The sequence below is a fragment of the Neoarius graeffei genome, chromosome 27 (assembly GCF_027579695.1).
Source record: "Neoarius graeffei isolate fNeoGra1 chromosome 27, fNeoGra1.pri, whole genome shotgun sequence".
Lineage (NCBI taxonomy): Eukaryota > Metazoa > Chordata > Actinopteri > Siluriformes > Ariidae > Neoarius > Neoarius graeffei.
Genome location: NC_083595.1, coordinates 30,820,827 through 30,965,005, shown reverse-complemented (window position 1 = coordinate 30,965,005; position 144,179 = coordinate 30,820,827). Strand labels below are relative to the sequence as shown.

The 144,179-nt window shown below is 40.6% G+C and overlaps 3 protein-coding genes across 3 annotated transcripts in view; 2 read left to right on the top strand and 1 right to left on the bottom strand.

The window, feature by feature from the left end:
• Positions 1-24,447: 24,447 nt before the first annotated feature.
• Positions 24,448-72,449, bottom strand: aldh1a2 (aldehyde dehydrogenase 1 family, member A2). Its single transcript, XM_060911644.1, has 13 exons — positions 72,177-72,449; positions 58,949-59,053; positions 57,210-57,350; positions 54,288-54,417; positions 49,410-49,471; positions 47,656-47,784; positions 43,749-43,862; positions 35,146-35,248; positions 33,173-33,357; positions 29,750-29,914; positions 29,285-29,442; positions 27,699-27,773; positions 24,448-25,210 (listed from the first exon to the last, which is right to left on the bottom strand). Exons 1-13 carry the CDS (start codon positions 72,291-72,293, stop codon positions 25,138-25,140), a joined length of 1,557 nt encoding a protein of 518 aa, XP_060767627.1. The 5' UTR covers positions 72,294-72,449; the 3' UTR covers positions 24,448-25,137.
• A 4,679-nt stretch (positions 72,450-77,128) lies between these two features.
• aqp9b (aquaporin 9b) lies at positions 77,129-116,416 on the top strand. Its single transcript, XM_060911701.1, has 7 exons — positions 77,129-77,230; positions 80,048-80,174; positions 92,320-92,457; positions 93,003-93,121; positions 99,299-99,516; positions 114,965-115,108; positions 116,380-116,416. Exons 1-7 carry the CDS (start codon positions 77,129-77,131, stop codon positions 116,414-116,416), a joined length of 885 nt encoding a protein of 294 aa, XP_060767684.1.
• Positions 116,417-127,870: 11,454 nt separating this feature from the next.
• lipca (lipase, hepatic a) overlaps positions 127,871-144,179 on the top strand; it is a 34,935-nt gene continuing 18,626 nt past the window's right edge. Inside the window, exons 1-4 of the mRNA XM_060911727.1 lie at positions 127,871-127,952; positions 132,088-132,266; positions 137,525-137,704; positions 142,875-142,995. Coding sequence (XP_060767710.1) covers positions 127,871-127,952; positions 132,088-132,266; positions 137,525-137,704; positions 142,875-142,995 — 562 coding nt within the window. The remainder of the gene's footprint in view (positions 127,953-132,087; positions 132,267-137,524; positions 137,705-142,874; positions 142,996-144,179) is intronic.

Genomic DNA, 144,179 nt, shown 5'->3' with positions numbered 1-144,179 from the left:
TGCTGCGAGTTGGCCTAGTTAGCATGTCCACCTCTTGATTGGGAGATCATGAGTTCTACTCATGGCCAGGTCATACCAAAGACTATCATAAAAATGGTACCTACTGCTGTCTGGCAAGGCACACTGCATTACAGATGTGAGTAGGGAAGTCAAACTCTTGCGGTTACCAGAGGACCAGCCCCCCACTGTAACCCTGGCTGTATAGGCAAGAGGCCGAAGGCCATCAAAATGGAGATCAGTGCCACACCCATATGCCTCAAAGAGCTGGTTAGTACTGGGAGACTGTCTGGGAAGACCAGATTCTGGCATTAAAGGGACTTTGACTTTGCCTAACTGCATGTCTTTGGACTGTGGGAGAAACCAGAGCACCCAGAGGAAACCCACAGGGAGAACATGCAAACTCCACACAGAAAGGCCCCTTGTCAGCCATGAGGTTCAAACCCAGAACCTTCTTGCTGTGAGGCAACAGTGCTAACCACTGCACCATGCTCAATATAACTTACTGTAATCTATAAACATGGACAACGCTTCACCATGTTGTTCGACATCCAGAATCATTTTACTTGGCACAATTTAAGTTCCAGCATCCCAAAGTTTGAAGGCTGATTTGTAAGCTGGAGGTTATGTAGCTAGTGATGATGATTATGATGATGATACAGTTCCAATTTAAACTTTAATTTGTAAATACAGAAGATCCCAATCTTTTAAAATAATATTAGAATACTTCTTTTCAAAACTAATGCAAATCTTTGGCACCAAATATGTCTTATTTGATCAACTACATGTCAGGCTAAAAAAAGGGGAAAATTTTCACCACTTTTTTTTTTAACCAAAAACATTAACTTGTACTATGATTTTATCAGGAGAACTAATTAAATTGTTAATCAGGGACAAGATCCAAAGCCACAGCCAAGCATGAGCTCACTTCAGTAGGCTGCTGATGTACTATAAAGGTCAATTTCCTGTGGTTAAGGTATTAAATGTACCATCTGTGACCTTTCCCTGTAGAAAAAAGCGTGTATATTGTAAATAAGTCGGGTGTATGATATATTATAAATGCATTTTTTTTGATTGCATGTTGAATTCGATTAAAGACATCTTGTGGGGGTTGAAAAATGAGTGACTACAATATTATACATTTAATGATCACCATAATAAACCATAATAAAACTGTGTAATACACCCACATGTGCTTACAGTGTGTGCTGTCATGTAATGACGGTTTATGCTTTCAATTTAATGCTAAGCCAAAGGGGAAACCCTTCACGTTCTTCTTTGTGACATCAGGTGGAGATCCAGTCGGCTGCCATTAAAGACACAATTAGCGGGTTTTCAGCCAGCTGAGTCTGTTTCTTCTGCTCCAGTGGGAGGTCAGGTGGCCTGAGCTCCAACACATGCCATGTTCTTGTTCTTGTTCTCATCACTGCCGCTGAGTCACAAGCTGCACTGTCTGATCTCAAATCAGGCAATGAGATGATCTTTTCATGCCTTCTGAAAGTTTATTCTCCATTTAAAGACAGGAAATGTTGCAGCACCCAGCTGGTGACCCAGTGCCGTTTGTCAGCTTTCCAACTGAAGCATTTTTTTCAAGGGATGAACAAACACTTACTTGTGATGTTAATCTTTAATGTGGTTCTTTTTACTGAGCTTAATCATGCAACTGAAATGCTAAAACGTTACAGGTGTAAAGCTGAGCCATGTGCTGAGGGTTTTTTTTTTTTTTGGAGCACAACACAGCACAGCGTGACAGGTGGACGTGACCTGGTAGCCCTCCAGAGCCCAGTGCTTGTGTTCAATTATCACAACTTAATTTAATTGGTGCAATAAAACAATCCAGCTGCATAAACATGTATGAGAGGGCGTGAGATTTGGAGTGGGGAGCTCTTGGTCACCGGGGACACGGATGTCTGCTAACGCCAATGAATCATTTCACACTGCGACGTGGTGATTTAAGGGCGGCCAAATCAGCGCACAGCTCGCCGGCACCTTGCTGGGACAATGTGTCGCTTTCTTATGCATCCATCATGCTGAACACTCTTCCCAAATGGCTGCCACAGAGACCTTGAGGAGCCCCATTTGGGGTATTTTAAGGAGATGGGGGGTGTCTTGTAATTCTGCCTGGGAGAGAAGAGAGGAGTAGGGTTAAGCACCCGTGTGAGATGAAATAGTCCTTGGGTTCAGGAAACTACTCCCTTAGAAACACTTGGATAAATCTCTTTATCAGTTGTGTGTTGTACTGAAGGGGCTGAGTTCATTTAATTACAACAGCGCTAGTCTTCACTGAACAGTGAACTTAATTTGTTTTATTTTCGGATAAAGTATCATTTTTAATACTCTTGAAACCCAAATAGTAAGTTTTGACTTTAGATCAATACTTAAACAATATCACATGAGTGAGAGTGCTGTTGTACTGAATATCAGCACAGCTATGATTTGGTCATAGCTAGGAGCGCAGGTGGCCAAGTGGTTAGAGCGCTTGACCGCTAAGCGAATGGTCCCTGGTTCGAGCCTCGGCTCGACGGGGATCTGGGGCTCGCTCCCTGTCCACCCAGCAGTGAATGGGAACCTGGTGGAAACACTGGGGAAGTTAAAGGCGGCGAGGAAAGGAACTGGCCACCCTACCTCACTATGCCGATGGCCCAGGACAAGTGCGCTCTCTAACAGGCACTCCCCCAATGTACGAATCGTATATGGGACTCCCCTTTGCTTTGGTCATAGCTAATCCCAGCCATGCTGATATTCAGTACAAGAGCATGACTTCAAGTGTAATATTGCTTTTATACAACAGTTCTATAAACAAGAAAGTAATATTGAGTAAGTGGCATTTTAGACACAATATGGTCAATTATTATACATACAGGCCACTTTTTCCATGGAATAAAAACATGTATTCTATTCCCTTCTAGTGGGTTTATTGATGGCATGCAATATTGTTATCATATCACTTATCCTCCATGTATTACGCCACTCTAACCAATGGAGCACGAGCATGCAATATTGTTATAATATTGCACATTGTCAAGACAACACAATGTCACACTTCAGAGCTCATGTGAAGATCCAATGACAAAACTTTTCTGCTGTGTAAGCGCACAATCATTTCTTTGTCAGCCGGGAAAGAGAGAAGACAAGGTTAATTCAGTGCTCGGATTAAGCACTAAATAAATAAACTGAAAACTGATAAACTGAAACTAAAGATGCGCTGAACACCTGAAAGGCTACCAAAATGTCATTATATATTCTTCACGCAGATTTACAAGAGAAAAACATACCAACGGACATCGAAAAACTGGAAAAGAGACACATCGGAGATGTAAAACTTCTGCGCTAGCAAGTGACTGACAGTTTGTACACAAACATGGCCATGAGGCTTGCTTCATTAAAAGCAGAAGATTTAGAAAGAATTTTGAAAGAGAAAGACACACTGAACACCTGAAAAGCTACCAAAACTTCCCTGGATATTCTTCACGCATATTTACAAGAGAAAAACAGACCAACGGACATCGAAAAACTGGAAAAGAGACACGTCGGAGATGTAAAACTTCCGCACTAGTGAGTGACTGTGACAGTTTGTACACAAACATGGCCGCGAGGTTTGCTTCATTAAAAGAAGAAGATTTAAAGAGACAGATGTGCTGAACACCCGAAAAGCTACCAAAACTTCACTGGATATTCTTCATGCATATTTACAAGAGAAAAACATACCAACGGACGTCGAAAAACTTGAAAAGAGAGCAATAGTGGAAATATTGTCAAAGTTCTATTGGGAGGTAAGGAAAAGTGACGGAAACTTTTACAAGAGGACTTCACTCGTGAACTTCATTCAGCAAAGCCCTTTTGTTTTGAACAACTGCACTGTAACAATTAACTACGACCAAAATTAACTTTGAACTTGAACTGTCTACCTGGACATAGCTTGTATATAAGTTGGGTTGTTGTTCAGGCTTTTTGGACTTGTACCATTTTTACTGTTTGAACTTTGACTTTGTACATGTAGACTGGATTGACAGAACATTGAATTACAGTCGAGCAGAATCAGCATTCAATATTGGTAAGTTACCCCCCTGTTCTTAACTTTTTGTAAAATCTATAATTGTTCCATCGAATTTGTATGTATTATAATAATAATAATAATAATATTGACTGTGGGCGGCATGGTGGTGTAGTGGTTAGCGCTGTCGCCTCACAGCAAGAAGATCTGGGTTCGAGCCCCATGGCCGGCAAGGGCCTTTCTGTGCGGAGTTTGCATGTTCTCCCCGTGTCCGCGTGGGTTTCCTCCGGGTGCTCCGGTTTCCCCCACAGTCCAAAGACATGCAGGTTAGGTTAACTGGTGACTCTAAATTGACCATAGGTGTGAGTGTGAATGGTTGTCTGTGTCTATGTGTCAGCCCTGTGATGACCTGGCGACTTGTCCAGGGCATACCCCGCCTTTCGCCCGTAGTCAGCTGGGATAGGCTCCAGGTTGCCTGCGACCCTGTAGAACAGGATAAAGCGGCTAGAGATAATGAGATGAGATATTGGCTGTTTTTTTCATGGTATATCAGATATATTCCATTCAGCTACTTGTCTTCGACTCATTCAATATCATGCTAGTTGAATGGAATATATCTGATATACCACTCAAAGCCAGCCAATATTATTTAAATATTATCTGTATTTTTGCTCAATGAGCAGAAATAGATCTCAAAGAAGCCACACTCACTTTATAGCACATCGGCTAGCTGGCTAGCTAACTCACATTGATTTATATTACATTCCCATTAAAGGTGCTTTTTGTGAAATTGGCTTCACTTTGTCCTTTTAATCTTTATCTGATGAGCTTTCATATTTTAAGTCAAAAGTTAAATCCCTGAAAAGTATAATTTGCCATGTGCAATGATGATCACTAACACTACAGTCAAAGTCCCTCCCATGCCAGGACCTGGTCTTCCCAGGCAGTCTCCTGTACTAGTATTAATCAAGCCTTTAAGGAGCATTAGGTGGAGCTGATCTCCGTTTCTACAGCCCTCGGTCTCTCGCCTATTACATAGCTAGGGTTACACTGGGGGCCAGTCCTCTGGCAACTGCGAGAGTTTAGCTGCTTTTACATGGGCACTTGCCCCAGAATAAGTTGCCCTGGTGCAACTGCCCATCTAAACATGATTTGTTCTGGAACAGTTTGACACCGATGGGTGCGACTTGCTCCAGAACATCTTGTTCCGGGCACAACTTGTTCCTGCTTCAGTTGTACTTTGTCAGTTCATTTGGATGATTGGCTAGTTTTCTTTGGCTGTTTGCTGATTGTTATTACTTCAACAGACTATTATATGAAATATAATATATTCTATCACTTCTTCAGTTGACACTAGAACTTTCTTGTCTAGAAGTTCAGAACTTCTTGTACCTGACTTTTGCACTTGTTGTATATCGTACTGGATAAGAGCGTCTGCTAAATGCCTCTAATGTAATGTAATGTAATGCTTACCATCTGAACACAATCGGTGGCAAGCAGGAAAGCTTACACGTGTGCGGTAGCGTTCATCTGGGTCATTTATCATCCAGACAAGACCGCTTCGCTGCAAATTCAGTGGTCAGTTCTTCTTGAGTGCTTTTCCTTGCCTTTAAACAATAGAGTCGAGTGATTCCCAAACCAATCGCAGTGATAACTGGATTAAAGAAGAAGTTCTTACTCTCATTCAGTTGTGAGGAGAGGAGATGCAGATACCCAGGTGGCTTTAGAGAAATTCGGCTGCAATGAGCCGATTTACCACCGAATCACTGAGTATTTAAACTGAGAAATGAGCAGCGAGAGGACAATAAAGCACAATAAAAACAAGCTAAAAGACTTTTGCTTCTGATCAATGATTTGCGCACACACTTTTAAGTTTACCTGTCTAACTTCTGGTTTGCCACCGATACAGAGTGAGCGTGCAAACACGAAGGAAAGTGGGCACAACTTGTTCCTGCTGCCCATGTAAAACCAGGTTTTGACTCCCTACTCGCATTTGTATTGCAACGTGCCTCGCCAGATGGCACCATTTTTATGATAATCTTTGGTATGACTTGACAGCAAGTAGAACTCACAACCTCCTGGTCAGGAGGCAGACACGCTAACCACTAAGCCAGCTCAAGAAGTGTAGTAACCATTTTAAATTAAGAGTGATACACACAGTGAAGCGGGGCAGCACGGGGGTGTAGTGGTTAGCGCTGTCGCCTCACAGCAAGAAGGTCCGGGTTCGAGCCCCGTGGCCGGTGAGCGCCTTTCTGTGCGGAGTTTGCATGTTCTCCCCGTGTCCGCGTGGGTTTCCTCCAGGTGCTCCGGTTTCCCCCACAGTCCAAAGACATGCAGGTTAGGTTAACTGGTGACTCTAAATTGACCGTAGGTGTGAATGTGAGTGTGAATGGTTGTCTGTGTCTATGTGTCAGCCCTGTGATGACCTGGCGACTTGTCCAGGGTGTACCCCGCCTTTCGCCCGTAGTCAGCTGGGATAGGCTCCAGCTTGCCTGCGACCCTGTAGAACAGGATAAAGCGGCTAGAGATAATGAGATGAGATGAGACACACAGTGAAGCATCCCAGTGCTGTTGTACTAAATAGCAGTGCTCTTGGGATGCCATTTGACCAATCAAATTAGTGGACTGGAACTAACCAAATTAACTAACTATCAAATACTATAATACAGAGGCTCTTAAACGTTCTCTCGTCAGGGAACCCTTCTGGTGTCAAAATGTTCCACAGACCCCCGTGTTGCTTGTACATTCCATTGCTTATTTTCTGATGTTAATCCAAGTATTCTGATATTAGACACTTCAAGCAAAATGTCATCATAGTTGTTTAATGAAGTCATTCGAGTTTTGCATGTACACATAATCTCAACTTGTATTAAAATGCAGGTTTAGGTGTTTTCTATTGTAGTCAAATCCAAACATATAACAGCTGTAACAACTTTAATAGTCGGTGAATGTGATCATCACATAATATAATATCTTCTGAAAATAGTAGCTCAGCAGTGCCGCATCACTTTAATGAAGTTTACTGTCAATGTTCTTGGTGACAAGAGCTAATGTTAGTACTAAATCATCAAAGGCCAATTAGGTATCAATCAGAAAAATACAATATGTATTTTTAAATATTGTGAAAGCAATATAGTGTGTTGACATTCATTTAGATTTTTCTCTCTGTGTTGGCAAGAGCTTAACATTACTGCTAGCTAGCATCCAACTCCAGAGCTCAAAATGGAGTGAAATCTTATTAAACATCCAGTAAAAACACTCATGGTTTTTATGGATGGATGGATGGATCAAGTCAAAGTCCTTCCTGCACCATTCATGGCGCATTTGGCGGCACCATTCTCATTTTCGTAGCCCTTGGCCTCTCGCCTATATTACACAACTAGGGTTAGAGTGGGGGGCTAGTCCTCTGGTAACCGCGAGAGTTTGACTCTCCACTCGCATCTGTATTGCAGCGTGCCTTGCCAGATGGCAGTAGACACCATTTTTATGATGGTCTTTGGTACAGTATGACCCGACCGTGAGTAGAACTCATGATCTCCCGATCGAGAGGCAGATGATGGATAGAAATGAATTTTTGTTTTTTGGTCTCTGTAATAGGGCAGCATGGTGGTGAGGTTTTTAGCACCATAACTGCAGAACAAGCCAGTTCTGGGTTTGAATCTCACAGCTGAATAGGGCCTTTCTGTTACCCCTTTTCGACCAACAGGGCATGGGTTCCATTCTGATTCGTGCACGAAATTTTGAACTGTTCAGAGCATTTCGACCAAAAATAAATTGGTTCAGAACCTGAAAAGTTAGTTCCCAGCTGGAACTGAAATATAGCTAGTTTTTAGTTTAGAGAGGAAGTCGAGCTCAGTAACTGAGAACCAGAGGTGAACAAAGTACCCAACTTCATGACTTAAGTCAAAGTACAGATCCCACTGGTCAAATGTTACTCCGATACAAGTGAAAGTTGTCCAGTCAAATTTTTACTTAAGTTAAAGTACTGAAGTACTTGCTTTTAAAAATACTTAAGTATTAAAAGTACATTTTCTCTTAACACATCGTTGTATTATTGCCACAACGCTTACAAAACCTGACGCCGTTACCAAAGACAGAAATGTGAATTCACAAAATGAACGCATGCTGTGAATCATGGTGGTTTAATGTTAAGCTAGCTAGTCAGTGAAACTCCACCTGACATACTAGCAAACGCTTTTCAAACTCGAAATCATATTGGGTAGCTAACGCTCCTAGAAAAGAAAGATTTCTACATTGTTTATTTGGTAAAATTATGCTAAAAGATATTTCTGAAAGGACTTCAGATAAGTTAACGTTATTCATGTTAGCGTAACTCCGTTTTTACATGCTAACTAACAGTGTCCAAGTTAACTAGCTATGTGTTAACGTTAGCCATGGACAAGGCTACGGCAACTTGGTGAGCAAATCCGCAGAAAGTCATTTGACTAACCAGACTGCATGGCTATTGCAACGTTATCGCTAGCTCAAAAAGCACAGACAACTTCGTTGCAAGCTTTCTCTTGGAATAAAACATTAATACACCTCAATATGCTTCCGCAGGTCAGACAGCGAGTTTTTGTAGGCCGTGATGTGGTTTGTTTTTGGCAAACAAAGCAAACGTTTAAGACGAAACGAATTTTTTTATCTTTTCAGAAAACTGAAGCATGGGTTCTAGGTACGGCCATGGGTGTGTACGTTCCCCAGAACAACCGCCTCCTTCCATTCTGCCATCAACTGATCGTGTTAAATAACGCTGCTGAGAAATCATTGATCTTGATTTTATACAGTCTATGGATGTGACGTGACCCTAGTGATTACTGATCGGCTGTCTCAGTGTCACCTGCGAAAAAAACAATCACGTTTTAGAAAAGAAAAAGCATCCACTTTCAAAGCTGCTTCATAGTAACGAGGACCTTGATGGAAATGTAGTGGAGTGAAAAGTACGATATTTCCCTTTCAAATGTAGTGAAGTTAAAGTCATAAGTTTACCAAAAAAAAAATACTCAAGTAAAGTACAGATACTCAAAAAGTGTACTTAAGTACAGTACTCAAGTAAATGTACTTCGTTACTGTCCACCTCTGTTGAGAACGCAATGGAAAAGATACAGCTTCAGAAAAAAATGAACTGAAAACAAATATCTGCAATAACAGAACAAAAGCTTGCAGGTAATCAATGCGCAGGTAATCTTGCGACAACTCTTTACTCCCGCTGTGCATTGTGCAACACCCTCCATTTATGACACATCCTTGATTACAGCAGTTCTGCTCAAAACTAGTGAAAACATGGGCTGGTTCGCTAGCTGGCACCAAGGTTCAAAGAATCCTGAATGCAATTGGTTCAGGAACCAACCATTTCTTGTTGGTCAAAAAGGGGTATGTATGAAGTTTGCATGTTCTCCTTGTGTCTGTGTGTGTTTCCCCTGGGTGCACTGGTTTCCTCCCATAGTCCAAAGACATGAGGATTAGGTCAGTTAGCTACTTGAAATTGCCCATAGGTGTGAGTGTGAATGGCTGCATGTCTCTGTGTTAGCCACAGGCTTGTAGTACTCGAGTCCAGAACTCAGACTCGAGTCCGACTTGTGCCCTAATTGTAAGGATTTGTGACTGGACTTGAGCACTGATGACTCTGACTTGTGCATTAACTGCATTCAGATTCGTAAACTGGAGACGAGGACTCGAATTTTTTCTTTATTTTTTGTAACATGCCATAATAATTTGGCATAAGATATTTATATCTACATAAATTTTTATACTAATTTCGTGCGTCACACCTTGGCGAGTGCATCAGGTAGACTCTCGGGCGCGCTCCAGACAGTGTGCTCGCCAAGCGGACTTTCGTGTGCGCTGTAAACGATTCACATCTGCACAGGATTAAGGTGCAATCAGCGCGCCTATATAAAAACTGTGAAACCACACTTACTTTGCGAAGTATTGAGTTGCGTTGCTGACACATTACTGAGCCTTATTTCCTTGTTTGGTTTCCTGATCCCTGATTTCCTGTTTCTCGTCTTTGATTCTGCCGAGCCTACGATAGTCTGTCTGTGCCTCGCTCGACCTATTGTCCGTTTCACCATTTTACGATTTTGCCTGCCGTTCTGGATTGTTTACCATCTTCACTTGTATTAATAAGCACACCTTCTGCACTTACATCCGTCTCCCAACCAGCTCTGACAGAATACTTCACACTCCCTGATAAAGAGAATGCACATTCACCTGTTCATACGTCATGTTCAGGAACAAACTAATGTTAATAGTACTGAAACAGCCACCGTCAAATGGTGCAGTTGGAGTCTTGTTTTCAGACTCGACTTGGACTCGTCTCGGATCAATAGTGGACTCAGATTTGACTCGGAATTTTTTTTAATGACTTCGACTTGAACACTGGGGACTCAAGATTTAGTGACTCAACTCCAACACTGGTTAGCCATGTGATAAATTGGAGACTTGCCCAGAGTGTACCCTGCCTCTCGCCCTTAAGTCAGCTGGTATTGGCTCCAGCTTCATCACAACCCTGATGGATAAGCAGTTTGGCTGATGGATGGATAGTACACAGAATTTCTAGCTGTGGTGTGATTGCCTGCTTTAAAATGCAACATAATTATAAGCGTTAGGTGTACTCGAAGATATGGAGACGTTATTAGGATATTTCGCGTTCCTAAGAATGTTCCAGTGTAAAAAAAATTTGTGAAAAAGAAGTAGCAATGCTATTGCTTTTATTTAGCATCTACCAAAGTATTCAATAAATAGAAGATCCATTCCATCAATGTTCATTTAACAATATCTTGTAGAAGTAGATTGTCATTTAAAAGTATATAGTCCAGTCCAGGGTGGTGTAGTGGTTAGTACTGTTGCCTCACAGCAAGAAGGTTCTGGGTTCAAGCCCAGTGGCTCCAAATTGACTGTTGGCGTGAATGGTTGCTTGTCTCTATGTGTCAGCTCTGCGATGATCTGGTGACTTGTCCAGGGTGTACCCCGCCTCTCGCCCATAGTCAACTGGGATAGGCTCCAGCTTGCCTGTGACCCTGCACAGGATAAGTGGTTACGGATAATGGATGGATCATCCAGTCCATCAATTTACATGTGTTTCCTGGTCCTGGATAAAAGTTGTATTTTCCATTTCAAACACATTTTATCAGAAACACAGCCCACTCTAACTATCAGTAAATTCCTGTATTTTATATTTAATTCATTCTGCTGCTTTCACAGTTAACCACATTGCCAATCCGAGTGTCATCACCACATAGAACAGAACATCTCAGACTGTACTTGAACAAAGCTTCTTCATTTTCCATCCTGTGACAGACTCTGGTATTCCCCCCTCAATTCTGTAGCTCTGTTCTGCTTAACGTCCATCCTCACGCTGTCAGTGAGTGCTGAACTCTGACACGTGCAGTGGCTCTTCAGTGCGGCCCCGACAGCCTTGCAATCGCCGCTGATTACTGTTGACGTTACCCAGAAGCCCTCTCACCTGACAGGAAGCAGAGCGCAGAGTCATGGTCCTCTATATATGTCTTTCAGGGCTGAACTCATCTCCCTTGGCGAGGATGTAATTGCTGTAATTAAAAATTTGAGAAATGATATCCTCCTAGGAATATGGCATGCACACATTCGAATGAACTTATGATCTTGCCATGTGGCATGGAACTGAAATGCGTACAGTATGTCAGACACACACAAGGCCACACACAAAGCCGCACACAAGGCCATGATGGCAGGATGATGATCCCAATTTCTTTTCACTTCACAGGCATTTCAGGAATGGAGAGAAGACCTTCCATCCAGCAAGATTACATGATGTGAGGGTTGATTCATTTCAAAATCTTTTTTTATTGTATGTAGGGGAAAGAGAAAGACATTATTGCACCAGCAGTGATGCAAAAATAGGTTCAAGCCCTTTTCCATCTGTGTGCAATCCCAGCCTAATGCTATCGTCACCTGTTTCCCTGGGCCTCTCACACATCTGGACAGCATTAAATAAATCACACAAGGTGCATTTTTTTTGCAGCCTCTTTCATTTGCCTATGTGTAGGACTTGGCTTGTGTTGCTGAAATAGGCTAAAATAACAAATTAAGATCTGAGAGCTCAGTGAAAAGCGCTGAATTTAAAGAGCAATTTGCCTGAATATTTTAAAACCAGACTCCCTTGGGGCTTTCGGTAAACTAGACACCAAGAGTCCAAGAGTGTGGCGAGCTTTACAGCTGTGTGCACTGGATTCTACATGCCCATATCTTTTAGGTTTCAGTTCACATTGTTGCTGGCAGTGTAATTCATCCAGGTTGTAAATGAAAGACTCGGGGCATACAGGAGTTAACTGGAACCACTCTGTGTTAAAGAAGTTCAACTCTTTTTGTAATACAAGCCATTTGTGATACATGATTTGTAGGCTGCATTAAAATGCAATGCAGCTTCGGTGTTTCTTCCCAGTGACTCAAGCCATATCAATAAACTATTACTCATGCCTTAGAGCAAAGAAATTTATTAAAAAACTGTTTGTCAGATGAATATCCAGACATTTATTTCCTCAATATCTTGAGTGACATCAGAAGAATAACAGGTGACCATGTCTGACGAAGGCTGTTAACACAGTCATGCAGAAAGTATGCCAGGAAGAACCTCGGCATTTAGAGGAGTACAGTGAGAGCTTTGAGAAACTCCTGCTATAGGAAACGTTTTCTTTCGTTCTGTAACAAGCAGAGGTGTGTGTGTGGGGATATTTGGCATTTGGTCCCCATGAGGAAAATTGGTTCTTTACAAAAACTGCAAGTTTTATTTCAAAAACTGAAAGAACCTAAATTTTTTTGATGACTAAGATGAAGGATAGGATCATGTTTAGGTGTAGCATGTCATTAGTTAGCTGTATAAATTAGGTCCTCACAAGGAGAGGCACGTGTGTGTGTGTGTGTGTGTGTGTGTGTGTGTGTGTGTGTGTGTGTGTGTGTGTGTGTGTGTGTGTGTGTGTGTTCATGTTTTTACATCTTATTGGGGACCAAATGTCCCCACAAGTATAGGAATATATTACAATTTTGATCTTGTGGGGATATTTGGCATTTGGTCCCCATGAGGAAAATTGCTTTGCAGCAAAAACTGCGAGTTTTATTTAAAAAACTGAAAGAACTTAAATATTTTTTGATGACAAAGGTGAAGGATAGGATTATGTTTAGGTGTAGCATGTCATTAATTAGCTGTATAAATTAGGCCCTCAGAAGGAGAGTAAATTAGGTCCTCACAAGGAGAGACATGCGTGTGTGTGTCCTCATGTTTTTACATCTTATTGGGGACCAAATGTCCCCACAAGCATAGGAACATATTACAATTTTGATCTTGTGGGGATATTTGGCATTTGGTCTCCATGAGGAAAATTGGTTCTTTACAAATACTGCAGCTTTTATTTAAAAAACTGAAAGAACCTAATATTTTTTTTGATGATTAAGGTTATAGGATAGGATTATGTTTAGGTGTAGCATGTCATTAATTAGCTGTATAAATTAGGTCCTCAGAAGGAGAGTAAATTAGGTCCTCACAAGGAGAGACGTGTGTGTGTGTGTGTGTGTGTGTGTGTGTGTGTGTGTGTGTGTGTGTGTGTGTGTGTGTGTGTGTGTCCTCATGTTTTTACATCTTATTGGGGACCAAATGTCCCCACAAGCATAGGAACATATTACAATTTTGATCTTGTGGGGATATTTGGCATTTGGTCTCCATGAGGAAAATTGGTTCTTTACAAATACTGCAGCTTTTATTTAAAAAACTGAAAGAACCTAAATATTTTTTGATGATTAAGGTCATAGGATAGGATTAGGTTTAGGTGTAGCATGTCATTAATTAACTGCATAAATTAGGTCCTCACAAGGAGAATAAATTAGGTCCTCACAAGGAGAGATGTGTGTGTGTGTGTGTGTGTCTCACATGAACGGCAGATGTGCAGCTGCACTGAAATGGGAACACTGAGCTCACGGGCGGCGTGTCTGTGCGCGAGAGGGATTTCGCATCAAACCGTAATGTCATGCGATCGAGCTCATGTTATTGTTCTTCAAGGTTTGGACAGTGATGTCAGAGGAAAGAGGAAACTAGCTAACTCCCAACTAAGGGATCAGAGGTCACGGAGAACTTGGCAGCAGCCCAGCATTTTTTCATGCACGTTGCTTTTCCCCCCTTTCATTTTCCACAAAAATTTGTCACGCCCCGCGGAGAAGGCTGGAGCGTGCTCGGTTATGGCTGATTATTAGTGATGATTTAGGGTTGTGATGGTAGTTTGTGGTTAAGACAGAGATCAGAGGATTAGGAAGCACTTTGCACTTGTGGCCAAGTCTAAAACATGCTGACAGCTTCAGCAGCTTCTTAGTAATACTCTATTTGACAGTAAATTCTGTGACTACTGAGATAAACAGCCACTTCTGTAGGCCAGGACGTGAGATAAAGAGCGAGTAATGAACAGAGGATTTTCAAATCTCTCCTTGAAGACCAATCTCTCATCATGTTTATGACAGAGAATGAATATGATATAAAAGAGAACTTCTACTACACATGCCTCGAAGGACTTTAGGTCTAATGCTGTTTGTTTTGATTTGTTCTGCAATTCACTCTAGGAGATATTTTTCTTCCACTTGGTCTTTGTTTCTTGCTGAATCATGGTTTTTAATATTTTCTAACTGAATTATGGTTTTTAATCAGTATTCAAAAAAAGTCAAAGTCCTTCCCACGCCCAGTACCTGGTATTCCTAGGCAGTCTCCCACTCAAGTCACCACCAGGCCCAACTCTGATGGTGGCGCATCGGGCGGCGCCGATCTCTGTTTCCATAGCCCTCGGCCTCTCGCCTATTACATAGCTAGTTACAGTGGGGGGCTAGTCCTCTGGTAACCACGAGAGTTTAACTCCCCATGCACATCTGTATTGCAGCGTGCCTTGCCAGATGGTAGTGGGTGCCATTTTTATGATGGTCTTTGGTATGACCCGACCGTGAATAGAACTCACGATCTCCCAATCAAGAGGCGGACACGCTACCACTAGGCCACTAGTCAGTACTTTAATCAGTATTGGTGTTCCTAAACATCATTGGATATCATTTTTATGCCTTTCTCTAGCTCAGTATTTTCTGTTTCAGGTCTTGGGATAGCCCTTTGACTTTTAATTCGGCTGTTTTAACTTTCAAACTGCTGTGAATGAAGGAATGTAGTAGGTTTTTAAGAGGAAGTGCGAAGTATGCTAAGTTTATTTTAACACTTCATTTTACATGCATTTTTATGACTAACATGTAAACATACTGTGGGATATATATATATATATATATATATATATATAAGTTTTGGGTGGCACAGTGGTGTAGTGGTTCACACTGTCACCTCACAGCAAGAAGGTCCTGGGTTCGAGTCCAGTGGCTGACGGGGCCTTTCTGTGTGGAGTTTGCATGTTCTCCCTGTGTCTGTGTGGGTTTCCTCCGGGTGCTCCGGTTTCCCCCACAGTCCAAAGAGTTAGGTTAATTGGTGGTTCTACAGTAAATTGACTGTAGATTTGAGTGTGAATGGTTGTGTGTCTCTATGTGTCAGCCCTGCAATGATCTGGCGACTTGTCCAGGGTGTACCCTGCCTCTCGCCCATAGTCAGCTGGGATAGGCTCCAGCTCGCCCGCGACCCTGCACAAAATAAGCGGTTACAGATAATGGATGGATGGATATCTATGAATTTTAGAATTTTTGAATATTTAAAATTAAGAAAATAAATGTACAGTTTTTCATACTTTTATATTTAATATTCAACATTCTGTACTAGTTCTGCGTCCTTACTTAAATGTAATCAGAGGTATGCTATTGACCATATTACCTGCTTTGTATAAAGGTCAGATCTTCCTCATGCCTAATTTCTTCTACTAAAGCATGTGACCAGACGACACTCCAACTGATTTGATCTAAAATGAATCGTAAGGTTTTGCAAAAACTTGTGGAGGCCATGTGGAGGCCATTCGTGTAAATATTTCAAAGATATATATTTTTCACTTGAGCTGTTATCAATATAATTTTACAGTTGTAATTATAATATAATTTGTATAATGTGTATATTTGTATATAATATAATTTGTAATGAAAATTGTTGTATTAAATTAGAAAGGATGTAAAAACAAGCATTTTGTAGATGTGCTCTCAGACTTTTGGACCCTGCTATATATGTCAGTAAACTAAAAAAAAAAAAAGTCAAATACACACCTCAGTAGGTCAGGAGATGAACTGGAGACCTGTGAAAATGTGTGAACGCATCATTTTTATATTGTCCTTTAAAACCAACTCACAATGATTAAGTGCTAAAACCTGTGCATGTTCAGTCGATATGAGGTCACATCAGTCTCATAGATCAAGTCATATGTTCTTGTTTTACATGTGCCCTTGGTTATCTGATGGGGTGATTGGTGGAGGAAGTGTCTCCCCCTGGAGGGGATATATGTTAAAGGCCCCCCACGAACCCAAGCACCGTGTCTCTGGCCCCATCACTCCACACAATACCCTGCCTGAGTTATCTCAACCTTCTCTCTATCTTGATGAAGACAAATGATCCCATTTAAGGCTCTAATGTCACAATCTCATTTAGAACCTTGAACGCTTAAATGAGACTTGCATTAGTTTTGAGAACTATTTGGCAAAGCACAGAAAATCCATACATCATTAGAAGGGATTTATTTCATCTAATATCTTAAGAGTTTATTACCTTCTTCCATCCACTAGATGGGAAGGTTATGCACATTTTTAATTATAACTCTTCTCCAAGTGCAATGGCTAATGTTCGACAAATGTTACTTAACAGGCTCTGTAAGTGCTATGTCCAATAATTGTATTACACCGAGCAGAAATATCGCAGCTCAAATCCTGATGGATTTTATCTCCACTTAACCTTGGATTAATTCCAAGATGACTGAAACGAGTGGATACATCCTGGACATTCTGTGGGAAAGAAGAATCATGATTTTTTTCATGAAAAAGCTTAATTTGGTGACTAAAAGGGCACATTTTAAAGTTTAATTACTTTAACACTATGAGAGGAGATACAGTGCAAAACATTTTTTTTGGTTCATTTTTGAAATAAAATTAATAAAAGTATCTACCAATAGAACAAGCTTGCTTCATGCTTGAAATTAGTAAAAATGTCTAGAAATAGATTTACTAAGCTTATACTGTATTTGGTTTATTTTAACCTTATAATAAGAAATACTAGATTCATTTGATCACATTCATATTGACTATATTCAATATATTTGCTGTCATTTCTGCAGTGTCCATTAATGATATTAGGATATGTATGTTTCTCCATTATTTGTGAATAAATACAGTCCTGTGCAATAGTCTTAGGCACATGTAAAGAAATGCTGTAGACCAAAAATGACTTCAAAATAATGAAATAAAATGTTTTAATACTAAAAAAATAAAATACTATAAACAGGAGTAAGCCATGAGAAATGAAACAAAGTCAATACAATGGTGCTTGAAAGTTTGTGAACCCTTTAGAATTTTCTATATTTCTGCATAAATATGACCTAAAACAACATCAGATTTTCACACAAGTTCTAAAAGTAGATAAAGAGAACCCAGTTAAACAAATGAGACAAAAACATTATACTTGGTCATTTATTTATTGAGGAAAATGATCCAATATTACATATCTGTGAGTGGCAAAAGTATGTGAACCTCTAGGATTAGCAGTTAATTTGAAGGTGAAATAAGAGTCATGTGTTTTCAATCAATGGGATGACAATCAGGTGTGAGTGGGCACCCTGTTTTATTTAAAGAACAGAGATCTATCAAAGCTTGATCTTCACAACGCATGTTTGTGGAAGTGTATCATGGCACAAGCAAAGGAGATTTCTGAGGACCTCAGAAAAAGTGTTGTTGATGCTCATCAGGCTGGAAAAGGTTACAAAACCATCTCTAAAGAGTTTGTACTCCACCAATCCACAGTCAGATTGTGTACAAATGGAGGAAATTCAAGACCATTGTTACCCTCCCCAGGAGTGGTCGACCAACAAAGATCACTCCAAGAGCAAGGCGTGTAATAGTCGGTGAGGTCACAAAGGACCCCAGGGTAACTTCTAAGCAACTGAAGGCCTCTCTCACATTGGCTAATGTTAATGTTCATGAGTCCACCATCAGGAGAACACTGAACAACAATGGTGTGCATGGCAGGGTTGCAAGGAGAAAGCCACTGCTCTCCAAAAAGACAGAAGGCTATTGGTAAAATGTTTTGTGGACAGATGAGACCAAAATAGAACTCTTTGGTTTAAATGAGAAGCGTTATGTTTGGAGAAAGGAAAACATTGCATTCCAGCATAAGAACCTTATCCCATCTGTGAAACATGGTGGTGGTAGTATCATGGTTTGGGCATGTTTTGCTGCATCTGGGCCAGGATGGCTTGCCATCATTGATGGAACAATGAATTCTGAATTATACCAGTGAATTGTAAAGGAAAATGTCAGGACATCTGTCCATGAACTGAGGCTACATCCACACGACAACGGCAATGAGATGTTATTTAAAAATATATCGCGTCCAAATGGGCAACGATCAGTAAAATATCAGGTCCATATGGCAACGCAACGCTTGCTGAAAACGATGCAATACACATGCCACACCTCTATGGGCGCTGTAAGATGGTCCCTTCGGAGACACCAGAACAATAGAAGAAGTAAGGACGCATGCGCATAAACTATTATGCGCGAGACTTCATATTAGCCACAAAGTCAGGAAAATCTGTTCGTAAAATTACATTATAATGACCAAATACAATGAAAAGTATTTTTCCAGTCTCACCTGTGAAAGGTAATCCCATGTGATCTTGTTTAGACGGCAAACCTGTTGGTACAGTTAAACGCAGCTAATCTTTATTCTCCGCTTTGACCTATCCAATATGGCGGCGAGGATGACGTATGATTCTACACGGAAGGCGGCGTCTTTAATGGTCCGGAATAAATTGAATGCTACACGTTGATGGATTAATTTGTTGTTTCTCACCTGTGAAAGGTAATCCCATGTAATCTCGTTTGGACGGTAAACCTGTTGGTACAGTTAAATGCAGCACATGAATCTTTATTCTCCGCTTTGACCTATCCAATATGGCGGCGAGGATGACATATGATTCTACGCGGAAGGCGGCGTCTTTAATGGTCCGGAATAAATTGAATGCTACACGTTGATGGATTAATTTGCTCTTCTACGCCCTTTTTGAGGAATGTATTGTAGGACTAAAACCAACATCTGAAGAGGTGAGATCGCTCCTTTTTTCCCCTATTTTTGCTGGTGGGATTGACTCTGCCCTAAGGGCAGAGTCTCTCTCTCTCTCTCTCTCTCTCTCTCTCTCTCTCTCACTTTGCACCATTACACAATAAATATTCACAGTGAAAATATTTTGTAAGCGCGTTTCATGAACCAAGTTATAGGATTTGTTGACAACTCGCATCGAGTTCGTTACACTTCTACCCGGCGTGAAGCACTCACAGTCATGTAGTTGTGACGTCATCGTAAACAAATCCGTTCTACTCATCCAGACGACTTCACAACAGCAACGTTGCCAGATCTTTCCACTCTGGAACCCGTTCTCAAAAAGATTGCGTTTTGGGCACCCAAAACGCCGGTGCCGTGTGGACGCCAGGTCTAAACGATAAGCAATTGTATCGGAGTCACCTGAATCCATTGCCGTGTGGACAGGGCCTGAATCTCAAGAGAAGGTGGGTCATGCAGCAAGACAATGACCCTAAGCACACAAGTCGTTCTACCAAAGAATGGTTAAAGAAGAATAAAGTTAATGTTTTGGAATGGCCAAGTCAAAGTCCTGACCTTAATCCAATGGAAATGTTGTGGAAGGACCTGAAGCGAGCAGTTCATGTGAGGAAACCCACCAACATCCCAGAGTTGAAGCTGTTCTGTACGGAGGAATGGGCTAAAATTCCTCCAAGCCGGTGTGCAGGACTGATCAACAGTTACCAGAAACGTTTAGTTGCAGTTATTGCTGCACAAGCGGGTCACACCAGATACTGAAAGCAAATGTTCACATACTTTTGCCACTCTCAGATATGTAATATTGGATCATTTTCCTCAATAAATAAATGACCAAGTATAATATTTTTGTCTCATTTGTTTAACTGGGTTCTCTTTATCTACTTTAAGGATGTGTGAAAATCTGATGATGTTTTAGGTCATATTTATGCAGAAATATAGAAAATTCTAAAGAGTTCACAAACTTTCAAGCACCACTGTATTTGGTTTGAGACAACCCTTTGCTTTAAGAAGCAAAACAAAAAAACAAACAATAGTAATGTCAGGTACAATGCAGTTTTATAAGGAAATGAGCTGTAGGTTTTACTGAGCATCTTGCCGAACCAGCCACAGTTCTTCTGGACACTTTGTCACACTTGCTTCTTAATTTTGCACCAAAACCCAGCAGCTTTCATTATGTTTTCTTTTTTTAATCTGAAAAGTGCTCTATTATGTACAATAATATGCTGCTCAGATACAAACATTGTTTTCTGTAACGTGTAATTTTGTGCTGGAAAATGAACGTTTGGAATTCTAAAATGTTTTTGTAGTGACTCGATAATGTAGAATTCATAAAATAGAAATCTATAACAAAGTTTGTATGGAAAAAAAATAGGGTGCCTACGACTTTAGCACAGTACTGTACATTTCACCTTATAAACATACTATAAACATCAAGTAAATTTAGATCTGAATCTTCTGTTATAGACGACTGGACTCCAGGTTGTAGACGCCCATTGAGCTGTAAATAGGAAGTAATTTCATTAAAATGTAAAATTTATCTCACATAGTCCATTGTAATTTATTTGTCTAATTGGCTTCACTTATATAGAAATATATCGTACATTTGCATGTTTTGGTAAATCTGACAGCAGTGTTATGAAGTGTACTGTACATGTGAAGAATATTGGTAGTTACTTTAAATCTTTCAATCGTTCACATCAGTATCAATATCAATAGGATATAATAGTTTATTTTAACAGCACTGTTGTATATAAATCATGCGGCTGCCAAAGAATGAAATGAAAACATGTGCCTTCTGGCTGTAATATCAACAAATCACTCAGAGTTATATTAAAGACAGAGTGTTGAAAAGATCTCTCAAAAATCCCATTGGATTTATCATGTTTTCTTGTCCTGCAAAGCTTTAGCAAAGATCTGCCCTGTTATATGACTCTAATTTTGAAATATCTGTGTGAACGTGATGCATTGTACATTCATGGGGCTCGTTAGGTTAAGAAATACTATTTCAAGGAAGACCCTATTGCAAAACCTGAGTCAAAATGAAACAATAGCATCAAGGTTGTTGAGCGTTCACACTGTGACTGTGACTCAGATGGGAAACTGTTGTAATCTTAAGAGTTAGCTGACAAATGTCTGAAATGCAGTTATAGCCTGTATGTTTTATCTTTACATTGTCCAGTATGTGGGGGTGTATAAAAATACAACTGTATACAACTATTTGTACATGTATTATGATTCAAATAGACTTGTTAAGAACATCAGTCTTAGTCATCAGTAATTTTTTTTAATCCTCTCATTTTCACCTCTTTAAAACCTAGGCTGACCTTTTAAAAACATTTGTCTCAGGTTTAATCCAAACCACCTTTCCCATTTTCCCAGAACTGAATTGCATATAATATAATAGGTGACTTTTGCTTGGTTGCCACACACCTCTGGAACACCTTCTTGACCACCTGAGAGTCTCACAAACACTGAGCACTGGTCTATTATTTAAAGATACTTTTATGAGAAAAACATTTTCTTAAATGCCACAGTATAATTGTACTGCTTATTTGGATTAATTTTGTCTCACTTTGAGATTTATACCGAAATGAGTGGTACACTCTAAATAAAATAATAATAGGTGGTGGTGCTGCTATTAGTAGTGATAGTAGTAGTGCTGGTGGTGGGATTAGTAGTAGTAGTAGAAGGAAATAATAGTAATGGTGGTGGTGGGATTAGTATTGGTAGTAGTAGTAATTGTTGTGTGATTATTATCTCATCTCATTATCTCTAGCCGCTTTATCCTTCTACAGGGTCGCAGGCAAGCTGGAGCCTATCCCAGCTGACTACGGGCGAAAGGCGGGGTACACCCTGGACAAGTCGCCAGGTCATCACAGGGCTGACACATAGACACAGACAACCATTCACACTCACATTCACACCTACGGTCAATTTAGAGTCACCAGTTAACCTAACCTGCATGTCTTTGGACTGTGGGGGAAACCGGAGCACCCGGAGGAAACCCATGCGGACACGGGGAGAACATGCAAACTCCACACAGAAAGGCCCTCGCCGGCCCCGGGGCTCGAACCCAGGACCTTCTTGCTGTGAGGCGACAGCGCTAACCACTACACCACCGTGCCGCCCGTGATTATTATTATTATTAGTAGTAGTAGTAGTAGTAGAAGGAAATAGTGGTGGTGGTGGGGTTAGTAGTGGTGGTAGTGGTGGTGGGAGTAGTAGTAGTCGTAGGAGGTAGTAGTAGAAGAAGAAGAAGGAGGAGGTAATAGTAGAAGGTAGTAGTGGTGGTGGTGGTTGTGGGATTATTATTATTATTATTAGTAGTAGTAGTAGTAGTAGTGGTGTTGGTTGTGGGATTGGTAGTAGTAGGTAATATTAGTGGTGGTGGCTGCGGTGGGATTAGTAGTGGTAGTAGTAGGTAATTGTGGTAGTGGTGGCGGAATTAGTAGTAGTAGGTAATAGTAGCAGTGGTAGTAGTAGTAGTGATGGTGGTAGGACTGGTAGTAGTAGTAGGTAATATTGGTAGTGGTGCTGATGGTGGTGGTAGTGAGATTATTATTAGTAGTAGGTAAGGTAGCACGGTGGTGTAGTGGTTAGCGCTGTTGCCTCACAGCAAGAAGTTCCGGGTTCGAGCCCCGTGGCCGACGAGGGACTTTCTGTGCGGAGTTTGCATGTTCTCCCCGTGTCCACGTGGGTTTCCTCCGGGTGCTCCGGTTTCCCCCACAGTCCAAAGACATGCAGGTTAGGTTAACTGGTGACTCTAAATTGACCGTAGGTGTGAATGTGAGTGTGAATGGTTGTCTGTGTCTATGTGTCAGCCCTGTGATGACCTGGCGACTTGTCCAGGGTGTACCCCGCCTTTCACCCATAGTCAGAGATAGGCTCCAGCTTGCCTGCGACCCTGTAGAAGGATAAAGCGGCTAGAGATAATGAGATGAGATGAGTAGTAGGTAATAGTAGTGGTAGTGGGATTAGTCGTAGTAGCAGGTGATAGTAGTCGTGGTGGTGGTAGTGAGATTAGTAGTGATAGTGGTGGTGGGATTGATACTGTAGTAGTAGGCAATATTGATGGTGGTGGTAGTGAGATTAGTAATAATAGTAGTAGTAGGTAATATTAGTAGTAGTGGTGGTGGTGGTAGTGAGATTAGTAGTGATAGTAGTAGTAGTGATGGTGGTGGGATTGGTAGTAGTAGTAGGTAATATTGGTAATGGTGGTGATGGTGGGGGTGGTGGTAGTGAGATTAGTAGTAGGTAATATTAGTAACAGTGGTGGTGGTAGTGGGATTAATAGTGATAGTGGGATTAGTATAAGTAGTAGTAGATAATAGTAGTAGTGGTGGTGATATTAGTATCGATAGCAGTAGTGGTGGTGGTGGTGGTGGTGATATTAGTAATGATGGTAGTAGTGGTGGTGGTGGTGATATTAGTAATGATAGTAGTAGTGGTGGTGGTGATAATAGTAGTGGTAGTGCTGGTACAAGGAACATGCAGTTTTAACTAGTTAACACAGAAGTTTGCCCCACCATAGAATGCCAACTCAGTTCACCCATTGGTACTAACCTGGCTGCCCCATTGCAAAAGGTCTGGCTAAGCCCCTGCTATGACTGTTTTCTTGACTTTTTCTATTTAAACCATGCCAGCTTCACCTGATAAAAGTCACAAGTGTATGTGCTATGCTGTCTGCCCTCTTGTTCTCACTTGGCTCCCTCATACTAATGAAAACAACACTTTCCACTGTTGACTGTGGGGTGGTTACCATTGCATATTACATTGTGATATCCATTACAAGTGGGACTATGTGGAGTGTCATCTCTGATTTCATTTGGAGTTTCCAGAGAATTCTGATACATTCCCACTAGGTTGCCTCTTAATGTCTTTCTAAACACCATGTGTTATGTTTATCTCTTTCATTTCTCCCACTCATGATCAGTAATTTCAGGGTGTACATGTTGTACTACATATCTTCCTCCACTCATTCACAAAATATGTTTTGATTATGGGAAGTGCTGACGTTACCCTTTCAGCAATGCTACTGCTTTGTAACAGCATTTACTGTAAGTGTCAGTATAAAAAAAATACTTTTATTGAAGATTTTCAACTTAACATATCAGCATTCAAGCAACACCCCTTCCAACTTTCCGAATAAACACTCTGACAGAATTTTGGAAATGGAATTTTTTAATGATGGAAAACAAAACTATAGTCATTTTTATATCTTACTTTCTATTTTCATAGTAAATAATTGTTTAAGAAAGAAAATAAATGGACACCAATAAGTAATCATTTGTGTAAAATGCATTTCTCATATTAACGTTTTTTTTTTTTTGTCTCTGAGGTAAACCATTTCTGTTTACATAGGTCAACATGTTGACATACAGAGCTATATGCCATAAAACAAAAACAGCAAAACACAGAACAATTAAACAATTACATTTTAAAATTAATACTTAATAATAAAAAAGATCACATCTGCCCTTTCAACTGCTATGACAGATAGCTTCAGTGGTCTTAGTACAAAAGAACTGAAAGGCAGTTGCAGATTTTACCCAGTGAATCAGAGCAAAGAGAAGTTGTGAGTGAGGTTCAAGCCTTACAGCCACATGTTTCAGTCTGTTAGTGTCGGGATGTTGGAGATGGAGTGGTTTATAGTGTGTTCCTCCTTCCTCGCCATCTCCGAGTGCTTTAGTACGGTTAATGGAGCTGGCGAAGGGAGGCCACTACTGGGAGTTAGAGTGGCCATGAAGGCAGCTAGTGGATGCTCAAGTTATAGAGGTGCTACCGGATGGAGATAAAGATGGAGATGGTGATGCAGGGTTAGTGGGCGATGAAGAGGCTTGGGGTCAGTGATAAGCCCAGAGGAAGTCCTTCTTCCATTAGGAATGCATGAGTAAGTTTACAAGTTCAACCCTGGCATCTTCACTGTGATGGTCTTCACCTCTGTGTACTCCCTCAAGCCATATTCACCCCTAGAAAACAAACAAAAAAATGCCTGTAAATACCCCATCTCTCTGATCAAATCACATAAAAGATGATTTAATAACCAGATAATACAAAAACTTCACATGCAAACGTATCTAGATTTTTTTTTACAGTTCCCTTAAAAAAAGAAGTTTATTCAAGGGTGCTTCTAGTATACTTCTTTTAAACTAAAAATAAGAGAGTATGCTTTCAGTTTACTTTTTATTTACTTATCAGAGATATACTTAATAAAGTTATACATAAGTATACTTGGCTTATACTGAAAAGTATATAGAAACGTCTAAGTATATTAAGCTTATACTTAAACTTTTGATGAAGAGATACTTATCAAAAGCGTAATAAAGTATTAAAATATTTGTGCCTTATGTTTAAGTGTACTTGCCCTGTAGTAAATTTAGATTTTTAAAGAAAATGAATATGTTCTTAATCCTAATAGTATACCTAGAAGGGTAATTGCAGTATACTTCAAAACTAAAAAGTGGACTGGATGTATACAACCAGTCACTAATAGTATATTTCCAATATGCTATAAAGTATACTTTTATAAACTAAAAAGTGGACTAGAAGTGTGTAACGAGAAAACCAATAGTATATTTCCAGTATACTACAAAGTATACTTTAGTAAACTAAAAAGTGGACTAGAAGTATAAAACAAGTAAACTCATAGTATATTTCCAGTATACTATGAAGTATGCTTTTGTAAACTAAAGAGTGGACTACAAGTATAGAACTAGTAAACTACTAGTATATACACTACCGTTCAAAAGTTTGGGGTCACTTTGAAATTTCCTTATTTTTGAAAGAAAAGCACTGTTCTTTTCAATGAAGATCACTTTAAACTAATCAGAAATCCACTCTATACATTGCTAATGTGGTAAATGACTATTCTAGCTGCAAATGTCTGGTTTTTGGTGCAATATCTCCATAGGTGTATAGAGGCCCATTTCCAGCAACTATCACTCCAGTGTTCTAATGGTACAATGTGTTTGCTCATTGCCTCAGAAGGCTAATGGATGATTAGAAAAACCCTTGTACAATCATGTTAGCACAGCTGAAAACAGTTTAGCTCTTTAGAGAAGCTATAAAACTGACCTTCCTTTGAGCAGATTGAGTTTCTGGAGCATCACATTTGTGGGGTCGATTAAATGCTCAAAATGGCCAGAAAAATGTCTTGACTATATTTTCTATTCATTTTACAACTTATGGTGGTAAATAAAAGTGTGACTTTTCATGGAAAACACAAAATTGTCTGGGTGACCCCAAACTTTTGAACGGTAGTGTAAGTTTACTTGTGGTATACTTGAAGAAGAAGCAGAAGAACAACAACTTTATTCATCACATGCTTGTGAAATTCTTCTCTGCATTTAACCCATCTGAAGCAGTGAACACAAACATGCACACACGTGAACAATGAGCGCACACACATACCCAGAGCAGTGGGCAGCCATGCTAACAGCACCTGGGGAGCAGTTGGGAGTTTGGTGCCTCGCTCAAGGGCACCTCAGCCCAAGGCTGTCCCATATTAACCTAACCTGCATGTCTTTGGACTGTGGGGGAAACCGGAGCACCCGGAGGAAACCCACGCAGACACGGGGAGAACATGCAAACTCCACACAGAAAGGCCCTCGCCGACCGCTGGGCTTGAACTCAGAACCTTCTTGCTGTGAGGCGACAGTGCTAACCACTACACCAGTACAAAATAAAAAATACTAGCTGTATACACAGCGTTTACTTCTCTTAGACTTAAGGTATACTTTTTTTAAACTAAAAGTGGGCCAATTTAATCCCAAGAAGTATTAGATTAGTTTACTAACAAGTATACTGTAAGTACATTGATATCAGTATACTTGGTACACAAAAGTATACTTCAGGAAATATACCATATATCAAGTTTACTTAAGTATACTTAATAAAATGAAGTATACTTCTTTTTGATAAAGGTTAACACAACTTTTGCCCCAATTATAGCCATGATTCACATTTGGGCTGAGGCTCTGCTTGTTGGCACTAGCCTTGAACATTTCTAGGACAGTTAAGAGTCAATTGCTGAGAGAAAATAAATAAATAAAAATAAAAATTGAGAAGTGGGCAAAACACACAGATCCTAATTTCCTCCTTCCTAATCATGTTTTAAGCACAATATCAATATACTCAGACATGTATGAGATTATGTTGGGGTTTTTTTCTTTAGTAGTGTTGAATCAACAACTGAAATCTGCACTGATCCCATTTACATTCAGTGAGTGTTTTTGGTACAGTGTGGTAACTGTTCTTAGTATACTATAATGTATGCATGTTAGTGCCATGGAAGATATGTATAAAACGCTTCTCGTGAATCTAGTGCCGAAGCCTATAGTTTTGCCTAAGGCTGTGGCTTGGCATCCTTGTGATTCCTGCCCCAAATCATCAGTTTCAAATCAAATTCTTTTTATCTCAAGATAAGTTTGATTTGTCAGACTGAGTAAAACAACTTACAGTTCACGTCCATTGCCTGACATTTTAAACCCTCCAAAAGGACACTGGCAGCTTAATGCATTAAAGCAGTTTATCCTGAAAAATAAACAGAGCCAAGGTGACAGTTTAGAGACTTTCATCCAGCAGATGTACATAGGGTGACCACCTGTCCCGCATAGCGCGTGCGCGTACAGCATTTGAAGCCGAATTTATGCGTCCCGCAAATTCAGAACGTGTCCCGCATAATCGATGCTTGCTGAGGGGGCTGTCGCTCTCCCCGGGCCACCCAGGCAGCCAAACGAATATTACGAGTACTTTACATTTCAGCACACCACCGTCGCCACTATAGACTGTAGAACAAAACCACACACACACCCCTCACAACTGACTGGTTGTTGTCAACTTTTTGTTGTTGCCATGACACCGCACTCACGTGCACAGAGGGACGCAGGTGCAACGCATGCATTGCTTTCATATTAAAAAATGGAGAAAGGTACCGGGGAGATGGCAGGTGAGGCACCGCCACCTCCAGTTAAAAATATGTACAGGAAAGAGTGGGAAAATGAATATTTGTGGCTGAAAGGGGTTGAGGGGGATACCGAGAGGGCTTTTTGTGACCTTTGCAAAACATCTTTCTCAATCAGACATGGCGGGGAATACGATGTGAAACAACACAGGCTCGCGGAGACTCACAAGAAACGTGTGCAACAGAAAGAAACGTCTAAATCTATGGATGCTTTCCTCCGACCTAAAAACGACTCTCTAGCTGACAAAGTGACTGCAGCAGAGGTGACGAGTGTGTATCACACTGTCCAACACGCAATATCATATCAGGCAGGAGATTGTGGCACAAAGCTGTGGTTGTGAGTTAAGAGACTTTTTTTCTACTGTTTCTGTGGTGCTGAGCCACTACAATTCCTGTTAATCCACTGAAAACTAAATGGAGACTTGTCACTATTCCTGCTGTTCTGATGCACTGCAAAGCCTCAGACTCAATATTATATTATGATTGATTTAAAGTGAATAAATTGTAATGGAAAATAAATAAAATTGAGTAGCTTCAGTAAATCATAAGTGGAAGTGTGTCTGTCAAGTCATTGAATGGTTAAAATATTATGAATGTTTATTTTAAAAAAAAAACACATTTGGTGGCCTGTTCATGACCATACATCACCAATAACAGCAGAATAGGGTATTATTGATATACCATGTAAGGTAGTATGTGCTAGAAATGGGTAAACCACTATCTGTGAGTCTTCCAGCGGCTGGCGCGGCGCAGTGGGGGCGGCATCCCACATTGTCCCTCAAAAACATACCCCTTGTCCCCCCTTGGGCTTATGAGCAGGTGGTCACCCTAGATGTACAGTACAAATACGCTCATAACTTCAGCACAATTGAGTAAATCATTCAAGCAGGCTTAAGACTGTGTAGCCATTTCTCTTTGTTCTTTATTAGAAAACATTTTGTGGCAAATGTAATAATAAATTAAAAATGGCATTGATTAGATTACCATTGAGCTATGAAACACACTAAAGCTGGTGAAGAGGCCTCAATATTTCTGCTTATGTGTGTTTATATGATACAGAACAAGCTGAAAGGGCACAAACCAAACAGTGCCCGCCTGCACAGCTGTGGAGATGGCCATGGCTTTGTTGATGTCATTGGTGAAGACAGCAGCAGTCAGGCCATACTCTGTGTTGTTGGCTCTTTCGATGACTTCTTCAATCGTCTTAAACTTCATAATCTGCTGAACTGGCCCAAAGATCTGCCACAGAGCAGGGAGAGTCCCATTAGCAAACAGGCTTCTGACGCACAGCTGGAATTACTGATTATGAGGATGGATTGTGTGTTCAGTAATGAAGAACAGTCAGTCAGAAAGATGGAAAACATGTTTAGATTGCTTTCCAAAACCCAGCTCAGTATAGACGCATAATATGACAGTTTTTCATTTCCACAGCATCAACAACCACCACGAGTCACCAGAGGGCTGTTTTTCCAGATGCAGTGTAGAGAAAACCAGCCTAGAGCGTAAATACCAGTAAGAAGGCTCTGTGATGGTGGTGCTGGTTTACCTCTTCTTTGGCAATGCGCATGTGATCCTGCACATTGGAGAAGACAGTAGGCTGGATGTAGTAGCCTTTGGAGAAAGGGGCTTTCCCTCCACACTCCAGTTTAGCTCCCTCACTGATGCCGCTCTCAATGAACTCCAACACACGCCTTTGCTGCTCAATACTGATCTGGAGAGGAATGAAACAAGAAGCAGGTACACTGAGAGATATCTGAGCATGCAGAAACAAGTTTGAACACTAAACATCATGAGGCCAAGCATAGTGACAGAGTTTGGTTCGAAAGAATTAAAAAGAGCATAACGATAAGGAAAAGCAACAAAATGGAGGCTGGAATAAAAAGTTGTGGATGGCTCAGATGACTCAGTGAACAAGCTATGGGGCTTCCCTTATCAAAAAGAAGTATACTTCAAGTTCGTTTTATTAAGGATACTAAAGTAAAGTTAAAGTATATTTCCTTAAGTATACTTTTGTGTACCAAGTATACTGATATCAATGTACTTACAGTATACTTATACGGTAAGTAAACTAATTTAATACTTCTTGGGACTAAATCGGCCCACTTTTAGTTTATAAAAAGTATACTTTATGTCTAAGAGAAGTAAACTTTGAGTATACAACTAGTATTTTTTATTTTGTACTGCAAGTATACCACAAGTAAACTATATACTAATAGTTTACTAGTTCTATACCTGTAGTCCACTCTTTAGTTTACAAAAGCATACTTCATAGTATACTGGAAATATACTATGAGTTTACTTGTTTTATACTTCTAGTCCACTTTTTAGTTTACTAAAGTATACTTTGTAGTATACTGGAAATATACTATTGGTTTTCTCGTTACACACTTCCAGTCCACTTTTTAGTTTATAAAAGTATACTTTATAGCATATTGGAAATATACTATAATGGCCCTTTTCCACTACCCTTTTTCAGCTCACTTCAGCTCGCTTCAGCTCACTTCAGCCCGACACGGCTCGCGTTTCGACTATCTCAGAGCAGCACGACTCAGCTCGCTTCAGCCCTGCTTAGCACCCAAAACTCGCACGGTTTTGGAGTGGGGCTGAAGTGAGCCAAAGCGAGCCGAGTGGGGCTAGGGGCGTGAGGAGACACTCCCCTGTGCACTGATTGGTGAGGAGGAGTGTCCTCACACGCCCACACACGCCCCGCGAGCACGCTGGGATCTGTAAACACCGTAAACCTGGAAGAAGAAGAATTACGAATTACGAGAATTTCTGAAGCCTTATGCGCCTCGCCTCATCTATACGCTCTTGCCAGTATCTGTTGGCGTTGTCGGTGACAACAAGCCACAGCACCAAGACCAGCAAGACTAACGACTCCATGTCCTCCATGTTTATTGTTTACTATCCGGGTCGTGAGACTACCGCTTAAAAGGTCACTGATGTCACTGTTTGCGTCGCCTAATGACATCACGTGACGTCCACCCACTTTCGCTAACTCCACCCAGTGTGTCCACCCACTTCCAGCCAGCACGGTTCAGCGCGGTTGTAGTCGAAATGCAACTCCAACAGCCCCACTCAGCTCGACTCAGCCCAACTCAGCACGGCACGGCTCAGCCCAACTCAGCCGCGTTGGTAGTGGAAAAGCGGCATTAGTTACTGGTTATATACATCTAGTCCACGTTTTAGTTTTGAAGTATACTGCAATTACCCTTCTCGGTATACTATTAGTTTTCTAGCCCTAACCCTTACCTCATGCACACTACCAGTAGACAACTTAAGTGTTTTTGTACCTTAAGTTACAATGAAGTTATAAAGATAAGAATTCACAAAATAACAACAGATACTCAGGATTAAGAACATATTCATTTTCTTTAAAAATCAACATTTAAAGCAACATTGTATTAAATGCCAAAGTATAAAAACATGGCAATGACAACTGAAATTGACATCTGAGCTCTAAAGAAAAAGAAATAAATTAAAAAATGTAATTATCCCACTCAGGAGAATAATAAAAAAAAAACTTTATATGGAATCACAGACATACCTAAGAGTCAACAATGCTGAAGCACAACTACAGGGCAAGTACACTTAAACATAAGGCACAAATATTTTAATACTTTATTACACTTTTGTTAAGTATATCTTGATCAAAAGTTTAAGTATAAGCTTAATATACGTTTCTATATACTTTTCAGTATAAGCCAAGTATACTTATGTATAACTTTATTAAGTATATCTCTGATAAGTAAATAAAAAGTAAACTGAAAGCATACTCTCTTATTTTTAGTTTAAAAGAAGTATACTAGAAGCACACTTGAATAAACTTCTTTTTTGTAAGGGGTGATATGTCTAACACTTCATAAAAATGGTCAAGAAACCAGTCTCTTCACATTTACCCTCACAAAAATGTTAGGATATATGAATATGCATGAATATGCAAGTTGGCAACACATCCCTAAACACACCATGACTAGTTAACAGATCAAGTCACAGAGTGAAATATCAGTATGAGTCTTTTTTCCGCGGTCATATTTTCTTTTTTTTTTTTTTGCACTGCAACTAAATCTATATGCAATATTCTATAACAACAATGATTTTGTTGGTCACTATGTTTGGATGTTAGCTAGCTAGCATAATAGACACATTTTATGGAAGTGGTTTTCTGGTACCATATCTTCCACAAGGTATTCGGTTCTCTCCTGATCATTTTCCTAATTAAAGAACGAAAAACATCCCTGTTTTAAATTTTAGAAATGACCCAAATGTGGAACAATAAAATTGTAATTGACCGTCAAACAGGGTCAGGGTATTTTAGTATTTTAGATTGAAAATTACACACAATTTCCTTGCAGTATTTAATTGCTGGGTTTGTTTGAGCACCACAATTTCTCATCTCATCTCATTATCTCTAGCCACTTTATCCTGTTCTACAGGGTCGCAGGCAAGCTGGAGCCTATCCCAGCTGACTACGGGCGAAAGGCGGGGTACACCCTGGACAAGTCGCCAGGTCATCACAGGGCTGACACATAGACACAGACAACCATTCACACTCACATTCACACCTACGGTCAATTTAGAGTCACCAGTTAACCTAACCTGCATGTCTTTGGACTGTGGGGGAAACCGGAGCACCCGGAGGAAACCCACGCGGACACGGGGAGAACATGCAAACTCCGCACAGAAAGGCCCTCGCCGGCCACGGGGCTCGAACCCAGGACCTTCTTGCTGTGAGGCGACAGCACTAACCACTACACCACCGTACCGCCCTGATAAAATGTTTGCATATAAAATAAACTACATTTATAGCAGCAATGTTTTTGGCTAGTGATAAAAATAATTATTGGCTAATATATTTGAAGAAAAAAAAACCACAAGTGGCTGGTGCGCTCCAAGTATAATTTGAATTAGATATTCCATGGATCAAATACAAGCTAGAGTCAATGATGTCTAAAAACCTTTGTTGTACCTGAGGACCCTGTTCAGTGGTGGGGTCAAACGGGCTTCCCACTATCCTCCTCTTCGCTCTCTCTACACTCTTGCGCACAAACTCGTCGTAGATGGGCTCTTCCACATAGATACGGGAACCTGCCGTACAGCACTGACCACTGTTAAAGAACACACCCTGATGAGCCTGCTCCACTGCCAGATCCACTGAGGAATGGGAGACAAACAGAAACAGATGAAACTCGACAATTTCAATCAAGTGGTCAAGAGGATACGCTTTATCGGGTCAGGTTTTTGCATCAAGGTGCTTGAACACTGTAAAATGTATATAGGACTTCATAAAGAATTTAATTTGGCTAAATTGTATCTGGGGTGGTGTAGTGGTTAGCACTGTCACCTCACAGCAAGAAGGTTCTGGGTTCAAGCCCAGTGGCCAACAGAGGCCTTTCTGTGTGGAGTTTGTATGTTCTCCCTGTGTTTGCATAGGTTTCCCTCACAGTCCAAAGGTAAGGCTAAATTGAGTGTGAGTGGTTGTTTGTCTCTACATGTCAGCCCTGCGATGACCTAGCGACTTGTCCAGGGTGTACCCCGCCTCTCGCCCATAGTTAGCTGGGATAGGCTCTAGCTTGCCCGCGACCCTGCACAGGATAAGCGGTTACGGATAATGGATGGATGGATAAATTGTATAAAACAATTCAGTGAATTAATGACTCTCTTTCACACTGAGAATGTCTACATGCTGCATATGTAATACAAATAATCTGATAATAGCAAACAAAAGAGTTTTTATTTATCATTTAAGTAATCTGAGAACAAGAAAACTCGCCTAATTTAAGTCGACATGAGTTAGTCAGTAATAGCATTTCTATCAAAATATATGACATGAACTGCTAGGGATGTTTCGCAAGCTACTACTTAACGTATAAGAAAAGTGATATGATGTAAAATTCAAATTCCCTAATAAAAGGAATTGTATTACTGGTAAAATATATATATTTGGGAAGTTTTATAGTCGCAAATCTGTCATAAAGCTTTCCTTTGGTTGATGGACTATTTACTAAAGCTTTTCTCTATCTGGTTATGTTTGCAAATCCATGTCTCCTTATAAGATACGGTATCTTTTTTTTTTTTTAGAATTATCTGATAACTGCCAAATGCACAAGATTGTATTATTACTGCGCACATACGTAAACACACTTACTAATGGTGTGCATTGTGAGAGGACTGGTAGGGCTGGTATGTAAAGGGTTAATGGAACAGTAGGATTTATGGCCGTGTTGGGATGCATCCAGCCAGTGCAAAGTCCATTCGGTTGATTTACGGGCCGAAGGCGGCCCCACTCACGCCTGCTGAAAGCATTTAAAAGCCCCTTCCAACACCTTGACATGGAGAGCCACTTAAAGCAACTGGACTGTGTTCACAAATGATATTGGAGTCGAAGCTGATCTAGGACTGGGTTCCTTATGGATCAGAAGTGTAAAACGTAAAAAAAAAAAAAGAGTACACTTATCTCAGTTGACTGACCCAGAAACAGCGCTGAACTAAACTGGTGTGATGAATGGATATTACCCTCTGTGATTTCATTTAAGGTAGCAAGACCGAGCATCTCAGGAAACCTGATGGTGCTAGAATATGAGCCTGCTTTATCCTGAGCGATAGTCACCATTTTGGCCAAGCAACAAATGTTTATCATGTTGTGAGTGTTCTGATCTCCATCAGGGTGTTCTGCTTAAACGTGGATTCACCCAAAAGTGAACTGAGGCCAAAGTTTAACAGTGAAACATCATGGAATTCACCAGCTCGTTTTAATATGCTGCCAGACCCATTGTGATCGCAGACACAGTCTTGTGTGTGTCATAATACATTGCTTTAAAATAACCCAGAAGACCCTGGTCTTTGATGTCAGTGACAAACAAGGCCACTGCAGTGGCACCTGTGCACATACTGTCTTAGGACAACAGGAGGGCGCTCATAAAACAGCCTCCGAATACTTACAATCAGCGTCTGCAAAAATGATGTTGGGATTCTTGCCCCCCAGCTCCAGAGTGACTCTCTTCAGATTGCTCTTTCCAGCTGCTTCTTGGATCAGCTTGCCAACCTGTGGGGGGAGCAGAGGATGCATATCTTCTTTTACTTGCTGAGACCTCCATTGCCGAGCCTTACTAAATCTCCCCATCAGTGGGAAGTTGTCATTAATAAATCCAAAAGCCCAAACAACCCTTCTAGTCCTACACACACACACACACACACACACACACGCACGCACACCTCCGCTAGCCTCCAGGCCAACTGAAACAGGAGAGCAACCTCAGCTCACAGCCGAAATATCTATCAGTGGCCCTGGAGGCTGTGGAGAAGAGGAAGGAACGCTGTATTTATAACACGGAGCCGTATCTGTTGTTTAATCGAGAACAGGAAACACCAACCGCAGGTTTGCGTAGGATGATCTGCACTATTTGGAATTGGAAAAGTGTTAGAAAGGTGGAATAAAGCAAAAAAATGCCTGTGTGGTCTTTGGCTTGGCAAATGCTGTAAATGAAAGCATGTGGCATGTTTAGCATGCGTGGTCACGTATTATATTATTATATACTAACTATCCCTCACTTTCTCCACCAGGATCATTTTAAAGGCCAGGCTTAACACAAAATCTCATTTACACAAGTTTCCTTTGAAAATACACTGACATTTTAAAGTGCATGCTTCAAATTGACATCATCCATCATTTTAAATAAAATAGGATTTACAGTTATGTTTAAAGTCAGGGTGTAATGTAGTGACACTATATGTGTCAGTGTTTGTTTAGTGCTCCAAATACAACCCCGATTCCAAAAAAGTTGGGACAAAGTACAAATTGTAAATAAAAACAGAATGCAATAATTTACAAATCTCAAAAACTGATATTGTATTCACAATAGAACATAGACAACATATCAAATGTCGAAAGTGAGACATTTTGAAATTTCATGCCAAATATTGGCTCATTTGAAATTTCATGACAGCAACACATCTCAAAAAAGTTGGGACGGGGCAATAAGAGGCTGGAAAAGTTAAAGGTACAAAAAAGGAACAGCTGGAGGACCAAATTGCAACTCATTAGGTCAATTGGCAATAGGTCATTAACATGACTGGGTATAAAAAGAGCATCTTTGAGTGGCAGCGGCTCTCAGAAGTAAAGATGGGAAGAGGATCACCAATCCCCCTAATTCTGCACCGACAAATAGTGGAGCAATATCAGAAAGGAGTTTGACAGTGTAAAATTGCAAAGAGTTTGAACATATCATCATCTACAGCGCATAATATCATCAAAAGATTCAGAAAATCTGGAAGAATCTCTGTGCGTAAGGGTCAAGGCTGGAAAACCATACTGGGTGCCCGTGATCTTCGGGCCCTTAGACGGCACTGCATCACATACAGGCATGCTTCTGTATTGGAAATCACAAAATGGGCTCAGGAATATTTCCAGAGAACATTATCTGTGAACACAATTCACCGTGCCATCCGCCGTTGCCAGTTAAAACTCTATAGTTCAAAGAAGAAGACGTATCTAAACACGATCCAGAAGCGCAGACGTCTTCTCTGGGCCAAGGCTCATTTAAAATGGACTGTGGCAAAGTGGAAAACTGTTCTGTGGTCAGACGAATCAAAATTTGAAGTTCTTTATGGAAATCAGGGACGCCGTGTCATTCGGACTAAAGAGATGAAGGACGACCCAAGTTGTTATCAGCGCTCAGTTCAGAAGCCTGCATCTCTGATGGTATGGGGTTGCATTAGTGCATGTGGCATGGGCAGCTTACACATCTGGAAAGACACCATCAATGCTGAAAGGTATATCCAGGTTCTAGAGCAACATTTGCTCCCATCCAGACGACGTCTCTTTCAGGGAAGACCTTGCATTTTCCAACATGACAATGCCAAACCACATACTGCATCAATTACAGCATCATGGCTGCGTAGAAGAAGGGTCCGGGTACTGAACTGGCCAGCCTGCAGTCCAGATCTTTCACCCATAGAAAACATTTGGCGCATCATAAAACGGAAGATACGACAAAAAAGACCTAAGACAGTTGAGCAACTAGAATCCTACATTAGACAAGAATGGGTTAACATTCCTATCCCTAAACTTGAGCAACTTGTCTCCTCAGTCCCCAGACGTTTACAGACTGTTGTAAAGAGAAAAGGGGATGTCTCACAGTGGGAAACATGGCCTTGTCCCAACTTTTTTGAGATGTGTTGTTGTCATGAAATTTAAAATCACCTAATTTCTCTCTTTAAATGATACATTTTCTCAGTTGAAACATTTGATATGTCATCTATGTTCTATTCTGAATAAAATATGGAATTTTGAAACTTCCACATCATTGCATTCCATTTTTATTTACAATTTGTACTTTGTCCCAACTTTTTTGGAATCGGGGTTGTATTTGCATCTGTTTTCATGTTAGGATTTAGTGGGCATGGTACGTATAGACCAGAATTTTCTGACGTGGACTCGACCACTGTGTCCTGGAAAGAGTGAAAAAAAGTCTTTTGTGGGATAAACAAGTCATATTTCATTGACAAATTATAAAGCCAAATAGGAATTTTCACAACATAATTTTATCCAACTCTTGAATGAGATGCCCTGTTGAACTTTCTGCCAAGCTTTGTATCTCCTATCTTATGTTACTGAGTAAGCAATTTAACTCGGTTTTAAAACAACACTGTCTTTCCCCAATCATGGGACTGTTGTTTATCCTTTACAGCAATAATCAGTGTATAATATTGTTCCAGATTTACTCATTTTTACATCTGTTACTTTCCATAAAACTTGCCAGAACGGTCCAGATTACTCTTTCTGGCTGCTTCTTGGAGTAGCTTGCTAATGAATATGCTATGAATGTACAATGTAATCATTTAAAAAAAAAAAAAAAAAAAAAATATATATATATATATATATATATATATATATATATATATATATATATATATATATATATTTTTTTTTTTTTTTTTTTGTTACTCTATTAGAGATATATTGTTCACAGCATATGGTCTGTGTGGTTTATACGGCGTTGTGGCAGCTCTATAAATAAATCAGAAATGAGTGCACACCAATGTTAACTTTTTTTTTCCCAGACTGAAAAAATGAAGAAGAATAATATGCTGAAACCTGGCAACCCTGGTTTCAGCACAATCTACATATTCACCCCTTTCTAAACTCCGTAAAAAAGTAAAAACATAGCATCAGCATGAAGCAGGCATAAAAAACTAACAGTGTACCTGCTACAGTACGTGTATCTGTATTTATATTCATTTACAACATATTATTTGTTCAATCCAAGTAATCATATTCATGTTTGGTTATATCCCTAGCTCAAAGCTATGACATGAAGATTTGAGAAGAGCTAACGATATGGTCTCGGATACCAAATATGTCATAACTGTTCAACTACATCTGAGGATCAGTGTAAAATTATGAGAACAAGGTTTTCAAGACATTCCTTTAATATCAGACTAAAGCCTTGTCGAGGCGGCACGGTGGTGTAGTGGTTAGCGCTGTCGCCTCACAGCAAGAAGGTCCTGGGTTCGAGCCCTGGGGCCGGCGAGGGCCTTTCTGTGCGGAGTTTGCATGTTCTCCCCGTGTCCGCGTGGGTTTCCTCCGGGTGCTCCGGTTTCCCCCACAGTCCAAAGACATGCAGGTTAGGTTAACTGGTGACTCTAAATTGACCGTAGGTGTGAATGTGAGTGTGAATGGTTGTCTGTGTCTATGTGTCAGCCCTGTGATGACCTGGCGACTTGTCCAGGGTGTACCCCGCCTTTCGCCCATAGTCAGCTGGGATAGGCTCCAGCTTGCCTGCGACCCTGTAGAAGGATAAAGCGGCTAGAGATAATGAGATGAGATGAGAGCCTTGTCGATTCATATCAATATTTGGAAACAGTGACAGATTTCAGACTGGACTGCATATTTGGGTTGACATGAAGAGTGTACTCTTATCTTACCCTCTTCATCCTTGATCTTTCCTAACACAGTATGAGAACTACACTCAGAACAACACTGTTCCACAATCTCTGCTCCTAACCCAACCATAAACAAACAGACATTTTTCCACCCGCCCATATAACACTCACTGAGACTGAATAATCCTGCTTTCTGTTTTCCATCAGATAGCACAGAGAGGGACAAGACATAGGCAGACGTTTGAGGTGTTTATATGAGCCTCTAGTAACGAACATGGCACTGCTCCAGAATACACACGATGAAATGTGAAATGTGGAGCTCACTGTTTGACTGTGATGTGATGTGATGTGATGTGATGTGATGTGATGAAGTGTGTGAATGACTGAGCTTTCTGCTGATTTCGAGGCCACGCTACAGCAACCTGTAGTCAAGAGTGTGTGAGTGTGAAGGATCGTATTTGTGGGCATATAGATATTTGTCCAACAAAAACTATTACAGGGTCCCCAGCTGGCCTACAAGCATGCCCATACTCTCTCTCTCTCTCTCTCTCTCTCTCTCTCACACACACACACACACACACACACACACACACACACACACACACACACACACACAGAGATTAGGTGAGTCAGAGTCTGTGCATGTTCTCTCAGCACAAGCTCGTCCTTTCTCTAATCAGCTGCAGGTTAGAGTAGAAACTCCATACACATCAGAACAGGAGGATGAGAGAGAGAGAGAGAGAGAGAGAGAGAGAGAGAGAGTGACAAGGGAAAGAAAGGAGGAACCTTCAGAGAAAGAGCTGGGTGGCCTTTGCCAGCAGCAGGAAGGTGGAGGGCTGAGTGGGTGGCTTCATGCGTACTGAGAGTTTCCCAATGAGGGTGTGGATTACAGTTTCGGACGCCGGCTCAGTGATAGCATATTTATACAGTGATTACCGGACTCTACGCACTTACATCAGTCACTGTGTGTCTGCCGGAAGGATTTTGATTTAAGAATACGAATTGGGTCACTGGGTATACAAGCTGATAAGTGGGAAATATTCTCGCTGTAATTTCCCACAGATGAAAAAAAATGATCTCAGCATTTCATCCGACACTGAGGCACATTTTTAGGATTTTTTGCAATTGCTTTGGTTACAGTGTCTCTGTTTGTACGGTTATCAGTGAAAGCGATATTACATGTCTAAATATAGTATCTGTTATTCCTCCTTCTCTCTTGCCTCTCGGTTTTAAAGAACTTAGGACTGTGAAATGGCACTGTACTCATTCAATAATAAGAATAAACACATTTTCAAGCCAGGTTGACAATCCTTTTCTAAACACCACTAAATCAAATCTGCCACAATTTATGATAAATACATGTGAAATACAGTCAGGACCATATCAAAACATGCACTAAAATATCAAGATTTACAAGATGGTGAGCAACACGTGTTTGGAGCGAGAAATTATGACCGTTTATAGTGAGATGTCATTGTGGACTTTGCATTGGCATTTGGCAGAATGGCGAGATCAAACGGTCCAAGAGAGCATTTCCTTTCCTGGCATTCCATCCCTAACATGGTGAACCTTTCATCATATACCCTGTGTCCGAAATCGCTCACTCGTTCACTACTCCCTACATAGGAATTACTATATAGAGGACTATATATAGTGAGCTCATTGGTAAAATGAAAAAACGTTTTCGGACACTAGTCCATCGCGCTGTTAATTACGTCATTACTGTCGCACGATTAAAACGTGCCAGATCAGTCGGCTGGTGGGTTTTCAAAATAATAAATACGTGCATGTATTTTTGTGATAAATCCATATTATATTGAGCGCATTTCCCCACATTAATCAATATAAAGTACTTTGTGTCTGTTGCATCTTTCAGTTCTTTTAAATCAAGAATGAATCCTTTCTTCTTTGCTGCTGCCTTTTATTAAATCAAAGTTGAGACTTTTGATTTCTTTCAATGCGACCGCAATGCATGATGGGATATATTGCTTTGGTTAGTGTCCATCGGTTGTACGCTACTTTTCATGATGAATTGTGGGATACTTTGAGTGCACTATATAGGATGTAAATAATCCTCACTAAGGTTTCGGACAGCACTACAAAATGGCGTCGTCACTATATAGTGCCCTATATAGTGAGTAGGGAGCGATTTTGGACACAGGGATTGTCGTGTGTGTGACTGACCATGCCGGTTGGCACTTAATTTACATATCTTGTATCTGTCCAATGTGCTTAATAATCTTTCTATCTGTTTACTGGGTCTTGGGCCAGAAAGTGTGTGCTCTTCGTTGCTTGACTCACTGGTATTATATACATAAACTGTATATGACTTCTGAGTAGTAGACAAAACTCACTTCCCATAAAGTTTCCAGTTAAAGTGCAGCATCAGCAGGCAACACCACCAACGCCCAGCTGCGTGATACAACACTCACTTGGTCACTCTCATGGCCCAATCATACTAGCTGTCTCTCAGCATAAATTTGGAACATTGATTTCAATGGAATTTACTGTTGTTAGCATTTCACGGATTTGTCAAGTCAAAGTCCCTTCTGCACTAGGATCTGGTCTTCCCAGGCAGTCTCCTGTTCTAGTACTACAGTGGTGCTTGAAAGTTTGTGAACCCTTTAGAATTTTCTATATTTCTGCATAAATATGACCCAAAACATCATCAGATTTTCACACAAGTCTTAAAAGTAGATAAAGCGAACCCAGTTAAACAAATTAGACAAAAATATGATACTTGGTCATTTATTTATTTATTGAGGAAAATGATCCAATATTACATATCTGTGAGTGGCAAAAGTATGTGAACCTCTAGGATTAGCAGTTAATTTGAAGGTTAAATTAGAGTCCGGTGTTTTCAATCAATTGGATGACAAATCAGGTGTGAGTGGGCACCCTGTTTTATTTCAAGAACAGGGATCTATCAAAGTCTGATCTTCACATCACATGTTTGTGGAAGTGTATCATGGCACGAACAAAGGAGATTTCTGAGGACCTCAGAAAAAGCGTTGTTGATGTTCATCAGGCTGGAAAAGGTTACAAAACCATCTCTAAAGAGTTTGGACTCCACCAATCCACAGTCAGACAGATTGTGTACAAATGGAGGAAATTCAAGACCATTGTTACCCTCCCCAGGAGTGGTTGACCAACAAAGATCACTCCAAGAGCAAGGCGTGTAATAGTTGGCGAGGTCACAAAGGACCCCAGGGTAACTTCTAAGCAACTGAAGGTCTTTCTCACATTGGCTAATGTTAATGTTCATGAGTCCACCATCAGGAGAACATTGAACAACAATGGTATGCATGACAGGGTTGCAAGGAGAAAGCCACTGCTCTCCAAAAAACTTGCTGCTTGTCTGAAGTTTCCTAAGATCACATGGACAAGCCAGAAGGCTATTGGAAAAATGTTTTGTGGATGGCTGAGCCCAAAATAGAACAATTTGGTTTAAATGAGAAGCGTTAAGTTTGGAGAAAGGAAAACACTGCATTCCAGCATAACAACCTTATCCCATCTGTGAAACATGGTGGTGGTAGTATCGTGTTTTGGGCCTGTTTTGCTGCATCTGGGCCAGGACGGCTTGCCATCATTGATGGAGCAATTAATTCTGAATTATACCAGGGAATTCTAAAGGAAAATGTCAGGACATCTGTCCACAAACTGAATTTCAAGAGAAGGTGGGTCATGCAGCAAGACAACGACCCTAAGCACACAAGTCGTTCTACCAAAGAATGGTTAAAGAAGAATAAAGTTCATGTTTTGGAATGGCCAAGTCAAAGTCCTGACCTTAATCCAATCAAAATGTTCTGGAAGGACCTGAAGCGAGCAGTTCATGTGAGGAAACCCACCAACATCCCAGAGTTGAAGCTGTTCTGTACGGAGGAACGGGCTAAAATTCCTCCAAGCCGGTGTGCAGGACTGATCAACAGATACCGGAAACATTTAGTTGCAGTTATTGCTGCACAAGGGGGTCACACCAGATACTGAAAGCAAAGGTTCACATACTTTTGCCACTCACAGACATGTAATATTGGATCATTTTCCTCAATAAATAAATGACCAAGTATAATATTTTTGTCTCATTTGTTTAACTGGGTTCTCTTTATCTACTTTTAGGAGTTGTGTGAAAATCTGATGATGTTTTGGGTCATATTTTTGCAGAAATACAGAAAATTCTAAAGGGTTCACAAACTTTTAAGCACCACTGTAACCAGCTCTTGAGGCACATGGGTGTGGTGCCGATCTCCGCTTCAGTACCCCTCGGTCTCTCGCTAATTATATCGCTAGGATTACAATGGGGGGGGCAGTCCTCTGGTAACCACGAGAGTTTGACTCCCCACTCACATCTCACAGATTTGTAGTGTAAATAAATGAAGATAAAAGTTTGGTGAACTATGACGTGACTTTGCATCATCATCATCATCATCATCATCATCAGATAGCACGGCTACTTTGGCTGTGCATTCTATAGAGGTTTTGCCAAAATGGCGGAAGCGTTAATTTTAGCAGTCAATTTTATAAAAAATTGAGTTTAGTAATCATTCTGGAGGCTGGAATTTACTTTTGCATTTACTTGTATGACATCAGTTAGCGTGCTAGCAACCACTTCATTGTCAACAAAACAGCAACTTAAACTTTGTGCATCTGTAAAGAAAACCTACCTCTGTTGACCCAGTGAAAGCCACTTTGTCTATGCCCATGTGTAAGGCAATGCCGGCTCCTGCTGTTGGCCCAAAGCCCGGCAAAATATTGACCACCCCTGGTGGAAAACCGGCCTGTACAAACAGAAAGAGAGGAAACAATCTTTAGAGGACAGAGGGAGAAAGTAAGAGAAAGAGAGCAGGATGAGCCAAGATCACCACAGGTCTTTGGGGGTGGAGGGATCCACACCCATCCCGCTGTCCCTCCAGCTCAGGGAAAAGAGTGTATGGACAAAACATCAAAAAGACACAGGACACGTTTCACAGTTCCAGAGGAAGACAGACAATGAGGAATAATAACATCTCAGTCGAAGTGTAGGAGGTAGAGGAAGGAGATGTGCTCATATGGGATGACGTATACAGATCAACAAAGCACTTAAACATGATTTCAAAGATCATATATTTGATCCCAGTTGACGCACTTAAAACATGCATTCTTTATTTTGTAATACGCAGAACAATTAGCTGATGTATATACCTGCTTTTCCTCTAATTAACTATTTAACAGTTATCCCACGAAATCGAGTCATACATGAGCTGATAGCCGACGAGACACGTAGCGCCGAGTTGACTATAAGCCATGTACGACGAGATTGAGTGGAATAACTGTTTTATTCTATCCACATTCGCTGGATTTTGAGAAACAGAGTATTTTTATTTTTTGCAAGTTTGATAAATAAAAACTTTATACAAAACGTCCGTCAAAACCACTCTGCTTATAATAATAATAATAATAATAATAATAATAATAATAATAAGTTAAATGTATATAGCGCCTTTCAAAAAACCCAAGGACGCTTTACAATTATAGACAAGAAAAAAAAGATAATAAAAAATAAATAAATAAATAAATAAATAAATAAATAAAAAGTAAAAAGTCCACCAAGTAGGGGTCAGGATGTAATTCCCGTGGTGTAGCAGCCACAGTCCCACCAAAAGGCGCACGAAAACAAGTCCCACATCTCCAGCACTGCCGCCGTGATGCCGTCAGCAACATCGCTCGAACACCACGCCATGGATCCACAAAGCGAGCAGAGAAGCTCCGCCACGCAGAGCGCTGGTGTGTCCCAAACCACCTGCACAGCCGCCGCGACACCACCGAGCAACATCGCTCGGAACATCACGCCAAGCGTTAAAGCACAGAGCACTGGACAACCACGGTGTAAAATGAGCAACGAGCTCACTGCAGTCCATAGCTGGGAGCGCAGGCATCGCCCACAGCGAACCAAGGCCTGGAGGGAACCGACGCCCAAAACTGGGTCCGGAGCTACACCACAACCGGCGGACAAAACACTCAAACAAACATCAAACTACACAAACACACAGAAAAAAAAATAGAAAAAGAAATAAAATAAAAAAGCTCTGGTGAGAAGCGGCAGCCAGAACGCGCATGACGTACTCTCAACCGGAAACGGAAACGAAAAAAAAATGTATGTATGAATGTAAACAAACTGGCAAAACCGGTAGCAATTTGTGAAAAATGTGATAACAATAATAATAATTATTGAAAAATAAAAAAGATACATTCTTACCATCAAATAATTTCATTCCATATTTTGTTGCTTTTTTGTATTTTTGGGGGGTTTGTTTTTGAGTAGAGTTTTTATTTCGTCCTCAGTTGGTTCAGCAACACGCGCCACCATTTTGCTTTTCTCTACTCATGGTATATGAGCTGATAGCCTTGTAGTAGAGTAGTCAATCAGAGCACGTGATTGCTCATATCCAGTGAATGTGGATAGAATAATATTTTTTTTATCTGTTCGTCTCTGTTTTGTTATTGTCTGTACAGTGTCTTGCAAAAGTATTCATCCTCCTTGGTGTTTGTCCTGTTTTGTCGCATTACAAGCTGGAATTAAAATGGATTTTTGGAGGGTTAGCACCATTTGAAATCTGGAGTGTGCATAAGTATTCACCCCCTTTCATATGAAACCCCTAAATAAGAGCTGGTCCAACCAATTCACTTCATAAGTCACATAATTAGTTGATTAAGATCCACCTGTGTGCAATCAAAGTGTCACATGATCTGTCACATGATGTCTGTATAAATCAACCTGTTCTGGAAGGACCCTGACTCTGCAACACTACTAAGCAAGCAACATGAAAACCAAGGAGCCTCCAAACAGGTCAGAGACAAAGTTGTGAAGAAGTATAGATCAGGGTTGGGTTATAAAATGATATCCCAAACTTTGACTATCCCAGGGAGCACCATTAAATCCATTATAGCAAAATGGAAAGAATATGGCACCGCTACAAACCTGACAAGAGAAGGCCGCCCACCAAAACTCACAGACCAGGCAAGGAGGGCATTAATCAGAGATGCAATAAAGACACCAATGATAACACTGGAGGAGCTGCAAAGATCCACAGTGGAGATGGGAGTATCTGTCCATAGGACCACTTTAAGCCATATGCTCCACAGAGTGGGGCTTTATGGAAGAGTGGCCAGAAAAAAGTCATTGCTTAAAAAAATCACATTTGGAGTTTGCCCAACAGCATGTGGCAGACTCCCCAAACACATGGAAGAAGATTCTCTGGTCAAATGAGACAAAAATGGAACTTTTTGGCCATCATGGGAAACGCCATGTGTGGCGCAAACCCAACACCCTGAGAACACCATTCCTACAGTGAAGCATGGTGGTGGCAGCATCATACTGTGGGGATGTTTTTCATCTGCAGGGACAGGAAAGCTGGTCAGGACTGAAGGAAAGATGGATGGCACTAAATACAGGACAATTCTGGAGGAAAACCTGTTTGAGTCAGCCAGAGGTTTGAGACTGGGACAAAGGTTCATGCTCCAGCAGGACAATGACCCTAAACATACTGCTAAAAGTACACTGGAGTGGTTTAAAGGGAAACGTTTAAATGTCTTGGAATGACCTAGTCAAAGCCCAGACCTTAATCCAATTGAGAATCTGTGGCATAACTTGAAGATTGTTGTACACCAACACAACCCATCTAACTTGAAGGAGTTGGAGCAGTTTTCCCTTGAGGAATGGGCAAAAATCCCAGTGGCTAGATGTGCTAAGCTAATAGAGACATACCCCAAGAGACTTGCAGCTGTAATTGTAGCAAAAGGTGGCTCTATAAAGTATTGACTTGGGGGGGGGATACTTATGCACATTCCAGATTTCTGTTTTTTCATCTTAATTATTGTTTGTGTCACAATAAATCAGCAGTTTGCACCTTTAAAGTGCTAGGCATGTTGTGTAAATCAAATGGTGCTAACCCTTCAAAAATCCATTTTAATTCCAGCTTGTAATGCGACAAAACAGGACGAACACCAAGGGGGATGAATACTTTTGCAACACACTGTATGTTACCTTTACTTTGTAATTTATCTTTCATGTTATTTCTAGTTTATGTATTATGTCTGTTTTCTATTTTTTTTCCTCCTTTCCTGCCAGTGTCCTGTGCTACTTGCCAGGCTCCCATTGTAATTAAAAAGCTCACTTAAAAATAATGAAATAAACCATCATTATTTAAAAATGAAACATTCTGAGATAATAAAGGATTATTTAGGAAGTCATCATGGTATGAAAATGTCATAGTGGCACATACCTACAGTAGTTTCACTACTGTATTCTGGGCCTTAATAGAAATGATACTTAATGTGACTGTATTGTTTATGGGTAGTCAGCATGTTTAACCGCTGTGCTATAATTATCCTGTAATGCTCCTCTTGAGTCAGCCCATCACTGCTGGTACGTCATAATGTCACTGTGTTTTTCCTCTTTGATCAGAGCGCTGCGTGTGTGTTCACTGGCCTTGCCGTGTTACTGTAGACATTGTTATTGTGTAGTGTCAGTAGTGATGGACCTCTTTGATCAGTGGGTTATTACAAGTGTGCACTGGAGAACATTTGCTGTACCTCTTTGATCAGCGCACCCATGTAGAGGCAGGTGAGGGGGGTCTGCTCGGCTGGCTTCAGGACCACTGTGTTCCCGCAGCAAAGAGCTGGCCCCAGCTTCCATGCCGTCATCATCAAGGGGAAATTCCACTACGCAAAAAGAGAGTGCAGAAACTCAGCCCAATGTTATCTTTATTTGAGTGACCAATCCCTCCTTCACATGCCTTTACTGTATAGTTGCTTAATCAATCATACTTAAAGCTGCTGACTCACTCATACGTCTTTGACTGTTCATGCACTGTAAAAGGAGAGTTACTCCCTGCTTGTGAAAACTTTGTCATCTTTTCCTTTTTACTGAAGCAGACGATGTATGTCATGAGACCTTCCTTTTACATGTACGTGGGTTTACATTCCAATCCATTATCTCTTTCTCTATCCTACATTCGCTTTGAATGATTTTCCACTGTATCTTAAAAAAAAAACAAGAACTGGATGAGCTGTAGAGATAACTGGGAGAGTAAAAGCAACTGCAATGTTGTTTCATCATGCAATAATGCCACTGGTCAGGGGTGGGTTTTCCAAAAGCCTCTTAACGCTAAGAGCATCTTAACTAGGACAGAGAGCGTACATTGTGCTGCTCGTTCTACCATTTAAGGATGATCTTTGTGCTATGATGCTTTTGGGAAACTCCGGCTAGTTCAGCATAGAATTACTTGGATTTCTGAGTGCTATCTGATTAAACAAATTATACTGACTACAACATGTAGCTGGTGAAGCAGCTTTGGTTAGAGAAGTAGCTTTGGGACCAAAAGGTTGCTGGATCAATTCCCTGGACCAACAAGAATGGATGAAGTGCCCTTGAGCAAGGCACCTAACCCCCAACTGCTCCCCAGGCTGCTCTGGGTATGTTGTATGTCACTAGGGCGGTGTAGTCGCATCACAGCAAGAAGGTTCCAGGTTCGAACCTCATGGCCGACGGGAGCCTTTCTGTGTTGGAGTTTCCATGTTCTCTGCGTGGGTTTCCTCCGGGTGCTCCGGTTTCCCCCGCAGTCCAAAGACATGCAGGTTAGGTTAATTGGTGATTCTAAATTGACCGTAGGTGTGAATGTGAGTGTGAATGGTTGTTTGTCTCTGTGTCAGCCCTGGCAACTTGTCCAGGGTGTACCCCGCTTCTCGCCCATAGTCAGCTGGGATAGGCTCCAGCTTGCCTGCAACTCTGTAGAACAGGATAAGCGCCTATGAATAATGGATGGATGGATACTGACTACAACAAGTAGTGGGGGAAGCAGCTTTGGTTAGAGAAGTAGCTTTGGGACCAAAAGGTCGTTGGTTCGATTCCCTGGACCAGCAAGAATGGCTGAAGTGCCCTTGAACAAGGCACCTAATCCCCAACTGCTCCCCAGGCTGCTCTGGGTATGTTGTATGTCACTAGGGCGGTGTAGTTGCATCACAGCAAGAAGGTTCCAGGTTCGAACCTCATAGCCGACAGGAGCCTTTCTATGTGGAGTTTCCATGTTCTCTGCGTGGGTTTTTTCTGGGTGCTCCAGTTCCCCCCACAGTCCAAAGACATGCAGATTAGGTACAACTGGGCCACTGTAATTGGCTCAAGCTGTAGTGGTTTCCCAGCCATAATGTATAAACACATATATATCTCTCTATGGCAACGCTAAATAAATTAAATTAAACAAAATTAGTGATTAAAAAACAGTCAAAAAGCTGATTGTGCTCCAAAGACTGAGTTTACCCTTTTTTGTGAAAAATAAACCAATACTCACTGGGATGATTTGTCCACACACTCCGACTGGTTCGTGTCTGGTGAATGATAAATACCCTCCATCTGTAAGCGACCAAAGTACAAGTGATCTTAAACATGGGGTGTTGGCACAGAACCAAAACTAATACCAGGACATTATCCTTCCATTAATGATGATAAAAAGAACATGCTTTTATAATCTCATGTGCAAACAGATAAAGATGAAGAAGAACAAATGATATTGGTTAAGAGCTGTACTCTGTGTGAGCTGAGAGAAGAGGAATGTGCACAGTGGTCAGGAATCAGGCTCTACTCTCATTTATGAGTTACACAAAACAGGAATAAATCATGACACTGTATATATAAGACTCCAGGCTCGATCAGTAAGGCCGTGTGAACATGTCTGAGCTCTGCAGCCCTGACTGGAGGAATCTGCTAGCATGAGGCATCTGGAGTAGAGATGAGCCAATGATTCATCTCCCCTGGTGGCCAGATAAGAGTGTGCCAAAGACACACATGCTGTTTGTTTGTCCTGTAATTCTATTACGGATTAGATTGGAGATGAAATAAAGTGAAATGCGGCGAGTTCCCGCTATGCGAGTTTGGTTTAACAACACAACAAAGGCACAGCGGTGTGCTCGCTCACTCACTAGGGACTCGCTCTTCCTCTCTACTCTTCCACTCTGCTCTTCAGCTTTAGTTTGCAGAAATGTGGACTGTAACAAGGCTCACTGCTAGCTGGTGTACGATCAGAAAGTGGTGATGATGTTTTCGGAACAGTTTGGGCATGGAAGTGAGACGTGAGAGTAAGACTGTTTGAGTTGCCTTGTGCTTGTCTCACTCAGAGCTTGAGGCAGTTTACATGAGGAGCATTAAGATTTGAGTGAAACAGTGTAAAAATAGGAATGTTTGAGTGCGTCTGAGTGGAAAGTTCGAGGAGAGACTGAAACAGAATGACACATGGAAAGTGAGAAAGTTTTTGTGTCACCAATTAGAGCTGTTTCAGTGGCAGATTGAATCATCCTGAGTTGGAGAGTCAGACCGTTTAAGTGGCAGATTGAGACTGAGTGAGTGAAATAAATAGAGACAAAGTGAAAGAACCCTTATCAAAAAGAATTATACTTCAAGTTCATTTTATTAAGTTTACTTAAGCAAAGTTAAAGTATATTTCCTTAAGTATATTTTTGTGTACCAAGTATACTGATATCAATGTACTTACAGTATACTTATAAGTAAACTAATCTAATACTTCTTGGGACTAAATCGGCCCATTTTTAGTTTATAAAAAGTATACTTTAAGTCTAAGAGAAGTAAACTTTGAGTATACAACTAGTATTTTTTATTTTATACTGCAAGTATACCACAAGTAAACTTATGGCCCTTTTCCACTACCCTTTTTCAGCTCACTTCAGCTCGCTTCAGCTCACTTCAGCCCGACACGGCTCGCGTTTCGACTACCTCAAAGCAGCACGACTCAGCTCGCTTCAGCCCTGCTTAGCACCCAAAACTCGCACGGTTTTGGAGTGGGGCTGAAGCGAGCCAAACCGAGCCGAGTGGGGCTAGGGGCGTGAGCAGACACTCCCCTGTGCACTGATTAGTGAGGAGGAGTGTCCTCACCCGCCCACACACGCCCCGCGAGCACGCTGGGATCTGTAAACACCGTAAACCCAGAAGAAGAAGAATTACGAATTACGAGAATTTCTGAAGCCTTATACGCCTCGCCTCATCTATACGCTCTTGCCAGTATCTGTTGGCGTTGTCGGTGACAACAAGCCACAACACCAAGACCAGCAACACTAACGACTCCATGTCCTCCATGTTTATTGTTTACTATCCGGGTCGTGAGACTACCGCTTAAAAGGTCACTGATGTCACTGTTTGCGCTGCCTAACGACATCACGTGACGTCCACCCAATTTCGCTAACTCCACCCAATGTGTCCACCCACTTCCAGCCAGCACGGTTCAGCGCGGTTGTAGTCAAAATGCAACTCCAACAGCCCCGCTCAGCTCGACTCAGCCCAACTCAGCACCGCACGGCTCAGCCCAACTCAGCCGCGTTGGTAGTGGAAAAGCGGCATTATATACTAATAGTTTACTAGTTCTAGTCAACTCTTTAGTTTACAAAAGCATACTTCATAGTATACTGGAAATAAACTATCAGTTTACTTGTTTTATACTTCTAGTCCACTTTTTAGTTTATTAAAGTATACTTTGTAGTATACTGGAAATATACTATTGGTTTACTCGTTACACACTTCCAGTCCACTTTTTAGTTTATAAAAGTATACTTTATAGCATATTGGAAATATACTATTAGTTACTGGTTATATACATCTAGTCCACTTTTTAGTTTTGAAGTATACTGCAGTGACCCTTCTCGGTATACTATTGTTTTTCTAGCCCTAACCCTTACCTCATGCACACTACCAGTAGACAACTTAAGTGTTTTGTACCTTAAGTTACAATGACGTTATGAAGGTACGAATTCACAAAATAACAACAGATACTCAGGATTAAGAACATATTCATTTTCTTTAAAAATCAACATTTAAAGCAACATTGTATTAAATGCCAAAGTATAAAAACATGGCAGTGACAACTGAAATTGACATCCAAGCTCTAAAGAAAAATAAATAAATAAATAAATAAATAAATAAATAATTATCCCACTCAGGAGAAATTTAAAAAAATAAAAAATAAACCTTATATGGAACCACAGACATACCTAAGAGTCAACAATGCTGAAGCACAACTACAGGGCAAGTACACTTAAACATAAGGCACAAATATTTTAATAATTTATGACACTTTTGTTTTTTGATCAAAAGTTTAAGTATAAGCTTAATATACTTAGATATTTCTATATACCGTACTTTTCAGTATAAGCCAAGTATATTTATGTATGACTTTATTAAGTATATCTCTGATAAGTAAATAAAAAGTAAACTGAAAGCATACTCTCTTATTTTTAGTTTAAAAGAAGTATACTAGAAGCACACTTGAATAAACTTCTTTTTTGTAAAGGAAGCCATTTTTGTGTAAGAGTAAGACAAGATATGTGAGAAAGTGAGACAGGCTGAATCAAAGATTGAGGCAATTTTGGTGAGAGAGTGAGAGTGCATGAGTGAGAGATAAAGCACACGTCTCTAGGCTTCATGTCTGTTCTTTCTATTGTTCAGTGCATGATGGGACAGTTTACACCAAAATGTCTAATGCTTCACACTTAATTTAGTTCATCCGAGGTATTTTCTCACTAGACAGTTATTCATGCTCATCTCGTATATACGTATCTAATTTGACACATGGAAAGCTTTAAAACTGTGATAGTCTGCATGTGTGCTTGATCTGGAGTACAAACATTTGTTGTCCACAAAATGTTTTTTTTTTCCTTTTTTTTTTCTTTTCTGGCTGCTCTCTGGTTGCCAGTTCATTATATTATCACTCATTTATTCCTAAAAAAATAAAATGATTCTATTCCTGGATATAATTAAGAAAGTAGGAAAATTGGAAAACATGGAATCACTGGTGTTGATTAATTCCCAACATACATGTGTGTGAGCTGTGAATAGTGTAGACAATCTCAGAGCAGGGAACCTAATATCTGGACAGAGAACAATAGTGACAAACCATGTAAGAATGTACATCAATTACCCAAACAACCAACTAAATATCTCTACGCTCTTTAACCTATGTAGCACACACATGGACCCATAAGACAGCTACACACACACACACACACACACACACACACACACGCACACACTAATGGTTGCACTCTGATATCAGAGTTGTGAATCCACTGTTGTCCAGTAGTCTCCAGGCCCCCCACTGTGTCTCTTTCAAACAGCTAAATTAGCCAGAACAGCCCCGCCATACCCCCCCCCCCCCCCCCCATGCCCTCCCAGCCCCGGAGCTGTCACTGTGATCCAATGGTGGCGCTGCTCAGTAGGAGGGCAGCCATTAGTGTGCAGATTTATAACTGCTGAGGGAGCCGGTGTGTTTACCCACTGAACACCTCCGTAACCCCACGATCCTCAGAGAAAACACTCTGCACCAGCCGTTTTTGCTCCTCTGTCTTCCGAGTTCAACACGGCAGACTCTACTGCACCAGGGTTGCATGGGAACACAAACATGGGACGCTACTGCAAAATTATACCACTGGCTGAAGTTTAGTTGTCTACTGAGACAGTCAAGAGTGGGATTGTTTTGAAAGCATGAGACAGATTAAAATGTTTGAGCAAGTCTTTGAGTGAAAGAGTTAACACCTAGATTAAAGGAGTGAGTTAGATTGAGAGCGAAATTATGACTGTTTGTGTGAGACAGGCAAGTTTTAGTGTGAACTTCTGTGTGAGGTGTAGCATACTCCAAGGAAAGAGCTATCCACCCATCTCCACATGCATGAGCTTGTAGATATCTGTGATTGGTGTGAATGACAGAGGGGAGAGAATATGCCACCCCTCCCTTCTTCCCTGAAAGTACGGCCAATTTTGCTCTCTTGAGCTTCCGGGTGGCTGTGGCATCATCACTTTTCTGTTGCGCCACTCCCTGGTTTAAGACTTTCAGTGCAAGAATGTGAACGAAAAAGTAAGACAGTTGACTTTGCTGTGAGACTAATAACCAGAGAAAGTCTGAGTTAGGGAGTGAGACAATTGGACGGAATTAGAATTTCAGTGAGAGAATTTAAATGAGAGAGTGAGGCAGTGCATGTGATAACCAGAGAAAGTTTGAGTGACAGATTAAGGGTCCGCCTCTCGGTTGTGTTCTAACAAAACGCGTGTCCGTTGTGATATTAAACTGCCGCATGTCTCCAGGTGGCATCTGCTTTACGCCTGGAGCTGTGACTCACAGTGTGTTTTACACTGCAGTGAGACGTTTGGGACAGGACAAGTGTTACCTTACCGGTTGGAATGGAGGAGCCGTGGATCTTGTCAGCCCATCCAGCAAAATATCGCAGCGTCTTTATTGTTCCCTGAAGGTCCACAAAGAAGGAGGAGAGGAAAGGCTTGCCGCTGTCCAAAGACTCCAGGGTCTGAGGGGGGAAAGGAGAGATGAGGAAAGGAAACGAGGGAGGAGGAGTGTGATGAAAAATCACACACAGGAATTAAATCTGACTCCCCCCACGCTGCACTTAAGACTTATGCAAGCAAAAGTGCACACTTTATCCCTGCTCCTAGGGGGAAATGCAATACTTATATAGCCTGCATCCCTGCCACGGGTTTGTTATCTCTTTGTCAGGAAGTTGTGATTTCTTATCAGACAGGGATTAATTTGATATAAAGCACAATCAAGACCACATGGGCCGTTATATTTCTCCTCCAAAGTGATTCACTTTGATACTCACTCAGAGTGAAAATCACATTGGTTAAGTCCATTTAAGGCAAAGATTCAAGTGCAGGCTGAAAGAGGTTCATTCAAGATGGCTGTAGCGAGTTTGAGAATACTATGCACATTTGTATTTTAATCTGTCATTGTAAACATGTTTGCCCTTTGAGGAAGACAGACAGGCTTAAAAGAACACATCATATGATAGCTGCCATGGCACAATGCCTCTCTTTTAAAGTTCAGAGTTCTAGGTGGTATGATCGTTAGCACCCAAAGGTCATGCATCCAACCCCGCTGGTGCCACTGACCAGGCATTTCAGACATTTACAGAGAAATGGTTAGGAAAACAAGCTTCGAAGCCCCTGCCATGTCGCCTCTGGCAGGCGCGCCTGACAGACAGGCTCTCATTAGACACTTGCTTATTGTTGTGAGGGTCTTTGTCTATTTCTCCACTCAGACTGCTCAATCTAGTGTTCCGGTTAGCCCAGTTAACACAGTCCGGCTACTGCTCTTACATCATGGCCACCAGAAATACTCCCTTCTGACTAGCTAGCAAGTGTCGTTTATTTTATTGGGACACTCATGTGGATCATTCAAAAATCTAAACACAGCTCTAAAACAAGAAGCCTCACATTAGGGAACTACGCTGGAATGTAACCATGATGCCATGATAAATATGATGAACATGATGAACGTGACCATGATTAACATGATGAACTTGAACATGATGAACGTGACCATGATGAACATGATGAACATGACCATGATGATTATGATGAATATGATGACCATGAAGACCACGATGAACATGATGACCATGATAAACATGACCATGATGAACATGACCATGATGAACATGACCATGATGATTATGATGAACATGACCATGAAGAACATGATAACCATGAAGAACATGACCATGATGACCACAATGAATATGATGATCATGATGAATATGACCATGATGAACATGATGATCATGACCATGATAAACATGACCATGATGAACATGATCATGATGACCATGATGAACATGACCATAATGACCATGATAAACATGACCATGATGAACATGATGATTATGATGAACATGACCATGAAGAACATGATGACCATGATGAACATGACCATGATGACCATAATGAACATGATGACCATGACCATGGTGACCATGAAGACCATGATGAATATGATGATCATGATGAATATGACCATGATGATCATGACCATGATGACCATGACCATGGTGACCATGAAGACCATGATGAATATGATGATAATGATGATCATGATGAACATGACCATGATGACCACGATGAACATGATGACAATGATAAACATGACCATGATGTCCATGATAAACATGACCATGATGACTATGATGACCATGATAAACATGACCATGATGACCATGCTAAACATGACCATGATGAACATGATGATCATGATGAACATGACCATGACGAACATGATGACCATGATGAACATCATGCCAATGATGAACACTGCATATTGCCTTGAGTTTCACAATAACTCATCTCATATATATATAACCACGACACAATTAAATATAACCTCACCCAAATCTGTAGAATCTCTGTCTACGATTATGTTCGATATGACCACGACAACTTTCTAATACTCTTATTATTTATTGTTCTTATTTATCTTTATTTGAAATCCATTACAGCATCCGCGAGAACACACAAGCTAAGCGTTTGATCGTACGAGCAATCTTGTGTATATTACAGTAGTTTTAGATATTAAAGTGTACATATTACAAATTCTTGAATCTCAAATCATGAAAAATGTATGACAATACTGAAGCAGTGTCCTTTACCGCATCATGTCCATATCCAAGCATGAACCTGGATATTATTTGCTACTTTTAGGCATTTTGTAACCCTGTTACTTTGAGAGAATGATGTACACTTTAATTGCTGCATAATAGCAATTCACAACCATTCGACTGAGAGAATATTACACTAGAAACACAGATACTGTTCGGCAAACCCTACTATGTAATTATTACTATTTAATAAACAAGCTGGACATGGAGTTCGAAACTTATAGTATCCTTAAACACAGTGCATCATAAACGTAACAACATTTAAAAAATGATCTTTGGGGTGGTTTTGTTTCTATGGTTTGGTTTGGACATGAGATTATAAGACTCTACAGATTTATTTGTGACTTTAATGCACAGTCGCTGATGTGGTTGGTAATAATCTTGTTCTCTCGCTGTTGTTTTCCATTGTCGTTGGCTGTTGTATTATCAGACCGACGTGTAACGCTAGTGATGCTTGATTCTGATCTTTTCCAAAGGCGCATCCAATTTTTTGAAGATTGCGCCACAAATCCAGTTTCATTGACTTCCTACTGTTCTCCTGGACTGTTCAAGAGACTTGGATGCCATTTATGGTCCTTCTGAGTTTGCACATGCATTGCATGTCTGTGTTGGTCTATGTGTGTGTATAAAGTCCACAGAGGCACACTTACAGCGAGGTAGGCACGGTCACGCTCCACCAGATCTGCCAGCTTAGAAAGCAGCCTCCCTCTGTCACACGAGTCCATCCTCCTCCATACTGATCCCAGAGAGAAGGCCAAGCGAGCAGCCTGGACTGCTTTATCCACATCCGCCTGAGACAGAAAGAGTAAACATAAAATACTCTGGAGAGACAGAAAGAACAAGTGGAAATGATGGGACCAGAGGGACATTTTTAACAGTGCGGTATAGCTTTATCCCATAAACAGGTGTATATGCACATCTGGGACAAATGAAATCCAGTGATTCCGGATGAACCTCAATAGCTCTAGCAGTTGCGTGTTCTGTCAGCTTACTGCTCTTCCTTCGTCCACTCTGTTTTTCCACAAGCCTGGGTTTCAGACTAAATGTGGGCTCTTCTGTCAGATTTTGGACTCTTATTCACATAGTGAGTGAAAACTGGCTTCTCTCATGTAAGAAAACCTCACATGAAGATCCTGTTCAACACAGCACACCAATGCCAGACCTTTGGCTGGCACATGTTAGAAGAAAAACTGACATGTATGGATAATACACATAGTCTAATATTACTGCTTTAGTACTAAATTATCGATTCCCATCACCAGGCCATTATGCTGGCAGGTCAGCGTCCTGATAGTCTGTCTAGTCTCTTTGTGTGAGAGACGTACAGTTTGTTTTGTGCGATATCAGGTTAACTAGAAACCCTCAGTTTGTTAATGCAGACATTTCCTTCCATCACCAAACTGCGTAAATTGGTTCTATCATTATGTATTTAGATCAGGTTTCATCCAGATTTCATTGTGGTTTAGAATCTTTTGGCGCTCGTCACTGATTTCGAAAACCACAGAAAGCAACAAGAGAATTTTATTGGCACTTGGAGGAGCAATACCATGAGCTGAAGTGTCTGGTGACAGACAGAAGGAACTTTGTCAGGCTGGAATGTCTTACTCACTGGTTATCTCTATGGAGAACATCTGACTGATTTCCCCCCCTACACTTGGGGCCTCGTTCTATCTCAAATTACTATCGGAGATAGAATGTCCCTTCCTTCTTTACTATTTCAATCAGAAGGATCTAACGCAGTAGCTGTTAAGGAGGAACCCTTAAGAGAACATTTTTTTCATCTGACCACATGGTTCATGCTCAAGACGTGACTATGCCTTAACTTCATGACAGGTTTTGGATGGGGATAAAACATTCTGGATAAATGTAGACTCTCAGAATTCTATGATTAGACCTAAAGTACTTGTCCTCTTCTGTGATCCATCATCAGAGCTCAACCCTGACCATGGTAAACCTTTTCTTGCATTGTTATAGGAGGAGTGGAAACTTGTCTTTTCTGTTAATAAAACCCCTGATGTATGATGAGCATCAACACTGAAGGACAGAGTAATGGCGTCTAAAGCTTATACAAGTTTCAAGGCTTTAATAAAGCTGAAGGTTTTTTTTTTTAGTATTTCTCTTGGCTGAGGTACTCTGTAGCTAAACTCATAATGCCTGAGAATATAGTGGTGGCTTAGTGGTTAGTTCTGTACTCGTCACTGGAAACCACAGTCACATCCTTGAGCAAGACCCTTAACCCTCAAGTGCTCAACTATAATATGTTACAGTTTGTAACTGTAATATGTTCCTTTGTATAAAAAATGGCTAACGATTGATTGGTGAGTTCATGTCCCATACCTTTTTCTTTCTTTTTTGAAAGATTTTGCAGAATGAGAGTGCTAACTTTTACCTTGTCAGCCTCTTGTATGTCACAGATCTTCTCCCCGGTGGCAGGGTTGTATGTGGAGAACGTTTTCCCGCTCACTGAATCGTGCCATTCGTTATTGATGAAAATCTACAGAGGAAGAAAACAAAAACAGTCAGCTCAAGCAGTGCGTTTACATGCACATAGAGAAAATCGAATTTCTGCCGTAGCTCGACTGAAATCGAAGTTCTAAATGCCATGGAAACACCTTAGCTCGGCTGAAATCGAACCGAACTGGATTTCTCGTAATCGAGCTACGCGACCTAGATTATGCGATTGCAGCCGAGCTACTTAGTGCATGTAAACCCTATCGAGCTACGTAGTCGAGCTACTTACTTCAGCACTGCCCCTTCCGGAAGTGACGAGTGACGAGACCACAAGCGGGAAACGCAACAGCCTTGGTCAGCATGACAACAGTAGTAGTAGCGAGCAGCAGAAGAGGTCAGGAGGAACAAGGAGAACGAACGAACGAAGAAGAGAAAATGGCGAGCAGAACACGGAACTGATAACTTTGTTTATACTCTTGAATAGCTCTTCTTCATGACGACAACCGGAAGTGTACCAACACGATGGGGCGTGTAGCGCCACCTGTGGCTCGGGTGCACAATGTACCTCACACAATAGCTCGATTTCCTTGTGTGCATGTAGGATTGGATTTCTCTGGCACCCCTGCTGGGACCCTTAGCTTGTGTTTATAACAGACGGGTCAGAGGAGATTGCTCTTCATGGCTCTTTACACACACACACAGAAACCACTTACAGTAGGTGAGAGCTCATAGGCAACAAAATTCACTATAACTCATTTGCTACATTAGTGATTTTGTACAATTGGCTTTGATAAAAACTACAATTCACATAACAAATGTAAAATTATTGCTGCCCCCCGACTATATCAGCTGTTGTTTCTTTGGGCTTAACTATACAGTTCTCTTACTAACATTATATTTGTTATTAATGAACTTTACGACACCGTAATAAAGCAATCAACACCTGTATTAATCGAAGTTTGTTTTACAAATGAATAACGATTGCGTGCGTAAGTTAATATTTAACATCCATTATTAATCTATAACATTACACACATTACATGACAAGAAATAAGCCCACAAAGACCTACATGTAATTTGATCAGTTCTAATCATGTTATGTGTTTTAATGTAATCTATGTAAATTTATGCTTGGATTTAAAAAAGTAAATAATGCAGGTGTATATTTTTTAGTGATTATTTTTAAAACATTATTATCCTTTTAAAAATATGAATTGATATGGGTAGTAGTATTTTAAATCTTTAAATAATTCAAAATTACCTTATGGACACCTCTGGCTCATCCAAAAAAAAAAAAAACAACCTGCAAATTTTATATAAAAACTATACAAGTTAAAAGATTTTCTTTTGGTTCCTGACGATAAAGTTAGCGTTCGATTTAGATGGAGCTATTAATTAGTTATAGTAATCATTATGCTAATGAGAGGTCCTCACATGGATAGTAAGGTGTGTGTGTGTGTGTGTGTGTGTGTGTGTGTGTGTGTGTGTGTGTGTGTGTGTGTGTGAAGGAAGAATCTCTGGGAATCTGCAGCACTGTTTGCAGGATTTGTCTCTGGGGAGTGATGCAGCCACCGGACAGAGAGTAGCGGGGGAACAGGAGGAAATAAATCCCTATTATACACACACACACACACACACACACACACACACACACACACACACACACGCACACATGCACACACACACACACGCAAACGCACACACACAAGCACACAAACACATGTTTGTCTCACTATCCTTGTGAGGACGTTCCACTGACATAATTATTATTGCAGTTAATGAATGCTGTGCCTGCACCTTACCCTTAACCTCAGTAATGTAAAGGAAACTTTTTGGCTATTTTTTTTTTATTTTTGTTTAAAAAACACAACAACAGCCATTTCCTTGTGGGGACCATCCAAATATCCCCAAAAGGTCGAAATTGTCAGATTTTACTATCCTTGTGGGGGCATTTGGTCCTCGGTAGTATATAAAAACATACACACACACACACACACACACACACACACACACACACACACACACTCAAACACACAAATACACACACATTCTTGTACTTTTATCTTTGTGGGGACTCACTGACATAATGCATTCCCCAGCCCCAACCCTAACCTTAACCATCACAACTAACTGCCTAACCCTAACCCCAACCCCAACCCTAATCTAAACCTGATACTAACCTGAACCCTAAGTCTTAACCCTCAAACAGCCCTTTGAAGAAGTAAGGACCAGCCAAAATGTCCTCACTTCCCAAAAAAGTCTTTGGTTGGTAAACTCCGTTGGTAAAATGCATGTTCCAGTCCTCAATATGTAGCAAGTACACACACACACACACACACACACACACACACACACACACACACACATTCTTGTACTTTTATCTTTGTGGGGACTCACTGACATAATGCATTCCCCAGCCCCAACCCTAACCTTAACCATCACAACTAAATGCCTAACCCTAACCCCAACCCCAACCCTAATCTAAACCTGATACTAACCTGAACCCTAAGTCTTAACCCTCAAACAGCCCTTTGAAGAAGTAAGGACCAGCCAAAATGTCCTCACTTCCCAAAAAAGACTTTGGTTGGTAAACTCCGTTGGTAAAATGCATGTTCCAGTCCTCAATATGTAGCAAACACACACACACACACACTCAAACACACAAATACACACACTCTTGTACTTTTATCTTTGTGGGGACTCACTGACATAATGCATTCCCCAGCCCCAACCCTAACCTTAACCATCACAACTAACTGCCTAACCCTAACCCCAACCCCAACCCTAATCTAAACCTGATACTAACCTGAACCCTAAGTCTTAACCCTCAAACAGCCCTTTGAAGAAGTAAGGACCAGCCAAAATGTCCTCACTTCCCAAAAAAGTCTTTGGTTGGTAAACTCCGTTGGTAAAATGCATGTTCCGGTCCTCAATATGTAGCAAGTACACACACACACACACACACATACACACACACACACACACATGCGCACGCATTACGCATACACATTCACTTTTACTCACATACCACTTACTCTCTGTCTGGCACACAGAAGAGCACACACATCCTCACTTTCTCAAATAGACACTCACTTTCACACATATACAGTACATACCGAGACATTCAATTGCTCTCACACGCTACACACACACACACACGCGCACACACACAGATTTCACAACATTGCTGCTCGTTTACGAGATCATAAAACACGTGCGGCACTCTGGCTCTGCGATGTGTTAAAGGAAGTGGTCCGTTAAACAACTGCCTCAGATTCCAAATCCTGCATTTTTCAAGCTCGATAAAAGGCCAAACCAAAATACGTCTATGGAGCACCGAGTGGAAGATGTGAAATCTTTAAAGTTGCAACAAGTTGTGTTCTGCAACCAGTGAAACCCCGTGTAGGTCTGGTTCCATGCCAGAAATGTCAGGTGTGATCTGATTTGAAGGCAGAGCCAAATATTTAATCGGAGCCTTGCAGTGTGTAAACGGATTACGCTGGTGTTCCAGCAGCCAATGAGCACAGTCAGCTCGTGCAAACTGTGATTGCTTGGAAATTGTTTTCAGTTGCCGGCAGCTGCTCTGACGGATGAGGTGTTATAAAAACATGTTCTGGCTCAGAGTTGCAAACATATACATTTACTCACACTCAGGCAGAGGAAGATCTTCGGTTCAAACAAATCCCGGTGCCAAGTTCAAGTGTCCCACTGCCTTGGGCTTTGCGAGCCCTTTGGTTTGTTTACCAGCATAAACTTTCAGGCTTAAGTACAATTTAATTGGCTGTAAATCGTATACGGTGTTTATGTTTTAGGACGTCGAAAATGTGCACTCATTTGGAAGAACTTCAAGACTTTCAACGTCTCTCTGTTTTGCGTTTTTTTTTTTTTTTTGCTTTTTTCTCCATAAAAGTTGGCCTGACTTCAGGGAAGAAACCTTGGGCATGAATAACTCGCACACAGATGTTGTAAGTTTTCAGTATCAGCCTGTACCACTCTGTAATTCCCTTTCAATGAATCTGCATTAAACTCCCTCTTCTGCTCTGACAGCACGCAGATCCAACGTCTCTCTCACTCGCCTTACATCACCTTTAATCGGGCACTCATTAAGAGCACTTCATAAAAGTGTCAGTGGCCTCGTTGTGCGTTACAAAAACAGAAAGGCCTATAGAGCACAGAATTAGTTTTTAAATTTATAGGGGTCGCTCTTTTGGAACGCCCTAAATCAGGCGAGAGGGGAAGAATGCACCGAATAGCCCCACGCTAACGGCACCTCCGACCAGCACAGAGGGCCGAGCCGCCATCTAAATCACGGCTAGAAAAGCGCAAGCGTCGGAGGCCATTTGGCCCAGACTTCCCTGAGCTCAGGGGGCGCTCCCACTTTTGTCTCGTCCTATTGAGAGAGTTGATTAAGGGCGACAGGGCTGCACCGTAAATCAACACTCGAGGTTTCGCTAAACTGCACTTTTGCTTCGGCAAAAAAGAAAAGCCTTAGAGCGCAAGTGCAAAGGTGCAAAATTTCAGATCGATCAACGTTTTACTTTTCTTTGCAGCGCTCCCAGAGACGTCAGAGAGGCGACACGGGAGATCAAAACACCATTCTCAGGGATGAATAGTGAAGACATTATTGGTAGTCTAAGATCTGCAACTTTTGTGTTTAGGCAGCAGAGCAATAAGAAAAAGAACATCTGAAATAGTTTCGATTCAATAATTGATTGCAAGACACTTTTCTCATCATTTAGTATGCATGGCCAGATGGACAAATGGGGAGACTGTTGGGTTGTGTCACCATCTAACAAGTTAGCTGGGCCTGATGGGAAAAGTGGACAGTGAGGACACACTGGGTCTGCGTGCACATGTTACAGACCAGCTGCAAGTGTTTAGAAAGCTCTTCGCTTTTCTCTTAAGACTGCCAATCTCTTGCTTCTGACAGTCCTTGTTTGCAGCACTAACACGGTGATGAGATGCACCTATTATAAACAGATTTTGGGAGTGGGAGTTACAGCACGCGATGTGTGCAACACTCTGCTTCTACTTAACGCCGGGGTTCTGATCGAGCCTATTACTTCACACAGGAAGAGGGAGTTCCTTTGGACCCTGGAGCCAGTGAGGAAGGAGAAAGTCGAGACCCTAGCGGCCACGGTTACGCTGATCCGCTCGCGCTCTCTCGAGGCTCGGCTGGACCGCGGGGGCAGAGGATGCCAAAGCTCATAATGCGGCCAGTGCAACATCTGTTTGGCCCCTAGCACCTTCTCATAGCTCACACAGATGAGGAATATTTAGTAGCATTTTTTTTCTAGGACTTTTTTTTTTAATAGGAGACGAATGAAAAAAAAATGAAATTTATATGTGTGGTTATGCATAACAGGCCAAAATTCCAGAGGCAGTTGGATCCTAGCAGGGCACCTGCAGCTGTGGGTTCAGTCCACACAGGAAGTTTCATATCCTTTCCAATCAAGCTGCTTTCTCCTTCTGCTCTTTTACTGGACACATTTCAAGACATTGATAATTGTTAGCATTACAGGCAAAGGAGCAGCATGAAAAATTAAAACATACGTTTTCACAAAGTTTGCACTTCATTTTTCTTTCTCCGTCTCACACAAACTCACATTCTCTCACTTGTCTCTGTCACTCTCACTCCCCCTGTGGTGTGATATGGTGCAGCTTCATTTCAGCAATAAGACTCAGAGATATCCTTCGGCTCAGTTCCACCGAAGGAACTTTGTTAGGAATGCAGAAACTCTGGAGCATTAGGTGCATTACCACTGGAGAATCTAAGGCTGATTTCAGCTCCTGGCTGCAGTTCCAGGAAAGAACCAGGAAGTGTTTTGGTGGTGATTTTCATACTGTATGGGTCTGATTGGTCAAATGCAAGTCAAATGTAAGTAACACAGAATGAACAACCCTCTTAAATGTTTAAAGAGCTGCATTTTTTTTCTGAGAAGCAATTACTATGGACTGTTTTTTTTTTTTAAATCAGCGATGAACAAAGTGAAATGCTTCTGTTATGCATTAAAAGTCTTGTTGACATTCACACAACGAAGCAAAAAACAATAAAGAACAGCACAAATTGCTGTATTTAACCACGTCCTGAAATGACCTAAACACTTCTGTTCTTTTAGATAACAATTTACAGTGTGGTGAAAATACAAACAATTTATATACAATATAACGATTTTTATTCTATCCACATTCACTGGATATGAGCAATCACACACTCTGATTGGCTGCTCTACTACTAGGATATCAGCTCATATACCATGAGTAGAGAAAAACAAAACGGCGGAGCGTGTTACTGAACCAACCAAGGACGAAATAAAAACTACTTGAAAACAAAACCCCCTAAAATACAAAAAAAGCAAGAAAATATGGAATGAAAGTATTTGATAGTAAGAACGTATCTTTCTTTATGTTTCAAGAATTGTATTATTATTATTATTATTATTACATTTTTGTATAAAGTTTTTTTATCAAATTTGCAAAAAAATAAATAAATAAAAATGCTCTGTTTGTCAAAATCCAGTGAATATGGATAGAATAAAACAGTTATTCCACTCAATCTCGTTGTACATGGCTTATAGCCAATTCGGTGCTACGTGCCTCGTCGGCTATCAGTTCATGTACGACTCGATTTCGTGGAATAACTGTTAAACATACAATAAACATTTATGGCAAAAAATTAAGATTAAGAGACCACTTTTAATGATGACCACCATGAAACGTGGTCTCTTAATTTTTCCCATAGCTGTATATAATACAGTACGTATTTATCTACAATCCTCCGTTCATTTATCAGAGCTCCTCCTGTGGAAATGCACCTTTTGTTACAAAACTCCAGTGTCTGTATAAATTGTTTCATACTGTAGCTTCTATCTTGTGAAAGATCAGATGACGTTTCTGCAAAGCACTGGAGTGGGCAGATGAAGCACATGGAAGAGATAAATAAATAACATCTGCGATTCAATTCATCACTCCAGTGCAAAAATAACACGCCTGCCAATCACCCGTTATGGATTAATTAGCTCGTTTCTCTGAAGTTTGTGATTTTTGTAAAATTAAGCATGGAGAGATGAGGGTAAACAACATGATGAGACAAGGACAAATAGATCTTTTCAGGGCATGTTTACCCACCGAGAGAGTGAGAAATAAAGAAAAGGCCAAAGACAATACAAGGGAGAAGTAAGAAAGAAGAGATTAAGCAAGGAGGAGATATGAGGGGGAACCCAAGAGACCGATACGGAGAGTCCTCACCGCGCTGCTTATAATAAATCAGCGGCCTCTGCATGTACCCTCTACCTTGGGCGCTGTTTGATGTGGATCTCAGGGAGAGATGGTGCGTTTTGAAGTGAAAAACTCCAGAAGTGGGGGGCAGGCTCTCGCGAACCAGGGCCACTGACCCTCCCAGTCAGACACGGCCATATATTACAGCCCGCTGGACAGCACCCAGAGCAGGGGAGCCCCAAACACCCCCAGCTGCTCTAGCTCACCCACTGACGGATTGATGGAGCCTACCTCATTCACACAAGCTGTCCCCCAGATTAGTTTACAAAAGCTCTCACTCCAGCCGGACGCTTAAACCCTTAACTGCTGACACGGAGGGCAAGAAATTCAAGCGTGAATGCAGGAAGGCTGCAGCGTTTTATAAACGGATAATGCGGAGTGAAAACATTTCGGTGATGAGGGACAACCGAGTGCTTCATACAATCGACATGTATAGAACGACTCACTGGGCCAGACGCACACTGAGCCCTAATTCGCCGAATCAAAATACATTCAAACCGCTCCATTTAACAATTATTACACGCCAAATAGGCTATTAGCCATGCACGACGAGACTGAGCAGAATAACTGTTTTATTCTATCCACATTCACTGGATTTTGGGAAACGGAGCATTTTTATTTTTTGGAAATTCAATCAATAAAACCTTTATACAAAACGTCCGACAGAATCATTTCCGCTTAGAATGTAAACAAACCGGTGAAATGACAGGAGCAATTTGTGAAAAATGCTATAATAATAATAATAATAATAATAATAATAATAATAATAATAATGGTTCTTGAAAATTAAAAAAGATAATCTACATACTTACTATCAAATACTTTTATTTCATATTTTGTTGCTTTTTTTTTTTGCATTTTTTGGTGTTTTGTTTTCAAGTAGAGTTTTTATTTCATTCTCGGTTGGTTCAGCATAACGCGCTGCCATTTTGTTTTTCTCTACTTACGATATATGATCTGATAGCCTAGTAGTAGAGTAGTAGTAGAGCAGCCAATCAGAGCGTGCGATTGCTCATATCCAGTGAACGTGGATAGAATAATTAATATTAACCCACATCTGATTTCTCCAGCATGAATTCCTCATCCGCATGAGTGGTTTACAGACACTTCAACATCGTAGACCTCCTTATCAGGCAAAAATATTAACTACAGTATAAAACGATTTAAATCATTAACTCAGAGGATGCCAAAGTGAAATAGTCACACCGAATTATTTTAGTGGATATAAACGTTTACACAAAGGTGAATGGAAATACTGCTGTTTGTCCTACTGATATGCATAATCTTACAGGCTTGTTTTTTATTTTATTTTTAAATAATTGCTCACAAGAGCCCTGTGATGACCTGGCAACTTGTCCAGGGTGTACCCCGCCTTTCGCCCGTAGTCAGCTGGGATAGGCTCCAGCTTGCCTGCGACCCTGTAGAAGGATAAAGCGGCTAGAGATAATGAGATGAGATGAGATAATTGCTCACAAGCATTACTGAGTTTACTTCTCCGCTGTATCTGATCCAAACTGTAAATACATATTTTATTTTATTGTTGTATTATTGATTTAGTGAAGACAGTCTTCAAAATTAAAAATTCTTGCAGCCAATAACGAAAGAGAGAAAAACCCCATGTAGACATGTGCACGTGACAGCACGACAGTTCCCTGTCCTCGTGCGCTCACACACTGATTTACCGATAAAACATGTGTTTGTGGTGTTTTGATAGATGAAGTCCATTTTGGTCATGAAATGAACTGATGTGCTAAGATGAGAAAGAGAGGAATAAAGAGTTTGGAAAAGGTGAACTCGGTAATGACTAACGTTCGGAAAAAAAAATTAAAACAAAAACTTCGATGGTATTACTCCAGTATTACTTTCCCTCGTGTCTCGTAAATCTGTTTATAGAAAAAATAGATATTAAGGAAGAAAATGTAATGTCTTTCAGAGTAATGGTATGGATTTATTTATTTATTTATTGTAGAAATTTATTCTTTGATAATATGTCAACTTCAGTACCAAGTTGGTGTGAGTACATCATCACCATCATCATCATCATCATCACCATCATCATCATCACCATCATGGGAGGTAAAATTAGCACAGAGATTCCTCCCAGTCTCTCTCCCATGGAAAGGTCCCGGAGCCTCAATCAATTACCCGAAAATACGCAAACTCATGTACCTCTCCTTCCGTCTCTTTCCCGCCTTCCCTGCCATCTGAGAGCCGCAAACAGAGAAACCATCAATAATTCCCCTTCAGGGGAGGCTAATTTATGGCTTCCTCTGAGCTGCTATCAGACCAGCGGGCCAGAGCGCAGACAGAGAGCACCTTCAACAGAGCCGTTCTCCCGCGCTCCGTCTGCACATCCATCGCTCTCTCTCTCTCTCTCTGCACCTCTGAGGGAGTTCATATACACACGCGCACACACACACAAAACTGAAGACTCCCAAATACGGGAGGGGATATAAGCTAGAATTTCAACACTACATGTTTGTGGTATGTAAGGCTCAATCTAAATAGGCGATCAGTCCAGAAGGAAGATAAATAAAATCTTTATATCTCATCTCATGTCCACACGCACAGTAGTGCCAGGACAGGGAGTGAAAACAGTCAGGTAATAAACACAAGTGTGTGTCCTTGTCTCACCTTTTCTCTGGGTGACAAGGTGAGGTAAGGACAGGACATGTATTCGAGTGGGTTGATAAAAATCTGAAGCATCTTTTCTCAACTCATATTGGGAGGGATGCTGTCATGGGAGCTGATCTGGCTGTTATGAGCGACTGTAAAACCGAAATATGCTGCCAAAAATATTTTTAATCTAACATACTGTATGTACCCGTGATGTTGAGCTGAATCAGTCTGCATGACATTAAGCATGTTGCTACATTCTTGGAAAAAATGATCAAACTTAGATTTTAAGGTTAAAAAAAACCAAAATGCACTTGTTGCTGGGATTCGACAGAAGAGTTTATTGGCTGTAGTTTACTGGGGGACAAAAATGTACGTGTACCTTTTAACCAGATAGTAAGGAAAAGTCAAACAAGGGAGACCTGAAAAAGTAAAAGATTACCTGGTATTTCATTTTTTTGTGGAATATGAACGAACACTTTGTACTCAGATTTAAAAACACTTGTGTTTTACACTTATACATTAAATAAAGTTGTTTTTCCTCATATTAAAACATTTCATACATGCTATATGTGTGTATACAATGTGGGAGACTATACAAGCATCAAAGGAGGCCTCACATACTGGTAGTGCTGATAGGGGAGTGATTTAGTAGATCTGGCAGAGCCACTACAGCTGGCTCGGACTACACTGGCAGGAAAAGAAGAAGGGGGTGTTGCAGTATCTTTAAAAGGCTCTAGAATAAATGTTAGTTTTCAACAGTGGTCAGACTATTAAAAAAAAAAATCACGGGAAACGCTAAGTTCAAATGACAGAGGTGTCAGGGATGTACCCACATATCTACTTGGATAACAAGGACTTCCTGAATTGGCACTGAATTGCTTTGTAAATGCCATACATGAATCTGACATTCGCAGACGTTCAGAAATGCCATTACACAGGAACGTGAACAAAATATTAATAACTTCTATTCTGTTGTACTACTTACTTTGCCATTTCAGTAACTGATATATTCAATTATATTACAGAAAGACATGAATACAATACAAAGGGGATCGAAAATAAGGATGAGTTTTAGTAGGAAGGGTTTTTTTTTTTTGCCAATGTTTTTAAATGGCATCGCCCCTTGGATCTGACCAAACACTTGCATAAAGATAAACTTGAATAATGTTCTGGTGAGAATCGTTTTGTGAAACAAACAAGAGTATCTTTAATGTGATTTAACATCCAGTATGCAGGGAGGAACTGTGTGAAATGAAAAGAAGCAGTAACAGGCTGTAAGAGGTGCTCATGTAAGTAGAAGCCGTAAATCAGAAGTGCTACCCCTCTACAAACGACACACAGCGGATAATTCAAATTCCTAAGGGTTCGTCCACCGAGTCATACTCTTCCCCAAACTCACACTCCCTTTCCTCAGAATACACTCAGATTACACATGAGTAGATGTAACTGCGTACGTGTGGAAGACTACAGATATCCTATGAAGCCCTGAGTCTCTATCTACAGTATACTGTATATCTAACACAAGTGGACTTTGTTCCTGTTCCTACCTGCCAGTACTATAGCAATAAAGGTATTCACCTTAAATCAACAGCCACATCAAACTCTTTCCTCCTGAGCTTGTATATTATGAAGTTTTATTACTTTATAACAAAAATGAATGTCCTCTGTCTGGACAAAAACAGCTGTCCGTTTCACATAATCGCACAAAGTAGTGTAATATTTCACTTTGTCCGAAGAAATCACTCAGGACATCTACCCTAAACTTTGCTATTAAAGTATCCTGGTATCCACTGTTGTTGTTGAAACTGCAGGTTGCACACGCACTCCTTTAGAAGACCTGCATGAAGCATGAAGCATGAAGCGCATCGCCTGCAAGCTCTCTTGTAATGCAATAACACCATTTCCACACACTGTTTCGACTTACACAGGACGGACAGATTATAGGACAAATGGCTTGTCGTTGTCATTAGCTCTGAATCTACTCTGGCATGGGAAATCTTACAACCGTATACTCGAAGAAAGCAGATAAGAGTTAGCGTTATTGCTTCCAAAGTTCAACCAAGGTGCAGAAGCAGCTAGACAGGGTGTTTTTGTGGGCACTCTCACCATATTAGTGATCATAAGTGGAGTGTGTACACACGCACCATACAAAAGAGTGAGAATAAATAAAAGCATGTTACATAAAGGAGAGTGGCAGTGCATGTCTACAGTATGTACACGGGCACATGCGTGCATGCAAAGTTCAACCAAGTAGCTAGACGGGGTGTTTTTGTGGGCACTCTCACCACATTAGTGATCATTAGTGGAGTGTGCACACATGCACCATGCAAAAGAGTGAGAATAAATAAAAGCATGTTACATAAAGGAGAGTGGCAGTGCATGTCTCTAGTATGTACACGGGCACACGCATACATGCATGCAAAGTTCAACCAAGTAGCTAGACAGGGTGTTTTTGTGGGCACTCTCACAACATTAGTGATCATTAGTGGAGTGTGCACACATGCACCATGCAAAAGAGTGAGAATAAATAAAAGCATGTTGCATAAAGGAGAGTGGCAGTGCATGTCTCTAGTATGTACACGGGCACACGCATACATGCATGCAAAGTTCAACCAAGTAGCTAGACAGGGTGTTTTTGTGGGCACTCTCACAACATTAGTGATCATTAGTGGAGTGTGCACACATGCACCATGCAAAAGAGTGAGAATAAATAAAAGCATGTTATATAAAGGAGAGTGGAAGAGAGTGGCAGTGCATGTCTACAGTATGTACACGGGCACATGCGTGCATGCAAAGTTCACCCAAGGAGCTAGACAGGGTGTTTTTGTGGGCACTCTGACCACATTAGTGATCATTAGTGGAGTGTGCACACATGCACCATGCAAAAGAGTGAGAATAAATAAAAGCATGTTGCATAAAGGAGGGTGGCAGTGCATGTCTACAGTACAGTATGTACACGGGCACGCGCGTACGCATGCACGCATTCTTAATATGACAAACGACCAAAGACGTGAGCGCGCGCTAAGCATGTTATGAATAAATACAGTCGGGTTTACAGAACAGGATGAAATGAAGCTATGAAGAGGAGGTTGGTCATCACATTTTTCCTTAAAAATAATAATAATAAAAATAATAATAAAAGTTTTTAGTGAAACTATTTGTGCACGCGCCTGGTGTCCAAACTGCGCGCAAACCATGCGCCAAATCCGCGCGCGCTCTTGAACCTTGTCAGGTCCTAAAGGTTGTGTCTGGAGCGCTCTTATACCCACCTTGGTGTACTTGATCTCCGGGTTGGGCACTGGTGAGGGCATTAGCTGCAGGGATGCCATGAGCGCCGCGGGATCCGCCTTCAGCCCGCCGGGGAGCTGCACTGCGCTGGAGGTCATGCTGTGGCCCGCGCGCTCTCGCTCCCAACACCGACCGAGTGCACGCAGAATTCAGGACTTTGGACTTCCTTCCTGTGTTTATAAGCAGGTGTCGGCATTGGGTCCATTTTTTATTGGGCAGCGAATACAGGGGCCGTCCTCCTGATATCATTAAAAATCCAGCATTTACATAAACCTACTCTTTCTCTCTGCCAGATAGGAAACCACCCACTTTCAGTGATGGGAGTCGCAGAAGTTCCGTATCGGATCTTCTTGGATGACTCGAAGCAACTCGAACAAATCATCCTGAAAGTCACTGCAAAGTCGCTTCTTTGAGTAATAATGGAGTATGATGAGCCGTTAAACCGGATTATAAATCAGCTCCGGGTGTCAATTTCTCTTTGAACCGAATTGTTTAAAAGAATTGAAGCAGTAAATCGAGTCAGTGAAGTGAATCGAATCAGTAAACGCTCATTATTTTATTCCAGATCTCCATCTCGGGATAACCAGAGCAGTTTGGGATAAATAACTGGTTTTATTTTACAAGTTCACGGTAAATTGTAAATATTTTTCAGCTATAAATGAGGGCATGTTTCTGTTAGGATTTTATAATGGCAAAATATGGATTAGGATCTGAAGCTAATCTGAAATTGCAAGTTTGTTTAAGCATATTAAATACTATCATGTTGACAACAACAATTAGGCATTGATTAAATTATTGAAAAAATGGTTTTCTGTAGAAAGGTTTTTTTTTGTAATGCGACCTGAGTTTATTTATATCTTATTATTAGAACAAAGCCTAACCTAATTGCTGCAGTATAAAAAAAAAAACAAAAAACAGATCATAAAGAGCACAACCAGTGAGGTTAACTAATACATTTGTAATCTATTGTAGACTAATTGTTGCAGTGTTCAGCCTAATTGACTGGTACACTGTTCATCTACGTCCAGCTGGAATTGTGTAAACAGTGTGTGTGGGGAGTTTTGTTTTGTTGAGGTTGTGAACTTGGTTGCCATGTCTGTTCCCTTTATCACACATGAACGTGAAAAACTTTCAAAGTCCGTTTGCCTTACAACTCAAAAACACTTCACACAGAGAGAGAGAGAGAGAGAGAGAGAGAGAGAGAGAGAGAGAGAGAGAGAGGCCATCAGGATGTTGTTCATCTCTCCACATCAAGCGATCACACCTTCTTCTGTCCTCCTGTCCTGAGCTGATGGTCGCCTCCCGCCGCGCCTCCTCCATCCTCCATCCTCCAGCACTTCAGCTCAGCCAATACACACCACACACACACCTAAAATTCTGCCTCCTCACACCCACAGGCTGCGGGGATTCAACCACAAACACATTCACACCTCCAGCAGCAGCAGCAGCAGCAGCTTCTTCAGCATCCACCTCAGACGTGCGCATCAGCCAGGAAGATGTCCTCCTAGATGTAGTAAATAAATAAAAAACAAATTATCGACTTCACACTTTCTCTCCAAACTTAAACAGTTGGTGCAATAAAGAGAGCAGTAAACTCTCAGCAATAAACTTTTTCTGAGCTGATGTAGAGGAGGAGCTGATTTGTGTCATCACTTTCTCTAACACATTTACAGTACATTCATTCATTCATTCATTCATTCAAATATAAACAGTTTATGTTGCTGATTGGAGAATTAAAGTTAATACATCAGTAAATACTTTAAATGAATTTATTCATCACAAATGACCCACATTTAGATTTCACTTCATCCATATCTCTCATTATATTATATTATATTATATTATATTATATTATATTATATTATATTATATTATTTCGATTCACTGTTGCCCAGTGAAAACTGAAACTGAATTTTTTTAGCCAGTTGAATTGAAAATTATTTTACTCTTACATTTGCATCACTTCTAGTAATATAATATAATATTTTAATATAGTATAAATGAACATAAAATTAAAACAAACAAACAAATAAAAACATACAGGTACACACACACACACACACACACACACACACACACACACACACACACACACACACCGTGTCTGCAGTGTGTGTATATCTGTTTCACATCAAAGACAACGCCTCAGAAAAAGTGACAGTGAGTGGTGATTAATGAGCTGAGCCTCACTCATCTCTCCATGGGCTACCTGTCCCAGCCAGGGTTGCCAGATCGTGCTTAACAAAGTAAAGAGTTCTTAATCCTGCAAATGAATATTAATTCTGATCAATCATGGTGTAAATGTACAGGCTTGATATACTGGAGTGCTGATTTACAGCCAAACAGTTTACAAATTAATCCAACTGACCACAAACCAGCGGCAACCTAACTATAGTTAAATTACACTACAGGCTTTTTAAACAGCTACCAGACAGCCCAAAGCATTTTTTTTTTTTTTGAGAAATTGCCTGTGGCTGCTTCTCCACTCGTACACTTGAGTTTCGTGTTCGATGAGCGCCCTCTGTTGACCAAACGGTGTATAAATAAATTACTCCTGCTGCTTGGTCGTACTGCGCAAGCGCAATCCGTATTCCCTCGAGGAATTGGGTTTTGAGCTGTTAATTAGCAGATTTGTTTCAAAATGAATCACCACAAAAAATGAATCAATAAGAATAATTATAACAATAACAATATAATAATTATAACACTATGTATCAGAGGCCCCCTCCTTTTCCTACAGCTGTATGTATAGCTTTCTCATGGGCTGATCCTTAACCTTTATACAATTTATTCTACTGTTCTGCTTCTTTCAAACAAATCCGTTTTAAATGAGTCGAGTTCAAAGAGTGGTGTTGATTCATAATTCTGACCCAAATAGCATTATAAATATAGATCATAAATTAACATATAAAAATAACAAAATGAATAAATTGACATAACAAAAGACAGACTGAATCCTCTGCAATCACTACACAATCAGTTTCAGCTCAACACTGTGATCTTTTAAGTAAGAATATTATAGTATAAAGCTACAAGTATATTGCAGTATAATACATTGTGTAAATAAATATTATACAGTGGCGCTTGAAAGTTTGTGAACCCTTTAGAATTTTCTATATTTCTGCATAAATATGACCTAAAACATCATCAGATTTTCACACAAGTCCTAAAAGTAGATAAAGAGAACCCAGTTAAACAAATGAGACAAAAATATTATACTTGGTCATTTAATTATTTATTGAGGAAAATGATCCAATATTACATATCTGTGAGCGGCAAAAGTATGTGAACCTCTAGGATTAGCAGTTAATTTGAAGGTGAAATTAGAGTCAGGTGTTTTCAATCAATGGGATGACAATCAGGTGTGAGTGGGCACCCTGTTTTATTTAAAGAACAGGGATCTATCAAAGTCTGATCTTCACAACACGTTTGTGGAAGTGTATCATGGCACAAACAAAGCAGATTTCTGAGGACCTCAGAAAAAGCGTTGTTGATGCTCATCAGGCTGGAAAAGGTTACAAAACCATCTCTAAAGAGTTTGGACTTCACCAATCCACAGTCAGACAGATTGTGTACAAATGGAGGAAAGTCAAGACCATTGTTACCCTCCCCAGGAGTGGTTGACCAACAAAGATCACTCCAAGAGCAAGGCATGTAATAGTCGGCGAGGTCACAAAGGACCCCAGGGTAACTTCTAAGCAACTGAAGACCTCTCTCACATTGGCTAATGCTAATGTTCATGAGTCCACCATCAGGAGAACACTGAACAACAATGGTGTGCATGGCAGGGTTGCAAGGAGAAAGCCACTGCTCTCCAAAAAGAACTTTGCTGCTCATCTGCAGTTTGCGAAAGATCACATGGACAAGCCAGAAGGCTATTGGAAAAATATTTTGTGGACAGATGAGACCAAAATAGAACTTTTTGGTTTAAATGAGAAGCGTTATGTTTGGAGAAAGGAAAACACTGCATTCCAGCATAAGAACCTTATCCAATCTGTGAAACATGGTGGTGGTAGTATCATGGTTTGGGCCTGTTTTGCTGCATCTGGGCCAGGACGGCTTGCCATCATTGATGGAACAATGAATTCTGAACTATACCAGCAAATTCTAAAGGAAAATGTCAGGACATCTGTCCATGAACTGAATCTCAAGAGAAGGTGGGTCATGCAGCAAGACAACCACCCTAAGCACACAAGTCGTTCTACCAAAGAATGGTTAAAGAAGAATAAAGTTAATGTTTTGGAATGGCCAAGTCAAAGTCCTGACCTTAATCCAATCGAAATGTTGTGGAAGGACCTGAAGCGAGCAGTTCATGTGAGGAAACCCACCAACATCCCAGAATTGAAGCTGTTCTGTACGGAGGAATGGGCTACAATTCCTCCAAGCCGGTGTGCAGGACTGATCAACAGTTACCGGAAACGTTTAGTTGCAGTTATTGCTGCACAAGGGGGTCACACCAGATACTGAAAGCAAAGGTTCACATACTTTTGCCACTCACAGATATGTAATATTGGATCATTTTCCTCAATAAAAAATGACCAAGTATAATATGTTTGTCTCGTTTGTTTAACTGGGTTCTCTTTATCTACTTTTAGGACTTGTGTGAAAATCTGATGATGCTTTAGGTCATATTTATGCAGAAATATAGAAAATTCTAAAGGGTTCACAAACTTTCAAGCACCACTGTATATGATGTAATATCATAAAAGCAGAACATATCCAAAGGCATGTTTATGATAAGCAACTTTCTGATTCGACTGATTCAATGACAATTTGCCAGACTTGTTTAAAAGAGTCGTTTAAAAGGAATCGATTCATTCCGAGTCATCTATCAGTCATCTGTCGTGTGTGTGTGTGTTTCTCCTGATCCGCTTCTCATTATGGTTTTAACTCTCCTCACTAACACCAGACACTTGATCAGCTGTGAGCAAACATGGAGCTGGACAGCCTGAGGAGTCTGAGAGAGAAATGCACACTCCGGCATGCCATCATCAAAGAGTTTCTAGCGGAAATCCTGGGCACATTTTTGCTTGTAGTAAGTATCTGTCAAGAAATATATATATTTTTTAATTATTTTTTCTGTGCACAGTGGCAGTAGTATAACAGTAAGCTGGAGCAGGAACCTGTTTGTAACCTTTGTGTATATATAGATATAGCATGTGTGTGTATATATATATATATATATATATATATATATATATATATATATATAAATTTTTATCAACCTGGTACATTTCATGCAAATTTTGCACCTGAGTGCAAGCAAGTGTGTCCAGTTTGCACTGAATTAAAAAAAAAGTACAATAATACAACAGAAGAAATGATTTAATGAATATATACACTGTATGTTTATCTCAAATATGAAATAATAAGATCAATCATATCTAAAGACTATATGTACCACATAATACATGCATAAATACATGCATACTATATTTTACATATAAACTATACAATAAAATGTCGACAATCAGCAAGAAAATATATATATAAAAGTTGAATTCAAAAAATAATACAAGCAGTGGTTTTGGTTTTATGAATAGATTGTTTTAGCCTTTAGATGTTAAAGCTGACAAGCACATGGAGTTTCACGATTCTAAAAAACAGAGGAATTCATGACAAAGCAGGAAAGACTTAGGTGTTCAGTCACCTTTACTGTCTGATTTAGTGAATTTGTGAATTGATTATCTCTCATCTCATCTCAGCCGCTTTATCCTGTTCTATAGGGTCGCAGGCAAGCTGGAGCCTATCCCAGCTGACCACGGGCGAAAGGCAGGGTACACCCTGGACAAGTCGCCAGGTCATCACAGGGCTGACACATAGACACAGACAACCATTCACACTCACATTCACACCTACGGTCAATTTAGAGTCACCAGTTAACCTAACCTGCATGTCTTTGGACTGTGGGGGAAACCGGAGCACCCGGAGGAAACCCACGCGGACACGGGGAGAACATGAAAACTCCACACAGAAAGGCCCTCGCCGGCCACGGGGCTCGAACCCAGACCTTCTTGCTGTGAGGCGACAGTGCTAACCACTACACCACCGTGCCGCCTGAATTGATTATCATTTTTCTAATATAACAAATGAAACTCTTCTTTATATTTTTTGTACATTTTGGTACCACGAACAATACTGAAAATAATGTCTTACATCATATGATGCATTGTGTACATTTTAAAGTCTCCATCCATCCATCCATCCATCCATCCATCCATCCATTATCTGTAGCTGCTTTTCCTGTGCAGGGTCGCAGGCAAACTGGAGCCTATCCCAGCTGACTATGGGCGAGAGGCGGGGGACAAGTCACCAGGTTATCGCAGGGCTGACACACAGAGATGAACAACCATTCACACTCACATTCACACCTACGGTCAATTTAGAGCCTCCAATTAGCCTAACCTGCATGTCTTTGGACTGTGGGGGAAACCGGAGCACCCGGAGGAAACCCACGCAGACACGGGGAGAACATGCAAACTCCACACAGAAAGGCCCTCGCCGGCCACGGGGCTCGAACCCAGGACCTTCTTGCTGTGAGGCAACAGTGCTAATCACTACACCACCGTGCCACCCTGAACATCGTCATACTACAGTATTTGTATTTACTAAGGTTTTCAGCGACCTGTTTCCACCATATGAGGATATTCACACATCACAATCAGGGGTAAAACAAAGTGTGTGGACAGTGAGGCCTATGATGATGATGATGATGATGTTTATAGTTTATAGTGATTGAACATCTTCCCAACTTGTGTAATATGCTAGTATGGAAGTCCTGATTGATTAGCGCATGACAGATCTGTTGCTTGACTCTAGTACTCTTCCATTTCACTTTGTTAACCTTTTCTGACCTCATTTGACGTCTAACAGTTCGAAGATTAACAATTCTCTCTCAATTAGCAACATGAAGCTAAATATTAAATGACACTTTCTGTTAATGGATTAGTAAACACTAACAAGGCACTTGCATTTGTCATGGACATCTCAGGAAAGGACTGTTATGGGAGGTTAATCTGTAACAATATTTTCATTTGTCTACAAATACCAAGTACAGTTGAAGTTTTTTATCTAGAGGCTTTGTGTAGTGATGTAAAAGGCACACGGACGTACAATTATGAGTGTTAATAATATAGTTTAGTGATATGAACGTGGATACATTAGTAAAGCGGTTTACATTTTGCTGATGTTAATGGAAGTATTAATTCAAGTGTCGGTACTATTAGTGTAAGATGTTCATAGATGTTCATTTTGGTTGTAGGTTTTAATTCAGTGCCTAATTAACTAACTATTGTTGAAACTTATTACTAAATAGATAAATATTATATGTATTCATTGGGCAGATGCTATTGTCTAAATCATGTTACCATGTTATCAAGGCAGAATCCAAGCCAAGCGCAGAGCTGTTCCAAACCTGTAAAGCTTGAAAAGATAGTTATTTATGTTCAAAGGTTGAATGAATAAGTGAAGGCAAAAAGGAAACAACAAACACTGGACTTACAAACCCTCCTTTAACCTTTAAATTTGTACAATACCAATAAAATCCCAAACAATACTACGAGCCTGTTCTGTGGTCAAAAACAAAGATTTTCCTCACACAGTGTCCTGTTCACTTCTATCAGTGTTAATTAGCAATAAGAACATTATAGAATCGGACATCTTTTTGTGCTCCTCTGTTCTTGTCAGTGAACACTTAGCTGAATACTTTGATCATATGACCACATCTAATTGGAGCTGAAGTTTTGCTGAACAACAGAGCTTTAATGTGATCTGACTCACAATAGAAGAGAGACTGTTCTTCTGCACTGGTCCTCTGTGCCTGACTGTTGATTTATTGTCCGTCCTTTCTCAGGTTTTTGGCTGTGGCTCGGTGGCACAGGTTGTGCTCAGCAGAGGATCTGCAGGTGAACCACTCAGCATCCACTTTGGCTTCACCACAGGACTGATGCTGGCTGTCTATGTGTCAGGAGGTGTATCAGGTAACACAAGAATTCATAGCTGTATAGTCTAGACTTTTATAAAATCAAACAATGAAGCTGGGACGCCATGGCCCAATGGTTAGAGAAGCAGCTTTGGGGCCAAAAGGTTGCTGGTTTGAGTCCCTGGACCAGCTGAAGTGCCCTTGAGCAAGTTAGCAAGGCACCTCACCCCCAACTGTTCTGGCAAGAGTGGTGGTGTACCTTATGTCTGATTAGCCAAAGAAAAACTGATGATGTGATTATCAGTTTGGACGGTGCCTGGCCAGAACTAAACAGTGATCATTTTTGGACATACTTGAAAACCTGATTGTTTTGGATCAACAAGTCTTTGCCTTGTCTCAAACTTATTTGACAGCTTGTCATAATTTGTTAGCAACAGTGGCAATTCTTTCGCAAAACAACATGTCCAACGTGGTAACTAGCTATGACAATTTGAATTGATGGATTGATTTTAAAGGCAATGATATAAATGAATCGAGACAACAATCATAAATCATGGCAAATATTATAATTGGTTATAAATCACTTATTATGTCAAAAAGACAGACAACTGCTGTGTTAAATTATTCATATTTTCCTTCTCATCATCTTCCGACATCATCATTCACAAGGCCTACCCCAAATTCTGAACAAACTTGGTTGCATAGCTTTAAGAGGCTGCGTTACAGGAGGCCGAGTTATTGTTCCCATATTTTTGACAACCAAAAAAGAAAGCAAGTTCCCCAACATCCTGAATCCCAATTTAACCCCTGAGTATAACCTGGTTCAGCTTAATCAGCATGACTGATTATCACCCAAATGAGGCTGGGTTCCCTTTTGAGTCTGGTTTCTCTCGAGGTTTTTCCTCATGCCATCTGAGGGAGTTTTTCCTTGCCACTATCGCCACAGGCTTGCTCATTGGAGATAGATTAGGGATAAAATTAGCTCATGTTTAAAATCATTAAAATTCTGGGGATTACTGCACTTTAGCGGGCGCTAACCCTAACCCAGACAAACACCAATTTTGACGACTTCGACATATAATAGAACAAGGAATTGTTCTAGCTATTGTTGTTTGAGGTACTGGTACTGGTATTATCAATACCTAATACCTAAATAAAGTATTAGGTATTGATAATACGGGGCTGCTGTCCCCGAACCCCCACTTAAATTTGCTCATATGCTGCTAGGCTCGGTAAATGTAAACAATATGGCGGAATTGTGCCCGCTAAAGTGCAAACTAGCCAAATTCTGTAAAGCTGTTTTGTGGCAATGTCTGTTGTTAAAAGCGCTATAAAAATAAACTTGACTTGACTTGACTGTGCATTAGCTGACACACCACCATTTCCAAAACAGCATGAGAAATCAAGCCATATTTAAATATCTTTCTGAACTGTAATGTTTTGCTTTGCCCTGATTTTTTATTAGTGCTGTCAGACACCAACGCTGCTCTTCTACTTGAAGCTCATGTTTAAAAAAAATCAAAGGGAAAAAAAAAACATCCAGAGCTTTTGGTAACATTTTGTGTCAATTTAAGTTTGTATTAGGAGTGATAAGCATTTGTGCCTTCAGCATTTAAGTGTTAATATAAGAATTCCCAAATGGCTGTGGAGGAATTCTGCACACACTGTGTTATTTTAAAGACACTAAAACGTGTTATAAAGACAATTTTTTTTGTGGTAGCTCCAAAAACTATCCATCCATCCATAGCCACTTATCCTGTACAGGGTCGCAGGCAAGACTATGCTATCTATCCCAGCTGACTATGGGCGAGAGGCGGGGTACACCCTGGACAAGTCACCAGGTTATCGCAGGGCTGACACATAGAGACAAGGAACAATTCACACTCACATTCACACCTACGGTCAATTTAGAGCCACCAATTAGCCTAACCTGCATGTCTTTGGACTGTGGTGGAAACCGGAGCACCCGGAGGAAACCCACACAGACATGGGGAGAACATGCAAACTCCGCACAGAAAGGCCCCTGTCGGCTGCTGGGCTCAAACCCAGGACCTTCTTGCCGTGAGTCGACAGTGCTAACTACTACACCACCATGCCGCCCTTCAAAAAATATCAGTGTTCTTCATTTGACATCATGAAAAATAAACAAACCCTCAAGCACCTATAGCTGTTTCAGACCCACAATGAACAAAAATGCTCCAGACATTTCCCTGAACTGATGTTACCATAAAAAGACATTTTATAAAGTTAATGGTAAACTTTTGTCCAAACTTTGCGTAACTGCCCTTTCTATAAATGCTATTAATAGAAAGTAAGAGCAAGGTAATGGTTTAGTTAACAAATCAAAACAAGAACAAAATAGCTTTTTATAGCAGACCTGCCTGATCCATCCTGATGCCCTACTTCTGGTAGGAGTCTCATCACATCACTCCTGTGGAGGATGGCCCCATATGAACAGTCTAAAGATATACTTAGAAGATCTTCACCCACTTAGAAGGACATTTACAGTTTTACTATGATGGCTGAGGACTACAATTGCCATGATAACTTTAGGACTGCAGTTGTCATGAACAATTTTGCACTCAAGTCTCCATGAATGAACCGTTGACAGCTTCAAAAAACAGACTTCATGCTAAAACTATAATAAATTTCCTGGTTTCACAGTTATACTTTGTGACTATATAGGACACATATAAATGAGTTATTTATAATCATGCTATCTGTTATCACCCAGATGAGGATGGGTTCCCTTTTGAGTCTGGCTCCTCTCAAGATTTCTTCCTCATGTCATCTCAGGGAGTTTTTCCTTGCTACTGTCATCTCAAGCTTGCTCATGAGGGCCAAATAAATTTATTAGTACATACTGTATGTTTAAAGTCAGCCCTGCGACAACCTGGCGACTTGTCCAGGGTGTACCCCGCCTCTCACCAATAGTCAGCTGGGATGGGTTCCAGCTTGCCTGCGACCCTGTAGAACACGATAAGTGGCTACAGATAACAGATGGATGGATGTTTAAAGTCTTTATTTTTCTGTAAAGCTGCTGTACATTAATGTTACATTACAGGCATTTAGCAGACGCTTTTATCCAGAATGACATACAACATACCCAGGTGGTTAGGCACCTTGTTCAAGGGCACTTCAACCATTCCTGTTGGTCCAGGGAATTGAACCGGTAAACTTTTGGTCCCAAAGCCACGTCTCTACCCATTAAAACATGGTGTCCCCCATTCTGTTGTTAAAAGCGCTGTACAAATAAATTGACTTGACTTGACTTGACTTTATTTCACCTATACATTGAAATGCTTTTCTTCAAACTTCTTAGCTGGGGTCAGAGCACAGCATCTTGAGCATAAACCTTTAAAGGCTTTGCCAAGGACCAGTAGTGGCAGCTTGGCATGATAGTATTTGAACTCATGAGCATCTGATCAGTAGCTCAGTGCCTGTAACCACAGAGCTTGCGGAAAAGTTTGTAAACTGTCCCTGATTGCTGTTCAGTCCATTCTGCTCAGAAAAGAAGCAGATGGAAACTGTATTTTTAGCTCTAATCCTAAGACCTACACAGCTGGATTCAACATGCTCCAAACTGAGCACTCCATCTTGACCTTTGTCCTCAGGGAGAGTGTGATGTAAGTAATTGAGAAACAAATGGACTCCTGCCTCATGTGAACTCAGAGACTATATAATTAAGAGGAGTGAGTTAGTGGTATGAAGGTGACAAGTGTAAGACGGAAACACATTCAGTGGTTTGATTATGCACTCTTTAGTAACTGACTGTGCAGATGTGAAACACTATGTGTATCACAGGGCTTTACTGGGTACACTGTGGATTAAATAACGATCCTATGGATGACTCAGGAATTTATAAAAGTTCACTTGAACTTTGCTGAATAAGACAGTACGTGAGTTAATTTACACCATCAGCATGAATGAAGCACCAGTGGTGGTGATTTTAAAATGGACTTGCATTTCATAAGATCACTAAAGTCAAATGAGGCATGAAAACAAAAACACAGCGATTTCACAGAAAAGCAAAAGGAAAACTACGCTGCAAGAATGACACCCAGTGTACGTGATGTACGTGATGTTTGTACGTGATGCCTGAACAAGTGGACAGAAAACAAAGTGTGTATACACTGGGTGTCAAAAATAGTAGCACACTTATGTGATGTTTGTGATTGCAGACCACATCCTAATGACATGAAATATGATTGTGGAAAAGTAAGAGTAGAGAGAACTCCAAGAGCTCAAGCAGCTTTTTGGGCAGCTTCTGCTTTGCTTTCAACATTCAGACCCCTGCTAGAGACTTTTGGGTCAGAGTCCCTCTCACACCAGAATCTGGTCTTCCCAGGCAGTTTCCTGTCCCAGTACTTTGGTTTGTAAACCAACTCTTTAAGGCATATGGGTATGGCGCCGTTCTCCATTTTGAGGCTTTTAGGTGGGAGATGTTAAATAGTAGGTAGGAAACAAGGAGGCACTGGGTGCAGAAAAGTCACCACTAGTAGCGGATTTATGAATTTATAAGAAGATAACTAGGAAAAAGGAGGAGCTTCAGACATGATCTTTCTCTTAAAATGTCCACTTTTTTCAGCACCCTTTTTTCATTCCAATAGATTTTTTTTTAATATAAAGAGCTTAGCATGAAATCACAACCAGCTACAAGATAATATCATTACAAGCCAAATAAATTAACTTTTGATTCTATAAAGCAGAGGTTCTCAAATTGTTTTGCATCCAGAGTCCCTTTTAAGATTGAAACAAATTCAGTGGATCCCCTCAGTACCTCCAACTATTCAAATATTAGGCTCATTATTTGAATCTGCTCAGTAATATTCCTGAGCAGCAGCACAGTGATGCTGTAGTTAGCACTGTCGCCTGACAGCAAGAAGGCTCTAGGTTTGAACCTCATGGCCAATGAGGGCCTTTCTGTGTGGAGTTTGCATGTTCTCCCCGTGTCGGCGTGGGTTTCCTCCGGGTGCTCCGGTTTCCCCCATAGTCCAAAGACATGTGGTTCGGTTAACTGGCTACTCTAAATTGTCCATAGATGTGAATGGTTGAGAGGAGTAAACCTCTATAATAATCCAGTAGAAGGCAACAGGAAACCCCTACTATAATTCTTCCCGAGAAACTTTGATGGCTGGAGCTGCTGCATCACTACAGTGATATGCCACATAGAGAGAGAATATTCCAGATGTTTATTGGGATGATAGGTTACAGGACACGTTTATACGCCAACTTGGTTTGAAGTTATTGAAGACTGGAATAAAACATTTGACAGAAATTCAAGGCTACAGTCAAATAGTCTAACTAGAGAAACTGTAAGAAAATGGTGGGTTGTGCTTTCCAACACCGTAACTATTTTTGTTCCCTGACAAACTCTATATCCTTCTACTCTTACAATCAAACTCTAAGAAATATTGGCAGTCATAAAGAACTTGGGCAAAAATATAAATCCATCTATTATCTGTAGCTGCTTATCCTGTACAGGGTCACAGGCAAGCTGGAGCCTATCCCAGCTGACTATGGGCGAGGTACACCCTGGACAAGTCGCCAAGACACATAGACACAAGCAACCATTCACACCTATGACAGCATGTCAGGATGGGCACCTCCACATCCTCCACCATCGTCCTCAATACCAGTGTTCCTCAGGGCTGTGTTCTGAGTCCAGTTTTGTACACGCTGTACACCCACGACTGTGTCGCCACCCATGGCTCCAACACCCTCATTAAATTTGCAGACGATACAACCATTGTTGGATTGATCAACAATGATGATGAGGCACCATACAGGGAGGAGGTCCGAGCACTGGTGGCCTGGTGCAGTGACAACCACCTCAACCTCAACACCAAGAAGACAAAAGAACTCATCACTGACTTCTGGAAGACAAGGGCCACACTACAGTCAGGCCTGAGCATCAACGGGAAAGAAGTGGAGCGGGTCAAAAACTTCAAGTTTCTCAGACTGCACATCTCAGAGGACCTGGGCTGGACTGTGAACACCACCCACATTATTAAAAAGGCCCAGCAGCGTCTTTTTTTCCTGAGAACGCTGAAGAGGAACAAACTCCCTCCACCTCTGCTGAAAAACTTTTATCATTGCAAAATAGAGAGTGTCCTGACCTACGGATGTATGGTGTGGTATGCCAGCTGCACTGCGTCCGAGAAGAAACAACTGCAGCGGGTCATCAAGACTGCTCAGTGGATCATCGGCTCCCCACTCCTACGCCTAGAGGAGATCTACTCAAGCCGGCTCCTCCGGCGGGCCACAAAGATCCAGGATGACCCCGCCCACCCAGGACACTCTCTATTTTCCAACCTCCCCTCTGGCAGACTCAGAGTCATGAGAGCCCGTACCAACAGACTGAAGAACAGCTTCTTCCCCATGGCTGTGAAGAGACTGCTGCAGGAATCATGGACACCCCCCACCCCCACGCACACACACACACACACACACACACATGCGCGCGCACATACTACTACCTCCCAGTCAATGGACAATAACTCTTGCACCTCAAATATAGACTGCACCTTTAATACAGACTATTTATATATACAACCCCGATTCCAAAAAAGTTGGGACAAAGTACAAATTGTAAATAAAAACGGAATGCAATGATGTGATAGTTTCAAAATTCCATATTTTATTCAGAATAGAACATAGATGACATATCAAATGTTGAAACTGAGAAAATGTATCATTTAAAGAGAAAAATTAGGTGATTTTAAATTTCATGACAACAACACATCTCAAAAAAGTTGGGACAAGGCCATGTTTCCCACTGTGAGACATCCCCTTTTCTCTTTACAACAGTCTGTAAACGTCTGGGGACTGAGGAGACAAGTTGCTCAAGTTTAGGGATAGGAATGTTAACCCATTCTTGTCTAATGTAGGATTCTAGTTGCTCAACTGTCTCAGGTCTTTTTTGTCGTATCTTCTGTTTTATGATGCGCCAAATGTTTTCTATGGGTGAAAGATCTGGACTGTAGGCTGGCCAGTTCAGTACCCGGACCCTTCTTCTACGCAGCCATGATGCTGTAATTGATGCAGTATGTGGTTTGGCATTGTCATGTTGGAAAATGCAAGGTCTTCCCTGAAAGAGACGTCGTCTGGATGGGAGCACATGTTGCTCTAGAACCTGGATATACCTTTCAGCATTGATGGTGTCTTTCCAGATGTGTAAGCTGCCCATGCCACACGCACTAATGCAACCCCATACCATTAGAGATGCAGGCTTCTGAACTGAGCGCTGATAACAACTCGGGTCGTCCTTCTCCTCTTTAGTCCGAATGACACGGCGTCCCTGATTTCCATAAAGAACTTCAAATTTTGATTCGTCTGACCACAGAACAGTTTTCCACTTTGCCACAGTCCATTTTAAATGAGCCTTGGCCCAGAGAAGACGTCTGCGCTTCTGGATCATGTTTAGATACGGCTTCTTCTTTGAACTATAGAGTTTTAGCTGGCAATGGCAGATGACACGGTGAATTGTGTTCACAGATAATGTTCTCTGGAAATATTCCTGAGCCCATTTTGTGATTTCCAATACAGAAGCATGCCTGTGTGTAATCCAGTGCCGTCTAAGGACCCGAAGATCACGGGCACCCAGTATGGTTTTCCGGCCTTGAGCCTTACGCACAGAGATTCTTCCAGATTCTCTGAATCTTTTGATGATATTATGCACTGTAGATGATGATACGTTCAAACTCTTTGCAATTTTACACTGTCGAACTCCTTTCTGATATTGCTCCACTATTTGTGGGTGCAGAATTAGGGGGATTGGTGATCCTCTTCCCATCTTTACTTCTGAGAGCCGCTGCCACTCCAAGATGCTCTTTTTATACCCAGTCATGTTAATGATCTATTGCCAATTGACCTAATGAGTTGCAATTTGTTCCTCCAGCTGTTCCTTTTTTGTACCTTTAACTTTTCCAGCCTCTTATTGCCCCTGTCCCAACTTTTTTGAGATGTGTTGCTGTCATGAAATTTCAAATGAGCCAATATTTGGCATGAAATTTCAAAATGTCTCACTTTCGACATTTGATATGTTGTCTATGTTCTATTGTGAATACAATATCAGTTTTTGAGATTTGTAAATTATTGCATTCCATTTTTATTTACAATTTGTACTTTGTCCCAACTTTTTTGGAATCGGGGTTGTATAACATTTTATCTGCACTTTACTGTTTTGACTATTTATGTTTAATATATTTTCTTGAGACTGTGACATGTAGCTGCTATAAGAGAGATGCTGCCAAACGGAATTTCGTTGTATTCTTGTACAATGACACTAAAGCTTCTTCTTCTTCTTCTATGGCCACCAATTAGCCTAACCTGCATGTCTTTGGACTGTGGGGGAAACCAGAGCACCCGGAGGAAACCCACACAGACATGGGGAGAACATGCAAACTCCACACAGAAAGGCCCTCCTTGGCCGCTGGGCTCGAACCCAGAACCTTCTTGCTGTGAGGTGACAGTGCTAGCCACCGGCAAGCAAAAAAAAAAAAAAAAAAAAAAATATATATATATATATATATATATATATATATATATATATACATACGCAGACAGTTGTGGTCAGAAGTTTACATACAGTGACATGAATGTCATGGCAATATTTGGGCTTTCAGTAATTTCTTTGAACTGTTCTTTTTTCTGTGGCAGAATGTACAGCATACATCTTTAATTAAAAAAAACACTAGAATTTGGTGCACAAGTTTTAATTTTCTTTGGGTTTTCTGAAATCAGCACAGGGTCAAAATTATACATACAGGGTCAAAAATATACATACAGCACACTTCATATTTGGGTAAAATTTCTCTTCATAAGATTCACCTTGACCAAACATTTTTGCTTATCATGAACAAGCTTCTGGCAGAATTCTGGTTGGATATTTCATGACTCTTTATGGTAGAATTGGTAGAGTTCAATTAAATTTTTTTTCCTTGGCATGGACTCGACTTATAAGCAGGATCCATATGTTTTCAGTAGGGTTGAACTCAGGACTTGTTTTAAGTTTAATGTTAGCCTGCTTTATCCTCCACAACCAGCTCTGATGCGTGTTTGGGTTCACTGTCCTGTTGTAACTCCTAAGTCGTGCTCAAGTTTCTGATGGTTTATGCTGAAGAATTCTGAGGTAGTCCTCCTTCTTCATTATTCCATCCACTTTGTGGAATGAACCAGTTCCACTGGCAGCAAAACAGCCCCAGAGCATGATGATCCTACCACCACCACCAGCTGGTACAGTGTCCCTCTGTACATGGTGGTCACTGTAGCCAGACAACTCAATCTTTGTCTCACCTGGCCATACAGCTGTCCTCCAGAAGGCTTTTTTCTTTGTCCGTGTGGTCAGCTTCAAACTTTAGTTAAGCTTGAAGGTGTCAATTTTGGAGCAGGAGGTTATTTCTTGGATAGCAGCCTCTTAGTCCATGGTGATCTGAACTGTAGACAGTGATCCATCAGTTTCCAGTTCATGGCAGGGCTGCGCCATGGTGGTTCCCAGGTTGTTCCTGACCATCCACACTAATTTCCTTTCAGCTGAGGGTGACAGTTTAGGTTTTCTTGAAGCAAAGTGGCTTGGCAAAGTGACTGCACCTCACAATAACTTGGATACAATTGTTTGAACTGATCTTGGAATTTGCAGTTGTTTAGAAATGGCTCCAAGAGACATTCTGGAGTTGTGTACATCTGCGATCCTCTTTCTCAGATCTGCACTGAGCTCCTTGGACTTTCCCATTTTACTGTGTGTTGGTCAATGCAATAAGTGCTGTAAACAAGCCCTTTTTATGAAGGTACAGAGAAGCAACCAGCTGTAGTCAGTCATGATCACTAACAGGAAGTTAAGAGACCTTGGCCTTGGCAAGATACTGTAAGAGATATTTTGGAAGTTTCAGCAACTCTGAATTAATAATGTAAGTGAGCATATGTAAATTTTTGAACCTGCATGTATAATTTTGACCCTGTGTTGATTTCAGAAAACTCAAAGAAAATTAAAACTTGTGTACCAAATTCTAGTGTGGGTTTTCTTTTGTATTAAAGATGTATGCTGTACAATCATTCTGCCACAGAAAAAGAACAGTTCAAAGAAATTACTGAAAGCCCAAATATTGCCATGACATTCATATCCAAGAAGACATTCATGTCACTGTATGTAAACTTCTGACCACAACACACACACACACACACACACACACACACATTTTATATATATATATATATATATATATATATATATATATATATATATATATATATATATATAAAATCTCATTATCTCTTGCTGCTTTATCAGGCAAGCTGGAGCCTATCCCAGCTGACTACGGGTGAAAGGCGGGGTACACCCTGGACAAGTCGCCAGGTCATCACAGGGCTGACACATAGAGACAGACAACCATTCACACTCACATTCACACCTACGGTCAATTTAGAGTCACCAGTTAACCTAACCTGCATGTCTTTGGACTGTGGGGGAAACCGGAGCACCCGGAGGAAACCCACGCGGACATGGGGAGAACATGCAGGTTCAGACTCAGACAGACAGATACAGCGTTCAACAAGATAATGACCCCAAACACACATCGAAATAAACACAGAAAGCAGAAATGGTTACAGGAAAACTAAATGTGTGTTTCGCAATAACCATCATTTTCTGAATTTAACCCCTACTGAAACCCTGTGGTCAGAATTGAAGAGGATGTCCACATGCACAAACCTAAGAATATGTAGAGATTAATATGTTCCATCCACTTTTAACCATTACAGGAAGAGACTCCCTGCTGTGCCCATCATTGAAAGGAAAATGATTTTCAAAAAAAAAAGCAACGCACTACTTAAGAATTACTTATTAATAAAAAAAAATTACATATTAACCAAAACCTCCTGGTTCTGTTTTCCATTTGTTTTTTTCCAGGCTTTAGACAGTGAGATGAGATGAGCGAGAGTTAGCAGAGCTCTTCATTGTACTTTGGAGTTAAATAGAGGTCACTCCAATGCCCTAAATTGGCCTAAGATGACTTAGGCAGATTATGCCAGACCCAATTCCTAGGAAGCCAAGTGATTACATCTCTATTCGTATCATATCTATTATCTATTAGTATCTACACTCACCGGCCACTTTAATAGGATAGTTCTTGATTCTAAGATTCCTGTTCTTGGCTGCAGGAGTGGAACCCAATGTGGTCTTCTGCTGTTGCATGCTGAGATGCTTTTCTGGTCACTACAGTTGTAAAAAGTTGCTCTGAGTTGCTATATCCTTCCTGGCAGCTCGAACCAATCTGGCCATTTTCCTCTGACCTCTCTTATCAACAAGGTGTTTGTTTCCACCCACAGAACTGTCGCCCACTTGATGTTTTTTTGTTGTTTTTTGAACCATTCTGTGTAAACTTGAGAGACTGTTGTGTGTGAAAACCCCAGGAGATCAGCAGTTTCTGAAATACTCAAACCAGTCCATCTGGCTCAAACCAACACCCACGCCACAGTGAAAGTCACACTTTGACATCACAATTTTTCCCATTCTGATGTTTGAAGTGAACATTAACTGAAGCTCTTGGTTTGTATCTGCATGATTTTATGCATTGTGCTTCTGTCAAGGGATTGGCTGATTAGAGAACTGCATAAAACAGCAGGTGGATGGGTGTTCCTAATAAAGTTGCCGGTGAATGTATTAGTATTATATCTACAGTATTCTCTCTATTACCGTGAGCTGGCCTAGTGGTTAGCGTGTCCACCTCTTGAGTGTGAGATCGTGAGTTCTACTCACGGTCGGGTCATGCCATAAAAATGGTACTTACTGCCATCTGATAAGGCACACTGCAGTACAGATGTGAGGGGGAGTCAAACCCTTGCAGTTACCAGAGGACTAGCCCCCCCCCACTGTAATCCTAGCTGTATAGGCGAGAGTCCGAGGACTATAGAAATGGAGATCGGTACCACCCAATGCACCTTAATGCCTGGTTAGTACTGGGAAGGCAGACTGCCTGGGAAGACCAGGTTCTGGCGCAGGAAGCACTTACAGTATGAATATCTCTATTATGACACTTCCTGTCGTAATAGAGAGGACATACCCGTATTCCCTTGGGTGTCTGCTGAATGCATTTTTAACACATGTTGCCCACCATCATGCTTTAATTACCATGCACTTAATGAAAACAAAATGTTGATCATCCAAATATTTAGGACATTAACATATACTTGTCTTCTTATTACAGGAGGACATGTAAACCCAGCTGTATCTCTAGCCATGGTAATCTTAGGCAAATGTTCCATTAAAAAATTCCCAGTGTACGTGGTTGCCCAGTTCATTGGTGCTTTTGCTGGCTCTTGTATTGTCTTTGGACTGTACTATGGTGAGTAAATATTTTATACCACTTCAAACGTGATTTTCTGGTCCCTAGAATCAGGTTAATGTTTTGAACAAACTTCCAAGAGAACTGTTGAGCATACCAGTACCATCAATAGAGTAGAAAGACCAAGCAAGCATCACATTAACAATGCAATGTAGGGGCTCTCGAGTGGTGAAATGGTCATAGAGTTCATCCTCAAATACAACTGGGGGGGGGGGGGCAGTCATCTGTGGCTGAGGGTCCAATAGAGTGTAACCCACCCTGCCTTTAGATTGGGATGTATGGCCTTGCTGTCTCCAGTGATTATCTCTATATATAACATATTAGCATCAGATGAACGTCTTCAGCAATGTATGTTAAGTTGTTTTTATATTTCATAAATACCTATGTATTTCTATGCTGATGACTTCACCCTCTGCACGCTTCTCTAACTCACTGCAACTGTGTATACAGGTGTATCTGTATGATATTTCAAAGTAGAACATATTCAGGAAATATCTACAGTAGAGGTGAACTTAGAATTAAAAGAAAACATTTAATCTCTACAGATGCTTTTATGGCCTACTCCAACGGACAGTTGCTGGTCACAGGTGAAAATGCCACCGCAGGCATCTTTGCCAGCTATCCAGCAAAACACCTCTCGAACGTCAATGGGTTTTTTGATCAGGTGAGGGAGCGCATCTTCTGATTTTGATTTTGTAAAGAATTCATACTACATTAGGAGTCACTTCTGAAGGTACTTGAGTAGGGGAGAGCAGGGAGACTTGGGACAAGTTTTCAGCTTTTGTAAATTGTATGAAATTCTTTGCAGGTAGCATCACATTCATATTGTATTAGAGAGCATTTACAATATCCTCTTAGCACAACGGTTTCTCGGCTTGTCATATATACTGGCCTTCAGGCTTCAGTTTTTCTGCCATTATGTTTTGCAGGGAGACATGAGACATTGAGGGGAGACATGGGGCATCATGCTGGGAGAATTGGGACATATTGGGGAGATGTGGAAGAAAAATAAACCACCTAGACCTACATGTTTAATTTTTATTTATTATCAAAACTTGTAACATATGAACTGTACGAACACACAGTGATGGTACAGTGATAGAAAAATGTCAGTTTACCCAAAACCTGACAAGACAAAACCGTTCCATTCTCAAGAAGGAATTAATTAAGTTTAATTCTCATGCAGGTACACGCCCACATTTTTAACATACATTTTTAAATAATTTTATATTTGTAAACTACAAGAAAAAACCTGTAACATGATGAACTGTGGGCGGCACGGTGGTGTAGTGGTTAGCGCTGTCGCCTCACAGCAAGAAGGTCCGGGTTCGAGCCCTGTGGCCGGCGAGGGCCTTTCTGTGCGGAGTTTGCATGTTCTCCCCGTGTCCGCGTGGGTTTCCTCCGGGTGCTCCGGTTTCCCCCACAGTCCAAAGACATGCAGGTTAGGTTAACTGGTGAATCTAAATTGACCGTAGGTGTGAATGTGAGTGTGAATGGTTGTCTGTGTCTATGTGTCAGCCCTGTGATGACCTGGCGACTTGTCCAGGGTGTACCCCGCCTTTCGCCCGTAGTCAGCTGGGATAGGCTCCAGCTTGCCTGCGACCCTGTAGAACAGGATAAAGCGGCTAGAGATAATGAGATGAGATGATGAACTGTCCCAACTCTCCCCATCTAGCCATTTTGGGGAAAAAAAAAATTAAATGTTTTTTTCCCCAGAATTTAAGTTTAATAAATAATACTATATAAGGTAACTCTAGGCTACATACTTTAATTCCTCAAATCCCCAATTCACCAGCGTTCATTACACCATAGAATGAAGGTGGAGGCGAAGTAGAAAATACAAGTTTTGGTTGACAAAAATATTGAACTGCACAAACACTCACTGGCCACTTTACGAGGAACATGATCTTGATTCTAAGAGGTCATTTTAGATCACAGCACCAGAGCAGCTCTGCATGCGCACCGTTCACAATGCAATGGAGTGTAACAAGGAACCAGAATGAGGCCATATCTGTGCACTTTTTAAATGGTGTTTTCAGAAGAAAAAAATACAACAAAGGGTTTAAAACATTGTAGCACACCATGGTGGAGCACATATCACCTTGAGCACTCACTTTAGTAGTTAATACTCCACTCTTTACCACAGCAGTATGCACTCACCGGCCGCTTTAATAGGAACTTGTTCTTGATTCTAAGATTCCTGTTCTTGGCTGCGGGAGTGGAACCTAATGTGGTCTTCTGCTGTTGCATGCTGAGATGCTTTTCTGCTCACCATGGCTGTAAAGAGTGATTATATGAGTTGCTATATCCTTCCTGGAAGCTCAAACCAGTCTGTGGTGGGTTTCCCAAAAGCCTCTTAACGCTAAGAGCATCTTATTTAGGAGAGAGAGCGTTCATTGTGCTGCTTGCTCTACCATTTAACTATGATCTTTGTGCTGCGATACTTTTGGGAAACTCAGGCGTGGCCATTTTCCTCTGGCCTCTCTTATCAACAAGGCGTTTGTTTCCACCCACAGAACTGTTGCTCAGTCAATGTTTTTTTGTTTTTCGCACCATTCTGTGTAAACTCTAGAGACTGTTGCGTGTGAAAAACCCCAGGAGATCAGCAGTTTCTGAAATACTCAAACCAGTCCATCTGGCACCAACAACCATGCCACAGTGAAAGTCACAGAGATCACGGTTTTTCCCATTCTGATGTTTGAAGTGAACATTCACTGAAGCTCTTGATTTGTATCTGCATGATTGTGCTGCTACTGAGGAATTGGCTGATTAGAGAACTGCATAAAACAGCAGGCAGATGAGTTTTCCTAATAAAATGGCCGGTGAGTGCACCTTGTTGCAGTGTCTAGCTTTGTGGCTCCAAAGGAAGTAGGTTACTCTCAGGGGCAACATCTAACTAATGATGTAATCTAAAAGCTGACTGGTTGAAATTAATTTATGGGAATACAAACTATCCCGGGGCAGCACGGTGGTGTAGTGGTTAGCGCTGTCGCCTCACAGCAAGAAGGTCCGGGTTCGAGCCCCGTGGCCGGCGAGGGCCTTTCTGTGTGGAGTTTGCATGTTCTCCCCGTGTCCGCGTGGGTTTCCTCCGGGTGCTCCGGTTTCCCCCACAGTCCAAAGACATGCAGGTTAGGTTAACTGGTGACTCTAAATTGACCGTAGGTGTGAATGTGAGTGTGAATGGTTGTCTGTGTCTATGTGTCAGCCCTGTGATGACCTGGCGACTTGTCCAGGGTGTACCCCGCCTTTCGCCCGTAGTCAGCTGGGATAGGCTCCAGCTTGCCTGCGACCCTGTAGAACAGGATAAAGCGGCTAGAGATAATGAGATGAGATGAGACAAACTATCCCCAGTCTCTCCCATCCCAAGTCTCCCCGCTCTCCCCTACACACACGTCTGGGATAGAGAGCTTTGCAGTTGCTGTTTAGTAATCTGGATTCATGATTTCTTTTCAAAACAAGATGGTGTGTTTGTGTGTGTGTGTTTTCGTCTTGTGTTACTCTCTCTCTCGCTCTCTCTCTCTTTTTTTTAAATAGTAGCCTACTTATTTGCCAAAATCCCTATCAGTTATTTTTCTGAAGGTAAACAGCATCTATGCACCATTTTAGTGTCCTTGGTTCCAGGAAAGCCCAGGGTAAAACACTGAAAACACTCCAGCATGACTAACACTACAGTGAGACTAGGCCAATAACGAGCAAATTATACAAACTAAAACAATGAAACATAAAGAACAACAAAACTAGTAAAACATCAAAACTACAATATATGTAATGGACCTTTGCCATTTATTTTCAAATATTTTATTTCGGAGAAAATGGCCATAATTCATTTAATAGCTGCTTGACTTGCGCAATTACTGTTATTTAAAAATGTTATGAAATGCATATGGAAGTAATGAATGGGAGAGAAACCTCCAGAACGTCCAAAGCCATTGAAAGTGGGTGTTTACTGTTTAGATGTAATCGTCACAAGCACAAAAGATAAAGTTGATATTAAAAAGTGAATCGGGGGAGGACCTGATGTAAATGAATGTCATAAAACCAATCTTGTAAATTCTTGTCTTGGCCTTGATATGAGCAAGCAGTCTCGTATAATTTATGAGTATAAAATAATGTAAGATGCATACTAAATGGCCATCTGTTGATCATTAGCTACAAAATCATAATGCTAAAATGGATGCTGTGATTTCGTCTACAAGCACTTTTATTGCTCATGTGCAGATTCACAGTGGATGAGTTGACAATAGCAATCAGGAATGACTTCCTAATAAGTGTCCTTGTTAGACCGTGACTGGATCAGTCTATTACTGAAGCTTCACCTCAAACTGACCCATATACAGTACCATGAAGATAATGAGAGACCATGTTGGATATCAATTTGGTCACCATTCTCATCTCCCCACCCACTTCCATGGGGTCTAAGTTAAACCCAGTGTAATTTGGTAACTTTCACAGTTTAACCTTTATTTTAAAAAATATTATTACTAAGTACAGTGGTGCTTGAAAGTTTGTGAACCCTTCAGAATTTTCTATATTTCTGCATAAATATGATCTAAAACATCATCAGATTTTCACACAAGTCCTAAAAGTAGAGAAAGAGAACCCAGTTAAACAAATGAGTCAAAAATATTATACTTGGTCATTTATTTATTGAGGAAAATGATCCAATATTACAGATCTGTGAGTGGCAAAAGTATGTGAACCTTTGCTTTCAGTATCTGGTGTGACCCCCTTGTGCAGCAATAACTGTAACTAAACATTTCCGGTAACTGTTGATCAGTCCTGCACACCGGCTTGGAGGAATTGTAGCCCATTCCGCCATACAGAACAGCTTCAACTCTGGGATGTTGGTGGGTTTCCTCACATGAACTGCTCACTTCAGGTCCTTCCACAACATTTCAATTGGATTAAGGTCAGGACTTTGACTTGGCCATTCCAAAACATTAACTTTATTCTTCTTTAACCATTCTTTGGTAGAACAACTTGTGTGCTTAGGGTCGTTGTATTGCTGCATGACCCGCCTTCTCTTGAGATTCAGTTCATGGACAGCTCTCATCTCATCTCATTATCTCTAGCCACTTTATCCTGTTCTACAGGGTCGCAGGCAAGCTGGAGCCTATCCCAGCTGACTACGGGCGAAAGGCGGGGTACACCCTAGACAAGTCGCCAGGTCATCACAGGGCTGACACATAGACACAGACAACCATTCACACTCACATTCGCACCTACGGTCAATTTAGAGTCACCAGTTAACCTAACCTGCATGTCTTTGGACTGTGGGGGAAACCGGAGCACCCAGAGGAAACCCCCGTGGACACAGGGAGAACATGCAAACTCCGCACAGAAAGGCCCTCGCCGGCCACAGGGTTCGAACCCGGACCTTCTTGCTGTGAGGTGACAGCGCTAACCACTACACCACTGTACCGCCCAATTAATAAATGACCCAGTATAATATTTTTGTCTCATTTGTTTAACTGGGTTCTCTTTATCTACTTTTAGGACTTGTGTGAAAATCTGATGATGTTTTAGGTCATATTTATGCAGAAATATAGAAAATTCTAAAGGGTTCACAAACTTTCAAGCACCACTGTATGCATGTTGGTATGGAAGGTTAGAATGACCCTAAATCTCTGACCTTCATAATTCAAAGAGTAATTGATAATTGGGTACAGTAAAGTGTTATTTCTTAGACTTCAAATAATACATGTCAAATTATTATTATATAAACATGTCTATGCAGGAGCAGCTTATGATATCTAATATAGTGTCTATCCACCAGTAGTGGTTCCTGGCTCAGGTCACACTGACACATTGAGTCAGTCGAAAGTTTATGAACACCGTATCTGTTAGCATTCTTGTTCAAAGACCTCATTTTAAATACTCATGAAAATCTAACCAAGGATTTGGGATGTGTGGATCATGAATAATTTTTTAAATGTTTAGTAAATTGAGAAATGTTAGGCATTATTTTTTAGAAAAATCTAGACCGAATCTAATGAAGACTTTAGGCACACCAAATATTTGTTTTACAGTTAATACCTTACAATGTCTGAGTCTTTTGTCTATTAGCTTTACAACTTTACCATCCAAGTAGCTGCCTTTAATAAAGCACTTATTTACGGTTTCACTAGAAACTGGGAGCAAGCAGTTAATAAGCTCCAAAACTTACTTCTCTGTATCAGTTTGTTTGATCTGTAGCAATGACAGTGATCATTCTTTTCACAGTGAATATAGTAAAGAATAGAACACAAAGGGGCATGCTGCTATAGGAAAATAATTAACAACTGCACATGGGTGTGAGTGAATTTTCCATAACAGCACGTCTTGGAGTGTTTCTTTTACAATAGAAATCTGTCAATAATTACATTTCTGTTTATTAAAGAGCAACACATTTATCTGTAAAGTTACTAAGACAAAAAAAAAAGAATGCAGCGTATCATGTTGCCATGAAACTACAAAGCCCTCCATCCAGAAGACCTTCCTGTGTCTGAAGACTTACAGTGACACTTTTCCCTCTGACTGTAGAGACACGTTTCAAAATACTAAATAAAAATCTCCTCACTGTATTAAAGATTCATTATATTAAAAATTACATCCATTTTAATAATCTGTTTATTAGGACGGAGCATCCATTGTATTGTACACATCCCTGTGTGAGATATTACTATAGAAACAGTAAAATATTACAATAAGGGCATCGATAGAAAGCTGTGATTTATCTTGCAGCTGGAATAACTGTCATAGCTGTTGTTATAGAAAATTAATCAACACTTTTTAATCAATCAGAGTTTTAAACTCCAAGCCCAAACATACACAGTGTAATGGTTACTGCTTATCGGTGCAGGTGATTGGCACTGCAGCTTTGGTGCTGGGTATCCTGGCCATCGTGGACAAGAAAAACATAGGAGCCCCTAAAGGAATGGAGCCACTGCTCATTGGTTTCACCATCCTAGGCGTCGCAGTGACTATGGGTTTCAACTGTGGTTATCCCATCAACCCTGCCCGAGACCTGGGTCCCCGGCTCTTTACCGCTGCTGCAGGCTGGGGGGTGGAGGTGTTCAGGTACAGAAAACACACTGTCATAAATCTGCTTGACCTCTGACCTGACCCTGATCTGACCTAATTCCTTACATCAGAGCTTGTATTAAACTTCACTCGAATACTATGACTTTAGAGCAATATTATATTCCAAAGAAACACTAGTTAGCCAAACAAAAGCAACATTATTTGGGTGAATTGCTCAGGCGAATGATTTAAACTGAGGAACAAACATCATTCCAACCCATAAATTTGGTGCTTGATAAGATTTTCAGGGAAGAATCTGTAATAATTCCCTTTCTTAATTGGATTATCCAGGTTGTCTTACTAGTAGCACTATCTTAGATCAGCCCAGTTTATCCAATAACATTTAAGATGTATAAATTAACATAAATGTGTAAAACATACTGTACACTCACTGAGCACGTTATTTGGAACACTATACTATTACTGTGTAGGGCTTCCCTTTGCTCTCAGACAGTCTCAGTTCTTCATGGCATGGATTCCACAAGATGCTGGAAACATTCTTTTGAGATTCTGGTCCATGACTGCATCTCACAATAGCACCCAAGCATAACTACGACATCACAATGCATTACGGGGGCTCGCTGGGGTCGGCAGTTGAGCAATATAGTGGATATTAGATTAATTTTACGTGAGAGCGATGTGAGAGGAGTGATTTTGCCGTGCTCTGTCATGGAAGACAATGAAATTGGTGATTTAAAGAGGTGGATAACATGTCAAGGGTTTGCAGCAGGAAAATCGGAATCCAAATCAAGCTTGACGAGAAGGTAAGAAGGTTTTTTTGTTTGTTTGTTTGTTTTTTGTTTTGGTTTTTTTAACACCCCCCAATGCCCCAGGATCACGAAGCAATCTTAGACTTAATCTTAGAGTTTCTTTTAATCTTCAGTTACTCCTTACCGTTTTCTAGGAAGTTTTGTTCTAATGAAGTTTTAGCCTTGTACTTAATCTTGATCCAGCACAATGAAAGTTACAGATGCGGTAAGGGAAATTATTATGAAAAATCAACTTTTGACTTAAGTCTAAGGTTGCTTCGTGATACCGGGCCCAGATGAACAGCATCAAAACATTTATAAATGAGTGATTAGTTAAATAAAACTTGATGTCAGGAAACATTACAAAAAAAAATCTTTGGAAACCCGCTGACCTGCCGTGTCATGTTCAGTATACTTCAGTAAATGCCGCTAGTGAGGTACACTGAACATTATACATACCCGAAAGAGAACCCTTGGTGGTTTGGGAATTTTATCGGTCCGACAGGCTTGTTCGGCTGCCGAGTGCTTCGGTATGTTGAGGGGCAAAGGCCAAAGAATGCTTCTTTGTTTTACAGGCTTTGGAATATCGCTAGTTTCAGATGATTAACAGTGTCGATTGTTATAATCTTCTATAACTGAATGCCATTCTGCAGACCATGGAAATATTGCTGGGTCACAGTTTAAATACATCTTTTTCACACCAGAGAAATGTAAGCGGGCGGCACGGTGGTGTAGTGGTTAGCGCTGTCGCCTCACAGCAAGAAGGTCCTGGGTTCGAGCCCCGGGGCCGGCGAGGGCCTTTCTGTGTGGAGTTTGCATGTTCTCCCCGTGTCCGCGTGGGTTTCCTCCGGGTGCTCCGGTTTCCCCCACAGTCCAAAGACATGCAGGTTAGGTTAACTGGTGACTCTAAATTGACCGTAGGTGTGAATGTGAGTGTGAATGGTTGTCTGTGTCTATGTGCCAGCCCTGTGATGACCTGGCGACTTGTCCAGGGTGTACCCCGCCTTTCGCCCGTAGTCAGCTGGGATAGGCTCCAGCTTGCCTGCGACCCTGTAGAAGGATTAAGCGGCTAGAGATAATGAGATGAGATGAGATGAGAAATGTAAGCTACAAACACCTGTTCATTTCGATTCAGTTCAAAGGTTTTCTTTGCGGATTAAACTTATCCATTTCTTTCTTCTCTTCTCCTCGACTGGCAGCTGATAAAAGCTCAAATTAGGTGTTCTCTTTGTTGTGGAGACACCGTAAGGCACACAGCAATTCACTTTAGGCATGGTTAAAACTGCTTAGACAGAACAATGCAGTGTTTAACAAAGGCGAAAGTAAACAATATAGTGGAGCTGACCCTGGGTATCGCCCATAATGCATTGCGGTAAACAAGCAATGATGTAGTTATGGGTTAAGGTTATTCCTGCAGGTTTTTCAGATGCACTTTCATGCTGTGAATCTCCCGTTCTACCACAACCCAAAGGCCCTCTATTGACTTCAGATCCGTGACTGGGAAGGTCACCGATTCTTTGTCATGTTCCTGAAACCAGTTTGAAACAAATTTTGCTTTATGACATGATTCATTCATGCTGGAACGAGCCATTAGAAGATGGATAAATTGTGGCCATGAAGGGATGCATAAAGTCAGCAACCGTATTTAAATAGTCTGTGGCATCGAAACGATGATTGGCTGATATTAATTAATGAGCTGAAAGTCTGACAAGAAAACATTCCCCACATCATTACACAACCTCCACCAACCTGGACTGTTGACACAAGGCAACTTGGGTCCATGGATTCATACTCTTGGTACCAAATTCTGATCCTACCATCTGTATTCCTCAGCAGAAATAGAGCTTCATCAGACCAGGCTACATTTTTCCAGTCTTCAGCTGTCCAGTTTAGGTGAGCCTGTGCCCACTGCAGCCACAGCTTTCTGTTCTTGGCAGTCAGAAGTGAAACCCGATGTGGTCTTCTGCTATTGTGCTTCTGGCATGCACCTCAGGGTGTGCATTCTGAGATGCTTTTCTGCTTACCATGATTGTACAGAGTGTTTTCTGAGTTACTGTAACCTTTCTGTCAGTTTGAACCAGTCTGGCCATTCTTCATTAACTATTCTCATCAACAAGGTGTCTCATCAACAAGGTGTCCGCAGTACTGGAAGTTTTTTTTCTTCGTTGCACCATTCTGATAAACTGTAGAGTCTAGAGGCTGTTGTGCATGAAAGTTCTAGGAGATTAGCAGTTATAGAAATACTGAAACCAGCTCGTCTGGCACCAATGATCATGTCAAAGTTAAAATCACTGAGATCACATTTATCCCCGTTCTCATGGTTGATGTGAAACCCAAAGCTGCTGCCCACATCTGCATGATTTTCTGCATTGTACTGCTGCCACACAGTTGGCTGATTAGATAAATGCATGAATGAACAGGGTGGCATAGTGGTGTAGTGGTTAGCACTGTTGCTTCACAGCAAGAAAGTTCTGGGTTCAAGCCCAGTGGCCAACGGGGCCTTTCTGTGAGTTTGCATGTTCTCCCTGTGTTTACGTGGGTTTCCTTTGGGTGCTCTGGTTTCCCCCACAGTCCAAAGACATGCAGGTTAGGCTAATTGGTGGCTCTAAATTGAGTGTGAAGGTTGTTTGTCTCCATGTGTCAGCCCTGCGATGATCTGGCGACTTGTCCAGGGTGTACCCTGCCTCTTGCCCATAGTCAGCTGGGATAGGCTTCAGCTTGCCCGCGACCCTGCACAGGATAAGTGGTAATGGATGAATGAGTAGGTGTACAGGTGTTCCTAATAAAGCGTTCAGTGAGTGTGTATGAGGTAAATAAATATATATTAGGTCTGTATTCCCCAATAATTATATTTATATTATTACAGCCCAAAAATGGTAGCTATGCTGAACCTAGCTATTAAAGTAAATGTAGCATGGTGTTATCTTAATCCCAGTTTAGCCAGATTTAGATGAACTAGCTACATGGAATAATGTATTATTTGCTTGATGGCATGGAAAGAATGATAATGATCTGGACAATATTAATGATCAATGTTACAGTAAAAAGTGAGAACCAATTGTGAAAGCATTAATTTACCACTGTTGTTATGTCATGACAGAAATTGGCCCCAAAAGACTCAAAAGCACATACAGCAAACAAATGAAGGAAGTCATGCATTCATTCAGCTTCAGTCATTGCTTTATTGTAGTCAAGGTTGTGGTTGATCCAAAATCAATCCTGTGAATGTTAGATAGGAACAGAGATATCAAAGGAGTTAGGAATACACATCAACGCCAGTCCATAGCTGGGCACAGCACGCACACACACACACACACACATCAAACTGCAATTTAGCACAAGTAGCCCGGCTACTGGATGGTTCTTCAGTGGAACAGTGCACGAGAGAACAAGGAGCAGTTCAAACACAGCTGTTAAGAGTCTGTATCTGACAACCTCCATCCGTTCCTCTAATACAGCTGGTTCATTTTTCAACACTCCCCATCTTTTATTCATTCTTGCTTTTTCTCTTACACAAAAATGGTTTTCCTCTCTTTTAAACACCCACCAGCAGAACACTGTGTTATTTATTTATTACACAAAGATAAACCACCAGGGTCACATATCGTCAACGACCGTCTATAACTTCGTCTCTGTGCAGAAACAGAAAGCCAAAGTGCTTTACATTCATATTGACAAAATAATTGTGGGTTTTTTTTTTTTTACAATCGCTGTCACGCTTGTCTCAATACCATGTCCACTTTTTTCAAAACTCTTTACACAGTGTGCTTTACAAACATGCACCTGAGCACATCAGGTAACTTTTGGTGCAAAATGCACTGAAACCACCATAAAATGTATGCAATGTCTCTAAACTCCACTTTTTTCCTTGTACAAAGCAACAATCATTATGTTGATTGACCATGTGTTTTCGAACCATAGCTGATCCAAAAGCCATAAATTAATGGAAAATCAATAAGATCAGCCGATTTTCACAGAATCTGCCGAGACTGAATCGGAGGATCCCAAAGGGGTGCGTGACATCACACGTGTAACAATCCAGGTATCATTTTCATTCCTGTGCGCAGCAGTGGTTAGACCAGTCTCGATACGGAGTCACGTTTTGGAGAGAATTCTGATAGTGATTCATACATGTCAACCTTTGGTCAATCAAACCTGTATAACCAACCTCCAAAATCCATATTTCCCTTATAAAATCCGTATAAGATGCAAATTAAAATAATTTACCTAAAATTTGAATGATAATTAACAATGATATATCCAAGTTACTTTTTATTCAATATTAATAACAATAAACCTTCAGAATGAATACAAAGCTCCAATGTTTGACAAAAACACAAAGTGTCACTCTAATGTTCTGAATTGTACTCCATGACAGCTTTTTTTTAGCAGTCTGCACCAATACCTCACTAGGCTGCATGTCACAGCAAGTGTCTGTGTTGATCTTGCCGGAGTGCCCATTCAGAATCTTTTCAGTCGCTAGTGAAAGTCGCTCAGGTGGAAATACGCGTTTCAAACAAAATGTTACTTCCCGGTTGGCGGGATTCTCGCAATGTGGTGTGTGCATGATCAGAAGTGGAACGAAGTCTCGCTACCACAAGATAACGCGCGATTTCATAAGACCCTTTACTGGCTGTCGGTGCTTTCTGTGGTGTACAGTACGTTTTTAAATGTTATGCGCTCTTTTATCATCGTGGGAATTGATTATAGCGCTAAATAAATATTGAAGTTTTTTTAAAGAATCCGTATAACTTTATTTGTACGCCCGTATGCTACATTTATTGAATCAAATCCGTATAAAATACGGACATTCCGTATAGGTTGACATGTATGGTGATTGGGATTCTTATATGTTGGATAAAGGGGCAGATGATTATCAAGGATATTCCAGAGTAAATGGTTATCTTTTCGAGACCCCAAGACAAGAAACTGCCAGTTCACTCAGTTCACGACAGTCTTCCTCTGTAGCGCGTGTGAAACAGATAGATAGATAGATAGATAGATAGATAGATAGATAGATAGATAGATAGATAGATAGATAGATAGATAGATGTGCAGAATGTAGTGGTTACCTTTCATCATGTTTTCCTGAACAAAACAAATCGCATCTTGCAATATTGCAATCTGAGAGCATTTAACACGCTTCAGTTAATAATGAATGATGACTGCGTGCGTGCATTTTTCTTCCTGTTAAACTGCATCAGATATGATAAGATCGGATGTCGCGAGCATGTAAATGTTGCTCATAATCCTGCGTCTGGTGCAGTGTGTGTGTGTGTGTGTGCGTGTGATAATAGGAGAATCGACAAACTGTCCAAATGTCAGCTCAAATGCCATTTATTAAATAAATGGGTTTCTTTTTGCTCCAGTAATTCCCATGTGGTCGTTCTGGTGGTGATGAACACTTGATGAATCAGATTTATTATTCGTAGGCGACATGAAATCCGCCCACTTCATTTGCACAAACTTCACCCACTGTCGCTTTAGATTAGTGTTTTTTTCTTGGAAATTCGTGAACTGAACATCCTGTTGTATATGGATTTGAATGTCCAAACACAACTCTGCGCTTTCCCATCATTATTTTTGTAAGATTCCAACAACAATATCCAATCTCGGTGAGTAAACAAGCTCAGAGTCAGATGAACCAAAATAACCCAGATATCCGGAGTTCCACGTGTGACGTTGTGCGAGATTAGCCCTGACGCAAGGCTGTCTTTTTCCGGGATCCAGACACCGCGATTTATCAATAATTTTGTGCTTGATAATAAAATAACAAATAATTAATATTATTTTCCCCCTGCTTTATTAATTCATTTTGGTCATTACTAATGATGTATATTCATTTTAAAGCATTACAATAAGGCATTACATATGCTTTAACCCAAGAGTGACTCATGCTGCCATAACTGTAGCACATGCTCTTTCCTATAAGACTACTTTGTCTGTCAAAGTACAATGAACGAAAAAAAAAACATGAACAACTTGAAGCACTGCAAAATGCATATATACTCTGTGTTTGTGTATCCTATATTTTTACATAGTGTTGCATTGCAAAATAAAATAAAAAGTAGGACACCTCTTACAGCAAGTATTATAACACCAAATACAGTAAATCTGAAATGCAGCAATATGTGCAATATACTGTAAAAAAAAAAAACACATTACATTCAATTTCTTTGTCTGTGTGGTCAGCTTCAAACTTTAGTTAAGCTTGAAGGTGTCAATTTTGGAGCAGGGGGTTATTTCTTGGATAGCAGCCTCTTAGTCCATGGTGATCTGAATTGTAGACAGTGATCCATCAGCTTCCAGTTCATGGCAGGGCTGCACCATGGTGGTTCCCAGGTTGTTCCTGACCATCTAAAACAATTTCCTTTCAGCTGAGGGTGACAGTTTGGGTTTTCTTGAAGTAAAGTGGCTTGGCAAAGTGACTACACCTCACAATAACTAGCATACAATTGGTTGAACTGATCTTGGGATTTGCAGTTGTTTAGAAATGGCTCTAAGAGACATTCCTGAGTTGTGTACATCTGCAACCCTCTTTCTCAGATCTGCACTGAGCTCCTTGGACTTTCCCATTTTACTGTGTGTTGGTCAATCCAATGAGTGCTGTAAACAAACCCTTTTTATGAAGGCACAGAGAAGTTACCAGCTGTAGTCAGTCATAATCACTAACAGGAAGTTAAGAGACCTTGGCCTTGGCAAGATAAGAGATATTTTGGAAGTTTCAGCTGCTCTGAATTAATAATCTATGTGAGCATATGTACATTTTTGAACCTGTATGTATAATTTTGACCCTGTATTGATTTCAGAAAACTCAAAGAAAATTAAAACTTGTGCACCAAATTCTAGTGTGTTTTTTGTGTTAAAAATGTATGCTGTACAATCATTCTGCCACAGAAAAAGAACAGTTTAAAGAAATTATTGAAATCTCAAATATTGCCATGACATTCATATCCAAGATGACATTCAAGTCACTGTATGTAAACTTCTGACCTCAACTGTATATACACATCAATCAGATGCCTTCAGTCTGAATACCGTAGAGTACCTGTTGGTTTGCCTGAAAATCATCACTATTGATGCCACTGTGGATCTAGGTACATTTGGTTGAATCCTCAGACCTGCATCCCTCAAGGACACACCATGATTTACCACATGGTCAATTATTGTGATGAGGAAATAAAGAATTGCAAGAACCTGGTATGTCTTGCCAGCAACAAGATTAAGAATGTCTGCAGTTTTAAATATCTTGGGTACACTGCTGTGTACTCCAACGACAATTTGCAGTCCGTTGGTGCTAGGCTTGGTGCAAGATTTCAAAAATGGAATGAATTAAAACGTGCTTACGCATCATCACATTCATTTACAAACAAGAGTGAAGTTTCTCACAGCATGTGTACGCTCTCGTTCACTGTATAGCGTACAGACATGGCAGCTGTCTGCAAAAGAAATAACGAAGACTGAGGTGGTATGGCATGGATTTCTTTGCAAGATGGTGAAAGGAGGATACGTCTGTAAGAATGTCCATGAAAAATGGACACAAGCCAAAGTTGAAGAAGAATGAGACTGGAGTTTTAAAAGAAGTAATGCTCGACGATGTGATATAACAAAGACCCCTCCTATTAAGGAAGTCATTACGAACAACAACTTAAATATACTGTAGATGACTTGCAACCACGTGATCAAAATGTGCTACCTCATGAGTATCCGCCATGATGGTGGATATACAAAGTAACTAGGATGGCAGTTGCTGAAAGCGTGTCTGTAAACAATGCTGAATTTTCTCTGTATTACCACGATTTGAACAATCAACCGAAGATAGATGTGTGATTCTGACCCATATTATTTCAAAAAGTCAGGCTTTTCTGAAGATAAGATGCTTCTACCGACCATCAAGCACAAATACAGGTCATTTCGTCCCATAACCATTTCATCCAAAGGCTTTTTCATATGCACTATCAGTTGTTTTATATTTCAGATATTTGTTTGTTCGAAAAAAGGAAGAATTCTCAATGGAATTTGACCGAAGAAAAACAAATTTTTGTAAAGCAAATGAGTGCCATAATATGGATCATATTAAATCTTTAGGCGCGGAGCAGCGCTCTCACAGGGGCTTCGTTCGCGAATCCCGGGCCGAGGCGCGATCCTACCGACCTGAGACCATGCTCTTTTGAAGGGGGAGGCTTCCTGTCAAATTTGGCCTTACTTTGAGTTCCGTTGGCTGAGTTATTCGTTTTTAAAGCTGGCTGGATCATGTTAAATCTTTAGGCGCAGAGCAGCAGTCTCGCGGGGGCTTTGTTCGCGAATACTGGAATACCTGAAATATAAAATAATTGATAGTGCATCTGAAAAAGGCTTTGGACCAAATGTCTTAACTGTTGGACGAAATGGTCATTAGACAAAGTGTCCTGATCCCCTCGTCTCCACCCCGTACTAAGTTTCCGTGCCCTCTTTCCGAATCATGGATGGAATTCTAAAAAATTGGAGCGTGCCAAGGTCACGAGTACTGTTGTGACCACAACCATATACAGCACAAAGATATGGCATAGCTAAAAGAAAGCTTAAAGCAGTGGAAAAACAAACAGAGCTGTGCACACGTGACTGTGTTTTGTATGGAATGTTGCTTGACCCCGCATTTGTATCTCCACCAACATGGCCGACATCCGGGTTTCTATTTTGCTTTGACATCACTTGCGAGTCAAGGATATTTGACATGTTTATAGAATGGATAATAGTGAACTGCTTAAACAAACTTTGTTTGACATCAGATCAACGTCACAAGTGATGTGGAAGAGGTTTGAGAATCAGTTGGGAGTAGACGCCCAACAAATCAGGAGCAGTATGATGTCTAAATCAGACTTGGCGCTACTTCCAAATTTCAGACAGTAGCACCCCAGGATACAAGCGATCAAAGTGGGGAAAATGATGATGATGATGATGATGATGATGATTTCATCAGAAACAATGGTTCCAGCTCTTTTGCGTTGACGTCTTTTTCCTCTGCATCTTGCTACATCCATTTTGCTCACATACACTGCTACATAAAGAAAGTAAATGGCAATCCAAAGATGGCTCCTTTTGTATAAGTGGTAACAGGGCACAAAGAGAAATACCAGGTCTTTAGCTGAAATGGCTTATCCACTTATTCACTGACTTTTGAGTAAAAATGTTATGAATTTCACATGTTCAAATATGAAATATACTGTAAACATCACCACTTGTACAGATGGTAACAGGGCTGCAAATAAACTGAATTTACTTTCAGTTCACATCAGAATAATCTGACAGTAATTCATGCTTTTACAGGAGTTTCATTTGTTGAAATGCAGCATTCCATCTAAAATTTGAGTGGCATGGTGGTGTAGTGGTTAGCACGGTCACCTCACAGCAAGAAGGTTCTGGGTCCGAGCCCAGGGACTGACGGGGGCCTTTCTGTGTGGAGTTTGCATGTTCTCCGAGAATCTGTGTGGATTTGCTCCGGTTTCCCCCACAGTCCAAAGACATGCAGGTTAGGCTAATTGGTGGGTTTAACTTGACCATGAGTGTGAATGGTTGTTTGTCTCTATGTGTCAGCCCTGCGATGATCTGGCTACTTGTCCAGGGTGTACCCCGCCTCTCACCCATAGTCAGCTGGGATAGGATCCAGCTTGCTCGTGACCCTACACAGGATAAGCAGTTACAGATAATGGATGGATAGAATGGTGATTTAAATTTTGTTAGCTTTTAAACTGAAAGTGAACTGTTTTGTCTGCAAAACTTGTTGTAATTGTACAGAATGTTGCTGGTGGTGAATATTGACAGAGAGGGCAATCTCATCTCATTATCTCTAGCCGCTTTATCCTGTTCTACAGGGTCGCAGGCAAGCTGGAGCCTATCCCAGCTGACTACGGGCGAAAGGCGGGGTACACCCTGGACAAGTCGCCAAGTCATCACAGGGCTCACACATAGACAACCATTCACACTCACATTCACACCTACGGTCAATTAAGAGTCACCAGTTAACCTAACCTGCATGTCTTTGGACTGTGGGGGAAACCGGAGCACCCGGAGGAAACCCACGCGGACACGGGGAGAACATGCAAACTCCGCACAGAAAGGCCCTCGCCGGCCACGGGGCTCAAACCCGGACCTTCTTGCTGTGAGGCGACAGCGCTAACCACTACACCACCGTGCTGCCTGACAGAGAGGTATTTATGAATTTTGGAAGAAGTTGTCACAGAATGCATTTTGTATGAAAGCAATGCACAAGTATTCTCAGTTTGCTCACATAGTCTGGTGACTGTGTTAAGTGTTTTGAAAACGTGAACATGGTATTGAGACAAGTGTGAAAATGATTGTTAAAAAAACTGTAAACATCACTGTACTGTAAATGTTACATAAATGCACTCAACTATTAGTTTAAAGACACTGAGAAAGGGGGTACAAATACTATTGCGTTCAGCAGAGGGCACTCTCAACCGAAAGTCAAATTATTCTGCACCACTTTGTTTCAGAGTGCACTGCTCTACTACATGATCATGCCAATATAAGCCTATGTTCTTCACAGAGTGAAAATAGTATTCACAGACTTTTTTGTTGTCTAATATAACGTCCAGTGTATACAGTACCAGTCACCGTTAGTAATGAGTAAGTGAGTCCAAATTTCTGACTGGTAGTTTATTTATCGACGATAAATTGACACGTGTAATGACTTCAAAAAAAAAAAAAAGATGGGATGTTCAGTAAGTACATATGAGTGTGATGGTTGTGTGTATCTTATAAGGGGAATATAAGGGGTTCTTTGGTAAATTTGGTGCAGCCAATCCAGAGAAATTTGGGAAAATGTTTAAGGTAACATCATCTTAACAGACAATCAGCTGTACATTGAAATTAATGCATAACACACATTTATATGAAGTCGTATAGGATGATTTATAATGGAGCAGTGGCTACAATTATCGACAGTCCATAATTATCAACACCTTTTCAGATTTACCAATAAAAAACAATTTTACAAAAATGAGTTTCAGTTACAGCAGTTATTATTGGTTAATTAATCACCCAGAAGACTCGCCTCGCCCTTTGATCTTGTTGTCTGATGGCACAGCTCGTTACCTGAGATAGAATTTTTTTTCGCATGATCAGCAAGTTGAGAAAAACCCGGACGTTATCATCGCAGATAAGCATGGTGGAAAGATCATGGACATGTTTTTTCCGATCAAATTCACCGATATTTCATGATCTTGTCGAAACCTACTTTGTTTCTTACTCTTTCATTTGACAGTCACTATTTTGTATCTAAACATGCGTTTGAGAATCACGTGAGGTGTCGATAATAGTGATCACTTTCACCAGTGTCCATCATTATCGACACCCTGTGGAATTAAGTGACATTTACAACTGATAAGCCTAGGTCACAACCGGACGTACGATTTTTTGGCCGTGCGATTTTTTGGCGTTTCCCAAATCGCTGCGTTTTTTTTGTTCGTGGAGAAAGACGCACGTTGGCCGTAAGTTTGTCTTGCAACCTGAAAAAAAACGTAAGCGCCCGTAGAGTTTGTTTGACATGACAAAGAACCTCTGCGGCCAGTCCATGGCTCGAAAATCAGCACGTCACACGCACGCCCTCCATGCATTTCACGCGCGCCCTCCGTGCGTTTCTTGCGTTTTTTGCACGTAGACCGGCCGTAGGAGCACGTACGGCCGGTTGTGACCAAGGCTTTATGGATCAATCTTTGGGTAACATTGTTGACGTAGATGAAATACTTTAAAAAAATAAAAGTGCTGTGATTTATAATAATTTTTTTTTCTGATTCATAACAGAATGGAATGTTTATAGAGTATTTGGAATCTGATTACAATAAATAGAATTAGACCAGAATTAAATTCCTAGCATATAAAAAATTACATGCTTGAAATATTCAGATTTTTCTATTCCATTCAGAATTTTTTTTTTGCGGTTTGTTGTAAATATCTACCACATATTACAATATCAGTAGACATTTTATATTTTGGTTCGAGGAATGACATGCGACCTTTGACCTGGATTTTCATGTGGTTACGATGTCAATTGCCTGTTGACATTTACTGATCATTTCTAGTTTTGTAGTTTAATGCAAACAACAACAACGAATGATTAACAAAATGCAATCGAGGAAAAATACTTAGAAAGTGGGTACAAAGTGGAACAAAAAGATTTTCTGATGCAAGTTAAACATTAGTAGTTCATTTGTTTACAACAATTAGAATTACTTCCTCATTTTGTAAACACTGATATCAATATATTTATATAAAAGATAGTTTGTACTAAATATAAGTCTATGTAAAACAAATATTACATAAATACTAAGTTTTGTTAACTTAATACCACATATTGATCATTTTTTTAAATAAATAATCATCTGGATGTCGATAATTGTGGAATGGTGTCGATAACTGTGGACAAAGGTGTCGGTAATTGTCGAACAGTGTCATGTAATCTGATACACCAAGTAACCGGGAATCAACTAATTTTTTTTCCAGTGGAAGTTTGAGTAATTATTCATGAACAATTTACATATTGAAAGTCTTTTCTACTTTTGCAGTGGCCAAAAGATCGTTAAGGTGTCAATAATTGTAGCTGCCGCTCTATTACATTTTGGTGAGAGATACATTATAGATTAAGGAATGTATTTATAGTAAAATTAGAAAAATGATATGTGGGTCATTTTTTAACGGAACTCTCCTTTTAAATCCTGATATCTCAGAATGAACCTTTGAGACGCTGGACACATTTTGTGATGACACACCCCATATACACACTGCCTGGCCAAAATAAAAAAGTCGCACACACAAATATTTTGTTGGACAGCGTTTAGCCTTGATTATGGTGCAAATTTGTCGCGGCATTGTTTCAACGACCTTATGCAGCATCACAACATTTATGTCAATCTGGAGTTGCGTTAATTTTTCGCCAAGATCTTGTCTTGACTATTGGAGAGTTGAATCACTCATTAAAGTCTTCTCCAACACATCCCAAAGATTTTCAATGGGGAAGTCAAATCATAAAAAAATAATACTAGAACTCACATCTGTGTTTAATAGTGAAAGTAAGAGCATTTCCACACTCACAAATGTGATAAGAACTCACAGGATTGGGATGAAACAGCTGGGTGTCCATAAGAAAACCACCTGTTAGTGAGACTAATCTGAAGAAAAGGCTTCAATTTGCTAGGGAGCATAACGATTGGACTCTGGAGTAATGGAAGAAGGTCATGTGGTTTGATAAGTCCAGATTTACCCTGTTCCTGAGTGATGGGTGTGTCAGGGTAAGAAGGGAAGTCCATGAACCGATGCATCCATCATGCATAGTGGCCACTGTACAAGCCTCTGGAGGCAGTGTTCTGATCCGGGGTGCTTCAGTTGGTCAGGTCGAGGCTCAGCAACGTTATGGGGCAATAAAATGAAGTCAGCTGACAACCTGAATGACCAGGTTATCACATCAATGGATGTTTTTCTTTCCTGATAGCACGGGCATACAATTATGGCTCAAATCGTGAAAGAGTGGTTCAAGAAGCACGAGGAATCATTTTCATACATGAATTAGCCAACACAGAGTACCGACCTGAACCCCATTTAAAGTCTTTGGGATGTGCTGGAGAAGACTTTACAGAGTGGTTAGACTCTGAAATGTTCACAGGTCATACACCAACTTAGTCAAAGGGACTGAACAGTCAGTCATCCTAATTCATGTGACTCTGTGCACATATCAGCTTAAGTAGGCTACTCCATGAATTTACCATACCAAATTTTATTCAGGATTTTTCGGACATTAAACAAGCTATATATGACTGGGGCCACGTCGGAGGACCATTTTCTGTGACTTGTGATTGATCATGAAGCTTTCTCTCATCCTATACTTCTCTTCTGGAACATGTAGAAGGGAGAATGTACTTGCGCATTTACCTGATCGGCAATTCGTTGCCAACATGCTTGCCGCTCCTTATTGGCAGCCGTTGTGTTAGATTTTGCTCTTAATGTTGTTTTGAACTCCTCGTAGCTTTGCATTATGACAGCGCATTCTTCCTCCGTGAAGTACGGCGACCGTGCCATTGTGAACAGTGGGGATTTGCGCTGATAACCTCCCCTTTAACGTGAACGCGCATTAACCCTGATTAGGTTAAACCAGGTTCAACAAATCAACTTCATAACTGGCGTCATAGTACCGTTTAACCCCAAACAAGATAATCAGGTTTTGTCAACCCCGGTTTAGCGGAGGAACCCTGGGTTACTTCTGGGTAGGTTAACCTCCGTTCGTAGTACAGGGCCCTGGTCAAAAGCACGTGTTTTTTGTTTGTTTTTTTAAACTCTTGTTTCAAAATGTTGTAAATGTTTTGTTTGGATATCTGTCGACTCGGGTGTTCAGTTGTAATGTGATTCTGCTCTGTTGTTCCTACTCTTTGTGTCAAACCGCTAGATACGTTTTTCTTTAAACAAACTCCAAACATGTCCCTGTGTACAAGTCCAAAACCATTATCAGTGGAGCACAGGACAAGCAGAAATATAAAGGCTGCCTGTGAAAATCCCAAACAAACCTGTTAAACATGCTACAAACCTGTGAGTGTACATGTTCACCACCATTGGTAACTAGACAGTGTGTTTTCATAAGTGATGCTAGTTGGTGAGTGTGTGTCGTGTCGTGTCGTGTCATGTCGTGTTGTGTTGTGTTGTGTGTCCAGAGCCGGGAACTACTGGTGGTGGATTCCAGTTGTTGGTCCGATGGTGGGAGGTGTATTGGGAGCGATGATCTACTACATGATGATCGAGCTACACCACGTGGAGCCAGAGGAAAAGCAAGAGGAGAAGAGCAGTGTTAACGACAAGTATGAAATGATCACCTTGAGCTAAACAAATGGGCAAATGGGACTCTGTCTCTTCTTTACTTTAACCAGGCTGCAGTATAGAACCTTTCTTTTTCTTCTGTTTCTCTCTATTTTTGTCAGAATGCAGGCCTCCATGTTGGTGCCAGTATTAAATTATAGATCCAACAATTAAACTCATGGGGAATTATCATAGTAGCAGTGATAAGATAAACAAAAGCTCATTATGAAGTAAATTACAATGAAACAATGCTTAAACCTTGGTAAGGATTGATTTATTTTCAGGTATAATCCAGATATTATTCAGGGATTAATGTTTCCTGCACACGCTAGTTAGATTGTCTTGTTTGCCACCTTCAAACTCATAATTATCGAATATTATTACATATATAATGATCTACTTTGGCACTTTCCTAACCTTTTACTCCACTGTAAATGTTCCACAGTATAACCAATGGTTAGATATGTCAACTTGTGATTAATTAACAGTTATTTGCCGAAGGTGAAGTGAAAATTGGTGAATAGCCAAGACGAAGACAAGATTTCAAACTTCAAAAGCGGCATGCAAATGTAATAAAAGCATGCACAGACTTGTGTCACTTATCTATACCGAGTCACATAAAATACTTTGTTTTGAAATAAATCACAATTCCACCTTCCCTTTGAACTTCGTAGCATCTTTAGTGCTTTTAGGAACATTCTTTCATAATGTGTAATTCTTCCTCACTTACGGTGACAAAGTGCTCGGCAGCCATTTTGCCGAGTTGCTGTAGGTGATTATCGAGAATTAGTTAGAATTTCTTGACCAATCAGCATACACGATTTCTTGTAATCACTTCAGTATTTATAGGAATAAAAAATAAGTTGAATTCAGAGAACTAGGATTACGTACCATCAACCACTGAAATCATTCTTTGCTCCATCATTATAAAATGTTAAGGGTCAGTAATAACTTACTTGGAAACTTGTATTTATCATCATTCCAACAGGACCTGAAGGAAGCATTTGATAAGGACTGGGCACACACATTACAGAGCTGAACTACATCAACAGGTGTTAGATCAGGACAAGGGCTGAAAGTGTAAAAATAATAGTAATAAATATAATTACCTGCGACATTAATTGAATTTTAAATAATATCTGGAGATTTTTCCCTCGAAGCAGATGGAATATAGAGGGGAGAGTTTTGTACTTCACAGTGAAATGTGGTAAATTTCAAGTGGTTTTTGATTATTTTGTTAACTTGTGTTTCTGTGCTGTCTTAAAGGATACAGAACTGAAATTCTGGAATTCTCTACAGGCCTGCAGTAAATGAGAAGCCACTGACCTCTGAGTAGGCATCAAATGCTTTTCAAAAGCAGTCGTCTGTTCTACAGATTCTATTAGACATGAACTCGGCTCACTATTTCTCTCAACCAAAAACACGGAAAAACATTTGACTTCAAAGAGCAGTGTCAAACTATTATCCTGAGGGCACGCATATATATATATATATATATATATATATATATATATATATATATATATATATATATATATATATATATATAAAATGGTATAATGGTATAATGGACATGAGTGTTTTACTGGGAAATACGTCACTTATATTTTCCATACATCCGGGACATGGAGAACCAAAACCATGACATAAATCTTTATATATCACTCTTGAGGAAATCGATGAATTGTTTTGATAAATTTGGGTACTTTTTCTTTGTGAATGTGTCTATATAATAAAAAGAAAATCACACTTTGGCTTGAAGATATGAAGTTGATCTTTTCGTGTTGAAAAACTCACATTTTTCTATGAAATACATCGCGGATCTGAGTGAAATATTTAAATAATATTGGCTGGCTTTTTTCATGGTTTATCAGATATATCCGATTCAGCTAGCATGATATTCAACGAGTCTTCGACTCATTGAATATCATGCTAGCTGAATCGGATATAGCTGATAGACCACAAAAAAAGCCAGCCAATATTATTATTATTATTATTATTATTATTATTATTATTATTATTATAATACATACACACTCTCTTTTCCATTTTTTTGATGTCTATTGGTGTGTTTTTCTCTTATAAATATGCGTGAAGAATATCTAATGAAGTTTTGGTAGCCTTTCAGGTATTTAATGGGTCTTTCTCTTTCCCGGCGAACAAAGAAATGCTTGCGCGCATGCGCAGCAGAAAACTTTCTCACTGGATATTCGCATGAACGCCGACGTGTGACGTCATGTTGTCTTGACAACCATGCAATATTGTAAATCATATTCAACGCTCATTCCCCATTGGGTAGAGTGACTTAATACATGTAGGATAAGTGATATGCTAACAATATTGCGTGCTATCAAACCAAATGAATGAAACCCACTAGAAGGGAATAGAACACGTTTTTATTCCATCGAAAAAGGGTCCTGTATGTATAATAATTCCTGATATTTCACTCTGATGACGTCACTCCCAGTGTTTTCCTGCTGACTAGATGTGCGTTGTGAGAATGATAAACCGGTTCAAAATTAAAATTCTTTTAATTAAGTTGCATATTTTTAGTGGGTGTGTCCATATCATATAAAGAACATTACAGAATGGTGTGAAGATATGAAGTTTATCTTCTCATATTGAAAAATATATCACTTGTTCCTTTAGCTCACTTGTGATATATAAATTCATCACTCGAACACAAACTTTGTATCTTCCCACCAAAATGTAATATCCTCTCTATATACAGTGGTGCCTGAAAGTTTGTGAACCCTTTAGAATTTTCTATATTTCTGCATAAATATGACCTAAAACATCATCAGATTTTCACACAAGTAGATAAAGAGAATCCAGTTCAACAAACGAGACAAAAATATTATACTTGGTCATTTATTTATTGAGGAAAATGATCTAATATTACATACAATTAGGTCCATAAATATTTGGACAGAGACAACATTTTTCTAATTTTGGTTCTGTACATTACCACAATGAATTTTGAACAAAACAATTCAGATGCAGTTGAAGTTCAGACTTTCAGCTTTAATTCAGTGGGTTGAACAAAATGATTGCATAAAAATGTGAGGAACTAAAGCATTTTTTAAACACAATCCCTTCATTTCAGGGGCTCAAAAGTAATTGGACAAATTAAATAATTGTAAATAAAATGTTCATTTCTAATACTTGGTTGAAAACTCTTTGTTGGCAATGACTGCCTGAAGTCTTGAACTCATGGACATCACCAGATGCTGTGTTTCCTCCTTTTTAATGCTCTGCCAGGCCTTTACTGCACCGGTTTTCAGTTGCTGTTTGTTTGTGGGCCTTTCTGTCTGAAGTTTAGTCTTTAACAAGTGAAATGCATGCTCAATTGGGTTGAGATCAGGTGACTGACTTGGCCATTCAAGAATATTCCACTTCTTTGCCTTAATAAACTCCTGGGTTGCTTTGGCTTTATGTTTTGGGTCATTGTCCATCTGTATTATGAAATGCCGACCAATCAGTTTGGCTGCATTTGGCTGGATTTGAGCACACAGTATGTCTCTGAATACCTCAGAATTCATCCGGTTGCTTCTGTCCTATGTCACATCATCAATAAACACTAGTGACCCAGTGCCACTTGCAGCCATGCATGCCCAAGCCATCACACTGCCTCCGCCGTGTTTTACAGATGATGTGGTATGCTTTGGATCATGAGCTGTACCACGCCTTTGCCATACTTTTTTCTTTCCATCATTCTGGTAGAGGTTGATCTTGGTTTCATCTGTCCAAAGAATGTTCTTCCAGAACTGTGCTGGCTTTTTTAGATGTTTTTTAGCAAAGTCCAATCTAGCCTTTTTATTCTTGAGGCTTATAAGTGGCTTGCACCGTGCAGTGAACCCTCTGTATTTATTTTCATGCAGTCTTCTCTTTATGGTAGATTTGGATATTGATTTGCCTACTTCCTGGAGAGTGTTGTTCACTTGGTTGGCTGTTGTGAAGGGGTTTCTCTTCACCATAGAAATTATTCAGCGATCATCCACCACTGTTGTCTTCTGTGGGTGTCCAGGTCTTTTTGCATTGATGAGTTCACCAGTTCTTTCTTTCTTTCTTTCTTTCTTTCTTTCTTTCTTTCTTTCTTTCTTTCTTTCTTTCACAGGATGTACCAAACTGTAGATTTTGCCACTCCTAATATTGTAGCAATTTCTCGGATGTTTTTTTTTCTGTTTTCGCAGCTTAAGGATGGCTTGTTTCACCTGCATGGAGAGCTCCTTTGACCGCATGTTTTCTTCACAGCAAAATCTTCCAAATGCAAGCACCACACCTCAAATCAACTCCAGGCCTTTTATCTGCTTAATTGAGAATTACATAACAAAGGAATTGCCCACACCTGCCTATGAAATAGCCTTTGAGTCAATTGTCCAATTACTTTTGGTCCCTTTAAAAACAGGGTGGCACATGTTAAGGAGCTGAAACTCCAAAACCCTTCATCCAATTTTAATGTGGATACCCTCAAATGAAAGCTGAAAGTCTGGACTTTATGTCCATTTATATAACTATAACTTGAATATGTTTCAGTAAACAGGTAAAAAAAGAAAACTTGTGTCAGTATCCAAATATATATGGACCTAACTGTATCTGTGAGTGGCAAAAGTATGTGAACCTTTGCTTTCAGTATCTGGTGTGACCCCCTTGTGCAGCAATAACTGCAACTAAATGTTTCTGGTAATTGTTGATCAGTCCTGCACACCGGCTTGGAGGAATTTTAGCTCATTCCTCCATACAGAACATCTTCAACTCTGGGATGTTTGTGGGTTTCCTCACATGAACTGTTCGCTTCGTGTCCTTCCACAACATTTCAACTGGATTAAGATCAGGGCTTTGACTTGGCCATTCCAAAACATTAACTTTATTCTTCTTTAACCATTCTTTGGTAGAACGACTTGTGTGCTTAGGGTCGTTGTCTTGCTGCATGACCCACCTTCTCTTGAGATTCAGTTCATGGTCAGATGTCCTGACATTTTCCTTTAGAATTCGCTGGTATAATTCAGAATTCATTGTTCCATCAATGGTGGCAAGCCGTCCTGGCCCAGATGCAGCAAAATGGGCCCAAACCATGATACTACCCCTACCATGTTTCACAGATGGGATAAAGTTCTTATGCTGGAATGCAGAGTTTTCCTTTCTCCAAACATAACACTTCTCATTTAAACAAAAAAGTTCTATTTTGGTCTCATCTGTCCACAAAACATTTTTCCAATAGCCTTCTGGCTTGTCCACATGATCTTCAGCAAACTGCAGACAAGCAGCAATGTTCTTTTTGGAGAGCAGTGGCTTTTTCCTTGCAACCCTGCCATGCACACCATCGTTGTTCAGTGTTCTCCTGATGGTGGACTCATGAACATTAACATTAGCCAATGTGAGAGAGGCCTTCAGTTGCTTAGAAGTTCCCCTGGGGTCCTTTGTGACCTCACCGACTATTACACGCCTTGCTTTTGGAGTGATCTTTGTTGGTCGACCACTCCTGGGGAGGGTAACAATGGTCTTGAATTTCCTTCATTTGTACACAATCTGTCTGACTGTGGATTAGTGGAGTCCAAACTCTTTAGAGATGGTTTTGTAACCTTTTCCAGCCTGATGAGCATCAACAACACTTTTTCTGAGGTCCTCAGAAATCTCCTTTGTTTGTGCCATGATACACTTCCACAAATGTGTGTTGTGAAGATCAGACTTTGATAGATCCCTGTTCTTTAAATAAAACAGGGTGCCCACTCACACCTGATTGTCATCCCATTGATTGAAAACACCTGACTCTAATTTCACCTTCAAATTAACTGCTAATCCTTGAGGTTCACATACTTTTGCCACTCACAGATATGTAATATTAGATCATTTTCCTGAATAAATAAATGAGTAAGCATAATATTTTTGTCTCATTTGTTTAACTGGGTTCTCTTCATCTACTTTTAGGACTTGTGTGAAAATCTGATGTTGTTTTAGGTCATATTTATGCAGAAATATAGAAAATTCTAAAGGGTTCACAAACTTTCAAGCACCACCGTAGGATAATACACGCTCACGCAATGATAGAAAGTTTGTGTGTGGGCTATGTCCTCACCTCCACTCACATATGAATTCAGCAATGCCACTGTTCTCACTGAAACACTCTCCCCTCTGGATTTCTAGGCCTGTTTGAACCTAATTAAATTAGATTTATATTTAAATACTAACGTGGAGACATTTGACTGAAGTTTGATGCTCTGATGCCAATAACCTGTAACTAGAACACTAGACAAACACCTTTCAGTCTGAAAAAAGTTGTGTGTATTTTTTACTGTGATGTGTCAAAAGAAGTCTAAGAACTTATGGGATGTATCCCAACAGTGGTTCACAAGTCTTTCTATATTTTTGTTATGGATATATTCACTTTATTTTTTATCTTGTAACCACATGTACTTTAATGATATGACAATGATATCATCTGAATTTCTTCTGAAAGCTTTGAAATAAATGAACATTTCTGGTTGAAACAACATCCGATTTATGGAATGCAGTTTAACAGAACCTAATTGAATAGATAATTGTTGTTTATTATATTATTGTATGTTCTGATTATTCATAAAGATGTCCCTTGTAGTCGATGAAAACGATTTGGACCAGACTGACCCCATGCACCTGATTCAGGGACATTGTTCTAATCTGTGTCACAGTGATCCTGTGTTTGTAAGTTGATGTGTTTGTTCCTGAAGTTAAAACTGCTGTCTACAGCAGTATATTGTACTGTAAGATTCACTGAGTGTTCACTGTTTTAATACAATATACAATACTTTACATTTCCAAACTACAAAGCCTATTCACTCATGTATATAAAAACAATGCAGAATGATGAAGCTAGTCACACTTCTTTAAAGTTTACGAAGTTAATGTTGGCACCTAACATGCACAAACTGCACTGTTTTAATCCTGTCCCTAAGTACTGTGCACCAAAAACAAGGCTTAAAGTTGAAGAAACTACTCCAGGCATATTGTAGAGGAGCCAGAAGTGCAGAAAAGCCCAGTGTTTTTTGGAAAGGCAAAATGTTCTCAAAGCTCTGTTTGCTCTTCTGGTTTGTCCCGATAAGATTCTAGTATTTACATTCCAACATAAAGTTGCTATTTCTGCAAGTTTAGAAAAATGAATATTTCTAAAAACATAGATACATGTTTTCATTTCAATTGAAAAGCTACCGTACATCAAGACTCCAGGAAGTTACATTTTGTCACTGGCCAGATTTATGGTTGACTGCACCAGCATCTGGACAGCAGAAGTACAGGAACTATAGAAATACTCAGCATCATCAATATATAACTCCAGTTATGAATCCCCCTATTAAAGACTAATAGATACAGTGGTGCTTGAAAGTTTGTGAACCCTTTAGAATTTTCTATATTTCTGCATAAATATGACCTAAAACATCATCAGATTTTCACACAAGTCCTAAAAGTAGATAAAGAGAACCCAGTTAAAGAAATGAGACAAAAATATCATAATTGGCCATTTATTTATTGAGGAAAATGATCCAATATTACATATCTGTGAGTGGCAAAAGTATGTGAACCTCTAAGATTAGCAGTTAATTTGAAGGTGAAATTAGTCAGGTGTTTTCAATCAGGTGTGAGTGGGCACCCTGTTTTATTTAAAGAACAGGGATCTATCAAAGTCTGATCTTCACAACACATGTTTGTGGAAGTGTATCATGCCACGAACAAAGGAGATTTCTGAGGACCTCAGAAAAAGTGTTGTTGATGCTCATCAGGCTGGAAAAGGTTACAAAACCATCTCTAAAGAGTTTGTTTGGACTCCACCAATCCACAGTCAGACAAATTGTCTACAAATGGAGGAAATTCAAGACCATTGTTACCCTCCCCAGGAGTGGTCGACCAACAAAGATCACTCCAAGAGCAAGGCATGTAATAGTCGGCGAGGTCACAAAGGACCCCAGGGTAACTTCTAAGCAACTGAAGACCTCTCTCACATTGGTTAATGTTCATGAGTCCACCATCAGGCAAACACTGAGCAATGGTGTGCATGGCAGGGTTGCAAGGAGAAAGCCACTGCTCTCCAAAAAGAACTTTGCTGCTCGTCTGCAGTTTGCTAAAGATCACGTGGACAAGCCAAAAGGCTATTGGAAAAATGTTTTGTGGATGGATGAGACCAAAATAGAACTTTTTTGTTTAAACGAGAAGCATTATGTTTGGAGAAAGGAAAACACTGCATTCCAGCATAAGAACCTTATCCCATCTGTGGTAGTATCATGGTTTGGGCCCGTTTTGCTGCATCTGGGCCAGGACAGCTTGCCATCGTTGATGGAACAATGAATTCTGAATTATACCAGCAAATTCTAAAGGAAAATGTCAGAACATCTGAATCTCGAGAAGGTGGGTCATGCAGCAAGACAACGACCCCAAGCACACAAGTCGTTCTACCAAAGAATGGTTAAAGAAGAATAAAGTTAATGTTTTGGAATGGCCAAGTCAAAGTCCTGACCTCAATCCAATCAAAATGTTGTGGAAGGACCCGAAGCGAGCAGTTCGTGTGATGAAACCCACCAACATCCCAGAGTTAAAGCTGTTCTGTACGGAGGAATGGGCTAAAATTCCTCCAAGCCGGTGTGCAGGACTGATCAACAGTTACCGCAAACGTTGAGTTGCAGTTATTGCTGCCCAAGGGGGTCACACCAGATACTGAAAGCAAAGGTTCACATACTTTTGCCACTCACAGATACGTAATATAGGATCATTTTCCTCAATAAATAAATGACCCAGTATAATATTTTTTGTCTCATTTGTTTAACTGGGTTCTCTTTATCTACTTTTAGGACGTGTGTGAAAATCTGATGATGTTTTAGGTCATATTTATGCAGAAATATAGAAAATTCTAAAGGGTTCACAAATTTTCAAGCACCACTGTACAGCTTAACACTGTATTGTCCCATAAAAAGCCCTTGCACTATTAAATATATGTACATATTAATCTGATAACTGTAAAAAAAATCAGATTTTGACATAAAATTTGTCAAGTTTATAATTGTAAATTGAACACGATGCTGTCCTTTATTGAGCTGTGATGTTTGTGGTATTCAGTGCTTCCAGGACAGCTTTTCTCCAGCTGGTTATGTTTGTACAAAGAGAAAAATTGTTATACTGTACATGACCAGAATTATGTCATTATTGGTAATGCAGGTCTCATGGCTTTAATTTAATAAATAACATAATAGCACATGGCCTGTGCAATTACATTACAGGTATTTAGTAGACACTCTTATCCAGAGCGACATACAGCATACCCAGAGCAGCCTGGGGAGCAGCTGGGAGTTATGTCCCTTGCTCAAGGGCACTTCAGCCATTCCTGCTGGTCCAGGGAATCAAACCAGTCACCTTTTGGTCCCAAAGCTGCTTCTCTAACCTGTAGGGCATGGCTTCTTCTGACCTTGAGTCATTTGAATATTCAGATACATGCTGAAATCAGATGATTGTATTATTCAAATGCACAGGTCTGTGCAAATGGCGTGCAAAAAACACCCTAGATTCAGTGTTACAGAGAAATTTTTGTACTATGTTAAATAATGGACTATAATCAGAACAATCTTCTGATTAAAAAAAAAACTAGGATGTAAGCTTCTGTCTTTGGAGCTAAAACTACAACTACAGAAACACAAATTCTCCAAGAAGTCTGAAACAATCTCATCTCATTTCATTATCTCTAGCCGCTTTATCCTTCTACAGGGTCGCAGGCAAGCTGGAGCCTATCCCAGCTGACTACGGGCGAAAGGCGGGGTACACCCTGGACAAGTCGCCAGGTCATCACAGGGCTGACACATAGACACAGACAACCATTCACTCTCACATTCACACCTACGGTCAATTTAGAGTCACCAGTTAACCTAACCTGCATGTCTTTGGGGGAAACCGGAGCACCCGGAGGAAACCCACGCGGACACGGGGAGAACATGCAAACTCCACACAGAAAGGCCCTCGCCGGCCCCGGGGCTCGAACCCAGGACCTTCTTGCTGTGAGGCGACAGCGCTAACCACTACACCACCGTACCGCCTGTCTGAAACAATCATCAATGCAATTTCTTCAGAAAACTGCATGACAGCGTGGACAAATAATATGTATGCAGATTTACGTGCAAGGACTCATTATGATTTGATGTGATTTTTTTTGTGTGTGTGTGTTTACTGTTCGATATAGTGATTATTCTCTCGATTATGTTCATTATGTCTTATATTAGATATGGTGATTATTTTGAGAGGTATCCTTAGACCTGGCTTAGACTTTTGCACATTTCCTTATACTTTTAAAAATCTCAAAAGCTTGTTTGAAGCTATGTTTCTTCAATTATTGTAATATACAGTAGAAGTCACAAGTTTGTACACGCCTACTCATTCATAGGTTTTTCTGTATTTTGACAATTTTTTACATTGCAGGGTGGTGTAGTGGTTAGCACTGTTGCCTCACAGCAAGAAGGTTCTGGGTTCGATCCCAGTGGCTGACGAGGGCCTTTCTGTGTGGAGTCTGTGTGTTGTCTGTGTGGGTTTCCTCCCACAGTCCAAAGATATGCAGGTTAGGTTAATTGGTATGTGTGTGCTCATTGCTCACTTGAGTATGTGTGTGTTCACTGCTTCAAATGGTTTAAATGCAGAGGACAAATTTCACTGTGCTTAAATGTGAATGTGACAAATAAAGGCTGGTGCTTCTTATTATTATTGCAGAACAATACTGAAGACATCAAAACTATGAAGTAACATATGGAACGTGTATGGAATTTTGTGGTAAACAAAAAAGTGTTAAAAAAAACAAAATATGTTTCATATTTTAGATTCTTCAAAGTAGCCACCGTTTACTGTCTCTCTCCCCCCCTCCCCCCAAATCTGTCCCTCTGAGTTACATGGAGTCAACAGGAAATCTTTTGGTGGAGAGGGTGGAGACCTCGACTGGCTCTCGTAGCCTGCAGGGAATCGGCCGACTGACATTCTGTCGCATGTCCCAGACCCGGTGAAATGTAACTGAATTGTCTCGGCCAGCCCTAAGGGTCCCATCTGCATCTGCCTGCACTCACTCTGATCTATAATTCCAACTGTCTCATTGCTGAGGAGTGTGCTCCCATCACCCAATCAAGCATCCAGCCAGAGCAGGTCATGATATTTTTTAAACATATTAACATGCCATTGTTGTGTGTTATGCCTGATGTCAAGAGACTCGTCTCTGCGAGCCTACCACACAGACTTAATACTTGTGTTATTTTTAGACATTGACACCTGTTGCCTACACTTATTCAGGTGACATTGGGCATACCTAACAACCTGTGTTTTCTCCCCCCCAAAAAAAATCTGTCCCTCTGAGTTACATGTCGGTCCTGGGATCGAGATGCTGACCTCTTCTGGTGCCCTGTGTCTGGTTGGAGTCTCATCGCATTGCTCCTGTGGAGGACGGCCCCATGAGGACAGTTGAAAGTCACACCTGGAGGATGCTCTGGACTCTTACAGTCATGCTTTTATGGCTGAGGACTACAGTTGACTTGCTAACTTTAGGACTGCAGTTGTCATGAACAGTTTTGCACTCAAGTTTCCATCAATGAAGAGTTACAACATCAACGAAACTGTCTTCATGTTAAAACTGTTAATATTATAGTCATGCTGTCTGTTGTTGCCCAAATGAGGATGGGTTCCCTTTTGAGTCTGGGTCCTTTCGAGGTTTCTTCCTCATGTCATCTGAGGGAGTTTTTCCTTGCCACCATCGCCACAGGCTTGCTCATTGGGGATAGATTAGGGATAAAATTAGCTCATGTTTTAAGTCGTTCAAATTCTGTAAAGCTGCTTTGCGACAATGTTTATTGTTAAAAGTGCTATACAAATAAACTTGACTTGACTTACCTTGATGACGCTTTGCACACTATTGGCATTATCTTAACCAGCTTCATGAGGGAGTCACCTGGAATGCTTTTCAGTTAACAGGTGCCTCGTGAAAAGTTAATGCAATTTCTTGCTTTCTTAATGCGTTCGAAATCAAACAATAAATACTAAATAATAAAAATACAGTAAATAGCCCTATTCCACAACTGTAGTAATCCATATTATGTCAAGAACCACTCAACTAATTAAAGAGAAATGACATCTATCATTACTTTAAGACATGAAGTGACTTTTCAGTAATACAAATAAAGAAAAAACAATGCATTAGAAAGTGCATCCATTACTTTTCACTGGTACTGTACAGTTGAGTAAGAGTACATACGGTATGTTCTGTACCTGTACGAATGAAGCTAGCGCAGTTGGGATTATTGATCTCAGTGAAGTTGTTTAAGTTCAGACCTGATTATGAAACAGCAGTTCAATAACAGTGCAAGCCTTATGAGTAGTGCTGTCACCTACAAAGTGCATGGCTGTTCTACACAGTGGTAAATCATTGCCTTTAGTGTAGAGAACTCAATTCCCAGTAGGGAGAGGTAATATCTGACTGAAAATGTGCATCGAGTTCTATCTCTCCCTCCCATTTCTATTCCTCCTTGCTTTTGTAATGTGGGTTACTGTCAGAGTGCCTTTGCGCCCAGGACCCTCCCATTTGCAGCCCTGAAAATCCTGCATTTGCATAAAATGGCCCTTTCCTGCATTAAGTTTGGACACATATCCACCTCTGCCCTTTTCTTTCCCTGAGATAACTGAGATAACGACAAATGCTCGAGTTTACTTAGATAGATAGACATATAATACTCCATTCAGTTTTAAGAAGAAACTTGGCATTGGTAGCTGTCCATTGGAGCACAATGCATGTGGTTAATGTGTTATCCTTCCTGCTAATTACCTCATGCCTGTGTGATGGGAGAAGAGCAAGAGGAAACAGAGCAGGTGAGCACTTATTAATATGACCTTGTTTTCATGCAATACATTATGCAATGGGGGGTGGCACGGTGGTGTAGTGGTTAGCGCTGTCGCCTCACAGCAAGAAGGTCCGGGTTCGAGCCCCGTGACCGGCGAGGGCCTTTCTGTGTGGAGTTTGCATGTTCTCCCCGTGTCCGCATGGGTTTCCTTCGGGTGCTCCGGTTTCCCCCACAGTCCAAAGACATGCAGGTTAGGTTAACTGGTGACTCTAAATTGACCGTAGGTGTGAATGTGAGTGTGAATGGTTGTCTGTGTCTATGTGTCAGCCCTGTGATGACCTGGCGACTTGTCCAGGGTGTACCCCGCCTTTCGCCTGTAGTCAGCTGGGATAGGCTCCAGCTTGCCTGCGACCCTGTAGAACAGGATAACGCGGCTAGAGATAATGAGATGAGATGAGATTATGCAATGCAATTCCTGGATATTAAGACCCATACAATATCTGGTAGTTGATCTGGGGTGGGAGAAGTGAATAAAAGTGATGAGTAATCCGAGATCAGGGGCTTGTGCACAGTGAAAACCAGCTTGTGTCAAAGCACTGGGAATTAAGAGTCAACTCGAAAGCTATATGGCGAAGTTTATTTGGCTTTGATATAAAGTGTCCTTCTGTTGCTGTAGAAGAACAGACATTCATTCATCTTCAGGAATTGCTTTAGGAATGGCCCTGGTCAGGGTTGCAGTAGATCCCTATCCCGAGAACATCATGCATTCACATACTCATCCACATCGAGGGGCAATTTAGCATCGCCAATCCACCTCCATGCATGTTTTTGGACAGTAGAAGGAAATCAGAGAACCTGGAAGAAACCCATGCAAATCCAGGAAGAACATGCAAAACTCCACACAGAGAAGAACCCTCACTCAGCATTGAGCCTGGGAAGCTGGAGCTGTGAGGCAGCAACACCACCCACTGCGGGAATGCAGGAAGTATAAAATTGCACAAAATTTAAAAATGTAAAATTAAAGACGAAACATTTTAGAATAGTCCACAATAAAGACACACAGTGGCTAAAGCATATCAAGAGAATCAAGCCAAATAAGCTAATTGAGTTAAAGTGTATGTAATGCCTTATAGTAATGCTTTAAAATGAATATACATCATTAGTAACGACCAAAATGAATTAATAAAACAGGGGGAAAATATTATTAATTATTTGTTATTTTATTATCAAGCACAAAACTATTGATAAATCATGGCATCCGGATCCCGGAAAAAGGCAGCCTTGCCCCAGGGTAAATCTTGCGTGATGTCACATGTGGAACCCCAGTTATCTGGGTCATTTTGGTTCATCTGACTCCGTGCTTGTTTACTCGCTGAAATTGGATATTGTTGTAGGAATCTTACAAAAATAACAATGGGAAAGCGCTCAGTTGTGTTTGGACGGTCAAATCCATATACAACAGGACATTCAGTTCATGAAGTTCTGAGAAATGACACTAATCTAAAGTAACAGTGGGTGAAGTTTGTGCAAACGAAGTGGGTAGATTTCATGTCGCCTACTAATAATAAATCTGATTCATCAAGTGTTCATCACCACCAGAACGACCACATGGGAATTACTGGAGCAAAAAAGAAATCCATTTATTTAATAAATGACATTTGATCTGACATTTGGACAGTTCGTCGATTCTCCTATTATCTCACACACACACTGCACCAGACACAGGATTCTGGGCAACATTTACACACTCGTGACATCCAATCTTATCATATCTGATGCACTTTAACAGGAAGAAAAATGCGCACACGCAATCATCATCGTTCATTATTAACTGAAGCATGTTAAATGCTCTCCGTTTGCAATACTGCAAGACTCTATTTGTTTTTAGTTTTGTTCAGGAAAACATGATGAAAGGTAACCACCGCTTTTTGCACATCTCTCTCTCTATCAATCTGTCTATCTATCCATTTCATGTGCGCTACAGAGGAAGACTGTCGTGAACTGAGTGAACTGGCAGTTTCTCGTCTTGGGGTCGCAAACAGATAACCATTTACTACAGAATATCCCTGTAACCATCTGCTCCTTCATCTGACATATAAGAATCCCAATCACTATCAGAATTCTCTCCAAAACTGGTCAAGACTGGTCTAACCACTGTTGCACATGTGTGACATCACGGACCCCTTCGGGATCTTCCAGTTCAGTCTTGGCAGATTCCATGAAAATTGGCTGATCTTATTGATTTTCCATTAATTTATGACCTTTTGGATCAGCTATGGTTCGAAAACACATGGTCAATCAACATAATGATTGTTGCTTTGTACAAGGAAAAAAGTCAAGTCAAGTCAAATCAAGTTTGTTTGTATAGCGTTTTTAACAATAGACATTGTCCCAAAGCAGCTTTACAGAATCTGAACGACCCGAGACATGAGACAATTTTATCCCTAATCTATCCCCAATGAGCAAGCCCGTAGCGACATTGGCAAGGAAAAAAAGTGGAGTTTAGAGGCTTTACATTCACTTTAACAGGACAGTCCCAGTTCACCAGAAGTTATTTAATTAGGGCTCATTCTCAAATTTACATTGCTAACTAAATTAACAACTGTGGACATGAATGTAGGACAGTTGGTTCAGTCCACGAGTCACACCAACTCATTTGGAAATTGCACATTAGATAACCGTGGTAGTGGTTTATTCAGAAAATGAATAAAAATTCTGACAAATCAGCTTTCCGACTCACGTCCATCAATTCCACTTGGAATCGGAATCACGTCAAAAATTAGCGCTAATAAGCATGTGAAGAGCTTGGTTCCAAAACACTATACTGTATATCCAATTCCATTGTTTCGAGAAAAATCACTTTTTCTGATTACAGGAAGTGATAAAAGGAAAACCACTGTATCCTGTTTTAAAATTTATCAACTAACTCCTTAATGATAATAAACTTCAAAAATGAAATCCAGAACTAATTAACAGCTTTTAACTGAATCAAGTAATTATTTTTTGTCAAGTCGCTACCGGTACATATCCACGCCACAGCATTTTTCCCCAAAATGCTACATATCCCTTTCTATTTAAAGTGCATTTAACCGTGTTCTTTCATGACAGATTATTTTATTTTATAGATTATTTTATTTTTTTAGATTTTATCAAAATTATTCATAATTCAGCGTGAAATTGTCCAGTAAACGCAAGAAGTGACGAGGCGATTTATTACTTCATAGGCGCAGCCATCTTAGAAGACTTAACGCCAGTGGCGGCCTCTGATTGGCCAAATGGATATGTCTGGTTTTGAGAAAAATCGATGATGGCGCTTGTTGCGTTTTGGAATGAAAGGCCGTAATGCAGTGTGTAAATCAATGGCAGATATTTTGTTTTGGTGAAAACTGAATATAGCATGAGTAAGATATGATAACTGATGATGGTTTGGTTGCGGGAGTTTCAATTTTTCAAATTTGGTGTTTATTGCATTTTGGAACCAAACTCTTCATGCAGTAATGTGAACATCAATTAAATTTCCTCAAAACACAGACGTACAGATATAAACACTAGGAATTACTTGGAAGTCATTTGACAATTCATCTGGGTGAATGATATACACCACACACACCTCTGTGTCCAGCAGGCAGCTCAGTAGAAAAGTGATTACAACATAATTCAGTGAAAAGAACTCGCTGTTCTTTACACAGAAATATTTGCACAAGCAGAACTCATAACACGACATGTATGGTTGCCATATGGATTGATTGAAGTAGCTGGGAAAATACAGGACAACCCACGCTGACTTAAAATATCAAATCATTTTAAAATATCAAAACATCAAGAAATGTACTGACTTTTGTAAGAGCCGAGTGAACACATATCAGTAGTTTACTGATTCCCCACGTATCCAACAAAGATACCAGAGATAATCTCCAACTGATTTTCGTCACCATGTCTGTCTGATGTTTGTTATGTATCCAGTGTTGGCGTGGAAGCAGATTAGGTTTGGATTTGCCAATTTTTCTTTAGTGGATTTGGATAAAATAATTCCATACTGAATTATACTATTGCACTCATATCTGAAATGAACATGGAAGGAAATAAAACAAAAGCATGAGCGACATTTGTCATTAATGGCCTTATAAAGCAGTTAGATCAGTGTTTGTTTGACTCTTTTACAGACGATGAGTTTGGGTTGAACATGAAGATGCACTATGAGCCTAAATCCATGTTCAGGATGTATACGGATGGGAAGGATATAGAGGACTCCTGCACTGTGGAGCTCTTCCAAGCCCACACCCTGCAGTCCTGCAGCTTCAATAGCAGCCACCCGCTGGTCATCATCATCCACGGCTGGTCGGTATGGGACTTCATTATCAGGACGAAAATATAGGGCACAACTAACAGGAACTCACAGTACAGAATATTCAGTACTGCAAATATTACACCCAGTAATGTATTAAATGGGGTGTTCAGGGATGAATATTCAACATGCATGAAACTAATGCCACAGAAATCCATTCAGGAAGCAGCAGTTTTGGGTTAATTATAGTCCTGAGAGTCTGTTCCTGTCATTAGGCAGCTAAGGCACCACATTTTGGCCAAAATGAACAGAGCATTTTTAAATCCCATTTCTCTTGGAAGCCATGGCCTAATGGTTAGAGAAGCAGCTTTGGGACCAAAAGATCACGGTATGATTCCCAGGACCAGGAAGACTGGCTGAAGTGCCCTTGAGCAAGGCACCTAACCCCAGGCTACTCTGGTTATCTTGCATTTCACTTTGGATCAGTGTGTCTATTAAATGCCTGTAATGTAATTATAATATCATAAACCTTTATAAAAGCAAAAATGAGCCTGGTTTAGTCTATGATAAGGATTACCCTGTTTCTCAGTGCTTAAAGGTCGGGTAAGTAAAGTTGGATAAACCAGCAAGAGTAAACTAGGTTTTGAAAAAATCCCACCACCTGCCTCCAAAACCACGCCTCCAAAACATGAACTTGCACTGCCTGACTACTGCTGGAGCATGAGTCCATGAGATGATCTTTCTCATAACTACAAAACCAAATAAGTGATATCAAATTCGTAAAACATCTCATTCATAGCCAATATTGCTGGGTTTCACATGACATCACATCTGCCCTATTAGTTATTCAAAACTTTAGCTGGTGGTCTACCAAAGCTCAGTTGACAAAGCATTTGTACGGAGAAGGTGCATTGCTCGCATGAAAAATGCCTTATGCTTGTGTTGTTTTAGGTTGTTCGAATCGATCAAACCGTGAAACTGATAAAAGTTTCTTCAGGATTCCCCATGAACTAATAAAAAAGGGTGAATGAACACAGGATTTCACAAAAAGATGTTGAGAAAGGTGGCTTTTGAACCTCTCACTGAAATCGAAGGGAGCCGAGTCGAAGCACGCTCGAGTTTGCAGTGATCACTTGGTGAAAGGTTTGTATTTCCCTCTCAGCTCTGGCCTTAGTGTTTTCCAAGTACTGTTCTTGCTATGTGTCATTATTTTATGATACTTTTTAGTCACAAAGCGCTGAAGTCCCCAGCTGTTTCTTTGTTTCCTCCTCATAAAGTCCATATGCATGAAGGTCGCGACAAAATTCTTCCCCAGCCGTACAGTTACAATGCGCCATGATCTCTTCTCCATCTTGTTGAACCAAGGTCCAGGTCTTTAAAGGGGTTTCTGATGATCTTTGTGAATGATTTACCTGAGAGATAAGAGCCAACACAAGTGAGAATCAAGCCAACTGTTGTTTGTTTACACTTCAACTTGCAGCGCTTCATTGTAAAGACGCGAATGAAAAGCTTAAAAAAAACATACTTACATGAGCAAAAACAATACAGGATTCATTCGGCAGCGACTTGATCCCGAGGTCCTTTACCCAGCCACGTACAAAAAAGTTGCAAACTTCCATACTCTTCCACACTTTCATCTGTTTTGCGGTGTAGAAGGACGTCTGCAACACCAGATAGTTCGAGATGTCGGGGAACTCGACTGAAGGGTAGTTTTCGAGATCGTATGACAAATCCTTCTTTCCCGGACTGTAGGGGTCGATTCCATTACACATAGCAATCTTCTGAATATATCTAAAGCGAGCAGTGGCTTCTAGATTACGAGCGTACTCTGATAAGTTATCGATAGTTGTTTGCACTACAGCAGCCGTTTAGACCACCAGTTATTTCACTTCCAGTAAAACTGTTAAGAAAAGTCACGTGACTGAAACCCAGCAATAGACTAGCATAAGATAAATACAATCAAACAACATTTGTTCAAAACTATAATGCAGACACCAGCGAACACGTACATAAATAGATTACATGCGAGGTGTGTGTAAACATACAGTAAATCCTCTAATACTGGCCTGTATTCCATTACTGGCCGGGACTCTAATATTGTCCGGTCTCGCTGTCGGAGGAGGTAAATAATGGCCAGACTCTAATACAGGCCGGGGCTATAACCAACGATGTTTCTGAGATCATAGTGGCCTTACACAATCGTTCCGATTTGAAAGACAATTGTGATCAGTGGCGCCGCCAGGCGTATGGCCGTACGCACTAGGCGTACCTTGGGGAGAGAGATATTTTTTTTTTATTATAATTGTTACCTGAATAGGGTGGCACGGTGGTGTAGTGGTTAGCGCTGTCGCCTCACAGCAAGAAGGTCCTGGGTTCGAACCCCGGGTCCGGCGAGGGCCTTTCTGTGTGGAGTTTGCATGTTCTCCCCGTGTCCGCGTGGGTTTCCTCCGGGTGCTCCGGTTTCCCCCACAGTCCAAAGACATGCAGGTTAGGTTAACTGGTGACTCTAAATTGACCGTAGGTGTGAATGTGAGTGTGAATGGTTGTCTGTGTCTATGTGTCAGCCCTGTGATGACCTGGCGACTTGTCCAGGGTGTACCCCGCCTTTCGCCCGTAGTCAGCTGGGATAGGCTCCAGCTTGCCTGCGACCCTGTAGAAGGATAAAGCGGCTAGAGATAATGAGATGAGATGAGATGTTACCTGAATGCTTTGGCAATGCAACATAATTTGAGAGAGAGAGACGTGTGTGTGCCGGTGCATTTGTGTGCTTCAGGAGTGGGCAGGGTGTGCGTGACCAAGAAAGCTCATTGGTCAATGCAGATATACTTTTCTTGCACCACTGAGATTCTCTCCAGTTTTGAGAAACGGAGACAGACGATCGTCAGTAGTCAGAGCTTGTGCAAGAATTTATTGAGAAGCGAGTCAAAAATGAGTAAACGAACCCTGAAACAAACGAGCTTGTGTCAGACTTTTACGAAAAAGTCCAAAAGCAGTGATCCAGGGGTGTCATCTGCTTGCCAGTCCTCTTCAGTATCAGCTAGTAACACGGCACCGGCAGCTTCCACTCCTCCGCAACCTAGCAGCAGTACGCTGCAGCTGGATGCTAGCTCAGTTCCTTTGAGGGAATTGCCTTCATCTACCTCTGAGTTTGAAACTAGCCATACATCCAGTGAATTTCATATAAGAACACCTACATCTCCCCATGTCCCTTACGATCAGAAGTAGATGGTTGCTCCACCTTGCTGACAAATGAGCCATCAGATAGCTTTACTAATGAGCCACGAGTCAGCCCGCTATCACTGACATCAGATTTATCAGACATAGGTAAACTTCAACCAGATGCCTTAAAATGTGCACCGGACTCTGTAAAGCTCAATGTCCTACAGAACCGCTTCAAACCAGACAGAGGGTGGGTGGCTCCTTCTACTCTGATTTTCGGTAAACTCAGAAAAATACCCAAGGAGTTTTTCAATGAGTCTATGTACCCCACGTTGCGCTACAGTGTGTGTCAGAGTCGTGCGTGCGGTAGTGCTGAGCAAGTTCACTAGATTCTAATCGAGGCTATAAAGAGTTTATTGTTTATTGTCGTGTGTAGTTCACATATGTTGTTCAAATATCAGCCTGTGTTCATGGAAGGCTATTGTTCAATTTCAAGTTAAAGTTCTATCGTTGTTTTGTGTATAAGCCTATAGATCGACTCTTCATAGAAACTGCAGCACACAAGCGTTTTTTTTTTTTGGGGGGGGGGGATTACACCGCTAGTGCGTACCTTACAGTTCAACCCTGCAGGCGCCCCTGATTGTGATTACCGGTAGATCTGGTGGTAACCAGGCAACCAAGCATCAACTTGACAAATAGACACAAAATCTCGTTTTTATTCATTCCACTGGTAGTCTGTTTTGCTCAAATAGAAATAGAGGCCTGCCTCTAATTCTGGCCTCCTTCCAATAATGGCCTGGACCAAGATGCACTTGAGTGAAATAAAGGCCCCGGCCTATATTAGAGGATTTACAGTAGCTACATATTCTACTAGCTTACACCTATAGTGTAGCTAACATTAGCTTTGGGCTAATATATATGGTAGCTACATAAGCAGCTAGCTATGGTGGCTACATAGCTCAGGAAAAGAACACCCCTCCAAAAACAAAACAAAACAGCAAAACAGATAATTACTTGTCCAAAAGAAATTCAGGAACTATTTCCTCAGCTGTTAGCGTGGCTAAAAAGCCATACTGATGTTCACTCTGGTATGACCTCTTGCTTTATCCAACCTGTTTTTTGTCGTAGCCTTTTCTACTTCAGTCTTTCTTTTCTTGCTTTGTTTAGCAGTGCAAGCAACTGTAGGTATAGCTGTTCTCTGTTACTGCCGTGGGGCGGCACGGTGGTGTAGTGGTTAGCGCTGTCGCCTCACAGCAAGAAGGTCCGGGTTCGAGCCCCGGGGCCGGCGAGGGCCTTTCTGTGTGGAGTTTGCATGTTCTCCCCGTGTCCGCGTGGGTTTCCTCTGGGTGCTCCGGTTTCCCCCACAGTCCAAAGACATGCAGGTTAGGTTAACTGGTGACTCTAAATTGACCGTAGGTGTGAATGTGAGTGTGAATGGTTGTCTGTGTCTATGTGTCAGCCCTGTGATGACCTGGCGACTTGTCCAGGGTGTACCCCGCCTTTCGCCCGTAGTCAGCTGGGATAGGCTCCAGCTTGCCTGCGACCCTGTAGAAGGATAAAGCGGCTAGAGATAATGTGATGTGTGTGTGTGTGTGTTACTGCCGTGTAGCAATATATCTCTCTAGTCTTGTGGAAGACTCCAACCATGTGCAATGAGTGCACAGGCAGAGTGCCACTTGGTGGACAAGTAAGTTGGCCATCCAATCATTTCATGCAGACCGAATGAAATGATCGGACGGGCTTTTTTTGCCCTGTGATTGCTACAAATTATGGATTTTTTTTTATTCATTGCTATTGGGATGTAAAAAAAAAAAGAAAAGGAATTTACAGAAATATAACAATTAATGGCCTACCCTAGCTTTAATTAAACCAAGGCCAATATTACATTTTAATATCACAGTTATGCAAACCAAATTTGACTACATTTGTCTGCCTTATGAATAAAGCCTTTATCTCAGGGGTACAAACACTGTTCAAATGTTGCCTCTTGCTCAGTAGACAGCAGTGGCATCCATATCATAATGTGCAGGTTTGGGAGAAAGAGAAATACTAAATGCAATAGACAGACACCCATAGGCATACATCAGCAATCACAAGGCTGACAACTGGGCTCAAGCTGCCAGTAAATGGCCTGACCTGTTTTTATGTCTCTGTAGACGGATGGAATGCTAGAAAGCTGGGTCACTCATCTGGCCGCTGCACTTATGAGCACACAGAAAGACATCAATATTCTGGTCAGTGACTGGCTGACCTTGGCACAGCAACACTATCCCATTGCTGCTCAAAACACACGCCTGGTGGGTCAGGAGATCGCCCGACTGCTCACGTGGCTTGAGGTGAGGCAACCAAGAAAATAAGCCTACAAACCAGGGTGTTTATGCTTTAAAGTGTACTTGTAGTGAATTTTAATTACTAGCTATTTCAAAAGATCACGTATGATACCAGTCGTTCCGTCATGTAACGTTTGTCATAAGCTCTTGTCAAGTACACGCGAGTTTTAAGTCACTGCTCTGACAGTCAGGCATGGTCAGTGACATGCTGCCTCCTTCGTGGGCTGTTCCAGCACCGGTAGTGATGCACAGTTGTTGGTTTGTCCGATTGTCTGAGCTGCAGTGGACTGGTCACTGACCCCATGTTGCAAACACCAGTCTAAGATAACACATTATTAACCGATCTGCTCATAAGAAATATTTACACTTTCTTGAGCTGATCTTTGGCTGGATCGAGTCAAATAAATAAATACACTACCGTTCAAAAGTTTGGGGTCACCCAGACAATTTTGTGTTTTCCATGAAAAGTCACACTTTTATTTACCACCACAAGTTGTAAAATGAATAGAAAATATAGTCAAGACATTTTTCTGGCCATTTTGAGCATTTAATCGACCCCACAAATGTGATGCTCCAGAAACTCAATCTGCTCAAAGGAAGGTCAGTTTTATAGCTTCTCTAAAGAGCTCAACTGTTTTCAGCTGTGCTAACATGATTGTACAAGGGTTTTCTAATCATCCATTAGCCTTCTGAGGCAATGAGCAAACACATTGTACCATTAGAACACTGGAGTGATAGTTGCTGGAAATGGGCCTCTATACACCTATGGAGATATTGCACCAAAAACCAGACATTTGCAGCTAGAATAGTCATTTACCACATTAGCAATGTATAGAGTGGATTTCTGATTAGTTTAAAGTGATCTTCATTGAAAAGAACAGTGCTTTTCTTTCAAAAATAAGGACATTTCAAAGTGACCCAAACTTTTGAACGGTAGTGTAAATAAATAAATAAATAAATATAAAAAAGGCACCATTCATCATCAGTATCGCAGTTCTCAAGATTGAACCGAATCACTGTCCCGAATCATAAAATGACTCATCCGAAGCACATAAAATCCGCGTGCCATCTCGCAACAAGTTTTAACTCCAAATAGCCCAAATATATCCCTATATTCCCTAATCCCTAATGGGATTCAGACAGATTTTATCCTGTTTACAGTGGGCATTCCCACCGCGAAAAAGAAACCAATCAAAACCGAAAGAGTGAAAAACACACCAACTAACATCGAAAAACTGGAAAAGAGACATGTCAGAGATGTAAAACTTCCACATTAGTGAGTGACTGACAGTTTGTACACAAATATAGCCGCAAGGTTTGCTTCATTAAAAGCAGAAGATTTAAAGAGAATTTTGAAAGAGAAAGACGCGCTGAAGACCCAAAAGGCTACCAAAACTTCACTGGATATTCTTCACGCGATAGGCGGTTTTAAACGGGGGCCAGGGGGGGCCAGTGCCCCTGTAAAATTGCTCCTGGCCCCTGTTGTGGCCCCTGTGCTGAACAGATAATAAGATTTATTAATTTCGACGTGCGCTGGCTCGAAGATCGGAACTGACATGACAGCGTGTTCTACACGGACTCCTTAAAGCGCTACACGCACACTGTTACCTGCAGCAGAAAGACCAGCAGCAGCACGAATTGTAAACTTCGGACGTGAGAGATAACAGCTGCAGCCCTGCAAGGACTAGGCTACTGCAAAGAGGCGAAGGTAAGGAAAATTGATCTGAATTTCAGTGTGAAAAATCACACTGAGATGATGACAGTGTGATTTGGATAAAGATAGTGATTGTACATTCAAGTCTCATGCTGTGAAAAAGAAAATTCATTCATGCTGTGAATTTAAAAAGTGTCTCTACAGATAAAAGGTTCATTGTATGCAAAAATAGAAATCTTATTTTACAAAAAAGAGAAACATGGTTTTAAGGTTTATTGAGCACAATGTATTTTATGTTTAGGCTATTGAGACAATGTTTATCTCATTGTATTTATGCTCAATGTATTTTGTTTTGGTTTTAAATAAACTAAACAAAACATTTTGAATGCTTAAATATTGCCATGTTTTGTCATTATACACTACCGTTCAAAAGTTTGGGGTCACCCAGACAATTTTGTGTTTTCCATGAAAAGTCACACTTTTATTTACCATCATAAGTTGTAAAATGAATAGAAAATATAGTCAAGACATTTTTCTGGCCATTTTGAGCATTTAATCGACCCCACAAATGTGATGCTCCAGAAACTCAATCTGCTCAAAGGAAGGTCAGTTTTATAGCTTCTCTAAAGAGCTCAACTGTTTTCAGCTGTGCTAACATGATTGTACAAGGGTTTTCTAATCATCCATTAGCCTTCTGAGGCAATGAGCAAACACATTGTACCATTAGAACACTGGAGTGATAGTTGCTGGAAATGGGCCTCTATACACCTATGGAGATATTGCACCAAAAACCAGACATTTGCAGCTAGAATAGTCATTTACCACATTAGCAATGTATAGAGTGGATTTCTGATTAGTTTAAAGTGATCTTCATTGAAAAGAACAGTGCTTTTCTTTCAAAAATAAGGACATTTCAAAGTGACCCCAAACTTTTGAACGGTAGTGTATGTGCCCCCCTGAAAAAACACTGGCCCCACCTTGGCCCCCCTAGTAATTTTGGTCTAGAACCGCCACTGCTTCACGCATATTTACAAGAGAAAAACAGACCAACAGACATCGAAAAACTGGAAAAGAGAACAATCGTGGAAATATAAAGTTCTACTTAGAGGCTAGGAAAAGTGACGGAGACTTTTACAAGAGGACTTCACCTGTAGACTTCACTCAGCAAAGCCCTTTTGTTTTGTGAATGCAGAAGTGCACGCTGCGGTGTGACTGAGTAAGGTGACAAGTTTTATGTTTTATGTTTCATCTAATTTAGGTCATTTAAAAACTATAATATTATTTGACAGTGGGCACACAGGAAAGTGTAAATTATAAAGTTTCTGTCAATATGTTTATCATGCTTGTATGATAAAAAAAACTTGCGATGATATTTCTCTCAATACATGGCCTACTCATTCTAAACCTGTCGATCTTCACCGGTGAAGCTCTCGACCTCAAAGTACAACCAAATCTACTTGCACATAATGCCATGAAATAATAGATATGTGCCATAAAGATCTATTACAAGTATTAGATCTATAATTATTCAACGTGTTCTGAAGTTACTTGACTGGGAACTGGGAATCTTGACCCACAGAACACTACTTGTTTACTCGCACCCGATAACCCGGAATCAATGACTGTACACCACTTCCGGCCGGCAATGGCTGCTCCCCGTGGTTCTGCCTCCGCGGGTAATTCAAGGAATAAAACTGTCCACAAAAGTGCTTTTACAGTGGGTTTTTTTTGGACTGAGCATGTGCGTCTTTTGTCTATAAGTAATACAACCCCGATTCCAAAAAAAGTTGGGACAAAGTACAAATTGTAAATAAAAACGGAATGCAATAATTTACAAATCTCAAAAACTGATATTGTATTCACAATAGAACATAGACAACATATCAAATGTCGAAAGTGAGACATTTTGGAATTTCATGCCAAATATTGGCTCATTTGAAATTTCATGACAGCAACACATCTCAAAAAAGTTGGGACGGGGCAATAAGAGGCTGGAAAAGTTAAAGGTACAAAAAAGGAACAGCTGGAGGACCAAATTGCAACTCATTAGGTCAATTGGCAATAGGTCATTAACATGACTGGGTATAAAAAGAGCATCTTGGAGTGGCAGCGGCTCTCAGAAGTAAAGATGGGAAGAGGATCACCAATCCCCCTAATTCTGCGCCGACGAATAGTGGAGCAATATCAGAAAGGAGTTCGACAGTGTAAAATTGCAAAGAGTTTGAACATATCATCATCTACAGTGCATAATATCATCAAAAGATTCAGAGAATCTGGAAGAATCTCTGTGCGTAAGGGTCAAGGCCGGAAAACCATACTGGGTGCCTGTGATCTTCGGGCCCTTAGACGGCACTGCATCACATACAGGCATGCTTCTGTATTGGAAATCACAAAATGGGCTCAGGAATATTTCCAGAGAACATTATCTGTGAACACAATTCACCGTGCCATCCGCCGTTGCCAGCTAAAACTCGATAGTTCAAAGAAGAAGCCGTATCTAAACATGATCCAGAAGTGCAGATGTCTTCTCTGGGCCAAGGCTCATTTAAAATGGACTGTGGCAAAGTGGAAAACTGTTCTGTGGTCAGACGAATCAAAATTTGAAGTTCTTTATGGAAATCAGGGACGCCGTGTCATTCGGACTAAAGAGGAGAAGGACGACCCAAGTTGTTATCAGCGCTCAGTTCAGAAGCCTGCATCTCTGATGGTATGGGGTTGCATTAGTGTGTGTGGCATGGGCAGCTTACACATCTGGAAAGACACCATCAATGCTGAAAGGTATATCCAGGTTCTAGAGCAACATATGCTCCCATCCAGACGACGTCTCTTTCAGGGAAGACCTTGCATTTTCCAACATGACAATGCCAAACCACATACTGCATCAATTACAGCATCATGGCTGCGTAGAAGAAGGGTCCGGGTACTGAATTGGCCAGCCTGCAGTCCAGATCTTTCACCCATAGAAAACATTTGGCGCATCATAAAATGGAAGATACGACAAAAAAGACCTAAGACAGTTGAGCAACTAGAATCCTACATTAGACAAGAATGGGTTAACATTCCTATCCCTAAACTTGAGCAACTTGTCTCGTCAGTCCCCAGACGTTTACAGACTGTTGTAAAGAGAAAAGGGGATGTCTCACAGTGGTAAACATGGCCTTGTCCCAACTTTTTTGAGATGTGTTGTTGTCATGAAATTTAAAAATCACCTAATTTCTCTTTAAATGATACATTTTCTCAGTTTAAACATTTGATATGTCATCTATGTTCTATTCTGAATAAGATATGGAATTTTGAAACTTCCACATCACTGCATTCCGTTTTTATTTACAATTTCTACTTTGTCCCAACTTTTTTGGAATCAGGGTTGTACATAAAGCACAATTAATGTTGTAAGCATGACCAGTACTGGTACATTTTAAAGAATACACCACAAACATATACTGACTTTCTCTGAACACCTCTGTATTAAATCATATAAGAATGCTACCATAAGCTTACATACGTATCTGTCATTTCCAGGATGTCACACAGTTTCCTGTTAGTAAGGTCCATCTTATCGGCTACAGTCTGGGTGCTCACGTAGCAGGATTCGCTGGAAGGAACTTAGCTGCATCAGGGAGGATTCTGGGAAGAATCACTGGTGAGAGAAAATAGATTAATATATGACTATGAAGGCTTTACAACTTCCAGAACCTTTTGAAGGTACAGTAAAAGACATTTGAGATGAGTTGTAGCTTGTTCAAGGAGCTTCAACTTAAATGATCATAACATAGTTTGCAAATAAACCAGGACTATGCTTTTTTTTATCTCCCCAGCATATAAATGTGGGGGCAGATAGCTATCACTCTGTCCGTCTGTTTGTCTGTAAGCATTTTAGTTTCCAGAGCATAACTCAAAAACTATCAGGAATTTTTTTCACGAAACCTCACAGTTATGTTAAGTGACTAGAGAAGTTGTGCCTTTTGACATTTTGGGATTTCTGTGATTTTTTTTCTGTATTTCCATGGCAACCAATTCAAATTAGGAAAATTTGGAGTGGGGTTTCCTGTGGGGGCCAGGGGGATACGTCGTCTCCTGATGACTCTTGATTATTTAAATTAAGTTAGCAGATATTTGACTGAAAAAAGGCTTAAATCTACCAATCATGCAAATTATTAAAAGATACTGCAGTTAACAGTTTTTAGCTACAGAACATGAGTGATCAAACCTAACTGCAGCAATGAACATTTCTGGAAAAAATTACAACTTTGATTTGAGGTGAAAATGTAATTTGCAAACTCAAGCATGCTTCGACTCGGCTCCCTTCAATTTCAGTGAGAGGTTCAAAAGCCACCTTTCTCAATGCCTTTTTGTGAAATCCTGTGTTCGTTCACCATTTTCTTATTAGTTCACGGGGAACCCTGAAGAAACTTTTATCAGTTTCACGGTTTGATCGATTCGAACAACCTAAAACAACGCAAGCAAAAGGCATTTTTCATGCGAGCAATGCACCTTCTCCGTACAAACGCTTTGTCAACTGAGCTTTGGTAGACCACCAGCTAAAGTTTTGAATAACTAATGAGGCGGATGTGATGTCATGTGAAACCCAGCAATGTTGGCTATGAATGAGACGTTTTACAAATTTGATATCGCTTATTTATTTGGTTTAATTTGTTGGTGGTGTAGTGGTTAGCACTGTTGCTGCACAGCAAGAAGGTCCTGGGTTCGAGCCCAGTGGCTGATGGGGGCCTTTCTGTGTGGTTTGCATGTTCTCCGTGAGTTTGCTCCGGTTTCCCCCACAGACATATGGTTAGTCTAACTGGCTACTCGACATTGCCCGTGTGT

Coding starts and splice junctions, on each gene's coding strand:
- aldh1a2 (XM_060911644.1), bottom strand. CDS start 72,293: ATGACCTCCAGCGCAGTGCAGCTCCCCGGCGGGCTGAAGGCGGATCCC. Junction 29,443..29,749: donor TGCGCATTGCCAAAGAAGAG/GTAAACCAGCAC, acceptor GCTCTGTGGCAG/ATCTTTGGGCCAGTTCAGCA. Junction 27,774..29,284: donor GTGCAGGCGGGCACTGTTTG/GTTTGTGCCCTT, acceptor TTTATTTTTCAG/GATAAACTGCTTTAATGCAT.
- aqp9b (XM_060911701.1), top strand. CDS start 77,129: ATGGAGCTGGACAGCCTGAGGAGTCTGAGAGAGAAATGCACACTCCGG. Junction 99,517..114,964: donor TGGGGGGTGGAGGTGTTCAG/GTACAGAAAACA, acceptor TTGTGTGTCCAG/AGCCGGGAACTACTGGTGGT. Junction 115,109..116,379: donor AAGAGCAGTGTTAACGACAA/GTATGAAATGAT, acceptor TAAAGGATACAG/AACTGAAATTCTGGAATTCT.